The sequence below is a fragment of the Heptranchias perlo genome, chromosome 22 (genome assembly GCF_035084215.1).
Source record: "Heptranchias perlo isolate sHepPer1 chromosome 22, sHepPer1.hap1, whole genome shotgun sequence".
Lineage (NCBI taxonomy): Eukaryota > Metazoa > Chordata > Chondrichthyes > Hexanchiformes > Hexanchidae > Heptranchias > Heptranchias perlo.
This window is the reverse complement of record NC_090346.1, coordinates 34,394,290-34,514,486: the sequence shown is the minus strand read 5'-3', so window position 1 is coordinate 34,514,486 and position 120,197 is coordinate 34,394,290. Positions and strand designations below refer to the sequence as shown.

General features: G+C 42.3%; 1 protein-coding gene across 1 annotated transcript; it reads left to right on the top strand.

The window, feature by feature from the left end:
• The first annotated feature begins 18,221 nt into the window (after nucleotides 1-18,221).
• On the top strand, nucleotides 18,222-114,204 carry abcc1 (ATP binding cassette subfamily C member 1 (ABCC1 blood group)). The gene is made up of 31 exons (XM_068003222.1): nucleotides 18,222-18,376; nucleotides 25,372-25,548; nucleotides 27,246-27,371; nucleotides 32,811-32,948; nucleotides 42,163-42,285; nucleotides 44,715-44,776; nucleotides 47,675-47,806; nucleotides 47,940-48,170; nucleotides 50,420-50,597; nucleotides 51,382-51,543; nucleotides 56,289-56,381; nucleotides 57,470-57,673; nucleotides 60,712-60,858; nucleotides 61,487-61,574; nucleotides 63,175-63,244; nucleotides 70,658-70,784; nucleotides 74,582-74,758; nucleotides 75,776-75,943; nucleotides 76,051-76,216; nucleotides 79,788-79,860; nucleotides 80,611-80,758; nucleotides 86,876-87,083; nucleotides 90,265-90,575; nucleotides 96,630-96,829; nucleotides 97,130-97,256; nucleotides 98,545-98,646; nucleotides 100,163-100,309; nucleotides 102,318-102,476; nucleotides 102,597-102,763; nucleotides 104,040-104,234; nucleotides 113,721-114,204. The coding sequence occupies exons 1-31, from the start codon at nucleotides 18,335-18,337 to the stop codon at nucleotides 113,827-113,829; spliced, it is 4,557 nt and encodes a 1,518-aa protein (XP_067859323.1). The 5' UTR covers nucleotides 18,222-18,334; the 3' UTR covers nucleotides 113,830-114,204.
• The last annotated feature ends 5,993 nt before the right edge of the window (nucleotides 114,205-120,197 follow it).

Here is a 120,197-nt window from a genome sequence, read left to right as displayed (position 1 = left end):
TACCTCAAGGATACAAATGTACAATGCTATCTGATCAGCAAGATAGGGAAGAATAAATTGCCTTTGTAATGTTTGTGTCACTTTAATCATTACTTTATTTGTACTCTTCATGAAGTATCTTACATTATGGTACGTTATGAAAGTAATTAACCTTGTAATTTCATATTTCCCAATGTGACACATCCCCAAAGGACTAGATGGTGTCAGCCTTGGCTCAGTGGTAGCACTCTCACCTCTGAGTCAGAAGGCTGTGGGTTCAAATCCCACTCTTGAGATTTGAGCACATAATCTAGGCTGACACCTCAGTACAGTACCGAGGGAGTGCTGTACTGTCGGAGGTGCTGTCTTTTGGATGAGGCGTTAAACTGAAGCCCCGTCTTCCCTTTCAAGTGGATGTAAAAGATACCATGGCACTATTCGAAAAAGAGCAGGGGAGTTCTCCCCTGTTTTCTGGCCAATATTTATCCCTCAACCCACGTCGTTAAAACAGATTATATGGTCATTAGCTCATTGCCAATTGTGGGGCCTTGCTGTGTGCAAAATTGGCTGTCACGTTTTATACATTACAACAGTGACTATGCTTCAACAGTATTTCATTGACTGTAAAGCGCGTCCTGAGGTCCTGAAAGGCGCTATATAAATGCAAGTCCCTTCTTCTTTCTTTCTTAGATAGTGAATAAGGTTGATTTCATCACTGGCTAGGAGCTCTTTTGGCAGGACTGTGGTATAGATAGTTGCACATCTGACCTAAATTCCAAGGATGATTTGGCAGCATCATAAAGGCAAGACTTAGAATCAAATCGTTTCAATTAAAGCACTCCTCAAGGAGAGGATGGCATTTTAACAATAGTTTACCCCTTGCCATCCACTGATAATTCCATTTTTGCCAACTTGTCAGAATGAAATCACCTAAGCCTATGTGTTTAATTCTTGTGATCAGTGACCTTATCTGCCACCTTGATTACTAGAAACAAAAAGAATACTGTACTTTCTTTCTAATCATTAATGCCCTCACCCAGCTGGTTCATTTTTCAACTAGAGTTAATGCCTCGTTACATCTAGGATGGATGGATCCACCAAACATCTGAAAATAGTCAACAAGACACCAGGTGGCATGTCTGACTACTACATGGTTTGTATCCAAACCTTTCATTAATATTTTGAAAAAAATAGATCTGGTAATATAACTTAAACAGGAAGTTGCTACCTTGGACTGATGCAGATTCCATGTGAACTCAGACTAGGTAGTTAATGTGTATTGGTGCAGAGTTACCTTCAAGTAGGGTCTTAAAACTGTAGAACACCTAACCACACTTTACCCATCCTCCTACAATCTACAGGGGTTTTAAAACCCAATCTTGGTGTCATCTAGCCACTACTTCTTGTTTAATGTTGTCTTCTCTCCTATTGTTTTCAATTCTGGTGGTGTCCTACACTATGGAACTTCACCCTTCACCTAGGTTACTTAAATAAATAAATAAGTGTTGGCAATTGCTCATCACACTTAACTTATGTTATAAATCAGTGAATGGGTGAATATTATAAATGTTAGAAAAGCATCTGTATCTTAGCTTTTTTTAAAAATCAACGCTTATTTTTCTATGATTTGGTTAAATGCAACCAGTGATCTCCTAAGCAGGGCTTTCACTTGCCTACTGTCTTTGATGCGAGCATATTATAAAGTTTTGATGGTTTTGTTACCTGAGAATGCTCCTAGGTTGTTACATGTGCAACTGATATGTTATTTTTATGCCAGTTCCATCATGTATTTAATAAGTGGGTCAGATATCTCTTTATTAAAGTTGGTTGAGATAAGTTACATACTTGATAGTGGATTTATTATATTACTCTCTAATTGTAGCTCTGTCCTCCTCTTTAAACATCCACTTCACCATAAACTGTATTTTGGTTCATTTAACACTACACTTGGAACTTCCTCGCCTATTTGGTAGAAGCTGATGGGCAACTTGATCTGCTATATCGAGACCCTTTGTTTCTCGAACATCTGGCCCTGAGATTACTAGACCATTTACCATGTCCGAACTTGTAGATGTTATCAAGATGTTAGAGAACAATAAGGCAGCTGGCCTTGATGACATCCGATGTGAGCAGATCAAATACGTTGGATCAAAAGCATTTACTTGGCTGCTTGATTTGTTCAACTTGTGCTCGGAGCAATGCCAGATCCCCAAAATATGGCATTGTGCAAGGAACGTAACTATTTTGAAACCTGAAAAAGATGCTATAAACCCACAGAACTTCAAACCAATTTCTCTGTTGTTTCATATGTATAAGTTATTTGAACGTCTCATGGGGCTATAATGATGTGCAGCTGTGGTGGTGAGCCGCAAATAATGGACCATCTGCACGACTACCAACTCCTGTCTGAGTGCTGTGATGCTACTGACCTTGCCAAATGCAATGATATGTGTAACCTTGTGGCAGGGAAAAGTATGAAGATATGATATGATGACGACCATTAACTAATAGTTTACAAAAAAAGCTAATGAAATTCTAGATTTCATCTCAAGAGGTGTAAAATATAAAAGCCAATAGGTAATGATGAGTGCATATAAAACCTTAATAAAAACTCAGTTAGAATACTGTGTGCAGCATTGGGCTCCATATTATAGAAAGGATTTTGAGACTTTAGAGAGGGTACAATGCAGATTCATTAGGATGCTGCCTGGTATGAGCAAATACAAATACAAAGAAAGATTTGAAAAATCAAGTCTTTTTTTGTTAGATCAATGCAGGTTATGAGGCAATAGATTGTAGCATTAGATAGGAGAAACAAGGTGCACAAAGGATTGGGAGAGACAGATAGCGCTGGAATAAGAAATAGTACAGTATTAGATGGGACCAGACTAAGAGAGGATACGAGAAGGTCTAACATAGGGTTAGAGTGAATGGGTGTAACACACGAAGCGTGGTAAATAAGGTTGGTGAGCTGCAGGCACAAATAGCCACATGGGAATATGGTGTAGTGGCGATAATAGTGATCTGTCTCAGAAAAGGGCAGGATTGGGTACTAAATATTCCTGGACACAAGAGCGGGAAAAATTGGATAAGGGCCGTTTTTGGGCGAGGGTAGCGTGATGTGCTATTGCCCCACGCCCAGTGACGCCTGCGCAGGCAGGATGCAAGTTTTGGCCGGCCCGAGGACTCATCTGCAATCAGCGTTCCATTCCGGGCCTTGCACCTGGAATCAATGCAATTCGCACTTTCCACCACCAGGGGTGCTCAATCTCTTAAAGGGAGGATGTTTCTTAGAAATCTCTTAAAGGTAGCTGGTACTTGTTATTTGCTGAAAATAACAGTCTACTGTCTGCACGGAGTTTGAACGGAGATCAGATATCGTACACATAAAACACAGATGCAGGTCCCATCCCTCTGTTTATACACTGATGAGTTATGTTAAAACATTGAATAAAGGCTGCGCACTACTAAATCCCACATCCTCCAATCTGCACTCCAGACCGCACCAATCTGCCGATCTGAGTTGGTACCAGGCCTACGAGAGTGCATGCACCAAGGTTCTCTGCTGATGCACTAGAGACCTTGGTGCAAGAGGTGGATAGAAGGAGGGACATCCTATATCCGCAGATCGGGGTGGGGGTGGTGGTGCAAGAGGCCCTCCAGACATATATCCAAAAGGCAATGGGAGGCAGCGAGGGACGAAGTCAATGCCAGGCGCACAGCATCATGAACATGGATGCAGTGCAGGAAGAAGCTCAATGTTTTGACATGAGTGGTCAAGGTGAGTGAGGTCAACTGTCAAGTGGCGTCTCATACCAACTACATGACGCACTACACCCCCCATCACCCACATACCAACAAACTCTTTCCATCAGTACTCAACTCTTCCAACCAGATGCTTCCTCTTACCCTTACACATTACCACAGTTTCAAGCTGTCCACCCACAATTCACAGGCCACACACACTAGCTATTCAACCATAGAATCATAGAATCATAGAAGTTTACAACATGGAAACAGGCCCTTCGGCCCAACATGTCCATGTCGCCCAGTTTATACCACTAAGCTAGTCCCAATTGCCTGCACTTGGCCCATATCCCTCTATACCCATCTTACCCATGTAACTGTCCAAATGCTTTTTAAAAGACAAAATTGTACCCACCTCTACTACTGCCTCTGGCAGCTCGTTCCAGACACTCACCACCCTTTGAGTGAAAAAATTGCCCCTCTGGACCCTTTTGTATCTCTCCCCTCTCACCTTAAATCTATGCCCCCTCGTTATAGACTCCCCTACCTTTGGGAAAAGATTTTGACTATCTACCTTATCTATGCCCCTCATTATTTTATAGACTTCTATAAGATCACCCCTCAACCTCCTACTCTCCAGGGAAAAAAGTCTCAGTCTATCCAACCTCTCCCTATAAGTCAAACCATCAAGTCGCGGTGGCATCCTAGTAAATATTTTCTGCACTCTTTCTAGTTTAATAATATCCTTTCTATAATAGGGTGACCAGAACTGTACACAGTATTCCAAGTGTGGCCTTACTAATGTATTGTACAACTTCAACAAGACATCCCAACTCCTGTATTCAATGTTCTGACCAATGAAACCAAGCATGCTGAATGCCTTCTTCACCATCCTATCCACCTGTGACTCCACTTTCAAGGAGCTATGAACCTGTACTCCTAGATCTCTTTGTTCTATAACTCTCCCCAATGCCCTACCATTAACAGAGTAGGTCCTAGCCCGATTCGATCTACCAAAATGCATCACCTCACATTTATCTAAATTAAACTCCATCTGCCATTCATCGGCCCACTGGCCCAATTTATCAAGATCCCGTTGCAATCCTAGATAACCTTCTTCACTGTCCACAATGCCACCAATCTTGGTGTCATCTGCAAACTTACTAACCATGCCTCCTAAATTCTCATCCAAATCATTAATATAAATAACAAATAACAGCGGACCCAGCACCGATCCCTGAGGCACACCGCTGGTCACAGGCCTCCAGTTTGAAAAACAACCCTCTACAACCACCCTCTGTCTTCTGTCGTCAATCCAATTTTGTATCCAATTGGCTACCTCACCTTGGATCCCGTGAGATTTAACCTTATGTAACAACCTACCATGCGGTACCTTGTCAAAGGCTTTGCTAAAGTCCATGTAGACCACGTCTACTGCACAGCCCTCATCTATCTTCTTGGTTACCCCTTCAAAAAACTCGATCAAATTCGTGAGACATGATTTTCCTCTCACAAAACCATGCTGACTGTTCCTAATCAGTCCCTGCCTCTCCAAATGCCCATAGATCCTGTCTCTCAGAATACCCTCTAACAACTTACCCACTACAGATGTCAGGCTCACCGGTCTGTAGTTCCCAGGCTTTTCCCTGCCTCCCTTCTTAAACAAAGGCACAACATTTGCTACCCTCCAATCTTCAGGCACCTCACCTGTAGCTGTCGATGATTCAAATATCTCTGCTAGGGGACCCGCAATTTCCTCCCTAACCTCCCATAACGTCCTGGGATACATTTCATCAGGTCCCGGAGATTTATCTACCTTGATGCGCGTTAAGACTTCCAGCGCCTCCCTCTTTGTAATATGTACACTCCTCAAGACATCACTATTTATTTCCCCAAGTTCCCTAACATCCATGCCTTTCTCAACCGTAAATACCGATGTGAAATATTAATTTAGGATCTCACCCATCTCTTGTGGTTCCGCACATAGATGACCTTGTTGATCCTTAAGAGGCCCTACTCTCTCCCTAGTTACTCTTTTGCCCTTTACTTATTTGTAGAAGCTCTTTGGATTCTCCTTTGCCTTATCTGCCAAAGCAATCTCATGTCCCCTTTTTGCCCTCCTGATTTCTCTCTTAACTCTACTCCGGCAATCTCTAAACTCTTCAAGGGATCCACTTGATCCCAGCTGTCTATGCATATCATATGCCTCCTTCTTCTTTTTGACTAGGGCCTCAATCTCCCGAGTCATCCAAGGTTCCCTACTTCTACCAGCCTTGCCCTTCACTTTATAAGGACTGTGCTTACCCTGAACCCTGGTTAACACACTTTTGAAAGCCTCCCACTTACCAGACGTCCCTTTGCCTGCCAACAGACTCTCCCAATCAACTTCTGAAAGTTCCTGTCTAATACCATCAAAATTGGCCTTTCCCCAATTTAGAATTTTAACTTTTGGGCCAGACCTATCATTCTCCATAGCTATCTTAAAACTAATGGAATTATGATCACTGGTCCCAAAGTGATCCCTCACTAACACTTCTGTCACCTGCCCTTCCTTATTTCCCAAGAGGAGGTCAAGTTTTGCCCCCTCTCTAGTCGGGCCATCCACATACTGAATGAGAAATTCCTCCTGAATACACTCAACAAATTTCTCTCCATCCAAGCCCCTAATGCTATGGCTGTCCCAGTCAATGTTGGGAAAGTTAAAGTCCCCTACTATTACCACCCTATTTTTCTTGCAGCTGTCTGTAATCTCCTTACATATTTGCTCCTCAATTTCCCGTTGACTATTTGGGGGTCTGTAGTACAATCCTATCAAAGTGATCTCTCCCTTCTTATTTTTCAGTTCTACCCATATAGACTCAGTGGGCGAACCCTCGGATATATCCCCTCTCACTACTGCCGTGATGTTCTCTCTAATCAAGAACGCAACTCCCCCTCCTCTCTTACCTCCTGCTCTATCTTTCCTATAGCATCTGTACCCTGGAACATTGAGCTGCCAGTCCTGCCCCTCCCTTAGCCATGTTTCAGTAATAGCTATAACATCCCAGTCCCATGTACCCATCCATGCCCTGAGTTCATCTGCCTTGCCCATCAGACTTCTTGCATTGAAATAAATGCAGTTTAATCTAGACCATGACAGGCACTTCACCCAGGCACACGTCCCACTTTCTTGCAGGAGAATGTGGTGCATATCAGGAGGCAGCAAGTACTAGTAGCATTTAGCCCCTCGAGCCTGTTCCACCATTCAATGAGATCATGGTGGACCTGCGACCTAACTCCATATAACCGCCTTAGCCCCATATCCCTTAATACCCTTGGTTCACAGAAATCTATCAATCGCAGATTTAACATTCACAAGTGAGCTAGCATCAACTGCAGTTTGCAGAAGAGCATTCCAAACGTCTCCCACCCTTTGCGTGTAGAAGCATTTCCTAACTTCACTTCTGCACGTCCTGGCTCTAAGTGTTAGGCAATGTCCCCACGTCCTAGTATTCAAGTCTAGGAAACCTCCAAAAACAGTTACAAATGTCTCGGCAGCCAGAAGCAATAATCCAGCCACTAACCTGTAAATCCTGCATGGTCCCTTTAAATAGCACAGGTGGGGGATCCTCCAGGCATTCTAGCTCACGTTCAGATGGTCGGGGTTAAGACTGTGCATTGAGTTGAGCGTTAAGTCCCAAAATGGTGTCTATCACTTTAAATCAGCATTGCAGACTGATTGAAGCCATTTTCTCCCTACTTTGCATGATTGCAGTGTTCGTTATCTGCATTTGCGCTAACTCCTATTCCAAGATGGCATCCAGCGCACGTCACACTGGAAACTTGCATGTGCATCCAAGACGCCGTCTTAGATGTTGGAGAGGCTCTGTAGCGCTAAAACAACGTGCTCTACATGGCCCAATTTAGTGCCCAAGGTATTCAGGAAAGACAGGGAAGGAAAGAAAGAAGGGGTGGGTGGTGGTAACAGTATTGATTAAGGAGAATATTGCAGTGGTGGAGAGAGAGGATGTCCTTGAGGGGTCAAGAACAGAATCTATTTGTTTAGAGTTTGGAAACAATAAAGATGCCATTACACTACTGGGTGTATTCTATAGGCCACCAACTATTGGGAAGGATATAGAGGAGCAAATTTGCAGGGAAATTACAGAGGGTTGCAAGAACTATAGAGTAGTGATAATGGGGGACTTCAACTATCCTAATATAGACTGGGTCAGTAATAGTGTAAAGGGCAAAGAGTGGGAAGAATTTCTAAAGTGTGTTCAGGAGAACTTTCTTGATCAGTATGTTTCCGGCCCAACGAGGAAGGAGGCATTACTGGATCTGGTTCTGGGGAATGAGGTGGGTCAAGTGGAGCAAGTGTCAGTGGGGGAACATTTAGGGAACAGTGATTGTAGTATCATAAGGTTTAGATTAGTTGTGGAAAAGGACAAGGAGCAATCTCGAGTAAAAATACTTAATTGAAGGAGGGCCAATTTCAGTGGGTTGAGAACGGATCTGGCCCGGGTAAATTGGAATCAAAGATTAGCAGGCACAACTTTAATCGAACAATGGGTGGCTTTTAAAGAGGAGATGGTTCGGGTACAGTCTAGGTACATTCCCACAAGGGGGAAAGGTAGGACAACAAAGCCAGAGCTCCCTGGATGATGAAAGAGATAGAGAGTAAGGTGAAGCAGAAAAAGGGGATGTATGACAGATGTCAGGTTGATAATACAAGTGAGAACCAGGCTGAACATAGAAAGTACAGAGAAGTGAAAAAGGAAATAAGAGGGGCAAAGAGAGAGTATGAGAATAGACTGGTGGCTAACATAAAAGGGAATCCAAAAGTCTTCATTAGGTATATAAATAGTAAATGGGTAGTAAGAGGAGGGGTGGGGCTGATTACGGACCAAAATGGAGATCTATGCATGGAGGCAGAAGGCATGGTTGAGATAATAAATGACTTTGCACCTGTCTTGATCAAGGAAGAAGATGCTGCCAAAGTCACAGTAAAAGAGGAGGTAGTTGAGATACTGGACGGGCTAAAAATTGATAAAGAGATGGTACTAGAAAGGCTGGTTGTACTTAAAGTAGATAAGTCACCCGGTCTTGATGGGATGCATCCTAGGTGGCTGAGCGAAGTAAGAGTGAAAATTGCAGAGGTGCTGGCCATAATCTTCCAATCCTCCTTTAGATATGGGATTGGTGCCAGAGGACTGGAGAATTGCAAATTTTACACCCTAGTTTAAAAAAGGGTGTAAAGATAAACCCGGCAACTACAGGCCAGTTAGTTTAACCTTGGTGGTGAGGAAGCTTTTAGAAACGATAATCCAGGATAAAATTAATAGTCACTTGTACAAGTGTGTATTAATAAAGGAAAGCCAGCATGGATTTGTTAAAGGCAAATTGTGTTTAATTAACTTGATTGAGTTTTTTGATGAGGTAACAGAAAGGGTTGTTGAGGGCAATGTGGTTGATGTTGTGTATATGGACTTTCAAAAGGTATTTGATAAAATGCCACATAATAGACTTATCAACAAAATTGAAGCCCATGGAATAAAAGGGGAAGTGGCAGCAAGGATATGAAATTGGCTAAGTGACAGGAAACAGAGTAGTGGTGAATGGTTGCTTTTCGGACCGAGGGAAGGTGTACAGTGGTGTTCCCCAGGGGTCGATACTAGGACCACTGCTTTTTCTGATATAAATTACTTGGACTTGGGTGTACAGTAATTTCAAAATTGGCAGATGACACAAAACTTGGAAGTGTAGTAAACAGTAAGGAGGATAGTAAGAGACTTTCAGGAGGACATAATCAGGTTGGTGGATTGGGCGGACACATGGCAGATGAAATTTAATGCAGAGAAGTGTGAAGTGATACAGTTTGGCAGGAAGAATGAGGAGAGGCAATATAAACTAAATGGTACAATTCTAAAGGGGGTGCAGGAACAGAGTGACCTGGAGATATATGTGCACAAATCTTTGAAGGTGGCAGGACAGGTTGAGAAAGTGGTTAAAAAAGCATACGGGAACCTGGTCTTTATAAATAGAGGCATAGAGTACAAAAGCAAGGAAGTTATGTTGAACATTTATAAAACACTGGTTCGGCCACAACTGGAGTATTGTGTCCAATTCTGGGCACCATACTTTAGGAAGGATATGAAGGCCTTAGAGAGGGTGCAGAAAAGATTTACTAGAATGATTCCAGGGATGAAGATTTCAGTTACACGGATAGACTGAAGAAGCTGGGATTGTTCTCCTTAGATCAGAGAAGGTTAAGAAGAGATTTGATAGATGTGTTCAAAATCATGAAGGATTTAGATAAAGTAAATAAAGAGAAACTGTTCCCATTGGCGGAAGGGTCAAGAACCAGAGGACACACATTTAAGGTGGTTGGCAAAAGAACCAAAGGCGACATGAGGAAAAACTTTTTTATGCAGTGAGTAGTTATGATCTGGAATGCACTGCCTGAGAGCATGGTGGAAGCAGATTCAATCGTGGCTTTCAAAAAGGAATTGGATAAATATTTGAAGGGAAAAAAATTTGCAGGTCTACAGGGAAAGAGCGGGGGAAAGGGACTAACTGGATTGCTCTTACAAAGAGCTGGCATGGGCTTGATGGGCCAAATGGCCTCCTTCTGTCTGTAACCATTCTATGATTCTGTGATTCTATGATTTGATAGAAGTGTTTAAAATTATGAAAGAATGGGATAGGGTAGATACAAGCAGATTGTTTCCGGTAGTTGAGGGGCGAAGAACGAGTGGCCATAGATACAAGATTAAATGTAAGAGATGTAGGACAGAGGGCAGGAGAAACTTCTTCACAGAGTTGTGAGGCTTTGGAATTCACTTCCAGGGTTAGTGGTTCAGGCAAAAAATACTTCAACATTCAAGTCTAGATTGTATAGGTGGATGAAGGAATTGGGTTGAAGGGATATGGGAACAGGGTAGGTAAATGTGATTAGAACTATTTACTGTAAGATAATAATGTAAAAGAATAAAAGTAGCTAGCTTATACTAAAAAGTGACCAGCGCACAAAGGCTCAAATAGAAGAATGGAATGTAAAAAAAACAAGAACTAGCAGTTCTGCTGATAAAAGACCTCTATTGATCAGGGAACAGATGTCGTCGAGATAGTCAGTCTGTACAAAGCAATTGTCAGCACAACATTACACGCATGGAGAATAAATGCCGTCACCGAGTGGTTGGGCCAAAAGGCCTGTTTCTGTGTTGCAACTTTTATCTATGTATGTATGGAACACCAAGCTCTATGCTTTGCATCTGGGAGGACTAAACCTCTGCTAAAGGTTTCAAAAATGTATTTTTGCCTTCAAATCTTGCTGCATACTGGAATTTGGACCGTCTTGTGGGTCTGCTCCTGGGCATGGCCAAGGTGGCCATCTATAGGTCCAGGTTGGACTCGGCCCGTGTGGGTGGTCACTCTGGCTGCCTGCCTCTTTTCCGCGGCCTTGTCTGTGCCCGGGTACCCTGGAGAAGGAGTATGCGGTGTCTGCCAGTCAGCTTGAGGCCTTCCATGACCGGTGGACACTGCAGGGACTAGAGTGCATAATGGACACCGGTAATAATATCATTATTTAAGTTTATGTTTCCTTTGTTTTTATGGTTATGTTCTTTATTAGTTGTGCCCCTCTAAAAAGGGAGCACTTTTGTTTCATTTCTGGTTGATGACACCGGGGCAACCCAGTATCTCTATATTGGTTATTTTAGAAAATGCATACTGGAATTTGCTAACTTTCTTGTGGCATTATTGAAAGATTTATTCATGGAAGGCAGTGGAGTTGTTTAGTTGAGTTTAAGAATTACTGACATTTTAATGGCATCGGCATGTCTCCTAATAGAACAAATGGATTCTACATCACCACAACAACAACAGCTTGCATTTATATAGTGCCTTTAACATAGTAAAACATCTCAAGGCCCTTCACAGAAGCGTCATCAAACAAAATTTGACACCGAACCACATAAGGAGATATTAGGACAGGTGACCAAAAAACCTTGGTCAAAGAGGTAGATTTTAAGGGGTGTCTTAGAGGAGGAGAGAGAGGCAGAGAGGTGGAAAGCTTAGGGAGGAAATTCCAGAACTTAGGGCCTAGGCAGTTGAAGGCACGGCCGCCAATGGTGGAGCGATTAAAATTAGGAATGCGCGAGAGGCCAGAATTGGAGGAGCCCAGAGATCTCAGAGGATTGTACAGCTGGAGGAGGTTACAGAGATAGGGAGGGGCGAGGCCCTGGAGGGATATGAAAACAAGGATGAGAATTTTAAAATCGAGGCGTTCCCAGACCAGGAGCCAATGTAGGTCGGCGAGCACAGGAGTGTTGGGAGAATGGAACTTGGTGCATGTTAGGGTACAGACAGCAGAATTTTGGATGAGCTCAAGTTTTTGGAGGGTAGAAGATCAGAGGCCAGCCAGGAGAACGTTGGAATAGTCAAGTCTAGAGGTAACCAAGGCATGAATGAGGGTTTCAGCAGCAGATGAGCTGAGGCGGGGCGGAGATGGGCGATGTTACGGAGGTGGAAGTAAGCGGTCTTGGTGATGGAGTGGATATGTGGTCGGAAGCTCATCTCAGGGTCAAATAGGATGCAAAGTTTGCGAACAATCTGGTTCAGCCTCAGACAGTGGCCTGGGAGAGGAATAGAGTCAGTGGCTGGAAACAGTGTTTGTGGCGGGGACCAAAGACAATGGCTTTGGTCTTCCCGATATTTAGTTGGAGGAAATTGCTGCTCATCCAGTACTGGATGCCGGACAAGCAGCGTGACAAATCAGAGGCAGTGGAGGGGTCGGGAGAGGTGGTGGTGAGGTAGAGCTGGGTCACATCAGCGTATATGTGGAATCTGATGTTGTGTCTTTGGGTGATGTCGCCGAGGGGTAGCATGTACATGAGAAATAGGAGGGTGCCAAGGATAGATCCTTGGGGGACTCCAGAGGTAAAGGTACGGACTTTGGAGAGGAAAGGGAGGTTGGAGTTGGAGTAGTAGCTTGCAAGGACAGAGGGGTCAAGGGTGGGTTTTTTGAGGAGGGCTGTGGTGACAGCAGATTTGAATGGGTGGGGAACAATCCCAGAGGAGAGGGAACCATTAACAAAAGCAGCTAACATTGGGGCCAGGAAGGGAAATTGGATGGTCAGAAGTTTGGTGGGATTAGGGCCAAGAGAGCAGGAGGTGGGACTCATGGACAAGATGAGCTCGGACACGGCATGAGGGGAGATAGGAGAGAAACTAGAGAAAGATGCGAGTTCAGGGCTAGAGTGGGGGGAACCTTAGGGGAAGTTTGGCTTGGTGGGCTAGGGGAAGGGAAGGAAGTGGCAAAGGCAGCTGAATGTTTGGTCTCAATCTTAGTGACAATGAAGTCCATGAGCTCCTTGCACTTGTTGTTGGAGGTGAGGGTGGAGGAGGCAGGGGAGAGGGGTAAGAAGACGGTTTGTAGTGAAGAGAAGCCGGGGGTTATCTTTGAATTCCAGGGTGAGCAGTTTTGGCAGAGTACAGCAGGATCTGATAGTGCTTTATGTGGTCCACCCAGATCTGGCGTTGAATGGCTAAACTATTTGTCCACCATAACCTTCAAGTCTGCGTCCCTTGGACTTAAGGAAGTGGAGATGAGGGCCGTACCAGGGGGAATGGCCAGGGTTAGAAAGAGTAATGTTTTTAATGGGGACAAAGGCATCAAAGGTGGAGGTGAGGGTGTGATTGAGCAGATCAGTAGCTATAGAAATGTCCTGGCCAAAGGCTAGGCAGTTGGGAATTTGAAAGTGCCATTGAAAGTGACTTGGGGAGAGTTTTTCTAGAGGCAGACACATAAGGAAGTGGGACGGGGGATACAAGGAAGTGTTCAGGGTTGGCCTTATCTGTGATTGACACGATGGGAGTAGAGAGGCCATGTGAGATGGCAAGGTCGAGGGGGAAGTCGTGAATATGGGTAGGAGAGTTTATATGGAGGGAGAGATTGAGGGAGGATAGGAGGCCTGTGAGCTCAGAGGAGAGAGGGCATGATGAGTTGAGATGGAGAATGAAATTACCAAGAATGAGAAGTTGCTTGGTGCAGAGGCTGAGGGAGGAATGTAGTAAAGATATCTTGGCGAGGAACTTGGCGTGGTACTTGGGTAAATGGTAGAGAACGAGGATTTTAAAGGAGAGGTGAGAGGAGAGGAACAAGGTGAGATGCTCAAAGGAGGAGAAGGTACCAGAGAAGGCGGGAGACAGACCAAGGTGTGATTTGATGATAAGGGCCACATCACCACCGCGGCGGTCTCGATGGGGCAAGTGGTGGAAAATATAGCCAGGTGGGGATGCTTTATTAAGGGAGAAGGTATCATTCCCCGTCAGCCAGATTTCTGTCAAAGCCACGATGTCAATGCAATCATCCACAATAAGCTCATGGATGGCAAGGGCCTTGTTCACAAATGAACAGACATTCTGGAGGGAGATGCGGAGACGGGCGGTGATAGCTGATCTGCTGGCAGAGTGCTGGGAGGGGTGAGTGGGGCAGGAAGGAGATTGGCAAGATTAGCCCCCAGCGGACGCACTGGACTGGAAGATCGATAAGAGAGGATGGGGCAATTGGGGTTGTCGCTTGTAAGGAGGCAGACACGAGTGCCTCGATGGGCTCTTCGGAGGATGCCAAGAGAGGCTCACATAGAAACTTATCTAAGAGGGAGTCAAGCCTGGGACGCCGGCAGGAGAGTAGGAAGGTTGAGGAGTGCTGAAGGGTTGGAGCAGGGGGGCAGAGTACCTGAGAAGGGAGAAATGAGAGGAGGCATGCTGATGGGAGAGAGGGGCCTAGGAGGGGTAAAGAGAAAAGAAGGAAAAATGGGGAAATAGAAGTGATGGGCTCGGATCTGCAGCGGCAGCCAAAGTATGCACGCAGATGGACGTAGGGATACTCAAGTTACATAGGTGCGGTTACATAGCAAGATTAGGATAAATATGTCCGGATAATATATCGGGTACGGTAGCATAGTGGTTATGTTACTGGACTAATTAAATTCAATTAATTAAATAAAAATCTGGAATTAAAATACTAGTATCAGTAATGATGGCCATGAAACTACCGGATTGTCGTAAAAACCCATCTGGTTCACTAATGTCCTTTAGGGAAGGAAACCTGCCGTCCTTACCCGGTCTGGCCTATATGTGACTCCAGACCCACAGCAATGTGGTTGATTCTTAATTGCCCTCTGAAATGGCCTAGCAAGCCACTCAGTTGTAAAATCTCGCTACGAAAAGTCATAATAAGAATAAAACCGGACAGACCACCCGGCATCGGACCACGAGGCACCGGACACGACAACGGCAAAACACCAAGCCCAGTCGACCCTGCAAGGTCCTCCTTACTAAGATCTGGGGACTTGTGCCAAAATTGGGAGAGCTGTCCCACAGACTAGTCAAGCAATAGCCATACTGACAGAATCATATCTTTCAGCCAACATCCCAGACTCTTCCATCACCATCCCTGGGTATGTCCTGTCCCACCGGCAGGACAGACCCACCAGAGGTGGCGGTACAGTGATATACAGTCAGGAGGGAGTGGCCCTGGGAGTCCTCAACATTGACTCTGGACTCCATGAAATCTCATGGCATCAGGTCAAACATGGGCAAGGAAACCTCCTGCTGATTACCACCTACCGTCCTCCCTCAGCTGATGAATCAGTCCTCCTCCATGTTGAGCACCACTTGGAGGAAGCACTGAGGGTGGCAAGGGCACAAAATGTACTCTGGGTGGGGGACTTCAATGTCCATCACCAAGAATGGCTCGGTAGCACAAAAGCTGGCCGAGTCCTGAAGGACATAGCTGCTAGACTGGGCCTGCGGCAGGTGGTGAGCGAACCAACACGGGGGAAAAACTTACTTGACCTCGTCCTCACCAATCTACCTGTCGCAAATGCATCTGTCCATGACAGTGTTGGTAGGAGTGACCACCGCACAGTCCTCGTGGAGATGAAGTCCCATCTTCGCACTGAGGACACCATCCAACGTGTTGTGTGGCACTACCACCGTGCTAAATGGGATAGATTCAGAATGGATCTAACAGCTCAAAACTGGGCATCCATGAGGCGCTGTGGGCCATCAGCTAGCAGCAGAATTGTATTCCAGCACAATCTGTAACCTCATGGCCCGGCATATTCCTCACTCTACCATTACCAACAAGCCAGGAGATCAACCCTGGTTCAATGAGGAGTGTAGAAGAGCATGCCAGGAGCAGCACCAGGCGTACCTAAAAATGAGGTGCCAACCTGGTGAAGCTACAACTCAGGAGTACATGCATGCTAAACAGCGAAAGCAACATGCTATAGACAGAGCTAAGCGATTCCACAACCAACGGATCAGCTCAAAGCTCTGCAGTCCTGCCACATCCAGTCGTGAATGGTGGTGGACAATTAAACAACTAATGGGAGGAGGAGGCTCTGCAAACATCCCCATCCTCAATGATGGCAGAGTCCAGCACGTGAGTGCAAAAGACAAGGCTGAAGCTGTTTGCAAACATCTTCAGCCAGAAGTGCCGAGTGGATGATCCATCTCAGCCTCCTCCCAATATCCCCACCATCACGGAAGCCAGTCTTCGGCCAATTCGATTCACTCCACGTGATATCAAGAAACGGCTGAGTGCACTGGATACAGCAAAGGCTATGGGCCCCGACAACATCCCAGCTGTAGTGCTGAAGACTTGTGCTCCAGAACTCGCTGCGCCTCTAGCCAAGCTGTTCCAGTACAGCTACAACACTGGCATCTACCCGACAATGTGGTAAATTGCCCAGGTATGTCCTGTCCACAAAAAGCAGGACAAATCCAATCCGGCCAATTACCGCCCCATCAGTCTACTCTCAATGATCAGCAAAGTGATGGAAGGTGTCGTCGACAGTGCTATCAAGCGGCACTTACTCACCAACAACCTGCTCACCGATGCTCAGTTTGGGTTCCGCCAGGACCACTCAGCTCCAGACCTCATTACAGCCTTGGTCCAAACATGGACAAAAGAGCTGAATTCCAGAGGTGAGGTGAGAGTGACTGACCTTGACATCTAGGCAGCATTTGACCGAGTGTGGCACCAAGGAGCCCGAGTAAAATTGAAGTCAATGGGAATCAGGGGGAAAACTCTCCAGTGGCTGGAGTCATACCTAGCACAAAGGAAGATGGTAGTGGTTGTTGGAGGCCAATCATCTCAGCCCCAGGACATTGCTGCAGGAGTTCCTCAGGGCAGTGTCCTAGGCCCAACCATCTTCAGCTGCTTCATCATAAGGTCAGAAATGGGGATGTTCGCTGATGACTGCACAGTGTTCAGTTCCATTCGCAACCCCTCAAATAATGAAGCAGTCCGAGCCCGCATGCAGCAAGACCTGGACAACATCCAGGCTTGGGCTCATAAGTGGCAAGTAACATTCGCGCCAGATAAGTGCCAGGCAATGACCATCTCCAACAAGAGAGAGTCTAACCACCTCCCCTTGACATTCAACGGCATTACCATCGCCGAATCCCCCACCATCAACATCCTGGGGGTCACCATCGACCAGAAACTTAACTGGACCAGCCATATAAATACTGTGGCTACGAGAGCAGGTCAGAGGCTGGGTATTCTGCGGCGAGTGACTCACCTCCTGACTCCCCAAAGCCTTTCCACCATCTACAAGGCACAAGTCAGGAGTGTGATGGAATACTCTCCACTTGCCTGGATGAGTGCAGCTCCAACAACACTCAAGAAGCTCGACACCATCCAAGATAAAGCAGCCCGCTTGATTGGCACCCCATCCACCACCCTGAACATTCACTCCCTTCACCACCGGCGCACTGTGGCTGCAGTGTGCACCATCCACAGGATGCACTGCAGCAACTCGCCATGGCTTCTTCGACAGCACCTCCCAAACCCGCGACCTCTACCACCTAGAAGGACAAGAGCAGCAGGCACATGGGAACAACACCACCTGCATGTTCCCCTCCAAGTCACACACCATCCCGACTTGGAAATATATCGCCGTTCCTTCATTGTCGCTGGGTCAAAATCCTGGAACTCCCTTCCTAACAGCACCGTGGGAGAACCGTCACCACACGGACTGCAGCGGTTCAAGAAGGCGGCTCGCCACCACCTTCTCGAGGGCAATTAGGGATGGGCAATAAATGCTGGCCTCGCCAGCGACGGCCACATCCCGTGAACGAATAAAAAAAATAATCAACAGGAAATAGAGAGGAGACAATAGGCACTAGGAACCAAGGCCAAGTTGTTGTGGCACGCAATATAAATGTGGCATTATATTAAAAAAACCTTGCATTTATGTTTTCCCTTCTGTGGAAAGATCTCATATGGGTATTTGAGTGCAGCTAATCACACATACATTTGTGATATAATCGACTTGGGCGTTTATTGTGTCGTTTCTTTAAGGTAACCGCCCTGATGTTAGGTTTTGGGGTGGAGACGGGAGGGATAATAACATAGGAACCCTTAGAGTACCGGTCTGAAGTTTCTCTCTCTCTCTCTCTCTACTTTCCAATGAAGACACTAACCCATTTGCTGCGGATTGTAACCGAGCCAAGAAAACGACTGCTCTCGGGTGCGCGGTCTCTTTAATGGGAAGGCAGCGGCGCGAGCCAATGAAAGGCGGCGAGCCGAGGCGCGGGCCGTGCAGTCGGCATGGAGACTTTTTGCAGCAAGGATCGGTTGGATGTCTTCTGGGTGAGGCTGGGGCCCTTGTTTCACCCCCAATATTTGTTCTCCTAGGGGGGGGGAGGTTGAAGTTAAGGTACTATGAGGAGGCCGGTAGGGTGACCGGTGCCCTCCCGCTCTCCTCTTTAGGCTTTATTGCCGGCCCATAAGCTGCTTTCGTTTCTTGCGGCTGATGCCGGCCCGGCCTTGGCTGCCGTGATCTGGGCTTTACCTCAAGGTGTCACCTTGTCGCACCCCCAATATTTTTTTTTTAACGTGGGGGTGGAAGAAAATGATGGGGATGGAGTTGGCCCGCCCTAGCCACCATAACCGGGTGCCGGTTCCACTTGGCCCAGGCTCCGGAGCGGCGTGAACCAACGCAAAGGGGTGGGCACAGATTACCAGCCCATTTAAACATGTGCCGCTTCTTTATTATTTTTAGAGAACGACACGGGTCAAATAGGAAGAGTTCCATCTAATCCCGCGGCACTGAGCATCACTCCGACCGAGTGAGACGGGTCCCAGGGGAGTGCTGTGGATGCGGGGACCCGTTGAGGGCACGGTCCCATCCCGGGCTACTCACGGTCCCGGCCAAGAGTAATCCACTGGCCTGAAGTGGCCCGAATACATTTATAGCTGCCCAGTCAGCTGATGGTAACTTCGTGCAGAATTGGCACATCCGCCAATAACAACAGCAAGTTGTATCTACATGGCAAATTTAGCGTAGCTAAACACCCCAAGGCGCTTTATAGGAGACGCAGATTTGACCCTGAGCCACATACTGTGATATTAGGATAGGTTATAAGGAGCGTCTTAAAGGAGGAGAGAGAGAGGCGGAGAGGTTTAGGGAGGGAGTTCCAGAGCTTAGGGCCTTAGGCAGCTGAAGGCACTGCCGTCAGTGGTGGGGTGAAAGAAATCGTGGGGCGAAAGAAATTGGGGATGCACCAGAGGCCCGAATTGGAGGAACACAGAGTTCTTGGGGGGGTTCTGTAAGACTGGAGGAGGTTACAGAGATGGGGAGGGATTTAAACGCAAGGATGAGAATTTTAAATTCGAGACATTGCTGGACGGGGAACCAATGTCTGTCAGAGAGCACAGGTGCGATGGGTGAACGGGCTTGGTGTGGTTTAGAATACGGGCAGCAGAGTTTTGGATGAGCGGAAGCAGGGTCAAAGATGGGGGAAGTAGGCGGTCTTGCTGATGAAGAGGATATGGGGTTGGCAGCTCAGCTCAGGGTCAGATAGGACGCTGAGGTTGTGAACAGTCCAGTTCAGCTGGCCAGAGAGGGGATGGAATCGATGGCTAGGAAACGGAGTTTGTGGCAGGGGCAGAAGACACAATGGCTTCAGTTCTCCCAATATTTAATTGGAAGAAATTTCTGCTCATCCAATACTGGACAAGTAGTGTGACAAATCATTCAGTGGACGGGTAGAGTTGGGTGTTGGCAGCGTACGTGTGAAGTCTGACGTGCTTTCGGATAGTGTCGCCAAGGGGCAGCATGTAGATGAAAAATAGAACCTTGGGGGACATCAGAGATAAGTCTGCAGGAGTGGTAAGAGAAGCCATTGCAGGAATTTCTCTGTCTATGACTGGATAGATAAGAATAGAACCAGGTGAGGGCGGCCCCACTCAGCTGCACAATGGTGGAGATGCTGGAGGAGGACGGTGTGGTCAACCGTGTCAAATGCTGTAGACAGGTTGATAAGGATGAGGAGAGTGCACCAAGGTCACTGTCACATAGGATGTCATTTGTGATTTTTGATATGGGCTGTTTGTGTTGTGGTGGGGGAGGAAACCTGATTGGAGAGGTTCTAACATGGAGTTGTGTGAAAGATGGGCCCAATTTGGGAGGTGACAACACGTTCGAGGACTTTGGAAAGGAAGTTAAAGAGGGAGTCGTTGTTTGCAAGGACAGAGAGGTCAAGGGTGGGTTTTTTGAGGAGGGGGGTGGTGATGACAGATTTAAAGGGAGTGGGACTGTACCATAGGAGAGGGAACTGTTAACAATATCAGCTTCCATGGGGCCAGGAAGGGAAGTTGAGTGGTTAGTGGGAATAGGGCCGAGAGAGCAGGAGGTTGGTCTCGTGGACAAGATGAGCTTGGAGAGGATATGAGGGGAAATAGAGAAACTACAGAAAGAAGCGAGTTCAGGACTGGGGCAGGGCAGAACCTTGGGGGACGTTTGTCTTGGTGGACTAGAGGAAGGGAGGGATGCGGCAGAGTCAACTGAACAGATGGTCTCAATCTTGGAGACAAAGAAGTCCATTAGCTCCTCGCACTTGTTGGAGGGCGCAGGGGAGAGGGGTTTAAGAAGACTTGGTAGTGGAGAAGAGATGCTGGGGTTATCTTTGCATTGCAAACGATCCTAGAGTAGTGAGCAGTTTTGGCAGAGGACAGCAGGACCCAATAGTGTTTTATGTGGTCCATCCATTTCTGAAGACGAATGGCGTAACCAGTTGTCCGCTATATACGTTTAAGCCTGCATCCATTGGACTTGAGGGAGCGGAGATGGGGGCTGTACCGTGGGGAACGACCAGGGTGGGGGAGAGTATGCGTAGGTGAGTTAATGTGGAGGGAGAGGTTAAGGGAGGACAAGAGGGCAGTGAACACAGGAGAGGGGGCAAGTTGAGGTGGAGGTTGAAATTACCGTGGATGAAACGTTGCTTGGTGCAGAGGCTGAGGGAGGAAAGCAGTGAAGATATCTTGGTGACAAAGTTGGCGTGGTACCTGGGTGGAGTGGCGCGAGGAGTGGATCAAGGAGAAGGTGGTGCCAGAGGAGTAGTTGGACAGACCAAGGTGAGATTTGCTGATAAGGGCTACGCTGCCTCAGCTTTTCACCATGTATATCAATAGAGAGTTGTATATCCAAGTTTGCAGATGACACCAAGTTAGGAGGCACAGTAAGTTGTGTAGAAGGCAGCAGAAAATTACAAAGGGACGTAGACAGACTAAGTGAGTGGGCACAACTGCAGCAGATGGAGTTCAATATGAGGAAGTGTGGTCATCCACTTTGGATCCCAGAAAGACAAATTGGAATATTTTCTTAATAGTGAAAAGATTAGGAACTGTGGAGGATCAAAGGGATTTGGATGCCCTTGTAAACAAATGACCTAAAAGATACAAAAAGTAATGAAAAATACTAATGGAATGTGAGCCTTTATCTCAAAGGGGAGGAAGTTATGCTTCAGTTGTACAGAGCCTTGGTCAGACCCCATCTGGAGCCTTCAGCTTTGGGCACCAAACCTCCAGGAAGGATATATTGGCCTTGGAGGGGGGTACAGTGCAGATTCACCAGAATGATACTGGGGCATAAATTATGAGGACAGGTTGCATAAACTTGGCTTGTATTTCCTTGAGTTTAGAAGGTTGAGGTATGATCTAATTGAGGTGTTTAAAATGATAAAGGGATTTGATATGGTGGATACTGAGAAACTATTTCCTCCATTCCTCCGGTGGAGGAATCCAGAACAAGGCACAATCTCTTAAAGTTATAGCCAGACCATTCAGGGAGCACTTTCTCCACACGAAGGGTGGTGGAAATCTGGAACACTCTTCCCCTAAAAGGCTGCAGGTGCTGGGTCAATTGAAACTTTCAGGACTGAGATCGATAGATTTTTGTTAGGTAAGCGTATCAAGCGATATGGATCAAAGGTGGGTAAATGGAGTTGAGGTACAGATCAGCCATGATCGGTTTATATGGCAGAACAGACTCGAGTATGGAAATAACTTTATGTGACTAAAGGTTCTTCTCCAACTTGATTATTGATGGATTATCAAATGTTGTGATAGATTTTTGTCACAGGATTTGAGACTGATGTGTGCAAGAGGCAAATTGCTGGTTGTTCTGACAAAATGTTTACCTATGAAGATAACTGTGTGTAGATAAGGATTCATTGTGCTGATAAGCTGTACATTAAACAGGGCATGAACTTTGTGACGTTATACATAGCAAAATGGAAAGATGTCTCATATTGTGTGTTTCACATGCCTTGTCTACAAGAATACTGGATATTTTGGGCAAAATACCAAATTGAGGATTGGGGAATTCCACTTTATGTACTGTAATCAGCTTAAGTCTGTGTTCCATTTACAATAGATTCATTGTTAGTCATCAAATGATCCAGTGACTGGTCTAAAGTATGTTGATTTTATAGGTTCAAATATTTTAAATGCATTCTGTATTGCTGTAGCTTATGACGAGTTTAAAAACATGAAATGCAGAGCGATCTGGACATCATTAACCAACAATTCTCTTGAACTGCAAGATTGCCAGTTAAACCTTAAGAGGCTATACTTGAATGACAATTTATGCTGAACTCATGAGTTCAAGGTTTATTCTTTTTGGTGGGGAGGGAGTTGCATACTTGTGCTTCTCAAAGTCAAAGCTAACGACATTGAAGAAGGAATGATTTACTAGTTTTGGCGCCCATTGTCAAATGGAAGGTGGGTTGAATGGAGAGTAAAATTATTTTCTGATGCAACAATGTGTCGTCTTCCTAATCTTGAAGAGGATTTCTTCCAGCGCCATTTTCCATGCTGGATATTTTTGTAGATTCTTCAAGATTGGGGCTGTCAGTTCATTGCTGAATTATGGACATTTTGTTTTGCTGTGGGTATGCATTTGGGTTGAGAGACTCTTATTTCAACATGGACTTTCATCAGCTCAGGGTGGATTTGAATCCAAGTCCCAGGAGTAAAAAGGTAGTAGCATAGCTTGAATGTGTGGCATGCAGTCCTTCTACACCTCCATTTCTCTCCAGGTTGGTCCATTTCTCTTCAGGTTGATCTCCAAGTTTTCAGCTTTTCCCTTAAACAGTACCCTAACCAATCCCTATCCACTACCACCCTCCTGCAAGTGGTTGAACTTGTACTCATCCTGAACAACTTATCTCAACTTCACTTCCTCAATATAAAAGATGTTGCTATGAGACCTTGATGGATCCCACCGTTACCCTATTTTTTATAGGATATGTGGAACACTCTACTAGCAAAAAATCTACACAAATATGAGGGGTCATGACCTGTTTATGACCCATTAAGTGCTCTTTCCCTGGACCTGAGCAAAGGATAATAATTTTACGATTGAATACAGGCTTTTAAGCAATTAAATGTTTGGAAACCTACACTAACTATTCACTTCCCAGCATTCAGTTCAATAGCTGAACTCCAGATTGAATGGACATCCTCATACAGTTTACAGGGTATTTTCCTTACCAATGTTGAGGGCAACCCTTCAGACAATTGTATGGGGCACAGTTGGTACAGTTTTGTTGACTATGCTCCTCCACCCATCCCTCACCTTTACATGATCAATGTCTGACTGTTGCCATCCATTTCTGGACTTCTCTCCCTTTTCAACAATTACAAGGCCACATCTCCCCGTATTATGCTTCTAGTCACACATTTCCATCCTTTTCTCCCAGTTTCTCCATCTCTGTTGCATCTACCCTGACGACTCCACTTTCCATATGCGAGCTTCTAAATGTCCTTGTTCCTCAACTGAAGTTTTCCTCGTCTGTCGACTGAGCCTTTGATATTATCTGCCATGTTTCCCATGACTCTGTTCAAGCCCTTTCTCCTACTTCCAACAGCAATAATGAGGTTCACCTTGTGCTTGCCTTCTTGTCTCTGCATTCACCAGCTCATTGTTTGTGGGATCATGCTATAAGATACCAATCAAGTATATCTTTCCTTCCCTTTCAGCTTTCTAGAGATACTCTTGATTTTTTAAAATTCATTCATGGGATGTGGGTGTCACTTGCAAAGCCAGCATTTTTTTGCCCATCCCTAATTGCCCTTGAGAAGGAGGTGGTGAGCCACCTTCTTGTACAACTGAGTGGCTTGCTAAGCCACTTCAGAGGGCAGTTAAGAATCAACCACATTGCTGTGGGTCTGGAGTCACATATTGGCCAGACCAGGTAAGGACGGCAGGTTTCCTTCCCTAAAGGACATTGATATGATTGTCGCTTTTCCATCAACCTGATTTCTGGCTGCCCTTTCCTAAATTCTTCCCTGGCAACCACAGCAGATCCAACACCTGTCAATATACCTCCTCCCATATCCTTAGTCCCAAACACTACTTCTGTATGAGACAGTGATTTATGTATACTTCCTCTAATCCAGTATATTTTACTTGCCGCTCACAGTGTGGTATCCTTTACATTGGGAAGACCAAACAAGATTGGATGACTTCTTTGCCAAGCATCTCTGTTCTCTGCAAGTGTGATCCTGGCTTCTTTGTGCCTCACCACTTCAACTCCCCCTCATCCCCGTTTGTGACCTTTCAGATTTCAGCCACTGTAGCAGGATGATTGATTGAGACTGTAGGCCGAGGGGGGTCCTGATCCCCGAATAAGGAATCTTTTAAGAGACCTCACCTTTTAAGAAGTAATTAAGACCTTTCCCTGTCAGGTGAGAATAAAAGGGCGAGGTCCAGAAAAGGAAGGTGCTGGGGAAAGTGTACTAGGCGTTGCCAAAGCTACTGTCGTGTGACTTTGTGTGTGGAGTGAATTAAAAGGACAAGTGTTTTGAAGTACAAATTTGTTTGTTGTAGGAAGAAGGTAACGAGACTGCAGGACTCTTGTGGCACCACCTACACTGTCCCAAACAAGTTCACTGCAGAAAGGAACAGTATCTTTCTCTTGGGTACTCCGATCTGAATGTAGACTGTAGCAACTTCAGAACTAGGCTGCATTGCCTTGCTTGTTTCTTGGGTGGGGGGGATGCTGGGGGCTGGGGCTTGGGCTTATGACCAATGTGCCCACATGACTAGCTCTAGATTTAATGTGATCAAGTAGTCAGCTTTCTTTTCCTCCCTGGCTAACAAATTCAGTACTGCTCAAAGAGTTACAATATCTGGCCAGGAGGTTTTCTTCACAGAAAAGTGGAACACTTTTTTTTGTGCTGGAATGTGAACAGACAAAGACTTACTGCTTTAAATTCCAGAAATGTATCTTAAATTGATTTTTTTAAAGGAATAATATTTTCTATAGCAGGTGTTAACCTGCTAATTTTATGTATTGCAGGATTCAAACAAAACCTGGTATACAGATAATCCGGATTTTACACATTGCTTCCAAATAACAATCCTAGTCTGGATCCCTTGCATCTACATCTGGATTTGTTTTCCATTCTACTTTCTGTATCTTCGTTATCATGACCGAGGTTATATTAGGATGTCATTTCTCAATAAAACTAAAACGGTAAGAAAGAGAGCTATTTAATCAATGTATAGTATGTATGTGTGTACTTCCTGCCAGTCTTACACCAGATGTCTGGCCCACCTCACCTCACATCACATGCTTGTTTAAAGCAATTATTTTTGCTAACTGAGGGGAGGGCAAGTATAATGAAGCGAAGGCAGCCATTTGGAATGTACAGACTCTCAACAGCAGAAAACTACAGTATCTGCAGCTTCTTAACTGATCTATGCATGATCTCCAAAGTTTTCACTTAGCCTTGAAGGGATACATGCCTACACTTCAGCAGAATAATGTGTTATATTCTATTTATTTTAATATTCCTTTCCTTATAAAGCAGCCCATTTGTTCCCACAACAACACTCAAGAAGATCAACACCATCCAGGACAAAGCAGCCCGCTTGATTGGTACCCCATCTATCCCCTTAAACATTCACTCTCTCCACCACCAGTGCACCATGGCTGCAGTGTGTACTATCCACAGGATGCATTGCAGCAACTCACCAAGGCTTCTTCGACAGCACCTTCCAAACCTGCAACCTCTACCACCTAGAAGGACAAGGACAAGGGCAGTAGACGCGTGGGAATAACACCACCTGCATGTTCCCTTCCAAATCACACACCATCCTGACTTGGAAATATATCACCATTCCTTCATTGCCACTGGTTCAAAATCATGGAACTCCTTTCCTAACAGCACTGTGGGAGTACCTTCACTACACAGACTGCAGCGATTCAAGAAGGCAGCTTACCACCACCTTCTCGAGGGCAATTAGGGATGGGTAATAAATGCTGGCGTTGCCAGCGATGCCCACATCCCATGAATAAATAATTTTAAAAATTCTGACTTGCCATGAACAGCTCCATGGTATATTAATAAGAATGGTACACCTGGTGCATACAGACAACCCAGATGGTCATGCTTTGTTTTAATATTGAGTGCTTCTGACCTGCTGACTGAAATGGACTAGCACTTCCTAATCTGAAAAGTTTCCTGATGAATCAACAATTGAACTCTGGCCTGACTCTGTTTACTTAACTAATACCTCACTATTAAATACACTAGAATGGCCTGTCATGCCATACTAGTGTATTTAAAAGCCTGGCATTATTGCACACATTTTTTGTTTCACTCACTTTTTGTGGGGCTCTCAAAAAGAGGGCATGCTGTGCAGTCCTGTTTTACACATTTAGGAATGGCTGTGAAATAATATATGCATTTGCCTCACGGGGTGAAATATGAGTGTGTCATGCAGGAAATATTATTAGAACCTGAGCTATTTACTGACAGATGACTCAGCTAGTCAATGTAGCATTTAAATTCTGCACAGTCACAGGACTGCCCGGGGAACAAAATGTGTGTGTCACTGGAGCAATACGTTTTTCAGGGTTTACGCTGAAGATGTAACTCTTGAACCAAGTTCTCAGTGTAAATGGGATTACTATTGCTTCATTCCAGACTTTTCAAGGAAAATATTAGATTATAAAAATTGTTTAATCGTGTATTGAGATTTAATTTTGTAGTTAGTAATAGGTGTCTTATTTATTGGATTATAACTACAAGATAGTTACAGATGAGGAAGTCCATTCAACCCATCTTAGTTTATCCATCCATAGAAATCTTAATGTCCCCTTGTTGTAGCAGTAATGAAGTTCTAAGTACTATACAATATATTAAGCATTTTATTGTTTGATTGCAGGCTTTGGGGTTTGCGTTGTGGATAATCTGCTGGACAGATCTTTTCTACACTTTCTGGGAAAGAAATAAAGGATTTGGGCGAGCCCCTGTTTTCATAGTGAGCCCTGCATTGCTTGGAGTTACAATGGTAATTACATAAATGTTGATTAACTTGTTGCTTTTGTTCAGAAGAAGAAAATGTAAGGGCACATTGCAAAGCATTAAAGAAAAAAACTCTGTTTCTGTGCTGTAGTCACTTTTCTTACTTAGAAAGGAGAACTGAAACTAAAAACTGTGTATTTGTTTGATGTTAGAAATCAACTTATAGCTCACTCTCGCTCATTTGCATGGCTCCCCTGTGGTTGCTGAGTACATACATTAGACCAAGATGGATAGTCACAAGACCTGCATTCAGTTCAATCCAAATGTTTGCAATCTGCTCTTTATCAAAATGACAACCAGTTTGTACACAAAAAAAATTATCTACCAATGTGAATGCCATGAGCTAGATAAGAACAGCACTGTTGGGTGGTTTTATTGATTTTTGTACTGGGTATTTTGTGTTGACATGGAGTGTAAATTATAAATATTTGAAGGTGGTCATCTTGTGATCGATCTATTGCTTCTTGATTCATTATAGTACAATAACTGGGGAACATTGTGAAAAATGTTCCTTTTTTTAATGAAAGAGCATCTAGTGATCTAAAAATTGAAGCAAATTATGCAATTTATCTAAGTATATTTTATAAGTAAAATGGTTTAAATATGATGCTATGGATAGTGTTAAAGGATGGTTTCTGTTTGATAAGATATTCTATCTATTCCTCAAAGTCAATAAGGTTCTTGAAATGTTGAGGTCAAGCATCCATAGATTTATTAAGTATATCATACATGCAATCGTACGTAAGCATACACTTAAAATATAGTACTTACAACCACATCTGATGGTTGAAGACTCCAACGTATCTGAGCTTGGTATTCAGGTTAACTGAACGCTTAGAATTCAAATCCTCACTATAATTTGCCACTTTTATGCTTTTCTCTTACCCCCACTACATGACAATTTGCATGGTTCTACATTACATAGTTACATCAAAAGGTAAGAACAATTCCATAGAAGGAGAAACTAATTGAAACCCATACCTTATCAATAACAAGTTAATAAGCTGATTTCCTTACTAACGAGCTATTTTTACATTGGGCTGACGAGATCAACATAACTCCCTATTTCATTAACGTATCAAAAATGTCTTTTGTTATATATAATTGCTATTCCACCAAGTGAAACATTTAATTATAAGACTTCCTTTGATTCTGCACCATTCAGCACTGACTGATTTCCCCCATTCTACAGAAACCTTAATTAATAAGATAGTATGCAATGGCATTTCTCCAATTAACTTCTCTCATTAAGCAGGTGGTTACTTCATATTCATATTTTGGTGCTGTAAGGGTCAGTCTCAGTTCAAAAGTTCAGTGGTCACCATCTTAGAATTGCTGTACACTTGTAACTATTTTAAGATATTACAATTTGAGAATCATACTTCCCTACCTAATAAAGGCTAAAAGCTAACATTACAATATGAAGATAAATCAATAACGATATTATTAGCACATTTCAATTCAGTCTGATTTAATCTTTTCCTTGTAATAGTAATTATTAAAATGAAAATTACAGTGCTGCCTGATTGATGTTAACTACCTTGTGAGGTCAGACAGAAGACTGCCTCCCAGGCCTCAGCTAATATTGTTCTGAAATCAGCTGCTTTCTTTTCATATCTTTGTACTCTTCTTTGGAGAATAGTGTGAAGTAGTGGAAGGATTCGCAGGCTGATTAACAGTCTGACAGGCCATGGCGATAAGTATCTTTGTACCAGCCGATAGGGTGGTTAGTCCTATATGGCTCCCAGAATCCAAACAATAAAGGGCGGCACCACCCACACCCACTTGGCGTGAGATTCCCACTAGATGTCAACCCAGAATTCAGAGCTGGAGGTCTGGGTTCCACTCAGCTGCTAGGTGGAAAAGAGCAATCCATAAATGTCTTTTCCCCTCAGCTTGTCACCTATCTGCCAGTGAGATCGGGAATTCGACATGTGGACTGCAAATGTGAACTTGCACTCCAACACTGCCATTGGGTGCCATTGTGCTCTGTCACCATGCTTAACTGGCACTTTAAGTGGTAAAGACAATGACACTTCCTAACATTGCTTGTGCACATTAATGCCTGTGCAGATCTCGATGGGGCACTTAGCAAATTGTCTATCAGCTAAGAACTTATTTTGAAAAAAAAGTCTACCCTGGCTAAACACAGTCCAAAAAGCATAAAGTTCCATGTTTTCAGTAAATCAGTAGGCCACTTTATAAAAAAAAAACTGCAACTGTGCACTTTAAATAGATCACAATAAATCTTACTTTCCAAGGGAAAGTTCTTAGTCTATTAAAAAGTAATCGTCTATACTGGTTTCTGTTAGAAATTAAATCTGTAATGAGTTCTGCTGTTTTGTTCATGCATTGGCTATCCTCTCCCCTTCCAACAAAGGCACAGGAAATCATTGAGGTAATTTGTTTACTTGCAATAATAGTTAATACAGATAAAGATTGTGGAATGCCAGTTAATCCACTGTTAAAGCTTATTTCTGCAAATTAGACCTTCATTATTTCAAAACATTTATTCAAAACATTTATTTCAATAAATGTAGATACTTTCTGTGAACACTGAAGAATTTTTGATGCGATATGGCTCAGGCATAATTGAGCATTGAATCAACAGTTTATGCAAAATCTGGGTGCAGGGGAATAAGTTTTTTGGGGGACTTTGAATCACTTTATTTTTTCCTATTTGTTCTTCCCTCTAACCCTGGTTAGAGATGATCAACACGGAGTAACACTTCTGGAAGAATAATGCAATAATTGTAGACTGAAAAATTTCGCTTTAATGAACTTAATATCTTGTGTTCATTAATTGTGAACTGACCTTTGGTTCACAGAATGCACCACTTCTGACCTTTGACAATGCAAATTGTAACTGTCCTTAGTCTTTTAGGGAGCAAGTTTTAACAAAATCAAGTTTTCGGGAGAGAATTTTGGTGAGGTTCTTTTGATCTCTCACCGGAACTTTGGTGGAAACCCTGGAGAAATGGAGTAAATGGCCGTTTTTAACCATTTACACTGTTTCTCTAGGGTTTCTGCCGAAGTTACAGCAGGAGAACCCCTGCAGAAATTCCACCTGTTAATTTCTAATATTGGCTGTGTGCTTGAGCTGCAAAACGAACAGATTTTCTACCTTTTAACACCTGGAAAAATATTTTAAATGGTATGGAATTAAATTGGTATGTGAAAATTTAAGATTTTCTCCAAAGTTGGACAACATGGCTTATTTAATTATACAATATAAGTGGTTATATGGCTGTATAAGAGATAAATGAATCATAGAATTGTTCGGCCCATCATGCCTATGCCAGCTCTTTGAAAGAGCTAGCCAATTAGTCCCTTTCCCCATCGCCCTGCAATTTCCCCTTCAAGTATTTATCCAATTCTCTTTTGAAAGTTATTATTGAATTTGATTCCATCATCCTTTCAGGCAGTGCATTCCAGATCATAACCACTCGCTGAGTTTTAAAAAAAAAATTCTTACTCATCCCACCTCTGGCTCTTTTGCCAGTTACCTTAAATCTGTGTTCTCTGGTTACCAATCCTTCTGCCACTGGAAACAGTTTCTCCTTATTTACTTTATCTAAACCCTTCATTATTTTGAATGCCTCTATTAAATCTCCCCTTAACCTTCTCTGCTCTAAGGAGAACAACCCCAGCTTTCCTAGTCTCTCCACGTAGCTGAAGTTCCTCATCCCTGGTACCATTCTAGTAAATTTTCTCTGCATCCTCTCCAAGGCCATGATATCCTTCCTAAAGTGCGGTGTCCAGAATTGGACCCTGCTCCAGCTGGGGCCTAACCACTGATTTATATAAGTTTAGCATAACTTCCTTGCTTTTGTACTCTCTCTGTCTCTGTCTCTGTTTAAAAATGTAAGGAATCTTACAACACCAGGGGTTATAGTCCAACAGTTTTATTTGAATATCACAAGCTTTCGGAGGCTTTCTCCTTCGTCAGAGAAAGCCTCCGAAAGCTTGTGATTTTCAAATAAAACTGTTGGACTATAACTTGGTGTTGTAAGATTCCTTACATTTGTCCACCCCAGTCCATCACCGGCATCTCCACATCATGGCTTCTGTTTAAAAAGCCAAGGATCCTGTTTATAAAGCCAAGAATCCTGATAAACAGCCGTATCAACTTGTTCTGCCACCTTCAAAGATTTGTATACATACATCCCCAGGCCTATCTGTTCTTGCACCCCCTTTTTAAAATTGGATCTGGCTGTATGATCATTTAGTTGCGAACATGAACCCTAAGGCACTTTTGCCATGGTTCCATGTATTCTTGCTGAAGCAAATTAATTTCCTTAGTTGAAGTGAAAAAGCTTCATCTATTATTAGTACTTGAAATTGTTGTTCAGTTTTTTTCTGAATAAATCACACAAAAAAATTCATGATTTTGTCATTTTGGTGTAGAAAGCCTTGTGCACTCTTCAAAACCATTGTCTTTGATCCTATCACACACTCCAGTTACTTGCCACTGATTCCATCTCTTTTTCCCTCCCACCCCACCTCCCAACCACTGTCTCAGCTTGAAGCCGATTTTGCCACCTTGATGTTTTATTTGACTCCTGCTGAGCTGCCAACCTCCTATCCTCTCTATCACAAAGACTGCCTACTTCCACCTTTGTAACATTGCTCGTTTCCACTTCTGCCTCAGCCGTTTTGCTGCTGAAACACTCATCCACACCTTTTGTCACCTCTAGACAATTATTCCGATGCTGTTCTGGCTGGCCGCCTATCCTCCACCCTCTATCAATTTCAGCTTATCGAAAACTCTGCTGTCCATATCCCAACCTGCACCAAGTCCACTCATCCATCACCTTTTTGCTCGCTGACATATCTTGGCTCCTGGCCGCTCCAACACCTCTCATTTAAAATTCTCATTCTTGTGTTCAAACCCCTTCATAGCTTTGCCCCTCCCTGTCTCTCTAACCTCCTCCAGCCTTACAACCCTCCAAGAACTCTGCTTTCCTTGAACACTGGCTTCTTGTGCACCCCTTCCCACTCCCTTTTCCCCAGTATTGACGGCTATGACTTCAGCTGTCTAGGCCCTGAGCTCTGGAAATCCCTCCCTAAACCTCTCTGCATCTCTCTCTCTCTCTCTCTCTCTCTCTCTCTTCTCCTTTAAGACTCTCCTTAAAACTCAATTTTTTGATTAAGCTTTTAGTCACCTCTCCTACTATCTCTTTTAACTCTGTCAGTTTTTGTCGGATTGTGCTTCTGTGAAGTGCCTTGGGATGTTTTTCAGCATTAAAGGTGCAAGTTGTTGTCCAAAGTGCTGAGATACATACTGGCCCACACAATTTTTAACTTCTAGTGTACAGGTGTGAGCTTTGTGATGCACAGAATGATTATTCTAACAGACACTTTTGATGTTGGAGCACGCCAATGCTAAATTATATCTTAACAAAAACTAATCCTGTGTTATCAGTTGGTTGCAGTTTTCCTCATCCAGTATGAGAGGCTGAAGGGTGTCCAATCATCTGGGCTTCTTTTGATTTTTTGGCTGCTTACGTTGCTGTGTGCCATTCCAACATTGAGGTCCAAAATAATGAAGTCTGTAAACCAGGTAAGAACAATTTAATTTTTTTTTGATGTGTTTTTAAGGTGGTCTTAATTGGTCGACATGTATTTGATTTTGATATTTAAAATCTAGTTTCATAGAATCATTGCATGATCCAGCACAGGAGGAGGCAATTTGGCTCATCGTGCCTGTGCCGGCTCTCTGAAAGAGCTATCCAATTAGTCCCACGCCCCTGCTCTTTCCCCATAGGCCTAAAAATGTTTCTACTTAAAGTATTTATCCAATTCCCTTTTGAAAGTTTATTATTGAATCTCCTTCCTTTCAGGCAGTGAATTCCAGATAATAACGACTTGCCGCCTCTGGTTCTTTTTCCAATTACCTGAAATCTGTGTCCTCTGATTACCGACCCTTCAGCCACTGGAAACATTTTCTCCTTATTTACTCTATTATTTTGAACACCTCTTTCAAATTTCCCCTTAACCTTCTCTGCTCTAGGGAAAACAACCTCAGTTTCTCTAGTCTCTCCTCATGACCGAAGTCTTTCATCCCTCGTACTATTCTAGTAAATCTCCTTTGTACCCTCTCTAAGGCCTTGACATCCTTCCTAAAGTGTGGTGCCCAGAATTGGCCACAATACTCCTGATAGGGCCTAACCAATGTTTTATAAAGGTTTAGCATAACTTCCTTGCTTTTGTGCTCTGTGCCTTTATTAATAAAGCCCTGGATCCCATGTGCTTTTTTAACAGCCTTCTCAACTTGTCTGCCACCTTCAAAGATTTGTGTAAATGCACCCCCAGGTCTCTTTGTTCCTGCACCCCCATTAGGATTGTACCATTTAATTTATATTGTCTCCCATCATTCGTCCGACCAAAATGAATCACTTTACACTTCTCTGTGTTAAATTTCATCTGCTATGTGTCTGCCCATTTCACCAATCTGTCAATATCCTCCTGCAGTCTGTTACTATCCTCCTCACAGTTTACTACATTTCCGAGTTTCGTGTCATTGCAAACTTTGAAATGATGCTCTGTATACCCAAGTCCAAGTCATTAATATATATCAATGTGTTTCTTTTCATTTTTTTCCCCTCACTTCTCTTTCCCGAAGGCACTGACTGTTTGGGTATGGTTCCATCAATACTGGTAGCCCTCTTGGTACCTCATCGAAGTAGTTATGTCTTGTGCATGAACCCAGCAGGGAGTGTCGACCGGTTAACTATGGAGGACATAATGGTCAAGCGTAGTCGTGTCTTCACAAAGTGTGCTTTTCTGAAGAGTTTACTTTTTTTTTTGTTCATGGGATGTGGGCGTTGCTGGCGAGGCCAGCATTTATTGCCCATCCCTAATTGCCCTCGAGAAGGTGGTGGTGAGCTGCCGCCTTGAACCGCTGCAGTCCGTGTGGTGAAGGTTCTCCCACAGTGCTGTTAGGAAGGGCGTTCCAGGATTTTGGCCCAGCGACGATGAAGGAAAGGCGATATATTTCCAAGTCGGGATGGTGTGTGACTTGAAGGGGAACGTACAGATGGTGATATTCCCATATGCCTGCTGCCCTTGTCCTTCTAGGTGGTAGAGATCGCAGGTTTGGGAGGTACTGTCAAAGAAGCTTTGGCGAGTTGCTGCAGTGCATCCTGAGGATGGTACATACTGCAGCCACAGTGTGCCGGTGGTGAAGGGAATGAATGTTTAGGGTGGTGGATGGGGTGCCAATCAAGCTGGCTGCTTTGACCTGGTTGGTGTCAAGCTTCGAGTGTTGTTGGAGCTGCACTCATCCAGGCAAGTGGAGAGTATTCCATCACACTCCTGACTTGTGCCTTGTAGATGATTGAAAGGCTTTGGGGAGTCAGGAGATAAGTCACTCGCCGCAGAATACCCAGCCGCTGACCTGCTCTTGTAGCCACAGTATTTATATGGCTGGTCCAGTTTAGTTTCTGGTCAATGGTGACCCCCAGGATGTTGATGGTGGGGGATTCGGTGATGGTAATGCCGTTGAATGTCAAGGGGAGGTGGTTAGACACGCTCTTGTTGGAGATGGTCATTGCCTGGTACTTGTCTGTCGTGAATGTTTCTTGCCACTTATCAGCCCAAGTCTGGATGTTGTCCAGATCTGGGCACAGAGACAGCACAGCTGCTAACCTACTATAATAGCTAACTTGATATACACCAGGGATTGAACCTGGTACCTGTATGGCTTAATCCCAAACCATTCTGTTTTAATCCACTAAATCATTGCAGGCACGCCTGTAGTTGTGCTTGAGAATTCTTTCTTAAGAAAAGGCAAAGCAGTTATCAGGTATGTTAATAGCCATTGAGAATAAAGCAGCAATGTTGCACCAACAGGACGGCAAGGCAAGAAGAGTGTAAGAAACTTTGTTGTATTAACATGTTTTGTAATCAAAAAAACGCCCCTTCCAATTAAGACTTTTTAAATCTAACAGCTGCTGATTGTACTTGATCTGCAACATGGTCTCCTCCAGTGGGGTGAGGAAGTGTAGGCATACCTGTCCTCCCTCAGGTCTTTTGTGCTGCCGGCAGCACAAAAGACCTGAGGGAGGACAGGTATGCCTACACTTCCTCACCCCACTGGAGGAGACCATGTTGCAGATCAAGTACAATCAGCAGCTGTTAGATTTAAAAAGTCAATGTTTTAACAAATTTACAATGTTGGTTAATTTGTGAACTCTTGTTCTGAATGTTACACCCAGCTTTATAAAGGAACCAGCTGCAGGAACATTGTGGTTTTTGTGCTTACTTTGCATGTGTTTCTGAAGGTCGTGTCACATGGGGATCTTTTCTTTTTTGCTGTAAACATATTGATTCTGCATGTGGGTTATACTCGGGGAGGTTAAGAAGAAGAGTTTGACATGCATGTTGGAGGTAGTGGTTTTATTTGCCCTTCTCCCTCTGCACTGAGTACTGCTTTTGTTTCACAGGGACTTGCAGCTCCCTGGTATCTTACCCAATTGGTCATCCTTCACGTGTAAACTTGGACACTGAGGGGGTTAAATTCGATAACTCCCGAATCCGGGTGCGTGGGGGTCGCGGTGTGCGATTTAACCTGCGCCTGGTGTTTCCGATGCAGGCAGCATGTGAAATTCATGCTGCCATCTCATTACCACGAGTCCCACGTGCAGCCAGCAGTACCCGTGCCGTGGAGTGGCTGCATGCACCAGCAGGAGGCCCGATATGGGGTGTGGCTAGCATTAGTTAAAAGCAGCCTGCACCTCTTACAGGGGAGGTGCACAGTCAATGCAAGCGGTGGAGGATGACTGGTAGAATGGCTGGACCGGCAAGATAGTGTGTGCCGAGATTCTCTGACGCACTGGAGGCCTTGGTGGAGAGAGTGGACGAATGGAGAGTCATCCTGTACCCACAGGGTGGCAGGAGACCCTCCAGACACCAGCTGCAGAGGCAGTGGGAGGAAGTGGCCCTGGAGGTGAATGCCAGGAGCATTGCACCACGCACATGGTACAGTGCCGGAAGAAGTTCAATGATTTGACATGAGTGGTCAAGGTGAGTGAATACAAGTGGCACATCCTACCAACCACAAAACTGCTACGCACACGACACCCTGTCACCCACCCACCAACAAACGCTGCCCATCTGTATGCAACGCTACATCTCACCCTCACATAGCACCACACTTGCAATCCACACACACTGACAGCTATTTAACCATGACAGGCACATCACCCAAACATCTTGCAGGACACTTATTGACACACTTCCCTCTATTTTGTAGGAGAAGGTGGCGCATAACAGCCGGCAGCACAAAAGACCTGAGGGAGGACAGGTATGCCTACACTTCCTCACCCCACTGGAGGAGACCATGTTGCAGATCATTGGCTGGGCCGTTGCTGCGGCCGTGGCCACTGGTGGCGCTGGAGTTCCCACATCTCCGTCATCCCACAATCTTTACGGACTCGTGCTGCAGATGGTGTCGGCACACACGTCTTACTTGCTCCTCTCCCTGCTCCACAACTCAACCCATCTCTCTTTGTTGTTGCAGATGCCTAAGAACCAGTGAAGGAGGAGGAAGACCCAGACAAGGAAGCTGCACTGTCACTCGATCTGACACTCGCACCTAGCAGCTCAGACACTGACACTGAGTCCTTTATAGGCTAGGTTAGAGGAGGGATCTGCAAGTCATGAGACACCGGGCACAAGTGTGCAGGAGCCGGGGCAGGGGGAACGGATAGCACTGGTGTCAGCTCGCCGGAGGGAGAGGTAGCACAATGGTTCTGCTGCCAAGAAGTCAGATGATGGCTTCGATGGGCCAGGCTACAGAAGACGGTTGATGGACGTACGCCACCAAATGCTTGGTGCACTGGAAAGTCTGCCAGAAAGCCTGTGCACAATGACCAGGGGCATGGGCGAATTCACCTTGAACTTGGCACAGTGCTTTGCGCAGAGCTTGGAGCCCATCCTTACCCACATGGAACGGGTGGTCACCTCCTTCAGCACACTTGTGGAACCCACCATGATGCAGCGTCTGATGACTGATTTCGGAGCTTCCTTTGCAGCGCAAATGGCTGCCGTTGCAGCACAAACCGATGTCATCAAAGGTCTGCACGCTTCAGTTGAAGCTCAGACTGCTGCTGTGGCAGATCAGACCGCTGCTATTGTGGCTCTGGGCACCACAGTGGAATGGGGCTTCCATGGCGTCACAGCGCTCAAGCAATCCATTCAGCTGATCACCAGGAGTGCTGAGGCGCCACCCCGTGCAAGTGGCAGTGGCGCTATGGCAATGGAACCCACTGTCCTCTCTCTGGATGACAGCATTCCTGCTCCCACCCCTGCCACTTCGCCAGTGCCCTTGCTGTTGCCTGTCAGCCAGCCAGGCTAAACTGCTGCAGCCCATGCGAGATGGTGCAGTCTGAAGCTGGGCCCTGCTGGCCCTGAGCTGCTTGAGGTCATCCTCCAAGGCCATCTGCATGCTCCTCAATTGAAGGCCAGCAGCCTTCCACCACCCATACTCCAGCCACTGGGAATACAACTCATAAAGCACTAGGTAAGGCAAAGGCATAAGAACAACAGTCACTGAGGGAATGCACAAGGGTGAATAGTCTAATGTTGTACACTTGAGTTAATGTGTAAAGTTATAAATATGTATTTGAAGTCGCAGTTGGTGGTTTTTGTTTATGCGGTGAGCTGCAGGAGAAAGCAATGTGTAATTATACAGAAGGCGACTTGATGGCCATGTGAGAGAGGACGGATAGGACTGTTAGTGACTTGGGAGGTGTCGTTGAGGTTACTGGTACCGCTCATGAATAAGGTGAGCACGCAGAGCCCCAGCAGACAGGACCTGTGTACCTTTTTGCCTCCTTGCCTCTTCCTCCACTTCCTCCCCCTCCGCATCTGCGTCTGGCCGGATAGGCAGTGGCAAGGGCTGTTCCCTCAGAAGGGCGAGGTTATGCAGCATACCACGACGAATCTTGACACGGCTCAGCGGAGTACTGCAGGCAGCGGAAGCGTTGCTTTAGGATGCCTATGGTGTGCTCAATGACTTTCCATGTGGCTGCGTGGCTCTCATTGTATGCCTGCTCTGCATGCATGCTTGCGTGCGTGCGTGCGTGCCTGACCAGAGTCATGAACCACCTCATAAGGGGATAGCCATTGTCACCGGTGGCCGAGTCGGATCAAAGATAGTTGGGACGTTGGACTGCCGCATAATGAAGGCGTCATGACTGCTGCCAGGGTAGCGGGCATTGACCTCCATGATGCGCCGTGTGTGGTCGCACACCAGATGCACATTGAGGGAGTGGAACCTTTTTCTGTTCATGAAGATGGCCGAATTGAGATTTGGCGCACGCATGCCAATATGCGAGAAAACCCTTCTTCTGCTTCTGTCTGTCGAGGGAATTTTTTTTTTATTCATTCATGGGATGTGGGCGTCGCTGGCGAGGCCAGCAATTATTGCCCATCCCTAATTATTCTTGAGAAGGTGGTGGTGAGCCACCGCCTTGAACCGGTGCAGTCCGTTTGGTGAAGGTTCTCCCACAATGCTGTTAGGTAGGGAGTTCCAGGATTTTGACCCAATGACGATGAAGGAACGGCGATATTTTTCCAAGTTGGGATGGTGTGTGACTTGGAGGGGAACTGCAGGTGGTCTTGATCCCGTGTGCCTGCTGCCCTTATTCTTCTAGGTGGTAGAGGTCGCGGATTTGGGAGGTGCTGTCGAAGAAGCCTTGGCGAGTTGCTGCAGTGCGTCCTGTGGATGGTATACACTGCAGCCACGGTGCGCCGGTGGAGAAGGGAGTGAATGTTTAGGGTGGTGGATGGGGTGCCAATCAAGCGGGCTGCATTGTCCTGGATGGTGTCGAGCTTCTTGTGTTGTTGGAGCTGCACTCATCCAGGCAAGTGGAGAGTATTCCATCACACTCCTGACTTGTGCCTTGTAGATGGTGGAAATGCTTTGGGGAGTCAGGAGGTGAGTCACTCGCCGCAGAATACCCAGCTTCTGACCTGCTCTTGTAGCCACCGTATTTATGTGGCGGGTCCAGTTAAGTTTCTGGTCGATGGTGACCCCCAGGATGTTGATGGTGGGGGATTTGGCGATGCTAATGCCATTGAATGTCAAGGGGAGGTGGTTAGACTCTCTCTTGTTGGAGATGGTCATTGCCTGGCACTTGTCTGGCGCGAATGTTACTTGCCACTTATCAGCTCAAGCTTGAATGTTGTCCAGGTCTTGCTGCATGCATGCAGGCACGGACTGCTTCATTATCTGAGGGGTTGCAAATGGAACTGAACACTGTGCAATCATCAGCGAACATCCCCGTTTCTGACCTTATGTTGGAGGGAAGGTCATTGATTAAGCAGTTGAAGATGGTTGGGCCTAGGACACTGCCGTGAGGAACTCCTGCAGCAATGTCCTGGGGCTGAGATGACTGGCCTCCAACAGCCACTACCATCTTTTGTGCTAGGTATGACGTTTCGTGTGGCTGCGTGGCTCTCATTGTGTGCATGCGTGCCCGACCGGAGTCATGAGCCACCTCATGAGGGGATTCTCTGTGACTTCCCTTATGCAGCAGTGCACTGCAAACTGCGAGATGTTGCTCAATCGGCAGCAGAGGCCTGAAAGGATCCAGAGTCGTAAAAGTTCAGCGCTATGGCTACCTTGACAGCCATGAACAATGTTGTCCTTGCCTTGTTTTGTGGCTGCAGCAGTTGACATATCTCCGTCGCAACCTCTTTCGTGAACCGCAGCCATCGGATGCACTGATCTTCGCTCTTGTTTAGGTAAGAGTATTATGCCCTGAAGGCCCTCGGGATATGGCCTCCTGCACAGTGCCCTGCGCCGCCTCCCTTCACCTCCCTCTCCTCGCAGCTTGACCTGCTCTGCGTGGCCCCTCTGCATGCTCCCAGTTGTGTTCTATGCTCAGCGTGAGCCCTAGCAGGCCACTCATGGTTACCAGGAATCTTGTTCATTCACTGTTGTAAATAACACCAACAGTGTGCTATAGTATATAGAGTGTGCCAAACCACACTCTATATATTATAGCACCTCTCTCCAAGAATAGGAAGCTTTAACAAACATGTACAATTGTACCAGCAGCCAGAAGCAACTAACCTGCAACACCTGCATGATCCCTTTAAATAACGCTGGTGGGAGGTCCTGCAGGCTGTCTAAGACATGTTTAGCTGTTCGTGGTTAAGACAATGCTTTGGCTGGAGTGTTGAGTGCCAAAATGGTATCTATCCCTTTAAATCAGTGTTGGACACTGATCTAACACACATTCTCCTTGCTTTACATGATGCCTCGTTCGTTATCTGCGTATGCGCAAATGCCTTTACCAAGGTGGCATCCGGTGCACGTCATGCTAGAAGCGCTTGGGAAACCAAGCCATTGTTTTCGGTTCCCACCGTAAATTCCGTTCCCTTGCTACTGATTCCACTGCACTCTTTCAGGCTAAACCAGTGTGCAGAACCTTGGCATCCTGTTCAATCCAGAACTGAACTTCAAATTCTACATTTTATCCATTCACTAAGACTGCTTATTTGCCTGCCTCAGCCCCTAGCCATTGAAACCCTTATCTAGGCTTTTGTCACCTCTAGACTCTGTTTTCTCCAATGTCCTGCTTGATGGCCTTTTATCCTTCGCCCTCCATAAACTAAATTCAGCTGCCCATATTCTGTGTCGCAAAAGGCCGGAGGACTGAGGAGTCTGGGAGGAGATATAAGGGCAGAGGAGGTTGCTGAGATAGGGAGGGTTGAGGCCATTTCAGTATTGAAGACGAGGACAAGGAATTTAATTTAATGCGTTGGGGGTACAGAAAACCAATGTAGGTCTATGAAGATAGATTGAAATTAGTAAACTGTGTAACTCCTATTGTTCCTTTATGTCCTGTGCCACACCAAGTCCTGTTTACCCACCACTCCCATCCTCACACTCATATTGGCTTCCTGATCCTTAATGCATTAAATTTAAAATCCTTGTACTTGTCTTCAAATCTCTAAATGGCTTTGATCCACCCTATCTTTGTCACCTTCTTCACCCTTGCGTCCTCTGGCATGTTGTTCTTCCTGCTGTCCTTTTTCTCCCTGCTGTTGCAGTCTGAGCCTTCAACCACTTTAGCCCACTTTCAGGAACTCCTTCCCTTAACATCTGCTTCTTTCCGCCTTTTAAATATCTTTTTAAAACCGGTTGTTTCGACCATGCTTTTAGTCACTTCTCCCAACTTACCCTTCATGTCTTTTTTTTTCTCCCTTCCTCTGTGCAGCATATTGGGATATTTTGTATGTTAAAGGTGCTATATAAATGCAAGTTGTTGATTAATGATGAAAGCATAAGGCGATATTTTCAATGGGATTAATTACATGTATTTTATTTTCTCCATCATAGCTTTATAGTTGAAATTAATAAGCTGTGTAGCTCCTGTGTTTCTTCATTTAAATTAATACAAAGTTTTGAGACTTTCTATGGTCAATTAAAAAGTGTGCATGTATTCATGAATGTGACACTTTGTGCTTGTGCTGAAAAAGCATATTGTTGTGTGATGACTAATCGTGCCAGGAAGAGAGATTTCCGGGTTGGTAGCAGCTTTTTTTTTATTGAAGGCAGTGAAGACGTCCGTTCCATTAAAACGAATTTAACTATTCACAATTTATCTTTTTTTGAGTCCTTTGTTGAATATATTACTTGGTGTGTTTGTGCAACCAATGCTTCATTGCACAAATTATAAATTTTCAGCAGAAAGAAGATCACAATCTGAATAAAATAGCTTCTGCGTAGTAATGTTTTGTCTTTTTAAATTTTTTTTTAGGGATCTGACATTGATGTTTTTCGGGACGTCACCTTTTACATCTATTTTCCTCTGGTATTAATAGAACTTGTACTTTCATGCTTAGCGGATCAGCCTCCTCTCTTTGAATCTGTTAAGGATTCTGTGAGTATTATTGATCTTTTTAAAATAAATTTCGGCAGGTCTTTATATTGTGAAATAAAATGCTATTAATGCTTCATGATATTAAAAGACAGCAAATGTTTTTCTGGAAACTAGGGGTTTAAAAAATCGGCTTCTGCACTCCCAGGTACGCATTAAAATTAATGATGGAAAATCGTGAGTGAGACTGCACAGTTTCATGATGTGTACTGCTGGCAGTTCAGAAGTGCAATTTTTACTCTTCAATGAAAAAATTATGGGTTTGTGGGTGAGAATAGTTATTTGGAGTTGAGAATTTTAAATATGCAAAAATTAATTGTAACAAATAAAAACAAAAATGCTGGAAACGCTCAGCCAGTCAGGCAGCATCTGTGGAGAGAGAAAAGGTCGATGACCTTTCATCAGTTAGAGATTTTATCAGCTTATAAACTTAAATCTCTAACTTCTTCTAGTTCTGATGAAAGGTCGTTGACATGAAATGTTAATGCTCTTTCTCTCTCCACAGATGCTGCTTGACCTGCTGAATGTTTCCAGCATTTTCTGCTTTTATTTCAGATTTCCTGCAGTATTTTGCTTTTGTGTTAATTGTAACAGTTTGTTTTCCAGTTTAGATTGCATTTTTTTCCAACTATATTCTGATCCCATTTACAAATGTTGTGGTTCATTCATAACTATGTTCCAGTGTTCTTAACTACTAATTACTGCCCTGGAAAGCTAAGAAGCTCCAGAGACTCCTGGTTTGGAATTTTCTGACTTCAGCTAATCTGCAGTTGGATATTGTTTGGCAACCATTGCAAATTTAGGATGATGCCACTCTTAATGAGATTTTGATGTAATGAAGAGCCCGGATTCTTTTTTAAGTATTCTGCCCAATGTCGGAGTTAAACCTAGCTTTCTAGGTACTGAGAAAATCTCATGCTAAGTATGTATATGAAAATTGAATCCTGATGTTGCAGATAGAAGATGCTACACGTGGTCTCTGACATTGTATAAAGCTACTGGACCTATGCCGTAGCATCAGTTCTTTTCTCCCATCCCCTTTAAACCCTCCCTGCCCCCTCCAGTCAAGGTAGAATTTCTGTTTTTTTTTGCACCAGACCTGTCTTTGCCAAGTTTTGGGACTAAGTCACCACAGCTTTCACAGGTGTAAATGTTATGTTAAATGTCTGTTAAGTAGATCTTTGAGTATCAAATGTTTTTGTTTTCAAATCTGCCAGTCTCATTTCTTGAAAATTCAGAACATCGGCACCAGCCCACCAATCAGTACCAACTGATGAACCTCCAGAGTTGTCTGTTTCAGGACCAATAGCCAAGACAAAGTGAAAAAAGCCTGTTAGCCAGAACCAATTATTTGCTCCTTAAAAAATCATATAAAGAGCAAGTAAAGCAGGCAAAACAAAAAAAATTAGCATATTAAGGGGCTAAGGCACAAAATTTGAAAGTTACTTTCCACATGGAGCCACTTATTTGGTGAATTTTGTTGAAGGCTGAGCAGTCAAATCAAATTCTAGACTCTTCCCTCTTGCATCAATGCTTCTTCAATGTAAATTCAGGATGAAATTTCTTAATAGAAAAGCACAAGATTATATTCCAAGAACAAGCCCAGGAGTCATGTTTGCCTCCTCCACCGTTTCCAATGCCTCCATGTTCCTTTGGTAAATACAGTAACCCAAGTTTAATGCAGTACAAATAATCCAGTAAAAGTATTCAATAATTTCAAAAATTAAGATTTTCTTAGTGCTTTCTTTACACTTAATTACTATATGTTAAAATATTTTTAAAGCTTTAATATATATTGAAGTGAAAAGTTAACTTTGTTCCTGACCTACAATGACATACAAGATGAATAACAAATAATTGGAAGTACTCAAAGGCAACTGTTGTAATTGGCTTCCATTGTGTTGTAAGTGCAGTCTCTCTGATATATTAACTGTATAACACCACTTTCTTGGACACAAGAGTTTTAGAAACTCTTTCAAACTGCTTTCCCTGCCTACTCTTTCAAATCAAAGTTATTCAAAGCCATTTGGATTACTTAGCATTCATGCGATAATTTGGCAACTGTTGAGGTATGCCAGATCCTTTTGAATATTAGCAAGCTGTCCTATACTGTTTGCCTTACCATAAAATTGCATATTCAGCTAATTTAGAAAACTTTTTACTTGGTTTGCTTGATTGATCCTGAAAAGTAGGAGATGAAGGAAATTCTACAAATTGTTGTTCAACTGAAACAATGTCCACCTCTGTTATTGTGTTGCTAGTTTTATCCCATTATTTTGCTGCTGCTGCTTCTCTAACATTGTAAGCTCACACCTTTGCTACGTTTTTTTTCAGGGACTTTATCAATGCTTACATTCAATGCTTAGTTAAATTCACCAATTGGATTTTTTTTTGTTGAGACAGTAACTATTTTTCTTTACTTCTTTGTCTAGAATCTCTGCCCTGAGCTGAGTGCTTCATTCCTGTCCAGGATAACGTTTTGGTGGTTTACGGGGTACGTGCGAATATAAAGTATTTGGTCAGTCTGCAGTTATGTCATGTGCATTCTTAAAATTAATATGAAAGGTAATCTAAAATAGCTTTATTTTACATTACCACTCATTTGTAATGTGTAGAGATTAAAATTATGTCACATAGGTTTGGTTTTCCTACAGATAAATTTAAAATGGATATGAACGACCCATGATTGATGCCTAAGTAATGAAACCTAATAAACTAATATATGATGCATATGCATGTATTTTGACTGGCAACTGCTACAGATGCAAAAAAATCTTTTGAAAACTAGTCATTTAATGCTGGATGCTTCTGGTTTGGAGTCTAAGCTGACTTGTGGAAGTTTTCTATTCTCCATTGTTCCTTCACCGAACAATAATCAAACTCTAATTGACTTGAAGCTATATTTACTGCACAACAATGAGATATTATGGCCTTTAAAAATGCAAAGTTTCATTTTAGCAGTAGAATAATACATTGTGCATGTCCTTATAAAACTGTTTTTCCCAACATTCCATAAGCCAGGCTATGGGAGATCCGCTAGTAGATAAATAAAAACAGTACATCAGGCATTATAGTTTGTTCCAGGTACAAAGCAAACCTAAAGAAAGAGAAAGAAAGCCAGTCATTTAATACTAGAAACTGAAACTGTCCAGTATGTTCTAATCTCCACAGTTCCCTCATCAGACTACAATTAAACTCTGAACTGAGACTCTCTTTACTCAAAAATAGATTTTTGTGACCTTGAAGAGACAGCTCCATCTTAGCAACAGTATATAGTGTTATACCAAGCTAAACAGCGTATCAGCTGACTTGAAGTAAGCAATGCTACAGGAAATTGGCTAGTTAATGCATGTATTTTGAAGACAAAATTGAAGGCAGAAAAATTTGTATTTTTTTTTCCCCAAAGTAAAGAAATAGTTGAACTTTTTTGTACTAGTACAGAAATTATAACCTCTTTGGGTTTTTAATCATCTATTCATTACTACTAAGTAGTGACCAGTGATCCTTTTCAGCTTAATCAAAATTGCATTTGATTTCAGAAAGTTCATTATTCGAAAGTTATTGAGGGCAAAGCTGTGTGTTTCATTTTAATTGATATTGGCAGCAATGCAAGATCACATTTTAATCATATAGTTCCTCAGTGTGCTGACACTGAAGTGTCTAATTTCCCCTTATTTGTTTCTGTTATAAGAACACTTTTAATTGTGTAGTTTTCCAATCCCGTGTTATACCTCACCATTTTAAAACTAATATCTTGTTTATCAGGTGTTTAATCTGTGTAAGTATAGACAATATTTTAAAGAATTCCAAAAATTAAAGTTTGTATTTTAGCAAATTTATCTAGTTTGAAATATATAAGTTGATAAAAGGAGGTGGAAAATCTAGTTAACAATTCATTAGTGACGTGACATTTTCCCTCTCCCACTTGGAAATTGGTAATCTTGAAATCAGTAGTTAAACCTAGATGAAAAAGGACAATTTGGGACACAAATGTTATTCTCTTTAATTTAGTTGGTGGAGATTCAAATTTACTTTTGTGAACTGTTTGCTTCTGCTTAGCAACTCCCGCAGAGGGATAGCGAACTTGGGGTTTTTTGGGAATGGGGACACAAACCTACATCCCACTGCCCCATTTGTTGTACAACATTTGTGTACCAGCCACACAACTAGTAATGTAGATCATCTCATGCAGGGGCAGTGCTAGGGCTGTGCAACCCGTGCAAGTGCCAGTCAGGGGTTCTGAGCGGATCCAGTAAAAGACACCTACGCTCTATGGGACACGCTGATGTGCGATGTAGCACCGAGCACAAGTGGGAGGCTTATTTAATTTTTCTGCTGGTTCACTCATTATTATTAAATAGGCATCCCATTTTATTATATTTAAAAAAAAACTCTCTGCCTCTGGTAAAGGAAAGAGAATCACAGGCATTCAGTCCCAGCGGCATAAGTTAATGGGAGTCTGTCCCGGATGGGAGCTCTGGTCTTTGGATCCTAGCCAAATTTTAAGTGCTGATTTTGGGACAGACTTTCACTTCAGGACTGCTGATAGTGAGTGCAGCAGTCCATCTTTGAGGTTCCATAGAACGAAAGGGCAAAGGAGGAAGTGGGTGTGCGCGCGTGTGTGCGCCTTTGCATCTACCCCACTCACCCTCCTGCAGTCTTAGCTGAAGTGGAAGGAGGAGAAGACGAAATTCAATACTTACAAAACTATAAGCACCACTCTACTACTTGGATATTATACAAGACTTCATTGTATGAAAAGCTAGTTTCTGAGCTGTCATATGGTGTTTCAAGACCTTTATAATTGTTCGATGTCATTTATTCTTGTTATCTATTGCTTATCATGTCAACTATTTTTAGATTTCTTATTGCAAACATGCTGTTTCACAATCCTACATGTGTGGATTTGACACCACGTTAAGTAGGTAGCATTTAGTATAATTGTCTAGTAAAATGTTAAGGCCCAATCCAAACTTTGTCTTGGGGCCATCGCAAGGGAAATGGCACCCGATCTCAAGATGACTCCACTGTCACTGTCTGAAAGTAATCTAGTAAAGTGGGGAGGGGGGAAATGAACTTCGCAGAAGCTGGCACATTAATTTTTTTTTTGCTCAGTTTTATCTTGTCTTGTATGGTTTGCCTCTTGCAGTAAAACAATAGTAACCTATGAAATTTTCTGTGATGTAAAACCAAGACCTTCGGTTCTTTAGTTGGAAGCTAATTTTGATCTTGTATTTTGTGTCCGCTTAATCACTGCATCCTAATTTTTCTTTTCTTCATTTTTTAATCCTCAGAAATGTCCTGCACTATGGGCTGTGACTCTTTACCTTGGTTTCTTAGTTTTAAAAAAAAATGACACATTAACACGTAATTTCTTGCATTACTTCTTCAGGATGACAAAGTTGGGATATAAACGGCCATTGGAGGCAGATGATTTATGGTCTTTAAATAAGGAGGATAAATCTAAAGTGGTTGTACCACAACTAGTTGAAGAATGGGAGAAGGAATGTTCTAAGATAACTAGGTAAAGGGTTTATTTGTAAATTTTATTCATGACAAAACTAATTTCAGTTTTCAAATAGTCTCTGTAAATGGTGCTATTTATTAGTATGCTCCAAGTCATTTTTAATTAATTAGTGTTTTTTCATTTGGAAAAGACCAAGTGAAATGCTGTACTCTCCAAAGAAACCAAGAAGCACGGCCAAAAAGGAGCATGAGAATGCTGGGGAACCTGAGGAAGCACAAGTATTGATTTTAAAGAAGAAACAGAATTTGCAGCCTTCGTTACTGAAAGCACTTTGTAGAGCCTTTGGACCATACTTTATGATGAGCTTCCTTCATAAGATTATCCATGACCTGTTGATGTTTGCCAGTCCTGAAATTCTGAAGTGAGTTGCACAATGGTTAGAAAAATAGTCATTAAAAGCAAAATTATTTCTATAATGTTCTTTGGACAATTATTGATATCCATTGAACCAATCTTATGTATTTTTTAACCTGATTCCACATGATTTTGTGCTACTTATCTTGCAGCATAAATATAGATTTACATGAATGAAAGAATAATTAGTTTTGATTATTTTTTAGCAGCAATTGGCTACTATGTGAACTGTGTTTTAGAAGGGGTTGTTGACACACTTAAATTTCAGGTTAAAACTTTAACACTTATCAGCACAGCGCACGATTATGCATTGTCCTCAATAAGAGCTGGTTTTGTTTTCTTTTCCTCCCTGACATTCATTACAAAGTAACAGTTTTGGTGATAGTGGTTCCAATGTCAAGAATCTGTGTGTGCTTTGGAAAAAACTGCAATAAGGTACTGAATAGATGCCATGGTACAAGCCTGGCAAATCTGTGCCTGATTAAGCTCGAGCGTCACAGGGGAAAAGGTGGGGTTAAACCCATTTTTCAAATTTATCTTCACTTTATGAGCACAGTATGCTCAAACATTCAACTGAAACATCAGACAAAAAGAGCTTGCATTTATATAATGTCTTTAACATACAAGGTGCCCCAAGGCACTTTACAAAGAAATAATGAGATGAATGCCAAGCCATTGGAGAGAGTTTTGAAGAAGTGACTGAACGCTAGGTCGAAAAGATGGGTTTTGAGACGTTTTAAAAGACGAACGGAGACGTAGAGAGCAGAGTGATTTAGGGAGGGAACCCGAGAGGCGAGGGCCAAGATAGCTGAAGGCTCTGCCACCAATGATGTGGCAAAGGGAGGATAGTTCGGGACTGCCTTGATTTTTAAAATTCTCATCCTTGTTTTCAAATCCCTCCATGGCCTCACCCCTCTCTATCAATGTAACCTCCTCCAGCCCTACAACCCTCCGAGATCTCTGCACTTCTCCAATTCTGGCCTCTTGCACGTCCTCGATTTTAATCGCTCCACTATTGGCGGCCGTGCCTTCAGTTACCTAGGCCCTAAGCTCTGGAATTCCCTCCCTAAACCCCTTAACCTCTCCACCTTTTAAGAAGCTCCTTAAAACCTACCTCTTTGACCAAGCTTTTGGTCACCTGTCCTAATATCATCTTATGTGGCCCGGTGACACATTTTGTTTGAAAATGCTCTTGTGAAGTGCCTTGGGACGTTTTACTACGTTAAAGGCACTATATAAATGCAAGTTGTTGTTGATGTACAAGAAGCTAGAGTCATAAGATCCAAAGGGTGTCAGTGGGGATGTATGGTTGAAGGAGGTTGCAGAACTAGGGGAGGTGCAAGGCGGAGGAGATATTTGAAAATGAGGACTAAGATTTTGAATTGGATGCATTTGAGGGACAGGGAACCAGCGTAAGTTAGCGAGGACAGGGTTGATGCGTTAGAGGGATAGGATATGTGTGGCAGCATTCTGGACAAGTTGGAGTTGTGGACAGGAGAGAAGGGACTAGTAAGGAGCGCATTGAAGTAATGGATTCTGGCTATGACAGAAGCATGGATAACAAATTTTGTTGCAGAGATGTTGTGGTGGGGTGGAGAAGGGGCGTTGTTGCGGAGTTGGAAGTAAATGGACCTAGTATTGGAAAGGATTTGGAGTATGAAGCTTAGCTCAGGGTTGAACATAATGCCCATGTTGCACGTTTGTAAACAATTTTACAACACCAAGTTATAGTCCAGCAATTTTATTTTAAATTCACAAGCTTTCGGAGGCTTTCTCCTTCCTCAGGTGAGGAAGGCGAAAGCCTCCGAAAGCTTGTGAATTTAAAATAAAATTGCTGGACTATAACTTGGTGTTGTAAAATTGTTTACAATTGTCAACTCCAGTCCATCACCGGCATCTCCACATCATGTTGCACGTGGTTTTGATCAGCCTAAGTGACTGGCCAGCAAGCCAAGGGAGCTGAATTTATGGTGAACAGTGACTTGAGGTTCCGTTAAGCACCCGACAAGAAGTATAACCAAAATCAATTCTTTGACTTTCCCTGGCTTTGTTTGTGACCACTGTAATATTTCCAGTTGAAATCAGGAACTCACAATTGAGAATTACGAACCCAAGTTTGCTCAGTCAGTGGCGTAATATATTACTGCATTAACGTACTGTGTAACTGGGCAGCCAAAGCTTGTGCACTTAAGAGTTTACCACATTGTTTATAAACATAACTCCTGGCATTTAATTACTTTTTTTTTCTTTTAACAGGTTGCTGTTGCAGTTTGTGAATGATGATAAAGCTCCAACCTGGCACGGCTACTTTTATGCTCTGCTGCTATTTTTCTGTGCATTTATACAGACTCTCTTCCTTCATCAGTATTTCCACATTTGTTTTGTTACTGGAATGAGACTAAAAACTGCTATAATAGGAGCAGTTTATAGAAAGGTAAGGGTTCATTTTCCTAACTGGTTAATGTCACCTGAAATGTGAAAAGTAAACTACAACATAGTGCTTTTTGAACTTTATACGGTGAAAACGTTAAAAAAAAAACTGTGGACAGAATTATCAATCAGTAATGACCAATTATACTCTGAGTAGGAAAACCTGTAGTTTTGTCATGAAATCGAATGTGAATGTCGAAGTTGGCCATTTTGCTGGTTAATGGGAACATGGAAATTTTCATATTTCAGCAACTTGATATCATTTTCCTCAGTGGATGGCAAATGCATATTTTAAGATTGCATAGAATAGTAATTAAAAACAAATTACATTTTAAACATAAGGCAGGTGCTCCACAATCAGTAATTTTTTATTTTTTGGGAAATCAATTTTAACACAGTTGTGTTGAAATGGGCATTTTAAAATTTTGCTGGAAAAATAACTCTGTACAGATCCCTAAATAAGCCAACATTGGGTATTTGTTTTTTTTAAAAATCATACTTACAGGGCTTTGCTGTCGAGTCCTATGTTTGCCAGTCAAAGAGAGCTGCTTTAAGCTGATGAATCCTATTGAAACAAATCTGCTTCTAATGACTAATGCGTCTTTTTTTGCAGAATAGTTAGTACATTTTTACAAAATGTGAAAACATTTAACTGCCTGAACATATGACTTTAAATTATAGCTTAAGCAGAATTGTTTAAATCTTATTGTGTATATATTACAATAACTGCTCTTTGCATTGCTATAAGAATGCGTTTGAGTAATCAATTTTATTTGTTCTGTACTAAGGCCATGATTATTTCAAATGCAGCAAGGAAAACCTCCACAGTTGGTGAAATTGTAAACTTGATGTCTGTGGATGCACAAAAGATTATGGATTTGATAACTTACTTAAACATGGTCTGGTCTGCACCTCTCCAAGTTATCCTGGCCATGTACTTCCTGTGGCAGGTAATTCATTTAATAGGGGAGAGAGAATGGTGGAGAGACTCTCTTCTTCCCTCAACACAGAGCTACTTATTAAAGCAATATTTGCAGTAGGTTATTAAATTGTATTTATTTTTGGATAGATTAAATAGTTTTTTTTTGCCTTTTCCAGCTTCATGCTCCAGATTCACTTATTACATCATTGCACTGCAGATTGAAGGGGTCAACACTAGCCTGTTTCAACATTAGTAGATTTAGGAGCATAGGAATGCAGGAACAGGAGTAGACCATTCAGTCCCTCGAGCCTTTCCTGCCACTCAATTAGATCGTGGCCGATCTGTACCTCAACTCCATTTACCTGCCTCCTATCCATATCCCTTGATACCCTTACCTAACAAAATCAGTAGAATTCACTCTTGAAGATTTCAATTCACCCAGCATCCTCTGCATTTTGGTGGAGAGACAAAGTGCCTGCCACTCCCATGGGGGTGGGGCACATAACTTCATTTTTAAAATTTATTCTCAGGATGTGGGTATCGCTGACAAGGCTGGCATTTATTGCCTATCCCTAGTTGCCCTGAGAAGGTGGTGGTGGGCCGCCTTCTTGAGCCGCTGCAGTCCGTGTGGTATTCTCTGTAACGGTTTGATGCAACTGAGTGTTTTACTAAGCCATTTCAGAGGACAGTTGAGTCAAGCACATTGGTGTGGGACTGGAGTCATATGTGCACCAGACCAGGTAAGGACAGCAGGTTTCCTTCTGTATAGGACATTAGTGAACCAGTTGGGTTTTTACAACAATCTGACACCATCATGGTCACTTTTACTGAGCAATTTTTTATTTCCAGATTAAAAAAAAAATGATTTAAAATTCTGAAACTGCCGTGGTGGAATTTGAACTCACTCATTAGTCCAGCCCTCTGGAATACTAGTACAGAAACATAACCCGTACACCACCTTACCTGCGGGAAAGCATCCTGCAGAAGATGAGTGACTCCTTGAAAGCCCCTGTTCACTTGCTCCACCAGTCTTTCCAAGGTGGGCGTCTGTCTTTCTAAGGAGCACAGGTTTGAACCCAGAGTCGGCATGGCAGCCATTTGAGCTTCCACCAAAGCCGCATAGCATGTGAGCACAGATTCCTGTTGAGATCCCTGCTGCAGCGTCCCTGGAGATGCTACACTTTTCAAGGTAGACTGCAGAGTGCTGATACCATTCGAGATTACACCAGTCAGGCTAGAAGCGAACTCCTCTGTACTTACACCCATGGTGGTGAAACTCCTTGGCAGGACTTCCAATGCCTCATAGAACAGTCAGTGTAAGGCAAGCAGCTTTCTTCTCATTGCTGGGCCCCTGAAGTCCCCATTTCTGTCCTTCACCAGAGCTGGGTGAGGAGGACAGAGATGGGGACCCTCTGACTAGCTGTCTCCTGGGGTGTCCCTGCCACCAGCAACTACTTCTGTGCACTAGTGCTAGGTGCATCACCATGTGCAGACCCCTCTACTTCACTCTCTAACCTAGCCAAAATGTTAATCTCTGTGCTGGTGCTTGGGAGTGATGGAATGCATGACCATGTCTCCTCAGAAGGATTTTCCTCCCTTGAGGTTTCTTTTTGGGGTGGAGGCTTTGGCTGCTGTGAAGGACCTAGAAGAAACAGAAAAGGGACAAGAGCTAGGATTGCATTGGGAAGCTGAACAGTTGCAGAGGACATCCATTGCAATGTCGTTTTATGTAATCAAGATTGTGCGTTTTTCCAATGCTTAATGAAGGGGTACTAGTAATTGTCAGAGACTCTGTTCAATGAAGCCCCCAGGTTTGAAATGTCTGATGCACACAGCTCTGGCAGGCCCACAAATTTCCATGGTTTGCTGTTCCACTTTGCTCAGGATCGTGAGATTAGCTGGTCCTCTTCTGTTCTTGCTCCTCTCATGATTTATTGTGCACTTTGTCCTACAGAAAGAGTAAGGAATCTTACACCACCAGGTTATAGTCCACCAATTTTATTTTAAAATCACAAGCTTTTGGAGATTATCCCCTTCGTCAGGTGAGTGAGTGAATAAGAGGTTCTCAAATCGCATATCTTATATTAGGCTGGGACACCATCACACCAATCAAAAGGTGTCGTTGGTGTTCAGACAGGTTAGCCACGGAAAACAGTAGGTCCCAGTATGCTGAATACACATTGTGTCAAATTACACAGACAGAGAGAAAGAGTCCCAAAAGGCAGAGAGAGAGAGAATATTAAAAACAGATAACTTTTTTTTCCCCTTGCTGGTGGGGTTACGTGTAGCGTGACATGAACCCAAGATCCCGGTTGAGGCCGTCCTCATGGGTGCGGAACGTGGCTATCAATTTCTGCTCGACGATTTTGCATTGTCGTGTGTCTCGAAGGCCGCCTTGGAGAACGCTTACCCGAAGATCGGTGGCTGAATGTCCTTGACTGCTGAAGTGTTCCCCGACTGGGAGGGAACCCTCCTGTCTGGCGATTGTTGCGCGGTGTCCGTTCATCCGTTGTCGCAGCCACCCAACCTCAAACAGACCATCGTTCGCAGCAAATTACCCAGCTTACGGGAGAACAGCGTCCACGACACCACGCAACCCTGCCACGGCAACCTCTGCAAAACATGCCAGATCATCGACACGGACACCACCCACCAGGTACATGGTTCATACTCCTGTGACTCGGCCAACGTTGTCTACCTCATACGTTGCAGGAAAGGATGCCCCGGAGCATGGTACATTGGCGAGACCATGCAGACGCTGCGACAACGGATGAACGGACACCGCGCAACAATCGCCAGACAGGAGGGTTCCCTCCCAGTCGGGGAACACTTCAGCAGTCAAGGACATTCAGCCACCGATCTTCGGGTAAGCGTTCTCCAAGGCGGCCTTCGAGACACACGACAACGCAAAATCGTCGAGCAGAAATTGATAGCCAAGTTCCGCACCCATGAGGACGGCCTCAACCGGGATCTTGGGTTCATGTCACGCTACACGTAACCCCACCAGCAAGGGGGAAAAAAAAGTTATCTGTTTTTAATATTCTCTCTCTCTCTCTCTCTCTCTCTCTCTCTCTCTCTCTCTCTCTCTGCCTTTTGGGTCTCTTTCTCTCTGTCTGTGTAATTTGACACAATGTGTATTCAGCATACTGGGACCTACTGTTTTCCATGGCTAACCTGTCTGCACACCAACGACACCTTTTGATCGGTGTGATGGTGTCCCAGCCTAATATAAGATATGCGATTTGAGAACCTCTTATTCACTCACTCACCTGACGAAGGGGATAATCTCCGAAAGCTTGTGATTTTAAAATAAAATTGGTGGACTATAACCTGGTGGTGTAAGATTCCTTACATTTGTCCACCCCAGTCCATCACCGGCATCTCCACATCATGACTACAGAAAGAGTATGAGAGTTAGTGAGTGACTATGTGTGGGGCTTGTGCTGGATGTGCATATGCTGAAAGGGAGAAGAAGCAAGATGAGCACGATGTTGAATGAGAAGCAAGTGTGTGGAGTGAGGAAGGAGTCCTGAAAAAAGTTGGTGATTGTGCAAAGGCTAACAAGGCAGAGGAAAATGGTGCTGCTGGCTGGTGTGAAGGGAGCAAGGAAGAGGTGAGTGTGTGTTTATAATAAGAATGAGGGGTGGCATAGTGTGGTCCTGTGCTGGGTATGAAGGAAGTGATGGAGAAAACTGATTTGTTGAGAGTGAAGGGAGGTTGAAGGACTGCTGCCATGTGTTCTAGAGAATGATGGGCAGTACTCAGACTTGCTACTCTAAGGTCATTGAAGCGCTTCCTGTACTGTATCCAGGTCCTGGGTATGACATTCCTGGAGCTGAGGACCTCTACAATCTCTCTCGTTGCCTGGTGGACAGTGTGTATAGCAATTGCTGAGGAACAGGAGTTCTGACCTCTTCCACAAGCACCTCCTAGGGAGGCTGCTGAGAACCTTGGCACCTGCCTCCTACTCATTTCAGAGAAGATTCTTTTAGCACCTTGGAAACAAAAGAAGCCACAAGAGATTCAGCCTTGCTTTTAAAGGTGCATTCCTGCTTTAAATGGACCTCCTGAGTGACCCACTGGAAATTGCACCCTAGAAGTGAGCGGGTTTCTGGTCAGATCAGCCAATTCAGCAGGAAACCTGCAGATGAGATTATAATGAGACCTGGAAGTTAAAATACCCTGGGTCTGTTTTTGGCTGCGGTGGGTGAGTTTTAAACTGAAACCAAAGCTCACCTGCCGAAAACTGATCTGGAGTTAAAACTGGAGTCCTTATAACTGGCTTATTTGTACCTTACTGGGGGAAATTGAGTTTAGAAAAGTAGGAACTTCATCAGTGTGGTGTTTTTAAAATCAAGGAGGTTGGTAAAGATGTTTGCATAATGCTAACATTCCTACCTTTCCCAAATACAAGGTTACAGCATATTTTGTTTTTTATAGAAAAGAAATCTTGGATTTGCTTGAACTGTACTGAAGGAATTAAGATCAGAATGCCATTTAAGGACTTCATCTGTGGTCTTGTTCTTCAAATATCACTTACTATTTAAAATGTTTTAAATAATTCCTCATATTTTTGGTAGTATTGCCATATGGGAGCTTCTTTCTACCATATCTTTGTTTTATAAGCCATAAATTTAAATGCCACAATGGGTGTGATGTTATGTAGATTGTAGTATTTTAATTCCAGTGTATAATTCAGTGAAAGATTTCTAAATCTTTGGTAACAGCTATACAAATTTTACTCACCGTTTTAATGTTTTTGTACTTGTTCAGAATCTGGGTCCCTCTGTGCTAGCGGGAGTGGCTGTCATGATTCTGTTGGTCCCTATAAATGGTGTGATTGCAATGAAGACAAAAAACCTCCAGGTAAAGTGAACTTTCCTTTTGAAGTTTGTGTCACATTTATCCATGTTAATATATTCTTAATTTGCCTTGGTTTTGTGTAAATTAATAGTGTGATGTATTCTTGAATTTCACAAGATGTAACCAATAAAATGAAGAATCTAATGAATCTGAAAAATATCAATCTTCTCTGCAAATTCAACTATCCTATATACTTTAAATAGCTCTTCGACCTCAAAAACAATCTTAATGACATCTGATATCAAAATTATTTTAAGCGTAGTCTTCTGAATGTTTTTATTTTGAAGTTGCCGGCATCAACCAAGTCAAGTACAACAGAAGCTTGATGTCCCATTGCTTTTTCTCAACGATGTACCTGAACACCAATCTCAGAGGAGCTCCCACTACACCATTGTGACATTTTTCACGTACACCAACTTTCTTGTGAGGCTCTGAAGTGGGACTGCTAATTTAGTGCTAGTTGGCTATGTATCAGCTCTAGTTGTATTGTAAATGATGTGACGTGCCAGCAGTGCATTATCATTTCGAGGTGCTAATGCTGCAGAAGCCAAGCTGTCTATTTTCCTGGAAGTGTTGACGTTATATATTTTTATGTTCTCTGCATTTCTGGTGTCAATGTGATGCAAATGATCACCATTAACGCCAAATTGATAGCCTAATCAGAGCTAATAAATTGAAAGTCACTGTTCATGCAATGTGTGTATGCATTCCGCACCCTTTTGTCACACTGTTGAGGTTGCATTATGTCAAAACAAAAAGCCAGTTATTGACCTAAACCTTGAAATATTAAAGCAATTGCAACTGACCTCAGAAGTCTATAAGTAGCTACAATGATTTAGATTTGTCTATTTGAAGCAGTGGTCTTAAAGACATAGGCCACATGAACAGCCAAACATCTGAACTATGCTCTAGATCCAAGACTATCTGTGAGTAACACCACAGGGGTTCCTTAAGTTACTATAAAATTATTTTATGAATGAAATGGGTAAAATATTAAAAATTGGTCCGACATTTCCTTTAACAAAAGGAAGAATCGACAATATTGAACTGTTAATCTGATGAAGATGCAATTTTATTTTTTTTTAATTCAGGTGACACAGATGAAAGAAAAAGACAACCGTATCAAACTGATGAATGAGATTCTAAATGGAATAAGAGTATTAAAGCTATATGCCTGGGAGCTGGCATTTAAGGAAAAGGTGCTGCACATTAGACAGAAGGAACTCCAAGTGCTCAAAAGTGCTGCCTATCTCTCAGCAATTTCATCATTCACGTGGGTCTGTGCACCGTTTCTGGTAAGTGAAATGCAGTCTGTGGATTGTTTGGACTGGGGCAAAATAAAACCTCATCCAAAAATGTTAGGAATATGTGGATACGCTTTTTGTTGATATTGCAAGACCTTAACATTAGTCCATGAACGTTGTGCATCAGTGACTTGAGCTGTAATGGCAATAGCACAAAAACTGCCTAAAAATGTAATTTTAAAAAATGCCACAAATTAATAAAACCATACCTCCCTACCTACCTACCTACATACAGAATGAGTACTAGGACAACTTTTAGTCAATTTATAGTTTTCACCTACTTTATCTAAATCTCTTTAGATTGCAGCCTTAGAATTCATGCCCAGGTCTCTAAGAACTGCCATAAAACCACCGATTTTAATGAATGTATAAGAACATGACAGTGGCGAGTGTTGAAAGAAGAAGGCAGTTTTTGTGCATAAATGTTAAAACTCAATGTAAATTGTTTGAAGTGAAAATTATTGCTCTGCACATCTAATAGTATATGCATAAATATTAGTCGTATGAGAGCAGTAGGACCATGGGACAAATAGATATTTTTTGATTATGGAGCCTTTTCATCTGGTTGTCATGACTTTTACACTAAAATGTTACTGCAAAAGTTGAGTTATGTCTGATTCATATAAAACTTCATGCTTGTTAACTGCTTCTGTGTTGCACATTTTCTGATCTGACTTTGAATTTTTAAAACAAGACCAAAAAATAGCTCTTTGAGGAAAGAGTTTTATGTGATTTATAATGTTTTTCAGGTTTGTATGTTCATAGGAAAAAAACAGCAAGGGACCAGATAATATTTGTATACAACTGTCAGAGCTTAGAGCTGACGAGGGAAGCCCTGTGTAAAAGCGATTTTATTATGTCTACATTAGGTTAAAGTATGCACAGCAGAGTTATGTTACTGCCTACAATATATTATACTAGTAAAGTGTTGTCTTGAGGAAGGAATTTATGACTGGAAAGAATTCTAGACCTATTTTAAGAGCATGTTTATTGTAGGGAACATGTTGAAGAATAAAGGTAAAATACAGTGTGTTCTACAGCAGTCCCCTGTGTGTTGCTCTCAGTTTAAAAAAACACTGATGTGGTCCAGACCAACTAATCGCTGTCCAATGTAATTTATACAGTAGGATTCTGTTCAATAAATTCGAACAGATGTAACCAGATTCACATAAAACAGGACTGATTATACCTTCACTGACTTATGTAAGGAACAAAACTGGGATTTGGGAACAATTTGCCTGGTTTTGGGGCATTACTAGGAATCTGGACTGCATATTTTGCAAGTGGATTCAGCTGTACTTGAGAATTTTTTCTTTCTTTCTTCACCTGAGGGTACTGACTCTTGTTGGATATAGGTGCCAGCAGCTCTATGGTACCCAAGTGACCCTTGACATTGAGTGTCAGCAAACTATTTGTTCATGGGGTATCACAGACAGACTTGATCTTGTCCTCACTCAACATCCACATTTGTGTACTTTCCAGCACTGCATGGTGACCATGGCTGATATATGTTTTTTAAAAATTGTTTCTCTTCCCCTTTGACCACTGAGGGGTGCTGATGGTTTGTTAGCACATTTATCTGCTAATGAGAGCATGGATGAGATTAGCTAACTTTCCACAGATCAGTATCAAACCTTGGACTTTCCTGGTCTTTGTGGCTTACAGCAATGCTGCAGGAAGAGCAGGAGGGTGTATTTATACAATAATCCACGGAAAGAGCCGCAAAGTTTATCGAATTATTAGTGGACTCAGAAATGGTGACTTTTGATGTAAAAGTTATTGTCCCCATAACTTTAAAATATAATTTCATTGTGTTTCTGTAACTTCTGTTTTATGGATCTGTCACACCCATTGTTTTAATTTTGAAGCTCCGATATACAAGTAAAAAAGGATTCTACAAAATCAACTAAAATGTATTTCTAATTATTTTTGACCAACAGCACTTCCACCTTTTTATTGCCAGAAGTTTCTTATTCAATGTATTCCATCTCCTCCTCCCCCACCCCCACCTCTTAAACATGGTAACCTTTCTTATCAAATAATCGAGGCTACAAAATTTTCTTGTTCAATTGCAATTGGAACTGGTTTGTGTGTTGCAGTAAATTGTCAATGCTAATCTGCAAATTGAACATTTCAAGTAATACTCTCCAATGGAGCACTGTTTTACGTCTTTGAACTCGTCTGTAAATCTCGACGAGTTGAGCTGTAAAATTGTCAATTGTGTTTGAGCAGTAACAGTAAAATCTTTATTTTGGAGATAATGGTTCAAGATTTAAGAGATGCTTTTTAAAAAAAAACGTGTAAAAACTTACTGTTGATGTAACCGGTTACATGGGTGGTAATTTATGGCGATGAGGCAGTAAAAACATGAGACATTTAGCCTATGTTTTCTGAATGATCCATTGCATATTGCTGACTATGTGAAAAGGCTTCAATGTGCTAAATTGCACAATTCATACATTAACACAGTTAAGGCTATTAGTGCTAGCATAAGTGGGACTGCACTGGGGATACAAACCATATTGCAGAAGTTCCACATTGCGTGGGTGATGTATTCTTCCAAGTAACTCGGCTATTGCAGTTGAGCCACCATCTCTGTTGTGGGGATTGAGCAGTAAACTGCTGATTTTTTTTAAATGCCAAACTGAGGATTGCATTTGGTGCTCCCAGGTCTGATTATAGTTTCATTGTAAAATTTATTTTTTAGTGTGACTTATTTGCTTTGGTAGAGATGGAATCCTACTGCAGGCAGGCATAATCTAGTAATAGGATCTGATGGGTGATATTGTTATAGTATGCTGCTAAAAAAGATATTTTCTGACCCCATAAGTATGGTATTATGTTAGTTATGAAGACACTCTGATCATATCAAATGCACATTAGTGGATATCATGCAAGGTACATTAACTTATGTCCAATAAAATGTTTATTATAAAATGAAGCCCATTCCATTTCTGAGCAATACCTCCACATTATCTACAGAATTGTAAGAAATTAATTATTACTTGTTTTCCTTTCATTTTGAATAGGTTGCTTTATCTACGTTTGCAGTGTATGTGCTCATAGATGAGAAGAACGTGTTGGATGCTCAGAAAGCTTTTGTTTCTTTGGCACTTTTTAACATTCTCAGATTCCCACTCAATATGCTCCCCATGGTCATCAGTAGTATAGTGCAAGTGAGTAAATCCTCATACTGATAAAACCATGTATTTATTATTAATAATGTACTGATAAGGTGGGGCGAGAACAGGCTGGCAGTGGGACAGAAGGTTTTTGTGATTGATCCTCCTAGTTCCACAAAAATCTTTCGTTTTTTTTTAAAAACCAAAACATAGCTTTTCCTGAGCAGCCTCAAGCGGTTCCTTTTAAGGACCACTGGTTAAGCCGCTCAACACCAGTACAACTGAGACTAGCACAGCACATGTTCTGCCCATTTGTACATTAAAATTGCAATCGTGGTCCTAATTTGTACATTTAAACTCGCCTGTTTTGGGTGAGTGTGCTGGGTGCTCATTTAAAGGCCTGCCTGAAAATTGAATCAGGCAGGCAATAGGGTGTCAAAGGTGCCCATCAAACTTTCCACTGCCAGTCGCCCGTTTTTCATGCGAGACAGTTGGCTGGCAAATCTCCCAAGAAAGGTTGGTGAAATGAGATAAAACTGCAAACTTCTCTCTTGTTATCCTGTTGGCTTGTGCTAAAAAATAGATCAGATGCATTAAATCTTTCTTTTATCTTAGTGGGGGTTTGTTTAAAAGTAAGTTAAATTTGGTACACAGAATCTGTTTAACTCCATCTTGTCTTCAGGCAAGCGTTTCCTTGAAGCGTCTGGGTATGTTCCTTTCCCATGAGCAACTAGCGCCAGACACTGTGGACAAAAGTATCATTCGAGCCTGTAAGTAATAGAAGAACTTTGCCTGAATTAAACATAGTTAATTATAGTGCTCTGCTTAGCATCATGCACTTTATTTTTCATGTTTTCCACTTGATACTTGTTTTGTATAATATTGGTAAAAATGATTAAGACACTGTTGTCCTTTTATATGGTCATATTAAAAAGACTGAATTTTTCACTCTTTTGGTCTGTCAATTCAAGATTAACTTCCAAACTTAACTGTTGAATGGTCCAGTGGCACAGATAGCTAGTTAGCTAACATGGTGCAGCAAGAGGTGGTGGTAAAGACATTGATGTGTGTGTTCTGATGCAATGCTTTCCAATCTTGCCTTTGCTGTTGGGGAGAGGCATTGAGTGGAAGCTGAGAAATTTTCTGTTTTTTTCCCTGTCACTCAAAAAAAAACATGGGGAGAAAGAGAAAATATGAAGGATGGTCATCCTGGATCATTCTCCCAAACCTTCTGGTAGTGGTCACATACTGCTTTTGGCAAAAGTTTAGGAAGAGGCGGCTTAGGGCTTCCGACCGGAACTGTGTGCAAGAAATAACTAGTGATCGGGGCTGATTTTTGCTATGTTTATCAAAAGATTAATTAAAAAGAAAGAACTTGCCATTTATATGGTGCATTTCATGTCCTCAAGATGTCCCAAAGTGCTTCCCAGTCAATGAATTGTTCTTGAAGTGCTGTCCTGGAAGTATATCTAATATATAGATCTACAGTTTGATATATATCTATATCTTGTTTAAATTCATTTTAAGCAATCTTCCCTAGAATTTCTTTGCTGTAATGATGAAAAGTTTGATCATTTTGATTCTAAACAGGCTGACTGTTTCTCTTTCTAGTTCATGGGTAGTAGACCAAGCTTAATACCTCCATACTGTCATGGGCAAGATCAGCTAGCACAGAAAGGATCAAAGCTGGGATCCTTGTGGGCTGTGTGACATTATGCAGTTCCTTTATTGTCCAAGCTATTGGGGCACCTCATGCTAAAAATCTGATTTATTTACTATGTAAATTAATATCTAGTGACACAAAATGATTACATTTTGTAACAAATGTTTGGAATAGTCTGCCAAGATGAGGTAAACAATTTTACAACACCAAGTTATAGTCCAACAATTTTTATTTGAAATCTACAAGCTTTCGGAGGCTTCCTCCTTCGTCAGGTACACATTTACCTGACTAAGGAGGAAGCCTCCGAAAGCTTGTAGATTTCAAATAAAAATTGTTGGACTATAACTTGGTGTTGTAAAATTGTTTACAATTGTCAACCCCAGTCCATCACCGGCATCTCCACAAGATGAGGTAGGAGAGACTGACATTGTAGTGTTCAAAATACAGTTTGATGCTAGACTGGTACAGTTAGAGTACTAAAGCTTTTGTTTTTATAATTTGACAGCTGAAGCCTGATGGGAAGAATATTTTACAGTGATTGTAATAAAGCTGTTTTAAAGTTCTATTCCATGGGAAATTATATAGTTTCCTTGTATTACATATATATTGGTAGTGTGATTGTAATGTGCAGTTTACTTGGTTTTTAAGACTAGAAGAATGTAATTTTGTTTCCATGGAAGTTAAATTATATTTTTCTCATTAATTAGCATTGAACAGCATCATCGTGAATAAAGGAACTTTCAGTTGGTCCAAAGAAGATCCCCCATGCCTTAACAAGTAAGGAGCAAAATGAACATTTTTGGTGATTGTTACATGTAGGGTGGTACTATATAGGGTGCCGTCCACCACCTTGTCTGGTAAAAGCAAAAATGGCTTTTCATTTCTTTTAAACCACTGCTACTATTGCTGCCATTTGATGCTACTATTACCTTTTGGGTGGGGTCTGAAATTTAATTTAATTTTTAAATCTTTACAAAGACTTGCCATTCTGGGTTTCCAATCCCACTAAGGAGCTGCTCAGCTGACGTAAGTCCCATCATTAAATGGGTCCATATGTTTGGCATTCTTTCTGATTCTGGATTATGATTGGGTGGTGTCAGAGCCTGAAACTTTCAGTACTAGCCAAATGCAAAGCAGTATTTGGCTGGCATTGAAATTTATGGCACTCAGGAGTGAAAAGAGTAACCATCTATACTGAAGACATCCACTGATCCCATTTGAGCAGGGAGACCCAAAGTGGTAGATTTCTGTGGAGCTGGCAAATAAGATTAATGTTTAAATCAAGACATTGGGGGAAGTATATTTTTATATCAGAAGTACTTTTCCTGTTGTCTGATGGAAATGTTGTATTTCATTGAGCCACACAAAGACAAAAGGTGCAGTTTTAAGAACATAATAAATAGGAGCAGGAGTAGGCCACATGGCCCCTCAAGCCTGCTCCGCCATTCAGTCAGATCATGGCTGATCTTCGACCTCAACTCCACTTTCCCGCCTGATCCCCATTTCTCTTGATTCCCTTAGAGACCAGAAATCTGTCTATCTCAGCCTTGAAAATATTCAACAACTCGGCATCCACAGCCCTCTGGGGTAGAGAATTCCAAAGATTCACAATCCTCTGAGTGAAGAAATTCTTCCTTATCGCAGTCTTAAATGGCCGACCGCTTATCCTGCGACTATGTCCCCCTAGTTCTAGACTCTCCAGCCATGGGAAATAACCTCTCAGCATCTACCCTGTCAAGCCCCCTCATTATCTTACATGTTTCAATTAGATCACCTCTCAATCTTCTAAACTCCAGAGAGTATAGGCCTATTCTACTCAACCTTGCCTCATAGGACCCTCTCTCTTCCCAGGAATTAATCTAGTGAACCTTCGCTGCACCGTCTCTAAGGCAAGTATATCCTTCCTTAGATAAGGAGAGCCAAACTGTACATAGTACTCCAGGTGAGGTCTCACCAAAGCCCTGTACAACTGTAGTAAGACTTCCTTACTTTTGTACTCCAACCCCCTTGCAATAAACATTCCATTTGCTTTCCTAATTGCTTGCTGTACCTGCATGCTATCCTTTTGTGTTTCTTGTACGAGGGCACCCAAGTCTCTCTGAACACCAACATTTAATAGTTTCTCATCATTTAAAAAATATTCTGTTTTTCTATTTTTTCTACCAAAGTGAACAACCTCACATTTCCCCACATTATACCATCTTCTTGCCCACTCACTTAACCTGTCTATATCCCTTTGCAGACTCTCTGTCCTCCTCACAGCTTACTTTCCCACCTTTATATCGTCAGCAAACTTGGATACATTACACTGGGTCCCTTCATCTAAGTCATTAATATAGATTGTAAATAGCTGAGACCCAAGAACCAATCCTTGTGGCACCCCACTAGTTACAGCCTGCCAGCCTAAAAATGACCTGTTTATCCCTGCTCTCTCTCTCTTCTGTTCATTAACCAATCCTCTATCCATGCTGATATGTTACTCCCAACCCCATGAGCCCTTATCTTGTGTAACAACCTTTTCTGTGGCACCTTTATCAAATGCCTTTTGAAAATCCAAATATACGACATCCACTGGTTCCTGTTTATCTGACCTGCTAGTTACATCCTGCAAAAACTCCAGTAGATTTGTCAAACACGATTTCCCTTTCATAAAACCATGTTGACCCTGCCTGATCATATGATTTTCTAAGTGCCCTGTTACCGCTACTTTAATAATGGATTCCAGCATTTTCCCAACAAGTGATTTCAGGCTAACTGGCCTGTAGTTCCCTGTTTTCTTTCTCCTTCCTTTCTTGAATAGCGGGGTCACATTTGCTACCTTCCAATCTGCTGGGACCGTTCTAGAATCTAGGGAATTTTGGAAGATGATAACCAATGCACCCACTCTCTCTGCAGCCACCTCTTTTACAACCCTCTGATGGAGGCCATCAGGTCCAGGGGATTTATCAGCTCTTAATCCCATTAGTTGCTCAAGTACTTTTTCTCTACTGAAAATAATTACTTTAAGTTCCTCACACTCATTAGATCTGTGGTTCCTCACTCTTTCTGGTATATTTTTGTGTCTTCTACTGTGAAGACAGGTACAAAATATTTGTTTAATGCAGCTGCCATTTCCCGACTTCCCCATTATAATTTCTCCTGTCTCAGCCTCTAAGGGACCAACGTTTACTTTTGCTACTCTTCCTTTTTACATACATGTAGAAGCTCGTACAATCTGTTTTTGTATTTCTTGCTAGTTTACTTCCATATTCTATTTTCTCTCATCAATTTTTTGGTTGTCCTTCGCTAGTTTCTAAAACTCTCCCAATCCTCAGGCTTATTACTCCTCTTGGCAACGTTATAGACCTTTTCTTTTAATCTAATACTGTGCTTAACTACTTTAGTTAGCCACAGGTGGATCACTTTTCCCGTGGAGTTTTTATTTCTGAATGGAATGTATATTTGTTGAGAATATTGAAATATTTCTTTAAATGTTAGCCATTGCTTTTCAACAGTCATACCCTTTAATTTGGTTTCCCAATCTACCTTAGCCAACTCACCCCTCATACCTATGTAATTGGCTTTATTTAAGTTTAAGACTCTAGTTTCTGACTAAAGTACGTCACTCTCGAACTCAATGTGAAATTCATCATATTATGATCACTCTTCCCCAGAGGATCTCTTACTGTGAGATTACTAATGAACCCTGTCTCATTACATAATACAAGATCTAAAATTACCATCAACTGTAAGCCAGTCTTAGTTTAATATGGATTTTAAAAACATTGTCCATAAAACTGGGGGCAGTGGGAGAGGAAATCAGGAAACATAGGTTCGGAGACTAGCATTAATCTTATTTAGCTTTGCAAAACACAAGATCATTTACAAATTAATTACTCATTTGAACACACTTCCTTCTGAGAGTTCTTTAACCATGGTTATCTCACACCATCTGAAACAGTAGATAGGGTGTAGTTCTATGTTTCCTGTTCTGCTTCACTCTTGGCTAGAAGGGAACTTCTGGATTTCTAGAACTGAGAGCAATTATAAGTGTATTTTCAGTAACAATTTGCATTGAAAAAACAGATTTCCAAAATGTTGTCATGATTAGTGGGTTGGGTGGGGGGCTTGCTGTTGACCCCACTCTTGCTCTGCTGTTGTACTGTATTGTAAGGAGTCTGTAGTGATCCCCAAATTAAGTAAGTGTGAAATAAGCACCATGAAATTGAACTATATACAAACAATTGTATATTGATTTTGTAAATCCCATCCCAAGACTTCAGCCTACACTGGATGTGAAAATGGTTTGAATCTTCCTAGCGGTTGATCAGAATCTGCCTACTGTAATGAGTAAATCGTATTCCTTGGAAAAATGTTGTCACATAATCTGCAAGGTGCTGTACTTGCACAGATTTGAATGGCTTGTACACAGTGGCATAATTGTTCAATTAAGAAAACTAAAACATTTAAACAAATTGGTAAATGTTTATGAAGGCAATTTGTTAAGTATTTTCATTAATACTAATAGCTTTTTGAAAAATCGAACATACCTAATACAGATCTGTTGTGAATTGCAGTGAATGCAGAATACTCCTGTTGCAGGTTGTGATGAGGTTTTTTTTAAACAGAATGAAGATATCTCACCTGATCAATACTACTTCTAAAAACTAACTACCTTAATTTGCTAGGACAACTTAAATTGGACCTTGTACATATGTACAAGGTAGGTTGCTGTTTGTGATCCAAGCCATTCATGTCTGCTTTCTTTAGTTTTTATAGATTATCTAAATTAACATGGAATAAATGGACAGTGAATGTCCACGGATCCAGCAGCACCGATCACTTTTGTAAAGTGGATCTTGTGCCCTCTATGGATCAGAGTGTGCCTTTTATTTGTCCAATTTTGCAGTAAACTTTGCAAGACCCCCAGGGATTGTTTTTTTAAAAACTTATTCATGGGATGTGGGCGTCGCTGGCAAGACCAGCATTTATTTCCCCATCCCTAATTGCCCTTGAGAAGGTGGTGGTGAGCCGCTGCCATGTATCGCTGCAGTCCGTGTGGTGTAGGTACTCCCACAGTGCTGTTAAGTAGGGAGTTCCAGGACTTTGACCCAGCGATGAGGATATATCGGAGAACCCTTGCCACTGTACTCCAGCTTATTAGAATAATGTGTGCTGCTAAGTGACCTTCTCAAAATCAAAACACTGAATAATGTACACTCTTATCAGGTAATGGCTCGGGGTATAAACTGAAACTTTTAATTAATGTTATATATGTAAATAAACAATACTTGGCACAATTGTATATTTACTGTGATTATGCACTTTACTATTTTCCTCAATGTCAAAACAACAAAGTTGCTTCTAATGCATTTAACCCTTAACAGTGATCCTTGAAATGTGGTTGCTCACTTCTGATGCAGCGATATGCTGTCATGGAGCCTTTGATTCTACAGTACCTTTTGGCGTCAGACTAACTCCTGATTGGGAAAAAAAAGTCAGCCTCAGATATACCATTCAAACACTTTTGAAGATTTACTAAAGCAAAGGAGCAGGCTCGAGGGGCTGTACGGCCTGTTCCTGCTCCTATTTCTTATGTTCTTATAACTGGGGATATGGGGATAGGGCAGGAAAGTGAAATTGAGGTAGATGATCAGCCATGATCTTATTAAATGGTGGAGCAGGCTCGAGGGGCCGTATGGCGTACTCCTCCTATTTCTTATGTTTCTTATATTCTTAAGGATATTAAAAACTCTATCTCAATTATATTCATTTATCAGCCATTCACAAGTTCCCAATTACATAGGGTGCTTGTATCAACCACTTTGAATGATCTGTGATTGCTGGAAAGTAACACTTCATCCACCCAGCTATCAGTGACACTACTGGATAAAATAACACCAATGGGTCTGCATTAACATTTTGTTTGATGGGAACAAACCACGGATGGATGTTAATGTTTTTGGTGTACTAGACCATAATGTATATTCTCTGCAGTGTGCAAAACCAACATCTGTGGTGGGTAAAATTTTGGAGTCTATTATTAAGGAGACAGTAGCGGAACATTTGGATAAATATAATTTAATAGGACAAAGTCAGCATGGCTTTACGAAGAGGAAGTCCTATCTGACAAATTTGCTGGAGTTCTTTGAGGACATAACGTACAGGGTGGATAAAGGGGAACCAGTGGACGTAGTGTATTTAGACTTCCAGAAGGCATTCGACAAGGTGCCACATAAAAGATTATTGCTCAAGATAAAGAATCACTGGATTGGGGGTAATATTCTTCCATGGGTGGAGGATTGGTTATCTAACAGGAAGCAGAGAGTTGGGATAAATGGTTCATTCTCGGACTGGCAACCAGTAGCCAGTGGTGTTCCGCAGGGGTCGGTGCTGGGTCCCCAACTCTTTACAATCTATATTACCGATTTTGGAGGAGGGGACCGAGTGTAACATATCAAAGTTTGCAGATGATACAAAGATGGGAGGGAAAGTAGAGAGTGAGGAGGACATAAAAAACCTGCAGGGGGATATAGACAGGCTGGGTGAGTGGGTGGAGATTTGGCAGATGCAATACAATATTGGAAAATGTGAGGTTATGCACTTTGGCAGGAAAAATCAGAGAGCAAGTTATTATCTTAATGGTGAGAAACTGGAAAGTACTGTAGTACAAAGGGATCTGGGGGTCCTAGTGCAAGAAAATCAAAAAGTTAGTATGCAGGTGCAGCAGGTGATCAAGAAGGCCAACGGAATGTTGGCTTTTATTGCTAGGGGGATAGAATATAAAAACAGGGGAGGTATTGCTGCAGTTATATAAGGGATTGGTGAGACCGCACCTGGAATACTGCATACAGTTTTGGTCTCCATACTTAAGAAAAGACATACTTGCTCTCGAGGCAGTACAAAGAAGGTTCACTCGATTAATCCCGGGGATGAGGGGGCGGACATATGAGGAGAGGTTGAGTAGATTGGGACTCTACTCATTGGAGTTCAGAAGAATGAGAGGCGATCTTACTGAAACATATAAGATTGTGAAGGGGCTTGATCGGGTGGATGCGGTGAGGATGTTCCCAAGGTTGGGTGAAACTAGAACTAGGGGGCATAATCTTAGAATAAGGGGCTGCTCCTTCAAAACTGAGATGAGGGGAAACTTCTTCACTCAGAGGGTGGTAGGTCTGTGGAATTTGCTGCCCCAGGAAGCTGTGGAAGCTACATCATTGAATAAATTTAAAACAGAAATAGACAGTTTCCTAGAAGTAAAGGGAATTAGGGGTTACGGGGAGTGGGCAGGAAATTGGACATGAATTTAGATTTGAGGTTAGGATCAGATCAGCCATGATCTTATTGAATGGTGGAGCAGACTCGTGGGGCCGATTGGCCTACTCCTGCTCCTATTTCTTATGTTCTTGTGTTCTTATGAGCAATAACTGACTTCAACCCATACTCATGGCCACCCCCTCGAACTAGCCATCTCACGTGGCCTTTCTACTCCCAAAGTCTCGATCACACACAAAGCCATTTCTGATCACTTCCTTCCATCCCTCATCACTCTCATCCTTTCCCCTCTCCAAACCCACTTCCTTCTGCATCGGCCCCTGGGGGGAAAAAAAACTTTTCCACCAGATCAGTTACAAGCTCCAAACTATCTAGCCTTTGGCACTCCGTTGGTCACCACACTTCTGCATCTGTTGCTCTGCTCCTTCGCTCCCTCACTTCCGCCTATGATGTCCTTGTCCCCAGTAAAATCCTTACTCTCTTCCACCCAAGTAGTTGCCCCGGATACAGACCCCATCATGTCCAAAGAGTGCAGATTTGAGCGTATGTAGTGCATGACTGGTTAAACCATTCATCACCAGATCTGGCTGGACCTGCTCGCCTCTGCCAAGAATGATCACTACTCCAGGATCATCCTAGAATTCAAAGATGACAACCCACTTCATTTCTCCACTACCAACCATCTCCTTAAATCCCATTTCATTTATACCTAGAGCAAATTAATCGGCAAGAAGTTGTAGCAAATACTATACTGGTAGTCGGACAGGATTTGATAAAATACCTGACATACTTTTACTATGCTGAAGAACTACTGAGATACTTTGTTCTCAAATAAACTCTTTCAATGTCTTTCATATTATCTTAATTTCCTGTCTTGTATTGGTATATTTATTGCATTAGTGTATTTAGTGCTTTATTTCCATATTTTTCTCTCAGCATTGAGGTAGAAATTCCTGAAGGCTCTCTGGTGGCTGTTGTTGGACATGTTGGATGTGGAAAATCTTCCCTACTCTCTGCATTGCTTGGGGAAATGGAGAAAATAGAAGGCTATATTGCTGTCAAGGTAAAACATCTTGATGCCCTTCTCCCCTTATGTCCCATAATTCCAAATTGACAGGAAACTGAAATGTTATAATTAAAATGCGAGGGGGGGCATAATCTGTAGGCTGAATATAAGAACACATACATTTAGGTTTGGTGCCTACTATGATTGGGTTGCAACTGCTGCTTCTCACCTCTAAATGATGGCACTATCATTCAGTGGGTTATGGTGTGTGGTCAGGAGGTTGATAGAAATGCATTCATACATTCTATGATGAGGTGTACTGCTCCCCAAGCAGCTTGTGAGAAGCTCCTAGTAGTCGTTGTCCATCTAGCATGGTTCAAACCTTCTGTTGTCAATTGTCCAATGACTTGCTAGTGACTTGTCTCTTGGGTTGCGGAAAGTCAATGAGCACATTTTCTTTGGGATCAAAGTGACTCCAAGATGACCTGTTTGGTCACCATTCAGGACCAGGTCGACCCGCCATGGAAGACTTGGTAATCCAACTTGATGATCAGCCAGCTAGCCCGGCCCATTAATGGAGTTTGGTGGGGTATATCTGTCACTGAGGCCTGGGATACTTCCCATTTTTCCAGATAACCATACAAGACAAAGCCTTAGGGTAGTCCTGGCTGGACAAGTAGCTTACCAGTGCTATGCTCTAGCAAGCTATGTAGTTTTAGTGGTTAAACTTCTGCAGGACTTCTTTAAGTACTTGGGAGTCCCTAAGCCTTAGCTTTGCAAAGCTGCACCTAAGCTCTCTGAACTTTGGTAAGTGGGATGTGTCCTTTTTGAGACAGTTTGTGCATTCCATGTTGGGCAAACAGAATCCCTATGTGTTGTGTGGCATAACACCGTGCTAAATGGGATAGATTCAGACCAGGTCTAGCAGCTCAAAACTGGGCATCCATGAGGCGCTGTGGGCCAGCAGCAGCAGCAGAATTATATTCTAGCACAACCTGTAACCTCATGGCCCGGCATATTCCTCACTCTACCATTACCAACAAGCCAGGGGATCAACCCTGGTTCAATGAGGATTATGGAGAGCATGCCAGGAGCAGCACCAGGAGTACCTAAAATGAGCATGGAACCTGGTGAAGCTACAACACAGGACTAAATGCATGCTAAACAGTGGAAGCAACATGCTATAGACAGAACTAAGCGATTCCACAATCAACGGATCAGATCAAAGCTCTGCAGTCCTGCTACGTCCAGACTTGAATGGTGGTGGATAATTAAACAACTAACGGGAAGAGGAGGCTCTGTGAACATCCCCATCCTCAATGATGACAAAGTCCAGCACGTGAGCGCAAAAGACAAGGCTGAAGCGTTTGTAATCATCTTCAGCCAGAAGTGCAGAGCGGATGATCCATCTCAGCCTCTTCCCGATATCCCCACCATCACAGAAGCCAATCTTCAGCCAATTGGATTCGCTCCAAGTAATATCAAGAAACGTCTGAGTGCACTGGATACAGCAAAGGCTATGGGCCCCGACAACATCCCGGCTGCAGTGCTGAAGAATTGTACTCCAGAACTAGCCGTGCCTCTAGCCAAGCTGTTCCAGCACAGCTACGACACTGACATCTACCCGACAACATGGAAAATTGCCCACAAAAAGCAGGACAAATCCAATCCAGCCGATAACTGTCCCATCAGTCTACTCTCAATCATCAGCAAAGTGATGGAAGGTGTCGTCGACAGTGTTATCACGTGGCACTTACTCACCAATAACCTGCTCATCGATGCTCAGTTTGGGTTCCGCCAGAACCACTCTGCTCCAGACCACATTACAGCCATGGATAAAAGAGCTGAATTCCGGAGATGATGTGAGAGTGACTGCCCTTGACGTTAAGGCAACATTTGACCATGTGTGGCACCAAGGAGTCCTAGTAAAATTGAAGTCAATGGGAATCAGGGGAAAAACTCTCCAGTGGCTGGAGTCATACCTAGCACAAAGGAAGATGGTAATGGTTGTTGGAGGCCAATCATCTCAGCCCCAGGACATTGCTGCAGGAGTTCCTCAAGGCAGTGTCCTAGGCCCAACCATCTTCAGCTGCTTCATCAATGACCTTCCCTCCATCATAAGGTCAGAAATGGGGATGTTCTCTGATGATTGCACAGTGGTCGGTTCCATTCGTAACCCCTCAAATAATGAAACAGTCTGTCCCTGCATGCAGCAAAACGTGGACAACATCCAGGCTTGGGCTGATAAGTGGCAAGTAACCTTTGTGCTGGACAAGTGCCAGGCAATGACCATCTCCAACAAGAGAGCGCCTAACCACCTCCCCTTGACATTCAATGGCATTACTATCGCCGAATCCTCCACCATCAACACCCTGGGGGTCATCATTGATCAGAAACTTAACTGGACCAGCCATATAAATACTGTGGCTACAAGAGCAGGTCAGAGGCTGAGTATTCTGTGGCGAGTGACTCACCACCTCACTCCTTAAAGCCTTGCCACCATCTACAAGGCACAAGTCAGGAGTGTGATGGAATACTCCAATTCCCTGGATGAGTGCAGCTCAAACAACACTCAAGAAGCTCGACACCATCCAGGACAAAGCAGCCCGCTTGATTGGCATCCCATCCACCACCCGAAACATTCACTCCCTTCACCACCAGTGCACCATGGCTGCAGTGTGTACCATCCACAGGATGCACTGCAACAACTCGCCAAGGCTTCTTCGACAGCACCTCCCAAACCCTACTACCTCTACCTCTACCACCTAGAAGGACAAGGGTAGCAGACACATGAGAACAACACCACCTGTACGTTCCCCTCCAAGTCTCACACTATCCCGACTTGGAAATATATTGCCGTTCCTTCGTTGCTGGGTCAAAATCCTGGACCTCCCTACCTAACAGCACTGTGGGAGAACCTTCACCACACTGACTGCAGCGGTTCAAGAAGGCAGCTCACCACCACTTTCTCAAGGGCAATTAGGAATGGGCAATAAATGCTGGCCTTGCCCGTGTCACCCACATCCCATGAACGAATATTTTTTAAAAAAAAGGTGCATTTTCTCATTATGTGGAATTGGAGATTGTTCAACATGGTGGATGTCTGCGTGAGCCAGCCACTTGTTGACCCAAAAAAAACGAAGTCTATTTGAGAAGAGGATAATGCTGTACATTAATAATAATTGATGTATAGCTTCATGGCGCATTGATATGAGTCTAATTTGAATTGCAATTGTGAAAAAAAAATCCTGTGCTAAATCCTAAGCTATTAAAATAGCTTACTTTGTACTACTGGATAATTCAAATTTTTCAAGCAAAAATGACTTTGTCTAACATCAACAGACTGTATTTAAACATATTTTGCATCTGTGTACGATTTATTTTTCTGGCTCTTGAGTTTTCAAAGTGCCACATTTTTGGAAAGAAGTTATTTTTGTTTTGGTAGTAGATCCTTTTACTTCAGGACCAACTATTGGCATATTGTTAATAATTGTAGAAAAATGATCACTAAAAGCCCAGAGGTTTGGATGATCCTATGGACAAACTAAATTATTGGATGAAAGAATGCACAATCATACATGGAGACAATCTGTGCCATGCGTGATGGGATGCATTTTATTTTATTTAGCTTGACTAACCAGTTTTGTTCTAATTCATTATTTACGTAGGTGCAGCTTATGGGCACCTGGGAACAATTGAATAAAAGTTTTCCTTGCCTCGAAGTTTTCCTAATTGTTGTGCAATATCAGCTATCATTCTTGCCTATTTAAAATGGCAAATGAATGAAACTACAGATTACATCGAGGACAAAGATTTTGGGAAGAAAATGACTTTTTGTTTCTATTTATACACAGGGTTCAGTGGCATATGTTCCACAGCAAGCGTGGATCCAAAATGCATCTTTAAGAGACAATATTATCTTTGGTCAGGAATTAATGGAAGAGTGGTACAATAGAGTGGTTGATAGCTGTGCACTTCTACCTGACCTGGAGATTCTGCCTGCAGGAGATAAGACTGAAATAGGAGAGAAGGTTCAGTATGCATATGCATTTTATAAATTCGTGGTCACCGTACTCTGAGATTTGGTGACTTTACGTCACGTAAAGGGTTATAGTTTGTAGTTCAAAATTTTTGAGAGTGAAAGACACTTATTTTCCTTATGCGTGATCCATCACATCACCAATGTGCATTGGTGGATCACATATTGCACCTGTAGAAATTAATTGTTAAATATTTAAGAGTAGAAAGTGTAAAACATTTTGTAAAAGCAATGCAAGAAGGATGCACATGTATACATACATGGGGACATTAGGAACAGGAGTAGGCCTTTCAGCCCCTTGAGCCTGCTGATGGCTGATCTGTACCTCAACTCCATTTAGTCGCCCATACATGCTGGGGCAAATGAGTTTGTGCCTGCAATTTGCCACATGGTGATTTTCAAATTTTGGTTGGGTCATTTGGAAGCAGAGGAAAACACTACAGGAAAGGGGAGATGAATAAATCTGGAGTTGAATATGCACAGGCTGCTGTCTGGTTAGAAAGTGTCACATTTCCTGATTATCCTCTCAACTGGGGATTTAAAAAGAGAAAGAAAAATTTAAACAAAAATGGGCTAAAGAAATAATGAGAATTGTGTTCTTTATGGTAAGTATTGCTTCTAATATTCATTACTTAAGTCCTTAATCTATATTAATTTCCAAAAATTTCCATAGCCTATACCTGCAACAGAACTGTAAATGACTGGCAGATTTTAAAATTCTGTAACATTGTTGGAGAAAGAAAATCTCTTCTCAATTGTCATTTTTTACTACTTTTCTAAAGAAACCTTTTGTCTTGTGTTATTTAACAAAATGCAAAATATTGAGCCTTCCAGAAATTACAGTTCAGATCCATAAAAAGATATTGACACAGTGATCCATTTTAACATGAATGGTACACTTTTGTCCAAACCAACAAAGAAAGCTTTTACAGCTAGTTCTACTCTGTTTTCATCAACAGGATCAAATAATTAAAAGTCTAAGTTATAATTAATTTTGTTTCCTCTACAGGGTGTGAACTTATCAGGAGGACAGAAGCAGAGGGTAAGTCTTGCTCGAGCAGTTTACAGTGATAATTTGGTGTATTTTCTGGATGATCCACTCTCTGCTGTTGATGCTCATGTTGGTCGCCATATTTTCGAAAAAGTGATTGGACCCAAAGGTTTACTGAACGGCAAGGTGAGCAACATTAGAAACTTAACTTGTGATGAAAAAATGTTTTAATTTTTTTCTCCGCCTACCATTATTTAATAAATATATTTGGGTAAAATTAACTTTATTTACAGACCCGTGTCCTGGTGACTCATGGCGTTAGCTTCCTGCCTCAAATGGATAGGATTCTTGTTATGGTTGATGGGAAAATCTCAGAGCAAGGCACCTACAAGGAACTTTTAAAGCAAAATGGGGCATTTGCAGAATTCCTTCGTACTTATGCTCCTACAGAAAATGAAGGTGGGTTGCTACAAAAGAGTATGTATTTGTAAATATAGTCTATTGTGTTACACAAAAACACCCCTTCAGTATTGCCTTTCATAACAGTATAATCCTGCTACCAGTGCAGTGTAAATCCAGCTTGGTGTGATTTTAAGACCTTTTTATCTGTACTACTTGTTGACGGGCATTAGATGATTGGTGACGTGAAGACCCTGCACTGTTGTCTCCCCTACTTGCTTGTGCATCGGGATTTAAAGTCAAAGATTTGCTGTAGTGCTAACACTGCAGAGCTTGCTTGTACTCCCGGTCTGGAAAGTCACTCTGGTTATTTGTTTAAATGTGCCATGAGTCTATTCTGCTCAAGTTGTATAATGTGTAGATTAATCAGGACAATAATCTTTTGGCTAGATGTGTTGATTCCACTTTTAAAAAACTGAATTAATTGCTGATGTTAGGAATCTGCCCTTACTACACTTTGAAAATTTGGTGGGGGACATTTTATAATTTTTTGCATCTTGCATTTGCGACTTTAAATGTTTTTGTTCTTGTTTTGGACCCATCTGTTTTATGTCGGAACTGGATCAAAAGGTGCAAAAAGTTTTCAGGTGTACGTAGGTGGCTTTAAGAAATGTAAATCCTTGTTTTGTATATGGAAATCGTTCAGCATAAAACAGATGCAAGAAAAGTGATTTAACTTTTATGGTGTTTTACTTTTGCGATAGCTGAAACATTTGATAATCTTACGAGCACTAATTTGGGTGCAGCATATAGCAGTATCTCCTTCACAATGAACTTTTTTTCTGCCATCATGCAGATACTAACAAAAGTGTGGAAGAGGAAAAAGGTTTGTTTTGTCTTTTTTTATCCTGCAGTATAGCTGAAAGGAGCTGTAGATGCATGATGAGTTTTGAAGTAAGAGTATCCAGCACCTTAAGTTACTTTTATATAGAGAATTATATGCGTGAATAATTTGACCTTAATTGAAGACAAGCATACACATATTTCACAAACGTTAAACAATTTTTAAAAAGCAGATGCCTGATCTGTTGTATATAAATATCATATAGGGAATTACACCCAGCAAAGCATTTTGCTAAAATAGTACTCCTTGCAATGACCTAGTAGTTCTAACAGTGTAAAGAGAAAAAGGTGAAAGTGCTGAAAATCTGAAATGAAACGTAAACAGCTGGAAATACAAAACAACCTGTCTTTTTTTTTTTCAAATCCTGACTGACCTAATGTTTTGAGTCAGACAGAGTGGAACTTTCGATGTCGGCGGGGACGTAAACGGCGGTAGCCTGACTTCAGTGGAAAGGAAAAACGGGTGGCCAAAGTTGGTCAATCGGGAAGTGTTTTTTCATGCAAAGGGTAGTAGAACTCTGGAACTCTCTTCCCCCAAAAGGCTGTGTATGCCAGGACAATTGGAGCTTTCAAGACTGAGATAAAATAGATTTTTGTTAGGTAAGGGTATCAAGCGATATAGGGCAAAGTTGAGGAGCAGATCAGCCATGATCTAATTGAGTGGCAGAGCAAGCCTGAAGTTACTGAATGGCCTACTCCTGTTCCAAAGTTATTTCCAGCATTTTCCGCTTCACTTCTAACAGTAGTGTGTTGGATTTCCAAATTGCTTGATTTTGAATTCCAACCTTGGTTAACAGTAGAAATCTGCTGCTTTTTTTATTGGGTGAGTTTTACCAGTTTGATAGGCCACTATAATGGAGCACTGAGTAACAGTGGAGGGGGGAGGGAAGAGAGCAGCACCTTTTCTATGCATATCCCACAAAAGCGTGTCTTCCATCTGCCATTGTTGGAGACTGTCAAGAGTGCCAGGCCCTGCCCTCACAGCTGAAAACAGTGAGTGTGGCAGAAGTGGAACCTAATAGAATGTTGGCGAGCAAGGGTTATAAATATGTAAAGTACTATTTGTTTTAACTTTTTTACAGTTTTTGACAACAGCATTTGGAGCAAGCTTTTTTTTTAAGATGAAAACATTGCTAATGCCAACACTGACTCCAATTTTACTATCATTAGCACTATTCTGGAAATTGTTTCTGCTTGGATATAAAATAAGATATCTTTGTTACAAATATCAGAATCCTATAAAGTGACATGAATCCCTTCATGCCACTATGACTTCTAAATTGCTCAACGTTCAAAATTATGGAGCCAAAATGCATTTATTTGGTGACTCCCTCCTTTAAACTGTGCTTGGATTTTCCCTGGATTGGTTCCATTGTTTTGCTGTGGCATTTTTCATGGACTATTATGGAGTTGCCTGTTATTTATTGAAAAGTTGGAGGAGTTTCCAGCTATCAAGGCCTAAATTTTAACACTGAGCTGGGAAGGTGGCGGTGGGGGGGGGCGGATTCCTGACTGGAAACCCGGAAGTACGGGTCTCCCGGACACACGTACGATTTTGACGTAAGGGTTTTTTTTTTGTCTGTTTCCCGTCCGACAGGCCAATCTGATTGACGGGCTGGCTGTCGGTCGGACGGGGGAAGAGGAAGGGAGCAGATGCGAGAAAGTAAGTCTTTGTGGGGGGGTTTGGGTTGGGGTCATGGGGGCCGGTAGTCATGGGTCATGGGGGGTGTCAGGGCTCATCGGGGGGATCGGGAGATCTCCGGGGAGGGGCTTGCGGCAGGTAGGCTTGTTGGGCCTGAGGGAAGAAAACCTGTTCCTCCGGGCCAACAAGCAGTGCTATAAAGGCACTTACCTGCTGAGCCAGGCCTCCTAGCTTCCTCTCGCGTGGCGTGAAGTAGATGGCCCGGGAATCCTGGCCCCCTGGCGTTAAAAATTAAAAAAAACCTGTAAAAGTAGTGGCCCGCAGCCTCCTTGAAAGCTTTTAATGACCAACCCACCTCCTGAGAGCGGGTTGGTTGCTTGTCCCACCTCCGTTAAAACCGGGAGAGGCCGGGTTTTAGATTTTAAAAATTTTTACTGCCCCCAACCCACCAGTTCTTCCAGGTTAAAATTTAGACCCAAAATTCTCCAACATTGCAATCCTCAAAAAAAAACCTCAAATCTGCATTCTTAGTGCTCTGTGTATTGAGCTGATGCCTTTTTAACTGCAACTTAGCTGCATCCTTATCCGGTTGCATTTGCATGGAAACAATCTATTGTGGATTTAGCCTTTTAGAAAATTAATTTGAAATATTTCTGATGAATTGAATGGTAAGCTAAAATTGAATAAGTTTAATTAAAATGTGTGATTTTATAGAGAGCATAATGGGGAATAAGGAAAGTCCACTTGTTTCAACATACTGAGCCATGGACTTAATTTTAATGTGAAATGGGGAAAGAATTTATTTGTAGACTAGTTTCTAAAAAATTAAACAGTGCAGTTTTTATATTCAAGTGTGTATCTGAAGATTGTACTAATTCAAGTCATAATGGATTAGCAACACAGAAAAAATACTTCAGGCTGTAAGTTTGAAATTGGTAGATACTCCCAAACAGGTACAGTTGCTGCATTGTAGACACTTGGAGCAGTATAATCTGTTATCATAATTGCTCTTCTCCAATCTTCCTCAATGGAATGAGGATACAATATCGAATGTCTAATTTTTACTCTTTCATGCTTTGGAATTAGATGACCTAACAGAAAAAGGACAAGATCGGAATCACATTAGTCCACAAAAGACATCATTAAATTTCCTCCAAGGGTATGCTTTCTGTGCATTTTTGAGCTATCATTGTATGCTTAACACAAACTATCTTTGAAACATTTATTCAAATATAATGAACCTTTGTTAATTGTGTGAAACATCAAATTTCCAATTTGCTTTTTACTGTGTAACTCATTGGAACAGCACATCTGTTATCAACTCATTCCTATATTCACTTTCATGAAAATCTGTATAGTTCAAGAATATATAACACATGGAAATATTATTGAAGCATGCATTATGAAGAAACTCCAGATCCTTTCCCTCCTGACAAGTAGCCAGCTTGTCAATGTGGCTGGCTTTCACATGGGAAACCTGGAAGCAAAATATAATTATCTTCAATTAAGTTACGGTCACATAATCTGATGCACTCAACTCACTTCTGGGTTTCCTGCACGAATATATACCCACACACTCAGTTCCTGGCTCCAAGTCAAAATCATGCTCCTAATGTTAAAAAAACATTATAATTCAATCATTTTTGCAAGCAAATGGCTCTTGCAGGTCAGATTAGCAACTGAAAGATTCAAAGTTTGCATCAAGTTCAAGTCGAGCTGTAGCTTGCAAAACCTCAGGATTGTTACTCTGTACAGCACTTGTGACACAGTGAGATTTAGAATCACAACTTGTTGCCTTTTCTGTTCCATTAAATTCAGCCAAACCCTCCATTATTGTACTAATTTGGTGAGCGATGACCAAAGAGAAGTTCCACTGTATAATTGTTGCTTCCTCTTTTGATAACTACAGAATGAGAAAATTAACCTCATCGTCTAATGATGAGGAAGCAACACCTACAGAGCAGAAAAATGCATCAAATCTACGCGACCCCAGGGAAATAACAAAACAAGCAGCTGCTGCGAAACTTACAGAAGCTGACAAAGCTCTGACTGGTAGGGTAAGGAAATGCATAAATCTTATGGCTGATGTTGCCTACATACAATGAGAGGAATATTTTCAAATAAACCTGAGTGCTGTTTTAGTTAATGCACACATTATGTTAATTTAAAAAAATTGTAATTGTTTTAAGCCCCCACCCATGCAACCTTCAGTGAGTGAGACTGTCTAACGCATAGACACTGATTGATACGGTCCATAATGCTGCTTGATGGGCCTGCGAAGTAGTATACTTTATTGCTTATGGAAAGGATACTAGTCTCAACATTTACTTAGGAAAGAAAAGCCATTTATTTTATTGTATACTTGAAAGACACTTTGCTACTTACAAATACACTTAACTTGGCTTCATATTTTTTCAGTTGCTTGAGGTTAACTGTGGAAAGTAAACATTTTACTAGCTTAGTTGGTGTTTGCCTAATAGGCTAGATTGTGTACATATTTTTTTAATGAGGTGTGAGCTTAGGGGTTCATGTAAGTGGCGATCTGGTTTCTTTCTCATTAGCTTATGTTGGCTGAATCAGATGGAAAACTTATTCATGGACTGGGTGACATTGTGGGTTAGACACTGGTCTTTCTCCTCTGGGATCTAGTTCAGACCCATGGGATGAAAATCACCCCTGTCTGCTGGTTTTAGAAATAAGTTTGGGCAATTTCAATCCATTTCTTGGGCATGGGCGCTCAGCATTAAATGGGCAATCTCAATCGGAGGTCACTGGATAGCAAAGTAGGGAAAGCTTTATTCTGCATCTAACTGTGCAGAAACAGGATACAAAATATGCAGTATGTCCTTGCACTTGTAGTTTTGCTTCTAGTTAACCTTTTCCAGTTTTGCCTTCTCCAAACTTGGATCTTCCAAGGATGTACTCAGTGTTGTAACTCGATCACATTTAATATTTAGTGCCATATCCATGTTACTCTGCCAATTTGAACAAAAGAATTGAGGGTAGATCTGCTGGCCTAGTAACTCCAATAATTGAAGTGGCAGGAGTGAGATCCCCACAAGGTGGTGGTCTGATGGTAGATGTGTGGTGTTGGCATCAGCCTAACATCTGGGTCCAGCTCTACACCCAATATCCATTGCACATCATGATATGATATGAATCCAATCTAATGATGCTTACATACAGGCATGAGCCTTGCTGGTGTGATGTTGAGTTAGTAGTATTATGTGAGCCAACATTTTTTTCAGTCTATTTTACTGATGCCACTAGTGGTTCTTTTGAACTTTTCTCTTGTTCTGCCAAAATTCCAAATTCACGCTCCTTCTCTTCCCTACATGGAATTTGGAACCTCTTAGTTCATTAAATAATCCTAAAACTGGGTTAATGAATCTTTTTAGCAACTACAATGATTCTCAAAAGAAACCATATATTTGCTATGGCTTCATCTTTTTGGAAAAGTCAATCTATTTCTTTATCCAAACAGAGGAATAGTAATATTTTTGTAAGCTAGGATACCCCTCCTCCCAGTCAACGTCCTTGGAAAGGAAGTAAGTAGAGTCTCTTTGGATCGAGTTGGCTCCAAGGTAACATATGTTAATAAAATTGAGTCAACATAAGAAATAGGAGCAGGAGTAGACCATACGGCCCCTCGAGCCTGCTCTGGCATTCAATAAGTTCATGGCTGATCTTCAATCTCAATTGCACTTTCCCGCCCGATCCCCATGTCCCTTGATTCCCCAACAGTCCAAAAATCTATCCATCTCAGCCTTGAACATATTCAATGACTTAGCATCCACAGCCCTCTGGGGTAGAGAATTCCAAAGATTCATGACCCTCTGAGTGAAGAAATTCCTCCTCATCTCAGTCTTAAATGGCCAACTCCTTATCCTGGGACTTTGTCCCCTAGTTCTAGACTCTCCATTCAGGGGAAACAACCTCTCAAGCCCCCTCAGAATCTTGTATGTTTCAATGAGATCACCTTGCATTCTTCTAAACTCCAGAAAGTATAGGCCCATGCTACTCAACCTCTCCTCACAGGACAACCCCCTCATCCCAGAAATCAATCCAGTGAACCTTTGTTATAAGAACACAAGAACATAAGAAAAAGGAGCAGGAGTAGGCCAATCGGCCCCTCGAGCCTGCTCCGCCATTCAATAAGATCATGGCTGATCTGATCCTAACCTCAAATCTAAATTCATGTCCAATTTCCTGCCCGCTCCCCGTAACCCCTAATTCCCTTTACTTCTAGGAAACTGTCTATTTCTGTTTTAAATTTATTTAATGATGTAGCTTCCACAGCTTCCTGGGGCAGCAAATTCCACAGACCTACAAAATTATGAGGGGCACAGATAGGATGGATACTAAGGAGCTTTTTCCCTTCGTTGAGGGTTCTATAACAAGGGGGCATAGATTCAAGGTAAAAGGCGGGAGGTTTAGAGGGGATTTTAGAAAGAACTTTTTCACCCAGAGGGTGGTTGGAGTCTGGAACTCACTGCCTGAAAGGGTTGTGGAGGCAGGAACCCTCACAACATTCAAGAAGCATTTGGATGAGCACTTGAAATGCCATAGCATACAAGGCTACGGACCAAATGCTGGAATATGGGATTAGATTAGACCGGGCTTGATGGCCGGCGCGGACACGATGGGCCGAAGGGCCTCTATCCGTGCTGTATAACTCTATGACTCTATGACTATCCTCTGAGTGAAGAAGTTTCTCCTCATCTCAGTTTTGAAAGAGCAGCCCCTTATTCTAAAATTATGCCCCCCAGTTCTAGTTTCACCCATCCTTGGGAACATCCTTACCGCTTCCACCCGATCAAGCCCCTTCACAATCTTATATGTTTCAATAAGATCGCCTCTCATTCTTCTGAACTCCAATGAGTAGAGTCCCAATCTACTCAACCTCTCCTCATATGTCTGCCCCCTCATCCCCGGGATTAACCGAGTGAACCTTCTTTGTACTGCCTCGAGAGCAAGTATGTCTTTTCTTAAGTATGGAGACCAAAACTGTATGCAGTATTCCAGGTGCGGTCTCACCAATACCTTATATAACTGCAGCAATACCTCCCTGTTTTTATATTCCATCCCCCTAGCAATAAAAGCCAACATTCCGTTGGCCTTCTTGATCACCTGCTGCACCTGCATACTAACTTTTTGATTTTCTTGCACTAGGACCCCCAGATCCCTTTGTACTGCAGTACTTTCCAGTTTCTCGCCATTAAGATAATAACTTGCTCTCTGATTTTTCCTGCCAAAGTGCATAACCTCACATTTTCCAATATTGTATTGCATCTGCCAAATCTCCACCCACTCACCCAGCCTGTCTATATCCCCCTGTAGGTTTTTTATGTCCTCCTCACTCTCCACTTTCCCTCCCATCTTTGTATGATCTGCAAACTTTGATATGTTACACTCTGTCCCCTCCTCCAAATCGTTAATGTAGATTGTAAAGGGTTGGGGACCCAGCACCGACCCCTGCGGCACACCACTGGCTACTGGTTGCCAGTCCGAGAATGAACCATTTATCCCAACTCTCTGCTTCCTGTTAGATAACTAATCCTCCACCCATGCCAGAATATTACCCCCAATCCAGTGATTCTTTATCTTGAGCAATAATCTTTTATGTGGCACCTTGTCGAATGCCTTCTGGAAGTCTAAATACACTACGTCCACTGGTTCCCCTTTATCCACCCTGTACGTTATGTCCTCAAAGAACTCAAGCAAATTTGTCAGACATGACTTCCCCTTCGTAAAGCCATGCTGACTTTGTCCTATTAAATTATGTTTGTCCAAATGTTCTGCTACAGTCTCCTTAATAATAGACTCCAAAATTTTACCCACCACAGATGTTAGGCTAACTGGTCTATAATTACCAGCCTTCTGTCTACTACCCTTTTTAAATAAGGGTGTTACATTAGCAGTTTTCCAATCTGCCGGGACCTTTGCCGAGTCCAGAGAATTTTGGAAAATTATTACCAAAGCATCCACAATCCCCACTGCCACTTCCCTCAAGACCCTAGGATGTAAGCCATCAGGTCCAGGGGATTTATCCGCCTTGAGTCCCATTAATTTACTAAGTACCAATTCCTTAGTGATTTTAATCGTATTTAGCTCCTCCCCCCCCCTGTTTGTCCAGTGTTGGGATATTCTTAGTGTCCTCTACCGTAAAGACTGAAACAAAATATTTGTTCAGCATTTTTGCCATCTCCATGTTTCCCACCATTAATTTCCCGGTCTCATCCTCTAAGGGATCTATGTTTGCCTTAGCCACCCTTTTTCTTTTTATATAACTGTAGAAACTCTTGCTATCTGTTTTTATATTTTTTGCTCATTTATTTTCATAATCTATCTTCCCTTTCTTAATCAATCCTTTAGTTACTTTTTGCTGTCTTTTGAAGACTTCCCAATCTTCTATCCTCCCACTAAGTTTGGCTACCTTATATGTCCTTGTTTTTAGTCGGCTACTATCCTTAATTTCTTTACTTAGCCATGGATGGCTATCATTTCTTTTACACCCTTTTTTCCTCAGTGGAATATATATTTTTTGAAAGTTGTAAAATAACTCCTTGAATGAACACCACTGCTCATGTACCGTCTTACCCTTTAATCTATTTTCCCAGTCCACTTTAATCATTCTGCTCTCATACCATCATAGTCTCCTTTATTCAAGCTCAGTACGCTTGTTTGAGAACCAACCTTCTCACCCTCTAATTGGATATGGAATGTAACCATGTTATGGTCACTCATTCCAAGGGGATCCTTAACTAGGACATTATTAATTAATCCTGGCTCATTACACAGGACCAGGTCCAAGGTTGCTTGCCGCCTTGTAGGATCAGTTACATACTGCTCACGAAATCCATCCCTAATACACTCAATAAACTCTTCCTCATGGCTGCCCTGCCCTATTTGTTGCACTGTCTCTAAGGCAAGTATATCCTTCCTTTAGATAAGGAGACCAAAATTGTACACTGTACTCCAGGTGAGGTCTCACCAAAGCCCTGTACAACTGTAGTAAGACTTCCTTACTCTGGTATTCCCACCCCCTTGCAATAAAGGCCAACATGCCATTTGTCTTCCTAATTGTGTACCTGCATGCTAACTTTTTGTGTTTCTTGTATGAGGATACCCAAATCTTTCCACACCAACATTTACTAGTTTTTCACCATTTTGAAAAAAATCTGTTTTTCTATTCTTCCTACCAAAGTGAATAACCTCACATTTACCCACATTATACTCCATCTGCCAACTTCTTGCCCACTCACCTAACCTGTCCATATCCCTTTGCAGACGACTCACATCTTACTTTCCCACCTAGCTTTGTATCATCAGACTTGGATACATTACACTGGGTCCGTTCATCTAAGTCATTAATATAGATTGTAAATAGCTGAGGCCCAAGCACCGATCCTTACGGCACTCCACTCGTTACAGCCTGCCAACCTGAAACTGACCCATTTATCCCTACTGTTTGTTTTCTATCCATTAACCAATCCTCTATCCATGCTAATATATTACTCCCAGCCCCATGAGCCCTTATCTTGCGTAACAGCCTTTTTATGTGGCACCTTATCGAATGCCTTTTGAAAATCCAAATATATTACATCCATTGGTTCCCCTTTATTTACCCTGCTAGTTACATCCTCAAAAAACTCTAATAAATTTGTCAAACATGATTTCCCTTTCATAAAACCATGCTGACTCTGCCTAATCGTGTTATGATTTTCTAAGTGCTCTGTTAGCGCTTCCTTAATAATGGATTGCAGCATTTTCCCAACGTCTGATGTCAGGCTAACTGGCCTGTAGTTCCCTGTTTTCTCTCTCAACTATCACAGGAGGGTAGGATTGATGTGCCTCACATCCTATCTGGGGATCCACCTATCTGTTTCATTAATTGGAATTGTACTTGCCCTGTGCTGAAATGGATGTCAGTAGTTGTTTTTCTCCAAGTTGAGATATTGCATTACCATCTCAGAGCAGCAAGGCTAAAAACTTATAGAACTCCTCATGTATGATTGACCAGTTTTTGAATATTTGTCAGCCTGGGATTTGAGCCATCGACCTCAAGATTGTGAAGTAAACAATATTTATTTTATGGCTTTGTGTTTTCTCACTATGATTTTGTTAATTTGTAATTCAGATCCTTTTGACTAAGTTTTTTTTTTAAAATTCAGGTAAAATTTTCTGTTTTCTGGGCATATATGAACGCAATTGGAATCTGCATTTCTTTCTGGATCGTTCTGTTCTACCTATGCCAACATACAGCTTCCTTTTCCTCTAACTACTGGTTGAGTTTATGGACAGATGATCCTGTTGTTAATGGGACCCAACAGCATACCACACTCAGACTGGGAGTATATGGTGCACTTGGAATAATTCAAGGTTTGTGAAATTGCTTTGATTTGTAATGTTAATATAGAAAAAACTTTCATGTTGAGAAAGTTACTGGTTCTGAAAATATGTTACGGACCATTAGGCATCCTAATTCAGGGGCATTTGGACCACAATGAATATTACATCCACTGCAAGTAGGTGGTTTTGATGAATTGTTGCTTCTAAGGCATGGATTCTATTTATAGCACCCATTGGGGGGAATTTATTGCAAGTATCTGAAGTTACTGGTTTTAGTTTACCTTTAAACTAGAAGTACCATTGTTCTACTTTATCCAAAATAGTAATATGTGATAGTGAATATTTTTACTTGATATAACAGTAAATTGCTCTTGAAATCTATCCTATAAAATTATATTACATTGTAGAAAATATACCATATTGTGCAAACCATTTTAACTCTTTTCCCCCCCCCACCCCCCCCCCCAGCCCAAGACAGCTATAACTGCACTTCCAAACTGCCAACCAACTAGCCTTTGGCTCTTCATTGTCCATGGTACATCTGCAGCTGTTAGTTTGCTCAACCACATCCTCAGCTCCATCCTTGATGTTCTTGTCCCCAGAAAAAGCTTCACTGTCTCTCTCCCAGTTGTTCTCCCTACTACGGCCCGTCTTTACGCTTTCAAGCCCAAGGGGTGCAAACTTGACCATTCGTGGTATGCAACTGGTTTAGCTATTCATTGCCTGATCTGGGTAGACCATATCAAGTTCTATTGGGCCCTTCTCTGCCAAAGCTGCCTACTACTCTAGGATCATCCTGGAGAGCAAAGAAAGTCACTGGCTTCTTCATTACCAACCACCTCCTTAAACCTCTTGTCTCTGCCCTCTCCAGCCTCTATCAAGTGTGAGGAGCTCATGGATTTCTTTATCACCAAGATAGACTATCCATTCAGTTGGCTCTGCTACTTCCCCCTCCACCATAGCCCTAGCCTGACCCCCATCCAATGATCAAAGTCATAGTTTTTGGCTCCAGTTACAAACTCCGTACCCTCGCCACCAACTGCAACTCCCTCCCTGGCCACTGTCTTGGGTGAAACCAGGCTGTTCACAATCCCAGTGTCGTATTTGAGCCATGCTGAACTTCTGACCCCATAGAACCATAGAAAAGATACAGCGCAGAAGGGGGCCATTTGGCCCATCGTGTCCATGCCGGCTCAAAGAACAACCAGGTGCCCATTCTAATCCCACCTTCCTGCACCCGGTCCGTAGCCCTGCAGCTTACAGCACTTTAGGTGCAGGTCCAGGTACTTTTTAAAAGAGTTGAGGGTCCCTGCCTCTACCGCCAATTCGGGCAGCGAGTTCCATACGCCCACCACCCTCTGGGTAAAAAAGTTTTTCCTCATGTCCCCTCTAATCCTTCCGCCAATCAGCATAAATCTATGCCCTCTAGTTCTTGAACTCTCCGCTAGGGGAAATGGGTACTTCCTGTCTATCTGGGCCCCTCATAATTTTGTACATCTCAATCAAGTCACCCCTCAGCCTCCTCTGCTCCAAGGAAAACAACCCCAGTCTATCCAATCTTTCCTCGTAGCTGCAATTTGCAAGCCCTGGCATCATTCTTGTAAATCTTCTCTGCACTGTCTCCAGAGCAATTACGTCCTTCCTGTAATGTGGTGACCAGAACTGCACACAATACTCCAGCTGTGGCCTTACCAGCGTCTTATACAGTTCCATCATTACATCCCTGCTTTTGTATTCTATACCTCGGCTAATAATACGAGAGCATTCCGATTGCCGTCTTCACAACTTTATCTACCTGTACTGCCACCTTCAGGGACCTGTGCACATGCACTCCAAGGTCTCTCACCTCCTTACCCCTCTCAATATATTCCCGTTTACTGCATATTCCCTTTTACTGTTTGTCCTCCCTAAGTGCATTACCTCACACTTCTCCGGGTTGAACTCCATTTGCCACTTTTCCACCCGCTCCACCAACCCATTGATATCTTCTTGGAATCTACAGCTGTATCCTCTTCACTATATAAACTACACTGCCAATTTTTGTGTCGTCTGCAAATTTGCCAATCATGCCCCCTACATTCAAGTCCAAATCATTAAAATGTAGCCCAACACTGAGCCCTATGGCACACCACTGGAAACGGATTTCCATTCGCAAAGACATCCATCGACTTTTACCCTTTGTTTCCTGTTACTGAGCCAATTTTGGATCCAATTTGCCACATTTTCCTGTATTCCATGGGCTTTTACCTTTCTGACCAATCTGCCATGTGGGACCTTGTCAAATGCCTTACTAAAATCCATGTGGACAACATCCACTGCACTACCCTCATCAATCCTCCTTGTCACTTCCTCAAAGAATTTAATCAGATTTGTAAGGCATGACCTTCCCTGAACAAATCCATGCTGACTATCCCTGATTAAACCATGCCTTTCCAAATGACAGTTTATCCTATCACTCAGTATTGATTCTAATAGTTTCCCCACCACTGAGGTAAGACTGACCGGGCCTATAATTGTTCGGCCTTTCCCTCGTACCCTTTTTAAACATCCTACCCATTACAAAGACCGCCTACTTCCATCTCCGTAACATCGCCCTCCTCCATCTCTACCACAGCCCATCTGTCACTGAAACCCTCATCCAAGCCTTTGCCATCCCCAGACTTGATTTACACCAATGCTGTGCTAGCTGGCCACTAATGCTCCACCCTCCAGAAACTTCAGCTCATCCAAAAGTCTGCTGTCCTATTCTGCACTAAGTCTCACTTGCCTTTCACCTCTGCCCTTGCTGACGTACATTGGCATTTGGTCCTCCAACTCCTCAGATTTACAATTCTCCTCCCTGTGTTTAAGTCCATCCAGGACCTTGTCCCTCTCTATTTTTGTAGCTTTCTCTAGCTCTACAACCCCCCAACATCCAGAATTCACCATTCCTCTGATTCCAGTCTCTTGTGCATCACCCCTCCATTGTTGGTTGTGCCTTCAACTGTCTAGACCCTGCGTTTGAATTCCCTGCCTTAAACTCCTTTGCCTCTCCATCTCCCTCTCCTTTAAAACCCACCTATTTGACCAAGCTTTTGGTCACCCTTCCTAATATCTCCTCCTTTGAGTCTTTTTTTTCTTTATGCCTCTGTGAAGTGCTTTGGGATGTTTGTCTATATAAATCCTTGTTGCTAGTAGTTCTGGAGCTAACTTTGTGTTTAAAATTTTGCAGGTATTTTTGTACTCTTATCATCGGTGATGATGAGTATTGGAGGAATAACAGCTTCGCGCTGTCTCCATGTTCACGTGTTGTATGATGTCCTGATGTCACCAATGAGCTTTTTTGAGCGAACACCAAGTGGTAACTTAGTAAACCGCTTCTCCAAAGACATCGATACAATAGACTCCGTGATCCCAATAGTGATCAAAATGTTCTTGGGATCACTGTTTAATGTTCTTGTTGCTTGCATGGTGATTTTGATAGCCACACCAATAGCTGCAGTGATCATCCCACCCTTGGGCTTTCTCTACCTTTTTGTACAGGTCAGTATTAATGAAATAGCTCTGCTTAATAAAGTTTGCATTGGAGTCAATCTTTGCAAAATTACTCAGAATCTCATTGATCAGTGTTTCCTGTTTGGTTGCTAATTATACTAGTATAAGTTTACTTTTATGCTGGGCCTCTTAAGATTTTTTTGTGCTAGGCCCAATCATATTCTGCAACATGTGAATGTAAATTCTGCAGCACCTTTTCATGGTTGGGAACATATGTCAATAACGAGCTGCAAATCATTAGTGATTAGGATGTTCATGTACATTGACACGATTTGGATTTGGAATATCAGGTGATTTGTTCCACAATAATTACTGATGAGAGCTGTTCAGAAGAGGGGGAAAAAAAAAGACAGGGGAGGAATTCCATGGCAGCTTCCATGGCCATGGAGCCATAGAGTGCTAGGTGCTCTTTCAGTAACACAAAACAAAAGTAATTCAGTTTATTTTATGGCTTCCCTAGTACAACAATACACTTTACTAAAATCTGACTGAAATGTCTAAAATCACAGACCAGTAAAAATAAAGTAAAAGATCACAAACTGTGTTCTTCTGTCTCAAAGCTGCTGCAGAGCAACCCTGCCAGTGGTCTATTGTTGTAGACATTAATAGAGAACAGAATGTTGTATTAAGTTTAAAAGTCAACATAAAATTTTAAAAGTACAGCAAGATTGGCATTTAAACTAAGTATTTGTGTGAAGATGAGTTTTTGGAAAGTTCTTCTAATTAATTAATGCCTCTCAACCTGGTGGATATTGAAAAGCAGTAGTGACACATAAAATCAACTGTAGGTTGCAAGTTTTGTGCACCACTGCTGCTTTTCTTTTTGGTGGTGCTGTTTAATCTTGGGACATTTACCTGCTAGTTCAGAGGTATGGACTCACTATTGACTGACTAATCGTGGCATCTTTTGAGTCAGCTCCTTGACAGGTGTATCCATATTGGTGGTCAAAAATACAAAGTAGATTGGTTGTTCATGATATATAACGAGGGGGCATAGATTTAAGGTGAGAGGGGAGAGATACAAAAGGGTCCAGAGGGGCAATTTTTTCACTCAAAGGGTGGTGAGTGTCTGGAACGAGCTGCCAGAGGCAGTAGTAGAGACGGGTACAATTTTGTCTTTTAAAAAGCATTTGGATAGTTACATGGGTAAGATGGGTATAGAGGGATATGGGCCAAGTGCAGGCAATTGGGACTAGCTTAGTGGTATAAACTGGGCGACATGGACATGTTGGGCCGAAGGGCCTGTTTCCATGTTGTGAACTTCTATGATTCTATATGAAACTATATGAAAGAAACTACATGGATTACAGCTCAATTTGAAGAATCAAGTCAAATGTGAACTGCTTGCTCATCCTAAATGAATATGGTTTAGAAAAGTATATTTACGATTAGTGACAAGTGTCAGGCATTGTGGCAATATTGCTTGTCTACAATTTAAATTCCATAAAGTACTCTGAGCTATTGCTAATTGTACAATAGACCCTTTCTTCAAGACCGCAATTCTTTAAACAAACGTTGTCACATTTTGCATCAATGAAGAAATTACAGAGGCAATAATAAAATGTGATCAAATAACATTCTACCCAATTATATTGGCACTGATAGTAAGTGGTTATATATTATAATGTATGTCACACTCTAGGTTTCATAGGCTGGATTTAAAGATGGAAGACTCTTTTCTGAAACAGGTAGAAAGAAAACATAAAAATTATAATTTTAATAATCGCCGAATTCATTCTGATCAATTCTAAATCCAGAGGTTTTGGAGTACTGCATTAATGCATGGAATAATTAATATGTCACAAAAATCTTAATAAAATCCATATGCAAATTGATTCAGCAACTTTTTGAAGATTTGTACGTTTTGAATTTTGTTAATGTTTACACGAGATTTTCAAATAGAAGCCACTGATTTTGTTCTCTTCTGTTCGGAATATGAAGCAGTGTAAACAACTTGGAATTTGGTGTATGTTAGTAATACTTTCACTGATGAACCAGATTCAGCAGGTCTTTGACTCGCCACCTCATCTCATATTTATCTGCAATTGGTTTAAAGAGAGGGTGGGCTTCTTTGTTAATTGCAAATGTAATTTTAAAAAAATCAAAAATGTAGCTATAAAAATTACTAAATTATAATGCAAAATATTATACTTTGTTTTTGAGATGCTTATGATGTGATTTTTAAAAAAATGTTTTGTTACAATATCTCATACTAATACAGGAGAATTTTTTAAAAATGCATTAATTTTTTGGAGATTCATCTGTTAATTGCACGTTAATCGCAGAAGTTATGTGGAGATATAATACCGGGTTTCAAAAATGATGCCAAGGAGCTCGGATATTTATTACCTGGCTGTTAGTGGCACCAAGTCAGCAGTGTTTGTGTCCTGCTCCCTCACTGTGAAGCGTAAGTCGTTTCATAAGTGTACAACAGCTTATTCTGAGACACACTTGCATCAATGTGGTTACTGTTTGTGATTCACTTGTAACTATTTGCTCGTGCTTTGAGTGTGATGCGACAATGCAATGGACTTCCCCCATCCAGTATTGTGTATATAGCACCACCACTTTCAGTTCCTTATTTCTTTGTCAGCTCCAGTCTATTCTGTGTTGCTCCTGTAATTGCTAGAGGATTACCCTGGTGTGACCTTGTCAGTCTGCTTTCCTAACCTTTATACCACGCCAGCAAGTCCATTGATGAGACTTCCATTCACATCACTATATCTGGCAGGCAAATCTATGACTCTTGAATTGGTTATTGAGCTGCTGAGGCTAAGCATCTAATGTCTTGGAATAACGATGGAGGCTATGTTTCCAACAAAGGAGTCATGTTTGAAAAGTACTTACAACTGGATTCAGACAGACTTGTTCTCTTGTACAGAAATGAGAATGGAGACCCCATTGTGTGCATCCTTCAGATCCTATTGTACCTCAAACTTTATTGGCTAAGAAACTAAAGCCCAACTCTCATTTCTGTACAAGAGAACAAGTCTGTCTGAACTCCAATTGTAAGTACTTTTCAAACATGACTCCTTTGTTGGAAACATAGCCTCCATCGTTATTCCAAGACACTATATAGATAGTGTCTTGGAATAAGTGAATTTAAAATAAAATTGCTGGACTATAACTTGGTGTTGTAAAATTGTTTACAATTGTCAACCCCAGTCCATCACCGGCATCTCCACATCATGACTATATAGATAGGTTAAGTGAGTGGGCAAAAATTTGGCAGATGGGGGAGTATAATGTGGGAAAATGTAAACTTGTCCACTTTGGCAGGAGCAATTGAAAAGCAGTATATTTAAATGGAGAGAGATTGCAGAACTCTGAGGTACAGAGGGATCTGGGTGTCCTAGTACATGGACCACAAAAAGTTAGCATGCAGGTACAGCAAGTGATTAGGAAGGCAACTGGAATGTTGTTATTTATTGCAAGGGGAATGGAATATAAAAGTAGAGATGTTTTGCTACAGTTGTACAGGGCATTTGGTGAGACCACATCTAGAACACTGTGTGCAGTTTTGGTCTCCTTATTTAAGAAAGGACATAATCGCTTTGGAAGCGATTCAGAGAAGGTTCACTCGACCGATTCCTGGGATGAGGGGGTTATCTTATGAGGAAAGGTTGGACAAGTTGGGCCTGTGTACATTGGAATTTAGAAGGATCGGAGGTGATCTTATTGAAACATACAAGATCCTGAGGGGACTAGAAGGGGTAGATGATGAGAGGATGTTTTCCCTTGTGGGAGAGACTAGAACTAGGAGCCACAGTTTAAAAATAAGGGGTCTCCCATTTAAGACAGAGATGAGGAGAAATTTTTTCTCTGAGGGTAGTGAGTCTGTGTAACTCCCTTCCCCAGAGAGCGGTGGAGGCAGGGTCATTGAATATTTTTAAGGCCGAGTTAGATAGATTCCTGATTAACAAGGGAGTCAAAGGTTATAGTAGGTAGACGGGAAAGTAGGGTTGAGGTCACAATCAGATCAGCCATGATCTTATCAAATGGCAGAGCAGGCTCGAGGGGCCGAATGGCCTACTCCTGCTCTTAATTCGTATGTTCGTATGTAAGTTTGTATCCTATTTGGTAAGTGCTATGGATATGTGCATTGTTGGGTTTTATGATTATCATTCTCCTTGGTCCTTCTGCCTTTCTCTCTGCACCTAACAGTTTATGATCAGCTGTGACTTGAATTGGAATCATAGAAAGGTTGCAGCACGGAAGGAGGCCATTCAGCCCATCGAGTCCGCACCAGCTCTAGTCCAGATAGTCCCACTCCCCCGCCCTTTCCTCGTAGCCCTGCAAATTTTTTCCTTTCAAGTACTTATCCAGTTCCCTTTTGAAGGCCATGATTGAATCTGCCTCCACCACCCCCTCGGGCAGTGCATTCCAGATCCTAACCACTCGCTGTGTAAAAAAGTTTTTCCTCATGTCATCTTTGGTTCTTTTGCCTATCACCTTAAATCTATGTCCTCTGGTCCTTGACCCTTCCGCCAGTTTTTCTCTATTTACTCTGTCTAGACCCTTCATGATTTTGAATACCTCTATCAAATCTCCTCGCAACCGTCTCTGTTCCAAGGAGAACAACCCCAGCTTCTCCAGTCTATCCACGTAACTAAAGTCCCTCATCCCTGGAATCATTCTAGTAAATCTCTTCTGCACCCTTTCTAAGGCCTTCACATCTTTCCTAAAGTGCGGTGCCCAGAACTGGACACAATATTCCAGTTGTGGCCGAACCAGTGTTTTATAAATTTAGTCTGGAAGACTGGCATTTTGACAGTAGCTTTGGGTTTCTCCTTGTTTGTTTGCGACACCACTTGAATGATCAAGAAACAACCTACTGCAGATGCTGGAAATCTGAAATGGAAATAGAGAATGCTGGACACACTCAGGCAGCATCTGCAGAGGGAACAAAGATCAATGTTTCAGGAATAGACCTATCCTCAGAACTGGAAGAAATTACAAATGAACAGCTTTTAAAAAGGACCAGATCAAGGGAAAGGAGGGAGGGAGGGAAAAAATTGAATGGCTATCTCTATCCTTCAGTGTTTTGACTCTGTTCTATCTGATGGAGGAGATTTCAATTTCCTTTTATAATATAGAACAAGCAAGGTGCGTAAAGAAATCTAACGAACTGTACCCTATTGGAGAGGTGGAAGAGAGAGGTCGATCAATGTTTTCCTATCAATAAGCAGAGATTGCCAGGGTGATGCATTCATTGCTGTTACCAGCTTGAAGGAACCCAGTGGTTAGACCTATTGCCATTCAACAAGGAAAACTTGAGCTAATTATAGAGAGATTCATTAAAGACATTATTTAGGTAGAGACATAAATATCTGCAATTCTCTTTAAAAGTTTTTGTCTTGATATCTCTGCAAGGCAGGAATTGCAGGCTTGTAGAACCATCCTACTGTTCTCTTACCCCTCCCAGGGTTACCCATCCTACTTTAGGAGTAGGGTTATGTCGTGGAGACCAAGTAGAGAAAGGTTTATTGGTCTTCAAAGGAATTTCATTCTTTCAGGAAATGGCAGCTGACCATTCATATCCTCCTAAATGGGGTTGAGGTGCAGATCAGCCATGACCTAATTGAATGGTGGAACAGGCTCAAGGGGCTGAATGGCCTACTCCTGTGTTCCTCTGTTCCTTCACAAGGCTCCCTTTAAATTATGGAATAGGGATTGTGCTATATTCTGTTAGGTTAGAGCCAACTTTATCCGGATTTGGGCTATCATATGCACAATTGTCACCTGAAGATGACCTTTTACTTATGAGACAGTTGTTCTTCTATAAGTTGCCTATGACTCACAAATGAAGATATGGCAGCATGCTATATGACTGTTGGAGAGGAAGCATTTGGCGACTGTGTTCTTAAAGCATACTTAAAGGGAAAGGCATATGGACTTTTTCCCATGATAGTTTTATGACAAATCTAAAGGGTATGTGGAAGAGTCATGAGTAATGAATTTTGTTTTTTTAAAAAAAATGCTTCATGTATCTTTTTAGTTAAAATTAGAATTATTTTAACTAATGTTTCTTCCTATTTTTAGAGATACTATGTCGCTACCTCACGTCAGCTGAAAAGGTTAGAATCAGCTAGTCGATCACCCATATTTTCACACTTCAATGAAACTCTCCTTGGTGTCAGTGTCATTCGTGCTTTTGGAGAAGAAGACCGCTTTTTACACCAGAATGACTCCAGGGTAGATGAAAACCAAAAAGCCTATTACCCCAGTATTGTTGCCAACAGGTAATCTACCAATATAGTTTCACTGTACTTTTGCATTTGGGTTATTTGCAGCATTGTATATTTATTGGGAAGACAGTAGCCTTGGTGATTGAACTGAGGCCTTCAAGTGAGCCCACTTTTAATTCATCTTGATTCTCAAACCAGATTTGGCATAGGTAAATGATGCCTATTACTCTTGCCCACACCGACTTACCATAGTGGAATACTTCAGATCTCTGTGGAGGGAGCAGGAAAGCTAGTAAGACCGATACTATACTAATTAGACCACTAACTCTTTTTATCTTGTTATCATCCCATCAGATGGTTGGCTGTGAGACTGGAGTTTGTTGGCAATTGCATTGTACTTTTTGCTGCCCTGTTTGCTGTGGCTTACAGAAAAACCCTCAGTCCAGGGATTGTTGGGCTGTCCGTATCATATGCCCTACAGGTACGGAGAAATACATTTACAGTTCTACATAATTATAATATTACTCATTATAGACGTTGTAATTGAGCTACATTACAGCTGACTTAATTATAGCAAGTTTAAACTTTCACTGCCTTTTTGAAGAGATCAATTTAGCCTGCCATTTTTTTCATAGTCTTTTTAAAATTTTTCTTTGGGCTATGGGCACTGCTGATCAGGCCACATTTATTTCCCATCTCTAATTGCTCTGAGAAGGAGAACTATTGCAGACCTTGTACTGATGGTGATCCCACAATGGTATTAGTTAGGGAATTTCAAGATATTGACTCAGCGATGACAAAACTTGGATATTCCCACAACATTGCTGCTCTTGTCCTTGGCGATAGAGGTTGCTGTCAAAGTAACCATGGCAAGTTGCAGCAGTGTCCTGTAGAGCGTACGTACTGCAGCAACAGTACACCAGTGATGGAGAGAGTGGATATTGAGCCTGGCGAAGGGTGCCAGTCAAACTGCTCTGTCCTGGATGGTGTTGAGCTTTTTGAGCATTGTTGTTGGTGCACCCAACTGGCGAGGGAGTATTCCATTACACTCCTGACTTCAGCCTTGTAGATGGTGGAAAACCTTTTGAAGGGGTCAGGAGGTTAGCCACTCACTGCAAAGTACCCAGTCTGTGCTGTTACACTAATGTGATCTAATACAGTAGTGTTATGATTTTTTTAAACCAGAACCTGGAGTTGCCAATGTGGAGTGAAAAATATTTTCCTGTCCTGAAGCAAAGTGTGACTATGACAATGCACCCTTTATTTTGTAAAGTAATCAAAATGCTGTGTTGTGGAAGCTTTCAATAACGGAAGAGTATCTGGAGAGATTTTGTCACCTCACTGTGATAACTGTAGTTTGAAATAATTTTGTCTTACAATTAATTTCACTGAGAGCAAGGTGTTGGGAAACATTCTGTTGTTGTGTAATGTATTGGCACCATCTCAGAATTTATATTCAGTTTGATTCAAGGACCCCTTTTTTAAAAAAAACTGTTTTACCTCGCTTCTAATTTTTATATTTGGAAACTATTTCCATCAGATTTACCATTTGACAATTTTAAAAAAAAAGTATCCATTAAAATCTGGAACTTGCTCCCCCAAAAAGATCAAGACTGAGATTGATAGATTTTTGTTAGGCAAGGATATCAAAAGATATGGAATAAAGGTGGGTAAATGGAGTTGAAGTACAGATCGGCCATGATCTAATTGAATGGCCTACTCCTGTTTCTATGCTCCTATGTTCCTAAGTATGTCTCATTATTGTTTAGATAACAGCAACATTAAACTGGCTGGTACGCATGACTTCTGATGTAGAAACTAATATTGTTGCCGTGGAAAGAGTTCAGCAGTATTTTGATACTTTAAAAGAGGTAAGATTCAAATTGGAAAAAGAAAGAACTGCTGGAGGACTTGGGTATAGCAACACTGAACTCATTCTGACATCTCGATCTGCAAAACACAAATTTATAGTTTTCAGGAAACAACTGAATTATATGCATGAGCAGTGAGTTTTAGAAAATAAGTTGGCATAGGCCAGGTAACTTGCAAGTGTTGCAGGTATTTGTTGTGCCAACCACGTCATGTTTGAATTATTTTCGATAATTCACCACTGTCCCAATGTGTGCGTCCCACATGGAATATTTTTTAAAATCTGAAATGCTGTAGATTTTTTTTTTAAAAAGTGGTGACTCTTGTACTGAGGTGTGGGAGCAATATTAGTCCTGTGGCCCGTTGAACTTCAGCTTGTGTTGAGTTGATGTTGGGTGATGTGCCATGGTGGAGTTGCTCAGTGATTACAAAGACAATGGGCTCACTTATTATGGGGGATGGGGAAGTGTGCGCGTGAGCCTGATAGTGAGCGGCACACCCGGACAGGTTGGGGATGTGCAGGCCCTGCCAACCTTAATGACAAGGCCTCATTTAAATAAAGCTTCCTGGAGTCCCGCCCGACACCTGTCCAGTGGGCAGAAGCAGGAATTTGGCCGCAGGAAGCTGCAGCCGGGGACCCGTGGGAATAGTCCCTGGCAATCAGTGGGTGGAGGGGTACCAGGGCAATTGAGGCTGGTGAACGGGGAGAGGCCCGGGGCTTCCCTCGAGATGGGGGAGGGCTGGGGCTGAGGATCAGGGGAAGGCCCAAGTACTCCATGAGTGGCCTTGGGGGAGCACACCTGCTCCTGGCCCACAAGGAGTTCAAAGAGAAGGACATTTTTGATACTTGGCCTCTTTGGCCAGGCGGCTCCTCCTGTCATGGCTCTGCTGCTGGCCAGCAGACAGTTCAGGACTCCCCCTGGGTTGACGTTGATATTGCTTATGCATCTTAAGTAGGCCCCAGCCTGCTTTTTAGTGGGAGCCTAGTCAATGGCCTGAATTACTGCCGTTAGTATTAGGGCTGCCGGGAACGTGGCAGGATTTTGATTTTCAAGATTTTACCCCCCAACCCACTCGACCCTGTCCTTTGGCTAGGCGGGAGGGAGGGGGAATTAAAAACGAGGTCAATGTGTTTAAAAGCAAGCTTTTGTTGTTCAAGAGTTAACTCTTCAAGCAGAAATTAAAATAATAATCAAGACCATATTCTGCTGATCTGTCATTATTTGTCGCTTTTAATCCTACATTGGTCATTTCTGTTTTGACGCAAAATTGTATGTGTGTTTGAATGTCGCTAAAAATGACTGACTTAAGAGAAAAGAATAATTAATCAAAGGATTTTGATCTATATCGCAGTCTACTTTTTTTGTCATGGATTTAAATTTAATTTGCCATATGTTCAACAATTTGATCAGCAATTCTTCAAAAAAATATATTATATAAATCGGCAGAATGTTCTTATGTCTGTTGGAAATACATATTACAGCGCAGGTTTTAATTTTTTTTTAAAATTCAATATAGGCACGTTGGGTTATCAAAGATAATCGACCACCTAAAACATGGCCTTGGGATGGCAGGATAGAATTTGTAAACTATGGATTACGGTATAGACCAGATCTTGACTTGGCCCTGAAGAACATTACTGTATCCATAAATGGAGGTGAAAAGGTTAGTGGCAGAGGTCTGATGACCAGTACTACTGAGTAAAAGTAATATTTAGCTGAGCTAGTGCACATGCTAAAAAGGTCATCGATTGTAGACATCATAAGCAAACCCTAGGTTTAGCTGGTTTCACCCAGCTGCTGATTTATTTTTAATATGTAAAAATTTCTTTAAACATGCATGTTTAATACACGTTTGTAAATTTCGGCTTCTCATTAACACTAAACTTATGGAGCGTAAATCCTAATTTAGGGCATGACTTGACTCTGGGTTGAAGTTGAGTCTCTTCCTCCAGGAGACAGGTTGGGCCCTGATTCCAGATGAGTAATCATAGAATGGTTACAGCACAGAAGGAGGCCATTCGGTCCACCGAGCCCGTGCCTTCTTTGTAAGAGCCATCCAGTTAGTCTCTTTCCCTGTAGCCTGACACATTTTTTCCCTTCCAAGTATTTGTCCAATTCCTTTTTGAAAGCCACGATTGAATCTGCTTCCATCACCCACCTCAGGCAGCGCATTCCAGATCATAACTACTCGCTGAGTAAAAGTTTTTTTCCACATGTGGTATGTGTATTGTAGCTATATTTTTATTCAGTGATATTTTAGAGTTCATATTGACACTACAGTTGCAATGTAAATGCATCCTAAAATAATGCAGTGTAAAATTAATTCACTATACCTCACTTTTTTTTAAAATGGGTAATTTTTGGTACATGTTTACAGAAGGTGTCTGCAGATTAATGATTAGTTGCAATGTGGAACATGACAGACTACATGACTGCTCTGAGTACCACTCTGTTTTCTGCTCAGTTGTACTAAAAGTATTTGGAAACTGGTCATTATTTTCTTTCCCCAGAAAACTTTTTGCCCCCTCTTGCTGACAGCTCCTTAGTACTCTTGTAAGTTATGACAAATCTAAAATTGTCAATGTTGAGTGGAAAGGGGAAGGTTGCTAAATTTTAGAATTGTTCAATAAATATTGAATACATGTAAAACAATGGCCCAGAACTTACTTACCTTGGATGCCGCTCCGTAATGGCGTCCATCCCAACCGTTGTCGAATCCATCAGAGTAAGTTTGCGAATGCACATGTGCGCATTAAAACCTGGAATTCACGAACTTGCTCCGATTGGTTCAACGGCTTTGACAGTCCTGAATTAAAGGGCCAACCACGCTACAATCATATACAATCAAGCACAATCACCAAACAATCGTAAACTTACCCATCTGCCCAGCTGGAACGAAGGTACTTATGCCACAAGAAGGTATGCTTGAAAATACCAGCCCTACATTACTTTTTAAAAGCACGTGGAGACTTATAATAACTACAAAACAACAAAAAATTAAATTTAAAACTCTGGAATGTCTAATTATTCCTATTTTAATATTTTTTGATCATTAAAAAAAATTATTAAAACATAAAAAAAACTTTAACTTTTAATTTGTATATGTTTCCGTACATTATAAATCATTTCCTTGCCTTTTTATAAGGTATTTTTATTTAGACTAACATAGGGAATGTCACTTTAAATGAGTATTACTTGCCTGCTAGTGGGTGGGACTTCCATTCTCTCAGTCTTTGCATGCACACATGGCCTGCGCTGATCTTGGAGCGGACCACTGGAGAAGATTTCAAAATTAAGCAAATGGACGTCATGGCCTACACAGTGAGTATATTCGTTTTTTTTATCCGCAGGAGAGCCTTGCCATGCCGGTTGGAGCGAGTTCCGGCCCAATGTCAAAAAAGCAAGAAAAAACCTAATGCCAAGTATCAAAGGAATGTCATAACTTGTATTTTGAATTTTGCTATTGTCCTTTTTTTTTACTGCATGTCTAGCTTATAAGATTTATAGTTATAGAATCTAGATTAAAGGAATAGTTTTACTTTCTTGGATTTGATGTTAATATGTTACTGTAGCCCTCAAAATCTTCTGATTTTTCATCATATCCATTTTTAGATATTATAGAGCTGTGTGTTCTAAATTTCACTGGTAATCTTGTAACTTTTCTTCTGTAGGTTGGAATAGTTGGAAGAACAGGAGCAGGGAAATCTTCTTTTGCACTTGGTCTGTTTCGAATAATTGAACCTGCTGAAGGACTAATCTACATTGATGGAATTGACATTACAAAAATAGGCCTTCATGATCTCAGGAATCAGATAACTATTATACCTCAGGTACACAATTGCAGACTGATTTTATTTGAAGTGTAATTAATTTTTTTGTAAACCTGATCTTCTACCAAGTGCCATGTAATTCTTATAACTGATCAAGTGTCATATGAAATTAATTGTTAGGACCCAGTATTGTTCTCTGGTACACTTCGAATGAATTTGGATCCCTTTGACCAGCACTCTGATGTAGATTTATGGAAAGCTTTGGAACTGGCTCACCTGAAAACATTTGTGTCTGGTCTTCCTAACAAATTGAATCATGAATGTTCTGAAGGAGGAGAGAATCTGAGGTAAAATACAAACATATGCTTTAGCATTATAATGCAGAAATTAGTTCTGCTCAAATCATTTTTGAATTAAATAATTTATTGAACAATACCAGTAAATAAAACTTTTAAGTTTTGATGTTTTTTGAAGCAATATGATTAGATTTCAATGTATAATTCAAATCTGTTTGAATTTTGTGAAGGTTATTAAACTAGCTATAACATGGATAACAATAGATATTGTGATCAGTTGTGATAGTAACTTTAAGTTTATTTAAAAAAAAATAAGTTTGCTTCACTCTAAGTTCAGTTGTTGGTTAAGGAGCTTTGCAAATTGTAAAGCGATTATCAGTTATGGTCCCAAGTTAAAAGCACTCAACATTAAGCAACTGGGGATTTTTGAAGTAGTGGTGTGACATAAGAGTCCACTAATGTACTGTTTTTAATACATTGATATGCTTGTGGATTTCTCATGGTGGTGTTCATGATTAGTCACTCTGGTTTAAGTCTCATTTATATAAATCAGCTACAAGAGAGTTGTATAAAAACAATTATAACACTGGAAATGTGACAAAGAACAAGCTGGTTATCATTTTATGATAAATATGCATAGTTTTTTTTTAAAAATTGAGTTTGTGATCATAGGTTTGAAAATGTCTTACTGCTTGATCTGTCCTGGACAAACAGCCAGAAGTTGGAAGGGAAAGCTATAAAAGAAAATCCCAATACCAAAAGGGCCACTGGAATTATAATACAAGAATGTGAATTTATCAACCAGCGAAGTTTTGAATAGCATTACGAATCCAGGGAGATTTATTCCCTCCCACCTATAGGGGAAAGTTATACATCAATAGAATGGGTAAATTATTGAGAGATGCACTGCATTGTGCCTTGTGCTTCAATGCATGTAATAGAAACATGTCTTCTGTACTGTTATTACACCAGTTTGAGGGAGCCAAAGAAATGTAATTTGTGACAAAACTGGTATTTTATACAACAAATTCAGTTTACTCCATCATTGTTAATGTGTTGAACTGTAGAACTGATCTATTCTAAATATTTGGCTGCTGTGGCTCTTGTGCTGAAGTTACAGCGGATGAGCAGGAGAAACTCCACGGACATTCACCCCCAATCTATTGCAATTTTTTGATCTTTCCCATTAAGCCTTTTATAATGCAAGCAGACAAAATTATTTTTGGTCAGAAAGGTACAGTTTATTTTAGATTGGGAATACTGATTGTCAAGGTACAGTGTGGAAAGACGAATGAAGTACATGATAAGAAATATTTTGTGATTTCAGTGTTGGACAGCGACAGCTGCTTTGTTTAGCACGTGCTCTTCTTCGGAAATCTAAAATACTAGTTCTTGATGAAGCTACAGCTGCTGTGGACCTAGAAACAGATGAACTCATCCAGTCAACAATAAGAAATCAGTTTGATGAGTGTACTGTGCTCACAATAGCACATCGTCTCAACACCATTATGGATTATAGACGGTAATATAAAATTTAGCTTTAAACTTATGATGTAATCTTAACTCTGGCATTTGTTGGATAATTGAATGAATGTAGCAGTGGAACAAATCCATATTCTCCAGTTTATGTAATTTGATGACCAGCAGGAAGTAATTTTGCCTGCATGAAAAATATGTATGATATGTCAGGTAGCTTTTATATGTTGTCTATTGCAATTTTACTGCAATTACGTCATCGGAACCCAATCTGCATATTTAAAGAAGGACTCTGCTGGCTTCCGGTGGGTGTCGTTCTTGTCTGCTGCGAAGAGCAGGTTAAAATTTAAGCCTGCGGGAAGATAGCAGGACATTGGTGGGTGAGTCCCCCGGGGAATTTTAACTGCCACCCGCTCGGCGTCTGCTGGGTGGACTTGGTTAAATTGCCTCTTAAGTCTCTGTGACTTAAAAGGTACAATCCACACCTGATAATTTCAAGTCTTTTTAAAAAAAAATTCTTAAATGTATTTATCCAATAATTTGGATTAATCAACATTGATAACAGCAAAGTGGGAACTTAGTGTTTCAAATTATCGATTTGATATTTTTTTTAATTAAGCAACTTTGAATTAAGGGGACTGTATATTTGGAAGTAACATGGTGTTGTTGTATGTTGATTCCAGCTCTCCCTGGAGCGAGCTCTAATCTCAGTTGTGCTGTCATGGAAGGGCATGGAACCTAGCCTGTGCTTTCTTTGTAGGGTAGAATATGGGAAACTTGGAGGGCAATTCAACCTGGGTTATGCATCCAATAATTGATTTAATAGTGTCATCACAAAAGCACTTGTTAACTCTCGCAAAGGAACCCGAAGAGGGAACAAAATACATTTTTAAAAAGGGGCTGAGGTAGAGGTATATTGTTTTAGCAGTGTACTTTTAAAGTGAAATCCTCACAAGTAAATCTTTAATTCTTTTAAATATTTTTTAAAAATCCTAATGTGATGTATTCTGAAGGTAATTGTATATGTAGATAGAAAATTACTTTTCTGCACATTCAAATTTACTCTTAGAAGCTGACTGTGTTTACTCCACAACAGACATTATAAACAGGCAAATTACTTGAGTTTAGGCATCTACAACTAATTTTGTGCAGCTTATTTGCTGTAAACCAGATTTAAAAAAAAAAGTTAAAATAGTAAATGGTAAAATAATGCAGCCAAGTTGATTGTGGCTTCTGTATTGGTAATTGGGTCAAAACCAGGCCAATACATATGTCAACACTGATTCAGCAGATGATGGTTTCTGTGTTTTACTTTTACAATAAGAGGGACAAAATTACAAGCAACACCACCATCTGGTGGAGAGAGTCCCACAAACAGAAGGAACAGATGTGTAATGCTTTGCCACTACTCTGCCTGAATTGAGACAGAAAATTAAGGTGAAGCTGCACCTATTCTGTGTTTGTGGTATAAAAATGGAGGGTTGGCTGAAGCATGAACTGCTCTATGGTTCTCTGGTTATGATAATAATGTGGATGATGGAGTGTGTCTAATACTCCATTTACAATAGCCTGTGATTCAGTTTGCATCCTGCTGAAGCAAACTGAATCATGTAGTGCTTGAATGTTGCAAGCTAGGAACTGATAGCTTGCAGCAAAATAAGTTATTGGTAAAGCTTATGTGAACATTCAGGGCAATTATTTTAAAATATTCCAAATTCTTTCCCATTGATAGTAATTAAAAACATTGCTTTTACATATTTAATTTGTTCAGACATGTTAGTTAAATGTTAGGGGTTTAAACTAATGAGGTGGGGGAGGGTTCAGGTAGGGGTAATTTTATCAATGTAACAAGCAAAGTCAAGGCTGTAGAGCAGAATAGTGATTTGGGTAAAAACAAGCAGTGTGTGCCAGGAAGGGACCCAGAGTTTAACAAAGGTAATAGGGCATTAGTAACTCAGGTCACACAAGGGGAAAAAAAGTTGATATTAAAGGCGATGTATCTGAATGCACAAAGCATTTGTAACCAGATAGATGAATTAATGGCACAGAGATAAATGGGTTTGACCTAGTAGCCATTACTGAGACGTGGTTGCAGGGTGACCAAGGTTGGGAACTAAATATTCCTGGGTACTTGACTTTTAGAAAAATAGGCAAAATGGAAAAGGAGGTGGGGTAGCCCTGATAAAGGATGAGATAAAGACAGTAATGAGAAAGGATCTCAGTTCAGAAAATCAGGATGTAGAATCAGTATGGGTGGAACTAAGAAATAACATGGGGCAGAAAACACTGGTGGGAGTAGTTTACAGGCCCCCTAAAGTAGTGATAGTGTTAGACAGAGTATAAATCAGGAAATTCGAGGAGCATGTAACAAGGGTAATGCAATAATCATGGGGGGACTTTAATCTTATAAACTGGGCAAACCAAATTGGCAAAAGTAGCTTTTAGGACGAGTTCCTGGAATGCATCAGAGACAGTTTTCTAGAACAATATGTCAATGAACCAACTAGGGGACAGGCTATTTTAGATCTAGAATTGTGTAATGAGACAGGATTAATTAGTAATATAATGAAGGATCCTCTGGGGAAGAGTGATCACAGTATGATTGAATTTCGTATTGAGTTTGTGAGTGATGTAGTTAAGTCCAAAACTGGGGTCTTAAATTTAAACAAGGGCAATTATGTAGGTATGAGGGGCGAGTTCGCTAAGGTAGATTGGGAAATTAGATTAAAAGATATGACTGTAGATAAGCAATGGCGAACAGTTGAAGAAATAATTCATAATTCCCAACAAATATACATACCCTTGAGAAATAAAAGCTCCACAGGAAAAGTGATCCAACTGTGGCTAACTGGAGAAGTTAAGGATAGTATTAGATTAAAAGAAGGTACTTACAATGTTGCCAAAAAGAGTAGTAAGCCTGAGGATTGGGAGGGTTTTAGAAATCAGCAAAGGATAACCAAGAAATTGATAGAGGGAGAAAGTTGAATATGAGAGTAAACTAGCAAGAAATACAAAAACAGATTGCAAGAGCTTCTACAAGTATATAAAAAGGAAGAGATTAGCGAAAGTAAACATGGGTCCCTTAGAGGCAGAGACAGGAGAAATTATAATGGGGAATAAGGAAATGGCAGTGACGTTAAACAAATATTTTATATCTGTCTTCACAGTAGAAGGCACAAAAAATGTATCTGGAATAATGGGGGACCAAGGGTCTAATGAGAGGGAGGAACTTAAAGTAATTAAGATTAGTAAAGAAAAAGTTTTAGAAAGATTAATGGGACTAAAAGCCAACAAATCCCCTGGACCTGATGGCCTACCTCCTAGAACATAAGAACATAAGAAATAGGAGCAGGAGTAGGCCATCCAGCCCCTCGAGCCTGCTTCGCCTTTCAACGAGATCATGGCTGATCTTCTACCTCAATGCCATTGTCCTATCCCCTATCGATCTCTGTTTTGAATGTACTCAATGACTGAGCCTCCACAGCCCTCTAGGGTGGAGAATTCCAAAGATTCACCACCCTCTGAGTGAAGAAATTTCTCCTCATCTCAGTCCTGTGTGGCCTACCCCTTATTTTGAGACTGTGACCCGTGGTTCTAGACTCCCCCGCCAGGGGAAACATCCTCCCTGCATCTACCCTGTCGAGCCCTGTAAGAATTTTGTATGTTTCAATGAGATCATCTCTCATTTTTCTAAACTCTAGAGAATACAGGCCGAGGCTACTCAATCTTTCCTGGGATGCCATCCCAGGAATCAGTCTGGTGAACCTTTGTTGCACTCCCTCTATAGCAAGTATATCCTTTCTTAGGTAAGGTAAAATTGTACACAATTTCCAGGTGTGGTCTCACCAAGGCTCTATATAATTGCAGTAAGACATCTTTATTCCTGTACTCAAATCCTCTTGTAATAAAGGCCAACATACCATTCGCCTTCCTAATTGCTTGCTGCACCTGCATGTTAGCTTTTAGTGACTCATGTACAAGGACACCCAGGTCCCTTTGAACATCAACATTTCCCAACCTCTCACCATTTTAAAAAATACTCTGCATTTGTTTTTCCTACCAAAGTGGATAACTTCACATTTTTCCACATTATATTCCATCTGCCATGTTCTTGCCCACTCACTTAGCCCGTCTATATCCCCTTGAAGCCTCTTTGCATCCTCCTCAGAACTCACATTCCCACCTAGTTTTGTGTCATCATCAAACTTGGAAATATTACATTTGGTCCCCTGGAGTTTTAAGAGGTGGCTGCAGAGATAGTGAATGCATTGGTTTTGATCTTCCAGCATTCCTTAGATTCGAGAACGGACCCGTGGATTGGAAGGTAGCAAATGTAACCCCGCTATTCAAGAAAGGAGGGAGAGAGAAAACAGGGATCTATAGGCCAGTTAGCCTGATATCAGTAGTAGGGAAAATGCTAGAATCTATTATTAAGGGACTTATTAACAGGGCACTTAAAAAATCATATGATAAGGCAGAGTCAACATGATTTTATGAAAGGGAAATTGTGTATGACAAATCTATTAGTTTTTTTGAAGGTGTAACTAGCAGGGTAGACAAGGGGGAACCAGTGGATGTAGTATATTTGGATTTTCAAAATTCATTTGATAAAGTGCCACATGAGAGATTGTTACACAAGATTAGGCCTCATGGGATTGGGAGTAATATATTAGCATGGGTTGAGGATTGGTTAATGGACAGAAAACAGAGAGTAGGAATAAACGGGTTATTTTCAGGTTTGGCAGGTTGTAACTAGTGGGGTAATGCAGGGATCGGTGCTTGGGCCTCAGCTATTTACAATCTATATTAATGACTTAGACGAAGGGACCGAGTGTAATGTATCCAAGTTTGCTGACGATACAAAGCTAGGTGAGAAAGCAAGCTGTGAGGAGGACACAGTCTGCAAAGGGATATCGATAGGTTAAGTGACTGAACAATAACATTTAATAGTTTTTTGCCCAGAGGGATTTGGGTGTCCTTGTATTTTTTTTTATTCGTTCATGGGATGTGGGCGTCGCTGGTGAGGCCGGCATTTATTGCCCATCCCTAATTGCCCTTGAGAAAGTGGTGGTGAGCCGCCTTCTTGAACCGCTGTAGTCCGTGTGGTGACGGTTCTCTCACAGTGCTGTTAGGAAGGGAGTTCCCGGATTTTGACCCAGCGACGACGAAGAAACGGCGATATATTTCCAAGTCGGGATGGTGTGTGACTTGGAGGGGAACGTGTAGGTGGTGGTGTTCCCATGTACCTGCTGCTCTTGTCCTTCTAGGTGGTAGAGGTCGCGGGTTTAGGAGGTGCTGTCGAAGAAGCCTTGGGGAGTTGCTGCAGTGCATCCTGTGGATGGTACACACTGCAGCCACTTTGTCCTGGATGGTGTCGAGCTTCTTGAGTGTTGTTGGAGCTGCACTCATCCAGGCAAGTGGAGGGTACTCCATCACACTCCTGACTTGTGCCTTGTAGATGTTGGAAAGGCTTTGCGGAGTTAGGTGAGTCACTCGCCGCAGAATACCCAGCCTCTGACCTGCTCTTGTAGCCACAGTATTTATATGGCTGTTCCAGTTAAGTTTCTGGTCAGTGGTGACCCCCAGGATGTTGATGGTGGGGGATTCGGCGATGGTAATGCCGTTGAATGTCAAGGGGAGGTGGCTCGACTCTCTCTTGGAGATGGTCCTTGTCTGGCGCGAATGTTACTTGCCACTTATCAGCCCAAGCCTGGATGTTGTCCAGGTCTTGCTGCATGCGGGCTCGGACTGCTTCATTATTTGAGGGGTTGCGAATGGAACTGAACACTGTGCAATCATCAGCCAACATCCCCATTTCTGACCTTATGATGGAGGGAAGGTCATTGATGAAGCAGCTGAAGATGGTTGGGCCTAGGACACTGCCCTGAGGAACTCCTGCAGCAATGTCCTGGGGCTGAGATGATTGGCCTCCAACAGCCACTACCATCTTCCTTTGTGCTAGGTATGACTTCAGCCACTGGAGAGTTTTCCCCCTGATTCCCATTGACTTCAATTTTACTAGGGCTCCTTGGTGCCACACTCGGTCAAATGCTGCCTTGATGTTAAGGGCAGTCACTCTCACCTCACCTCTGGAATTCAGCTCTTTTGTCCATGTTTGGACCAAGGCTGTAATGAGGTCTGGAGCCGAGTGGTCCTGGCGGAACTCAAACGGAGCATCGGTGAGTAAGTGCCACTTGATAGCACTGTTGACGACACCTTCCATCACTTTGCTGATGATTGAGAGTAGACTGATGGGGCGGTAATTGGCCAGATTGGATTTGTCCTGCTTTTTGTGGACAGGACATACCTGGGCATTTTTCCACATTGTTGGGTAGATGCCAGTGTTGTAGCTGTACTGGAACAGCTTGGCTAGAGGCACAGCTAGTTCTGGAGCACAAGTCTTCAGCACTACAGCCAGGATGTTGTCGAGGCCCATAACCTACGCTGTATCCAGTGCACTCAGCCGTTTCTTGATATCATGTGGAGTGAATCGAATTGGCTGAAGACTGGCTTCTGTGATGGTGGGGATATCGGGAGGAGGCTGAGATGGATTGTCCACTCGGCACTTCTGGCTGAAGATGGTTGCAAACGCTTCAGCCTTGTCTTTTGCACTCATGTGCTGGACTCCGCCATCATTGAGGATGGGGATGTTTGCAGAGCCTCCTCCTCCCGTTAGTTGTTTAATTGTCCACCACCATTCACGACTGGATGTGGCAGGACTGCAGAGCTTTGATCTGATCTGTTGGTTGTGGAATCGCTTAGCTCTATCTATAACATGTTGCTTCCGCTGTTTAGCATGCATGAGTTGTAGCTTCACCAAGTTGGCACCTCATTTTTCGGTACGCCCGGTGCTGCTCCTGGCATGCTCTTCTACATTCTTCATTGAACTAGGGTTGATCCCCTGGCTTGTTGGTAATGGTAGAGTGAGGAATATGCCAGGCCATGAGGTTACAGATTGTGCTGGAATACAATTTTGCTGCTGCTGATGGCCCACAGCGCCTCATGGATGCCCAGTTTTGAGCTTCTAGATTTGTTCTGAATCTATCCCATTTAGCATGGTGGTAGTGCCACACAACACGTTGGATGGTGTCCTCAGTGCGAAGATGGGACTTCGTCTCCACGAGGACTGTGCGTTGGTCACTCCTACCAATACTGTCATGGACAGATGCATTTGCGACAGGTAGATTGGTGAGGACGAGGTCAAGTAAGTTTTTCCCTCGTGTTGGTTCGCTCACCACCTGCCGCAGGCCCAGTCTGGCAGCTATGTCTTTCAGGACTCGGTCAGTAGTGGTGCTACCGAGCCACTCTTGGTGATGGACATTGAAGTCCCCCACCCAGAGTACATTCTGTGCCCTTGCTACCCTCAGTGCTTCCTCCAAGTGATGTTCAACATGGAGAAGGACTGATTCATCAGCTGAGGGAGGGCGGGAGGTGGTAATCAGCAGGAGGTTTCCTTGCCCATGTTTGACCTGATGCCATGAGATTTCATGATGTCCAGAGTCAATGTTGAGGACTCCCAGGACCACTCCCTCCTGACTGTATATCACTGTACCGCCACCTCTGGTCTGTCTGTCCTGCCGGTGGGACAGGACACACCCAGGGATGGTGATGGAAGAGTCTGGGACGTTGGCTGAAAGGTATGATTGTGAGTGTGGCTACATCAGGCTGTTGCTTGACTAGTCTGTGGGACAGCTCTCCCAATTTTAGCACAAGTACCCAGATGTTAGTGAGGTATATGAAACACAAAGTTAACATGTAGGTACAGCAAGCAATTAGGAAGGCAAATGGTATGTTGGCCTTTATTGCAGGAGGGTTGGAGCGCAAGAGTAATGAAGTCTGGCTGCAACTGTACAGGCTTTGGTGAGAACACACCTGGAGTACTGTGTACAGTTTTGGCCTCCTTACCGAAGGAAGGATATACTTGCCTTCGAGGCGGTTCAGTTAAGGTTCACTAAATTGATTCCTGGGATGAGCGGGTTGTCCTATGAGGAAAGATAGAGTAGAATGGGCCCATACTCTCTCGAGTTTAGATAAATGCGTAGGCTTCAAGGAGATCTTGAAACATTTGCCTGAGGAAGGAGAAAATCTCCGAAAGCTTGTGAATTTAAAATAAAATTGCTGGACTATAACTTGGTGTTGTAAAAGAGTTTAGAAGAATGAGAGGTGATCTCATTGAAGCATACATGATTCTGAGGGGGCTTGACAGGGTCGATGCTGAGAGGATGGTTCCCCTGGCTGGAGAGACTAGAAATAGGGGACATGGTCTCAGGATAAGGGGTCGGACATTTAGGACTGAGATGAGAAGGAATTTCTTCACTGAGGGTTGTGAATATTTGGAATTCTCTACCCCAGACAGCTGTGGATGCTGAGTCGTTGAGTATTTTCAAGACTGAGATCGATAGATTTTTGGACTTGAGGAATCAAGGTAAATGGGAATCTGGTGGGAAAGTGGAGTTGAAGTCGAAGATCAGCCATGATAATGAATGGCGGAGCAGGCTCGAGGGGTCGTATCCCCTAGTCCTGTTCCTATTTCTTATGGCTTAGTAACAGTAAAAAGAGAGGCAATTTGTTTTGGTGTCCTTAATTGCTGATGGACATGGGCAAACAATGAAAAATGGGCTCACCCTACCACTACGCATGCTGTGTAAACTATTTGATTTTGTGATCCCGGGTTCATAGTTAACCAGAGTGAATGCAGTGGTTGGAGTGATGTTGCCAAGGGAATCCACTTGGTATTTCAGACTTCAGTCTGCCTTCAATTCTATTCTTTTCTCTTCGCTGGGTTTCCACAAAAACAGAAGTTTGCCTTTCTTTTGAGCTACGAGAATGATTCCTAGCTTAAAGAACCATAACTACTGAAGGCTTAAGGAACTGGGTCTATTTACTTTAGAGCAGCATGAACTTAGAGGTGACCTGATAGAGGTCTATATATTAAAAAAAATGAAGGAGTTGGATAATGTTCCTATTGATAGATTATTCCAGTTCAACAGATTGGGGAGAACCAGGGGATATGAGTTTAAACTATGCAAGAGTAGGAATAGACTGGCTGTGTTAGGTGGTTCTTCCTTTCCCAGAGAGCAGTGAGCTTTGGAATGTGTTGCCAGCTGGTGCGTTGGGTTCTGACTCTCTATGCCTTCAAGGGGCAGAGATTGCATCATATAGGAGGTAAATGGCTTTACGCATAACACTTGGTCCATATGATCGCCTGAGGGGGTCGGAGAGGAATTTTCTAGAGTACTTTTTTCCTGAGTTTTTCTCTTTTTTTGCTTCTCCCACGGGATTACATGGCTGTGTGGGAGGGTGGGAAGAGTCTAGTCATGATGCTCCAGCTATCATCAGTGTGGGGCAGGTTTGATGGACCAGCTGGTCTTTTAATACCCAATTTCATATGAGCAAGGCCCACTACCCCAACCATGGTATAAATGTATACTGTATACTTTACTATGGCTGACTGAGGTGGCAAATATTCAACAGTTCCAAGGACATGGGGATTTTCCTGAGGTCCTAAGCATTATTTTCTGTTTTTCTGCAGGGTTATGGTTTTGGACAAGGGTGAGATTGTAGAGTTCGATACTCCACCAAACCTTCTGCACAGAAAAGGAGTCTTCTACAAAATGGCGATGGACTCGGGACTTTTGTAATTTCAGTGATATTTTCATGATTACCTCAAATTGGACTTGTTACACATACTACGTTTAACCAAAACTTGAATATAAAATCTTTTAAGTTGACAATTGACACCTGTTTATAAAGAGTTTTGTATAAAACCAAGTATTTTCATATACCTGTAACTTTTATAGTTTTGATTTTTTCTTTATGGTGATAAATTGTTGCTTTATTATTTAAGTATTTATAGTACCTATAAATATAAATATAAAGATCTGAGTAATAGGTGCAAGGCATCATAAAGTTGAACTTGTAGTGCATTATTGTACTGCATTTATTTTTGACAATTGTGTATAATGCGAGTGTTTTAAATCATGAGGAATGAACAATAAAATTACTAGGTAGCTGAATTTGGACACATTCTCATTATATTATTGAGTAGACGTCCTTTAGCATCGCTTAAGCGTATTCCAGGACCTGGAATACAGTTTCTGCTACTTACTGCAATCACACAGCAGCCTAAATGTGGCAGTGGCTTGCTCTGCACTGTAATCCTGCATTTTTACTGATACTATATATAACACAACTGCCATGTGGTAAGCATATTACGCATTATTGATACTGAAAGGTACAGGCCTTGGTGATGTAGCTGTAATACTATTTACCTACCACCTTACAAAACTAACTTAAGATAAAGGCAGTTCTTTTCTTCCCTCCCCAAAGCCTCATTCTCAGTTAAAGATAAAATAAATACTTCTAGCCTACCTCACATGGTGGGTTTACAGTACTTCTTTAAGGTGATATATTGTACTTTTGTTTATGTTTGTTCTTCCCTCTTGAGTCTCCAAAACCTTTCTTCCTCAATTGTTTACATTGGAGGTGCCCAACCGCAAGCCTCCTTCCAACTTCAAATGACCCAAAGAGCAGCTCCTGATATTAAAATAAAATGCTCCAAGAAGCCAGTTGGCACAAATCAATGATTTGCTGGTGGGGAATGAAACATACAGAAAGCACCAGTGCTCTCGGCAGGAGTTCAGTGGACTGACATGTGCCTTTGACTTTGTGAGTATCTTTAATAGCTTTGTTATCTAGGTAAGCTTTCAGTAATACGCCCAGGGTAAAGAATAGAAAAGCTTCTCGCTAATTATTTTAGCGATTGGAATTAACCCGTCCGTCCACAGTATTCTTCTCCCATCTTCAACAATTGGTAGAGTATCACAATATCAGACCTCAGTTTGGGTTCAAGTGAATCTATTGATCAAAAAATTGAACAAGCAAATAATTAATTAATATAAGATATATCTACATTTACAATAGAAGCTACACTAAAATGAAAATAATAGGCCTCAGTTCCTCTGGAACAGGCTGCCGGTTCGTACGGTGGATGTCGATTCACTGAATTCTTTCAAGCGAGAGCTGGACCTGTTTCTGGTTGGGTGGTGATCACCTCTTACAAACGGTGATCCTTTTGGCACTGCAAGGAATTATCAGGGCCAGAGTGATCCCCTGGACTTGTTTTGATCACTGTGATGGGGGGGGGGGGGGGGTGGGGGCGGGGGAGATCGGAGAGGAATTTCTCAGATTTTTTTCCCTCCAAATTGGCCTGGGTTTTTATCTGGTTTTTTGCCCCTCCCAGGAGATCACGTGGTTTTGGGTGGGGTGGCAAGTGTATATATTGTATACAAAGTGCCACAATTGTGTGGGTCAGGCTGGATGTACCAGAGGGTCTTTTCCTGTCTGTCATTGTTTGTAAGGCCGTTCTTCCACAGACTGTGCACAACCCACTCTGTGACATGAGCTTTACTCAGCCCAATGTATCTCCTGAGGAAAGGTTCTGTAAAGTCTCTCTACACCCCCACCCTCACCCACATCCCTATTAACTATTGCCCATCCTTAATTGGTTTATGGTATTTCTGTATCATGCCAAATATCAGTGATTTACACTTTGGGGGCCTGGTCCACCGGTCAATATTTGCTGACAGAATTCAGCACGGGTTGGTCCTCTATCCCTCAGTGCCACACTTGCGAGTCCTACTGCAATAGAAGTGATTCCTGCTGCTAAATATTTGAGGTGAAAATTGTTGCGAAGAAAGAGTTCCCACTACAGTACGCAGCGGCCAAAATCCTTTCCATTAGCAGCAGCAGCATGCAGGCAGGGGAGGTTCTGAGAAGAGGGAAGGGGGCTGAAGCTGGGAATGGTGCTTTGTGGTTGGGAAGGAAGGAAAGCAAAAATGGCAACCTACAAAACTCAAAAGCTGAAAAACAGGTTAAAAAAAAACCTGCAAGTCCCCTCAAAAAAAACCAATGTACAACTGAAAAACAACCCTCATTAAAGGCCTATGACCAAGGCCACTGATAACTGAATAAGTTAAATTGCTTTTCACTATATTGGATTACAGGACCATTATTAATATTTTGGGATCACAATTGAGTTTGTTTTTCTGTGAAACTTGAAACCTTCATGGCTTTGTGTATGACATATGAAGAGAAACATTTACAATGGGAGTACTACAGGACATGACTTGAGCTGCAGCTATACCCAATATTCCATCAGTTATATTATAGTAAAGTAAACTGAAGTGCACGGGTGCAATGTTTGCAGTGATGTATTCAGAAATTTTTGAAGGAACGAGCTCTGAAGGTAGAAAATATATTTTCTAGGAGAGTTGGGGAATGTACCCCAGGAAATTGAGATAGTATAAATAATAGAGTTCTATAGGCTTACCTACAATATCATAACATTATTGAATCAGAAATAATAGAACATTTTAATCCAAAAGCATAACAAATTGTGCTCATCGAGTGCAGGAAGATGTCTCATTGGACTTTAATGGAGGAAAAGCATAACAATTAGTTAATAAATTATGGCATGGGAGCACCAAGTAAACTTCTAAATGTTTTCAACAGTCATACTCCCTCATCCACCCTCCACCTTGCCCCAGTTCACACAGGCATGCTATTTCTTCTGCCTCAGTTCACAAAGGATTGCTTTAGACCCAGCTCACAGATACACTGTACCCCATCCAACTCCCCACCTTTTCATAAGTCTCTCCTCTTCAACCTTCCCAGTTTATTTTGGCACTTTTTCTCTTGCCAGTTCAATCTGGCAATCTTCTCTCCAATCTAGTTAAGCTGGTCCTCTTATTCCACTCTTCCCTGTTGAAGCTAGTGCTCTTCCCTTCTCCCCGCCATTCAAGCTGCAATGCTGATACTCCCCCTTTCCACTTCCTCTCATTAATGCTGGCACTCTCTGCTTTTCCACCCCAAAGCACCCCTCCCATCTTCTTGCCCCCACAGCAACACTCCTAACTTCTACCCTTTTTCCTCTTTAACATCCATTTCTCTATTGACATTCATTTATCTCTCGTCATTGCCATCTATTCGCTCTTCCTCTCTCTTCATTTTCCTTTCCCTCTCCCCTTTTTTGAACAGGAGTGCAACATTTGCAATCCTCCAGTCCTCTGGCACCATTCCCATATCCAAGGAGGATTGGAAGATTGTGGCCAGAACCTCTGCAATTTCCACCCTTATTTTCTCAGTAACCTAGGCTGCATCCTATCTGGACTGGGTGACCTTTCTACTTTGAATACTGCCAACCTTTTAAGTACCATCTCTTTATTTTTATCCTATCCAATATCGTTACTACCTCCTCCTTTACTGCTACATTGGCAGTATCTTCTCTAGTGAAGACCAATGCAAAGTATTCATTTAGGCCTCTGTGGAAAATCATAAAGAAATGCCTGACTAAATTAACCTTCTAATACACCTAAACCATAAAGCTGACCATATTAATGTAGAAATACTTGACCATAAAAGAAGCAAAGCATGATGGAATAAGTTGACCATGTTAGCTGACCAGCTGAATACAATAGAACGCTTATGTTCGGTTCCCAGCAAAGACACACAGAAGAGCTATTGTCTGCTTATGAGATAACTGTCTGACTAACTGAAACGAATGACCATTTTGCCTTGAGACTGAGTACAGAACTGATAATAAAGACATTTTCTTAGGGGAAAGGCACTTTCCCCAGACATTGTCTCGTGATGTTGAACAGGCATGAGAACCTGGAGGGTGGGTTCCTTATTTTTGATTGACTCACCACTTGACCACTGAGAGTGTACATGTACGCCTATATTCTATGATGGACAGACATTACTAATTGAACTGTATAAAAGTTAACTGTTCCATCTGCTCAGCGAAGAGGTGGTTCCAACCATTGTCTTGGAACACAGCTTCCCTTGAGCTCAAGCTTCTTTTAATAAATTCTTACTTGTCTGAAAATAAGTGTTTGAAGTTAATGCATTGTGTATAATAGGTAATTAAGTTTTTGACACCTCCATTTTAGCACCCGCTATCGGGTGCGATCCTGGCGGGGGGGGGGGCTCCGAAAATCAGAGAATCCCGGAGCGGGTCGGGAGCCCGGCTCCAACCTACCCACTTCCGGGTTCCCCACAGACGCGCCGACGTGCACGCGCAGCCCCCGCATGTGGGACTCCCGCAGGCAATAAAAGCCAGCGGGGTGCCACTTGAGACTATTTACCTAGGTATTTCAGGTCATTAACATCCCTGATTAAGGGAATATGTCAAGAGGGTTGGGATTTTCGAAACAACTTGGACTGTTTCCCATACTGGGGGAAACACTTCCAGTTGAAATGGACATGTTGCAGCTATCAGCCTGTGGCAGCTGCAAAGGTCCATTTGACAGGTGGGGGGAGACCCTCACTCATTGCAGGAGGCCACTCTGTCACGGGACAAAGTTTGGCCTCCACCACCCTTCTTCTGACAATCAAATTCACCAGCTTGCACACTTACCCTGGGGTCCAGAGACATGTACCTACCTTGCGGACCCCCTCAGATGTACATTTTCCGGATGGGGGCTGCCGTAGCTGCAGTCATGACCTCTGAGGGCGAACAGCATCACCAGCCTTGCCGGCCAAGCCGTCCACCTCTGACACGTGGAGCTCCACAACAGAGTGCTGTGACACATCCACCTGCACAGCAGGAGGGAGATCAACCGCAGAGAGAGATGCGTCGCAGGGGGCACTACCCTCGCCACAGGGTCCACAGACCGAGGCTCAGCTTCCTGGACCTCTCTGAGCAGCAGTGCACACGGAGGCTCAGAGTCACTCGACATGTAGTCGTAGACATCTGCAGCCTCCTTTATGCCGAGCTGTTCCCGGCTGGCCCGAGCACCATCTTCTTACCTGTCACTGTCAACGTCACCACTGCCCTCAACAACTTCTCCTCCGCATCCTTCCAGGGTGCAACTGGGGACATCGCCGACGTCTCTCAGTTGTCTGCACAAAAGAGCTCTGCAAATACACCTACACCCACTCTGCAGTGACACAATGGGTGGCATCAGGTGTGGGTCTTCATTGTGATCCTCAGGAAAGTGCATTATTGCACAAACCAGACAAGATTTGCAAAGACGTGGCAGTAGTGGTGCCAATATAATATGTGATGTGAGTTGGTCAGAAATTAAATACAAGTAAAAACCATGACAAACCCTCAAACACCCTTGTGCATCCCCTTCATGCTCACGACACGTTTGCCTTACGCTTCCTACTGCACATATGTGATGCATGCCCTGTGGCTGCAGCACAGGTAATGGCAGGTTGAGTGAGGCTGGCCGTGAAAGAGATGCATGAGAGGGTGAGTATGAGATAGAGCCAAGAGATTGTATGAGGATTGGGTTGAGTGGTAGTGGCGGGATGAGTACTGGCGAGGTGAGTAAGTCCAGGTAAGATGAAGATGAGGTTTGAGTGGGTATGAGGGGCGATGTGACAGAGTAGTGTTGGCAGTGCAGAAGGAGATGTGGGGTGGGGGCGGTGATGTGGCAGACGGAGTGTTGGGGAATGAATAAGTGTACTCACTTTGGCTGACCTACTTAGGTCATTGCAGCGCCTCCTGCACTGTATGCAGGTGCGCGATATGTTGGTGGTGCAGGTGACCTCCTCTGCCACCTCGAGCCAGGCCTTCCTGGTGGCAGAGGCAGGCCGCTTCCTCCCACCCGCCGGGGGGGAAGATCTCTGTCCTCCCCCTCCTCCTCACCCCATCTAATGATACCTGGAGTGAGGCATCATTAAACTGGGAGCAGCCTTCCCCCTGGGCTGCTCCATGCTGTAATTTTTCCTATTTCTTGCTGCATCTGTCAGTGGAGGACTGCCCCTTTAAATAGAGCTCCTCCAGCTGAGAGAGCTTACTGCGCATGCGCAGTCCGCCCGACGTGCAGATCAGCAGTGGGGAACCCGGAAGACCAGGTGAGTGGATCCAATTAGGCTGCGATCGCGCGGGGCGCAGACTGATTTCGCCGGGCGCGTGCCCCCCCGCCACGAACCCGCAGCCCTGCTAACATTGAGCCCTTGGTATCTCAGCCATACCCTCTATCTCCAAGAAGATCTT

Coding starts and splice junctions, on each gene's coding strand:
- abcc1 (XM_068003222.1), top strand. CDS start 18,335: ATGGAGACTTTTTGCAGCAAGGATCGGTTGGATGTCTTCTGG. Junction 48,171..50,419: donor GCCAGTCCTGAAATTCTGAA/GTGAGTTGCACA, acceptor TTCTTTTAACAG/GTTGCTGTTGCAGTTTGTGA. Junction 76,217..79,787: donor TGCTCCTACAGAAAATGAAG/GTGGGTTGCTAC, acceptor CTTTGGAATTAG/ATGACCTAACAGAAAAAGGA.